Source organism: Callorhinchus milii, unplaced genomic scaffold (assembly GCF_018977255.1).
Source record: "Callorhinchus milii isolate IMCB2004 unplaced genomic scaffold, IMCB_Cmil_1.0 Scaffold18, whole genome shotgun sequence".
In the NCBI taxonomy this organism is placed as follows: domain Eukaryota; kingdom Metazoa; phylum Chordata; class Chondrichthyes; order Chimaeriformes; family Callorhinchidae; genus Callorhinchus; species Callorhinchus milii.
In genome coordinates this window covers 14435058-14545717 of record NW_024704759.1, presented here as the reverse complement: position 1 = coordinate 14545717, position 110660 = coordinate 14435058, and the positions used below count along the sequence as shown (strand labels likewise).

General features: G+C 41.1%; 1 protein-coding gene and 1 non-coding gene across 6 annotated transcripts; both read left to right on the top strand.

Moving 5' to 3' along the window:
- The first annotated feature begins 1958 nt into the window (after nt 1-1958).
- On the top strand, nt 1959-78967 carry LOC103186268 (nuclear receptor coactivator 3). Of its 5 annotated transcripts, XM_042341990.1 has the most exons (24): nt 3556-3636; nt 31880-32002; nt 48137-48333; nt 52104-52182; nt 54588-54695; nt 56729-56901; nt 58945-59045; nt 59386-59560; nt 60660-60848; nt 61256-61360; nt 62053-62193; nt 62427-62574; nt 63539-64856; nt 65943-66120; nt 66536-66736; nt 68346-68570; nt 68910-69039; nt 69486-69657; nt 70496-70798; nt 71028-71129; nt 71498-71741; nt 72046-72220; nt 72762-72948; nt 73468-78967. In XM_042341990.1, exons 5-24 carry the CDS (start codon nt 54607-54609, stop codon nt 73477-73479), a joined length of 4368 nt encoding a protein of 1455 aa, XP_042197924.1. In that variant the 5' UTR covers nt 3556-3636; nt 31880-32002; nt 48137-48333; nt 52104-52182; nt 54588-54606; the 3' UTR covers nt 73480-78967. The 5 variants fall into 5 exon arrangements, with proteins under 5 accessions (XP_042197925.1, XP_042197924.1, XP_042197927.1 ...); XM_042341991.1 differs by lacking the exons at nt 3556-3636; nt 48137-48333 and adding an exon at nt 1959-2073; XM_042341993.1 differs by lacking the exon at nt 48137-48333 and having other exon boundaries at nt 71516-71741.
- Nucleotides 27225-27296, top strand: trnap-cgg. Its single transcript has one exon. It is a non-coding gene; the product is annotated as a tRNA-Pro (tRNA).
- Nucleotides 78968-110660: the final 31693 nt, after the last annotated feature.

Sequence of the window (110660 nt, the reverse complement as noted above, 5' to 3'; positions counted from 1 at the left end):
TTCTGGGGTGTGACCTTGGGCTAACCTTCACTGACACTCCGGTTTTGATCAATTCACTAAAACGTATCATGAGATTTAACATTAGATCAGAAACATTAAATAATGTTGCGGTGTTGAGGGCTCTCCACTTCCCTCAGTGCTAAACCAGACCGGGGCCCCATGGAAATAAAGCATGACAATCTTTCAGTGTTTCCATTTCTGAACCACTGGTGGAACATTTCTGTGGAAAGGAGGTCGGACCTAAAAATAGACGTTAATATGTCTAAGCCACTGCGAGAAAAAGAGAACCAATGGACAACCCCCGAAAGGGGGGCAGGAGGCTCACACACACATACACACACACAGAATGCAATGAGCCTTTCCTTACAGAGTGATCTCAGCCTCTTTTTAACAAACCAACTGAATTAATGGCACTGTATAACGAGGCCTTTCGCTGCAGCATCTATTTACAGCCTGTAATAAATAGATTGGATGACTGCCAGTCCATAGTGAGCCCTGTCTCTACAGATCCCGTTTATAGTCTGATCTTTCCCCTGCAATTTGGTCCGACTGTACTGTATTTCATTCACATCTGCCTATAACTTATATTGGGAGATTTGGGATTTTTTCTTAAGTGCTAAAAGTGAACCACCTGACACTTTCACCGTAAGAACACCAACACAGATATGTCTTGCAAGTTAAGTAACTCCATTTCTATTTGCCACAGTGACAGCTGATTTCAACACAGTGAGATGTGTTTCAGATATTGTCGGATTTTTAATTTAGATTGAAATCTGTTCAATTTGCATTGGCGTGTTCGAAAACCATCAAATTGCTTCAATTTTGTCATTCGTATCAACTTTGATATGAACTATACAGAGGCTCCGATGTCAAACCTGCCTGCCATTGACGACCTTGAAGCAAGGCTGACACTATCAGCCTTGGAGACACAAGTCAGGTACGCAGCTAGCCAGATACAAAGTAAGGCACAAAGTAATCCCTAAAAAGCACCTCTAAATGGTTTCATAATTGGATATTGTGTGTATTTCTCCTTATCGATGCAAACTGACCAACGCACTGGGACGTCCTCCAGACGTGAAAGGCGCAATGCAAACGTAATTTATTGTTGTTATGGTTTCCAGTTGATATTGGTCTCACATGCTCAGCACATGAGCTAAATGTATTGCACGTAGGGTTCTTCTTACAAGTTGATGAAGGCAATTTCATCCCTGTGCTCCTGAGATCACTGCCTTTATTCCAAGCAGTAAAATGTCCATTGGCAGTACCCGATTCTTTATATTAATTGCTTTGTGCTTATGAAGGCGTGAACAGTTCCTGGTATTACATGCCTTCATTTTCTGTGTTGATTACACTCATTCTATATATTAAATAACAGCCTTTTCTGTATCCATTGCCTTAAATGTTTTTCTTGTCTCTAATAGGGGCGAAACGTGAGGAAAGTTTCCTTACTCAGACGCCTCTGAAAAGTGGGAACCCGGTTGTTAGTCGATTGGCGGATTGCTTTTCCGGGAGCAATGACCCTTTTGCGAAAAACAAATAATAATAATAATAATCGGGGCACCTCGATCCACGACTGTTTGTGGGGACGTCGCTGGGCGCAATTGTCTGCCGCGTTTGGCCCACAGATTAGACAGGTCACTACACTTCCCAGTGTGTCCCGTGAAGCGCTTTGAGACGTCTCGACGACGTGATCAGGCGCCGGGTCAGACGCCAGAATTATTATTATTGTTATTAAATGACCCCCCACACTCTCTGCATTAACCCCCCCCTCCCCCCCTCCCCCCCGGGGTCTGGGTGGACGCTCTCATTTGATTTACTCAAAACCCTTCAACACAACACACTCCAATTCCCAGACTGCAGCGGAGTGAGCGGCAGATGCGCAGTGTCGCTGTGTGTGTGTCGGTGTGTGTGTGGGTGTGTGTGTGGGTGTCTGTCCCCCCCCCCCCCCGTGTGGGAGTGTTCAGAGATTTAAATAAACAAGGAGCAACATGGCGGCGGTTTCCCTCGGCTTATTTAGGGAAACGAAGGTCAGGATATTAGCGGCTGCCGCTCAGTAACCAGACAGGAGCCCCGGTAAGCCCTCACACACACACACACAGACACACAGAGAGAGAGAGAGACACAGAGACACACACACACAGACACAGAGACAGACACAGAGAGAGAGAGAGACACACACACACACAGAGACACGCACACAGAGACACACAGAGAGAGAGAGAGGAGACACACACACACACACAGAGACAGAGAGACACACAGAGACAGAGACACACACACACAGAGACAGACACAGAGAGACACACACACACAGAGACAGACACAGAGAGAGAGAGAGACACACACACACACACAGAGAGACACACAGAGAGAGACACACACACACACACACACACACACAGAGACACACACACACACAGACAGACACACACAGACTCACACACACACACACCGAGACAGACACACAGAGACACACACCGAGACAGACACATACACACACACAAACAGAGACACACACAAAGACTCACACACACAGTCAGAGACACGCAGACAGACAGACAGACATATACAGACAGAGACACACACAGCGATAGATGTCGGTGGGACGAACGGGCGAGAAGCGTCCTATCATGTGTGTGTTTATGGGGAGTCACTACGTCTGTGTGTCCCTGTTGTCTGTCTGTCTGTCTGTCTGTGTCTCTGTGTCTCTATGTGTGTGTGTGTGTTTGTCTGTCTCTCTCTGTCTCTGTGTGTCTGTCTGTCTCTGTGTGTGTCTGTCTCTGTGTGAGGGTGTGTGTGAGGGTGTGTGTGTGGGGGTATATTTTCCTCTCACGATAGTTGTGTGTTTGTGCCTCAGACGCGCGTTCAAAGCTGCTCCGTCAGGTCATCCCCGGCCCGGGGGGGGAGGGGGGGGGGGGTGTGGGGGGGGAGGGGGGGGGGGTGTGGGGGGTGGGGGGGAGGGGGGGGGGGGGACGGGGGGGTGTGGGGGGGGGGGGACAGGAGGGGGTGTGGGGGTGGGGGAGAGTGTGTTTCTCTGTCAGATGCGTCGAGCGTCTCCTCCCCCCCCCCCCCGCCCGGACACGTGACCCCCCGCGAGGTGACGGTTGGTCTCGCGCCGCTCACGGCCGTTGGGGGGAATTTCAAGTCCAGTCCCGGGTTTGGGACAACGTTAATTAACGCCCCGCCCCCTTGCCCTCCGCCCATTGGCTCCTCTCGCCCCGCTGCTCCTGCCCCTAACCCCCCCGCCTATTGGTTCCTCAACCCCCTTGCCTCCTGCCTATTGGCTGCTCCGCTGCCCCCACCCGCCTATTGGCTGCTCCTCACTTCCCCCTGCCCCCCGCCTATTGGCTGCTCCCCGCCCCCCCCTGCTCCCCGTCTATTGGCTGCTCCCCCTCCACCTCCTCCCGTTCCCCTCTTGGATTGGCTCCGGGGTTGTCAATCAGCGGGTCGCCATGGCATCCCCTCCCCCTCCCTGTCAGGTTAGTTCGAGCCGGCGGTGGCGCGCGAGCGCCCTTGAGGGGCGCAGCGATAGAGAGCGAGCGAGCGAGCGCGGGGGGAGGGGGGCGGGGGGGCAGTTGCGAGAGAGAGAGAGAAAGATCTGTAATTGTTCCTAAGTATTCTCTGGTGCAAAAGAGGGTGAGTAAAGCGGCTGTAACTGTAGCACCAGCTGTGGTGTTGTCTCCTCCCTCCCCCCCCTCTCCCTCCTCCTCATCCTCCTCCCTCCTCCTCTCCCTCCCTCCTCCCTCCATCCTCAATCTCCTTCATCATCCTCCTCCCTCCTCCCTCCCCTCCCTCCCCTCCTCCTCCTCATTATCCTCCTCCCTCTCATCCTCCTCCCTCCCCTCCTCCCTCCCTCATTATCCTCCTCCCTCTCTCCCTCCCTCCCTCATTATCCTCCATTATCCCCCTCCCTCCCTCCTCAATCTCCTCCTCCTCCCTCTCCCTCGTTCCCACTTCCCTCCCTCCCTCCCTCATTATCCTCCCCCTCTTCCCTCAAGTCAGTCAGTGACTCACTCAAACCGTCGTGTGTGCAGCAAACCCCCGATGCCTACGTGAATGAGTGCAGTGTGAAGGGAGAAGGAGGAGGAATTAAAATGACCCATTAAATGTTTCACCAGGAATTCAGAACTTACTTGTGTCTCTCTCTCTCCCTCCTTCCCTCTCTCTCTCCCTCCTTCCCTCTCTCTCTCCCTCCTTCCCTCTCTCTCTCCGTCCTTCCCTCTCTCTCTCCCTCCTTCCCTCTCTCTCTCCCTCCTTCCCTCTCTCTCTCCCTCCTTCCCTCTCTCTCTCCCTCCTTCCCTCTCTCTCTCCCTCCCCCTCTCGCTCTCTCTTTCTCTCTCTGTGAGTGCTGTTCCTTGTCTGAGGCTTCTTGATGCAGGAGGACATTCAAACTGACACAGAAATGTTGAGGGGGGGGCTTTTTTTTGCTGAGATTTCGTTTCAGTGGAAAAAAATAATGGCTTTCTGTACAATAGGATTTAATTAGGACAGCAGTTCTCTCGCAACGTCTCTCTAATTTTTGGTCTGTCTTTTTTAAAAAAAAACTTTTCATGGGTTTGGACTGTCTGTGGGTTGTTTGAGGTCCAGCTACCAATTTAGTCGTTTTCAAATGCATGTCTTTATTTTTGTGTTAAGAAAAGATACCTTTCTCCAATTTGCTTTCTGAGGACTTGGCGATGATGATGATAATAACAATAATAATGATAATAATCCTTGCATAGGTATGGTTCCATGAGCAGCAGTGGTCCTCTGCTACCTGTTCAAATGACAGTAACTGTGCAACTATTCAGCAGTGATCCACATCATATCCAAGCTTGAGACTAGTCCTTGTTTCGCCACCATGCAAGCCTGTTTATTTTCAGCAGGGATTGCTGGATAGTAAATTTGGAATGGGAATCTGGTCATTTCACTAACTACACCTACTTTCTGGACTGGGAGATTAAGCCCAATTATTCAATCGCAGTTGGTTAACTCATCTCGACAATGATCATTCTTTAGACCTTCTAGATCTAAACACTGTGTGGTGTGTTTATCCACAGTGACATTGAAGTAATAGTGTAAATTAGACAAGATGAAGGATATGTATATCTGCATCATTGCTATGATGAAATATTGCCTTTTTATTTAAAACTAAGTTTGCTTGAACTTTGTTCTGCACATTTTAGAACAAATTCATGGTAAATGTTTAACCTTGTAAGTAGCCCACATTAATGTTTTGTGCATCAGACCCTATTCATGCATGAAATGTCTAGTTGAAGGAGGAATAAAATGATCCATTAAATGCTTGCTTACAGTAATTCAAGACTTGCTCTGATTGCTCTCTCGTTGTGGCTTGATGCACGAGTACATTAAAAGGGGCCTTATAGTTTGTGAATAACTTAATTTAATTAGGGCAGTCTTATCTCAGTGTCTATTTTTGTTAGACATTCATAGGTTGTAAAGAATGAATTAGATTATTTGATTTCTATTATTCTTATGTGAATTAATTAAAACTGTGTGTGCATGTTAATAGACAAGTTCATTGATATTTTATGATGCTTGTAAATCTAAATTTAGTTTTTTGTTTCTTTTTTAAATGTTTATTTTAAAAGTTATCATTCTTGGGGGTTCTGCCCAGGAGTCTTCAGTATTTTTTGAAGTAAATGCTCTTGGCTCAATACCGTTTCATTTATTCTTGAAATGAGCAATTGGATTAAGTGACAATTCACTGTATTTTCTGTAAAAATGAACTTTATGTCTAACCTTGAAAATTGTGCAAGATATCTCTTGATAAATAATGTTACATTATTTTAATTTAAAGTCTGCGGATTTAAATCTGTTCATCATGTACCCTAGAAAAGCAAAACATTGTTTACAACATAGGATAATTCATCTTGATAGTTTGCTTCTAATTGAAGATTGTAAGGCAGCAATAGGGCTGCTGTGCTTTTATGTTGAGGGACTTCTGCTTTGGCTTGGGTACTGATCGAACCTCAAATTGTTGTCTATGGTGGGTCTGTTGATCTACAGCTGCTGATTATACTGATGTGCTTGACATCGACATCTTGTTTGTGTTCCATTATTGACTATAGAAGGCCTGTTTAAGCCAAAAGCTGCTCTTCATAAATTCCCAGTCGCAGATTCCACGTCTGAATACTTAATATATTGGACATTGCAGTATTTTGTGGTGCTTGTTTTTTCCAACTCATTTCTAACAGTAAACTCTTTCCTTAGTTCTAATTTTAAGGGGAGGATAATAAATAAATTAGCATCAAATCAGTTTTCCAGGTTTCAGTCAGAAGCCAATAAAGATGACTGGTGATATTCGTGTTGGATCATGTTGACTTGACATATGAATAAACATTTGCTTGTTTCTCTTTCCCCAAGGATTGTTAGTGGATTAAGATAGGCAAACATAAGGTCTTGGTTTGCCACTGAATGATACCAAAAACTAGCTAGCCACCTTTTTTGGAGTTATTTTGGGAAAAAATATAAATGCAGTGCAAGGAGTTTGCAAGTTCTCAGTGATACCTGAAAGTGAAATGCACAGTTGCTGTGCGGTACTGGAATTTGGAGCAGTGTGCTTGCTTGCATGAACTTGATCAGAATCCACTTCCATTGAAGTTTTCTAGTATTTTAAATCTGACCTTAAAATTGATTTGCCGTGACATGTTATTTAAATTCGTGTCGCAAAAGAAAATGTGATTCTAATTAGTTTGCCATGTTTCAGGGCCTCAGCGACGCGTCTTAAGTTGTTCTTCAAAACTATTCATCTTGAAAACCCGGAAAGTGCTTTTGATCTTTTTTTTTTTGGGGGGGGTGGGGGGTCAGTTCCCCATTCCTAGTGCTGTAGATAGTCTGTGATTAGTTATTGCTAATGATAGTAAGGCCTTGTGCGTGTTGCTGTAGGTGAACTTACTCCAACTTTAGCCCCGTGCGTTTTCATTCTGTTGCTTTGCTTTAGAATGGCTTGACGCGGGCGCGTGTGCGTGTGTGTATAGTTGAAAAGATGGAAGCTGGGTCTCATATCCCTTTTAGATTGTACATTATAGGCTGCTTGAAAACATCAGCACAATTGTTACTCCAAACCTAGAACAGCCGGGGACATTGTCATGGCAACAGTATTAAATGGCCTCACGTGCGATGCTTATAGACTGATTACGTTGCTACTATCAGAGACAGTTGGGCTATAACTGGGTTATGCTGTAGTTTTGCAAATTCATGTGGTTGTCGGCAAAATACAATTTTTACATTTAATTGTTTTTCAAAGCTATAAATCTGTTTCACAGTTAAGATAACTGTGTTGATATCTTCACGTGCCCTGAAGTTTGCGAAACTCAGCTGAATGTAAAAAACGAAATGCAGCATTCATCAGTATAACAAATACCGCAAATAATATTTGTTGGTCCTTTATGTTTCTAAAAAAAAAGTTTTTATTATGGCACCAGGGTCTGTCTGTCTGCGTTGTTAAACTTTGGTGTTTACCTTCAGACAAACAATATTTTCAGTTGGGCCTCATGAAATGGTGCATTATTTCACATGCAAACTGCAACAAGATATTTCATTATATTTTAAAGACTGAAGTTGCATTTTGCTAGCACAATGGAAGCAGTTTATCATTTGCTCCCAGAATATGTATTAAGCTGGTGGTTTAAACTATGTTCTACCCGTTATAGAAGATTTTACATTATAAGATTTACTGCAACAATTTTATAGATATTAAAATATAAGCAGCTGGATAGATCTTATTAGGCTCAAGTGCACAATTAATTGTATTGAATTGCATTTACACCATCTCTCAGTTTCCTGACCTTCAGTTTGTAAAATTTTATTTTTGGTTGTAATCATTTCCTGAATGTGCTGACTTCATCTGGAAAGCGATTTCAGAGGTACTCGGAGCTCTATGGTACCTCACCCAAGAGGCTGTTATTCACGTGTGAACCAATAGTAAGTGTTCGCCGCCAAAGTGAGTTATTTTCTCAAATATCCCTTCTCCTTAAGTTTCCACCATATCATTGGCCTTCAAAGTGAATTTGTCCTCCATGATATTTGGATTTGAATTTCTCTGGATTTCTGCAATGTATAGTTGGAGGGATTTATTTGTTTTGCTATACAATGGGTGTTGGTCATAACATGCAGCTTGAGAGAAATCCTGTGCGTTGAATATTTGGACGTGCAGTGTATCCTGCGTGCTTTTGTTTTTCTTTAACACTATGGAGGCATTTGGTCCACATAATTTTCCAATTAGAGAAAAGTGACCGCTGTCCTTACACAAGCTCATCCTCTACACAGTTTTATCGATCTATGTACTGTCATCGCACAATTTGCTCATCACAATGTATTTAGCAAAAAAAAACAACCAGCTATGGGCATTGTGTTCTGGCACTTGTTTGGCTATGTTGGAGGATATATGAACGTAAAGGTGCTAACCGTAGGGCTACGGTGTTAGATCATAGCTGGAGCTTGAGTAAGGATGGTACAATTGCTCAAAGTATTCTGGTCTTGAGATCTGCTGGAGTGTGTACCGCACACATGGTCAACTAGTTGTCTGTTGTCTGGGTTTAAACTTGGCTGAGGTACTGGAGGACAGATGGTGTTATGGAATTGTACCTCAGCATGAGTCGGTGCCTTAAGGAGTTAAGGGAAAGGAAAGACTGTGCTGTGTGATTACAGGTATTTTAATTACATTTTTCAATCTAAGATGAGCTACTCTCTTTTCTGATGCGACATGAAAACATTTCTTGGTTCCATACAGCTTCATTTCTCTCTCTCTCTCCCTCTCCACGCATAAATACACACACAAATTTCTTTAGAACAGTTGATACCGAAGAGTAAATTAGTAGCTGTATATTTTTGGGAGAGTGTAGGCCTGAGAATTGTGAAATCTGAAGATAGTTTTGAAGAGTTTAAAATCTTTTTGAAGTTTCTGGTGTCATAGACATTATGAGTTAATGAATGTGGTTATTGGCGATTTTTAGATGTCTCAATAGGAACGCTCTTTGGACCATATGCATTACATAATTTATTTAGTTTCTTTTCAATTAATCTTTGTCCAAGTAGGGTGGGTATGTGCCCAAGGATGACTGGCTACTTAGAATTGTGGAAGAACAGTGTGAAATTGAGATGAAGAAGGCTTTCTGAGCCATTTGATTTTATCTTTCACAACCATGTACCAGAAGAGTATCTAACCAACTCCAGTGTCCTGCGGGCTATACTAATTAATTAGAAATATTTTAACAGATTTCTCAACTGTATTTAACCCTGAATCCTTATAACTATGCAACTCTTTGAACCCTCTTGAAATAAATATGTTTTGGAATAAAGATCTTGAACTTTGACATAGTAGCTGACTCCGATAGTGTGTGAAACTTATCATTTCAGTTTGTTTAGATTATGACTAGCACATCAATTTTTTTAAAAAATGTGTTGGATGCTGTGCTGTATATGTGGAATTGTCTTAACTGTTGTGTACTACAGAGTATTAAAGCAGTGATCATGTCCATGCACATTTTTATATTAGTCCAGTAATAAAATGCACTCTGCTTGGTGATATGTGGAGTTATTTGGTTGGAGTGGTTGGGCTTTGTACAGCCTATATTGTAGGTTTTATTGAGCAAATATTTAATCTATTTAGCTGTGTAAACAGCTGACAGCATGAAGACAACTGCATGAAAAATGCTCCTTTGTTGAATGTGTAACGGGATAAGTTTTAATTTGGGAAACAAAATTAGTTTAGCTGACACTAGCCAAATGGTACCTTTTGCTTGCAATTCTTTATTAAATTAATTTTTTTATTGTTAATTTCTGATGTTTTGGACTATCCCCTCCAATTTGTACAGTATTTGTCAGGATTCATTTACTGTATTATGTATCTTACAAGTTTGTCAAAGTTACAAAAAAAATTCTTGCGTTTGAAATAACTCCTTTCACGTTGAGTTCAAAGTGACAATGTGGGGCTTGAACCCACAAACTTCTGATTCAGAGGCGAGAGGCCTGTTACATGGTCTCAGAGTGAAGCCACTGTACATGCAGGTTGGTGCTTGTGAAAAATGTACATTGGTGCTTTAGGGTGTATGGTTTGAAGGTATAGTCCTGGGTTGAAGCAATTTAGCGTTCACGTTATATTTGTAATAATAGTGAACACTGTATTTATTGTGCTGGTTGCAGTGGCTCTGACTGCAATTTGGATTGCTAATAAAATCTTTAATTTCATTTAATCAGTGACAACTGATCTGTATAGTAAAATCTGTCCACATGATTTGAGACCACAATATTCCAATAAGCAAATTACAAGTGGGCCAATTGTTGGTCCTTGGGTTTACAGCATTGATATATATACAGGTCAGGTCGAAACTTTAGGCAAGTTTCCTTCCTCTACACACACTCCTCTGTTTACCTAGCAGTAAGTAGGAACCCGTTTGTTAGTTGATTGGATTGGCAGAATGCTTTACTGGCGGTAATAATCCTTCCAAAAAAATAATAATGTGGTCACTCAATCCACGACTGTTTGAGGGACACTGCTGTGCGCAACTGCTGTATTCCACCCACAAAACACACAGGTTCTACACTTTGCAGTGTATCCTGTGCTGCGCTTTGAGGCGTCTTGACAACGTGATAAGGCGCTATATCAAATACAATTATTATTATTGAAAGGGCAGAGGCTCAGCAAGGTCAATCATGGCAAACCAGTCTGCTTATGTAGTGCTCCAATATCATTATTCTACAATTGTAAACATTTCAATAAAACCATAACAATGAAATATGTAAAATTTAAATATGTGAATAGTGACAAAAAGTTGACTAATCTGATGGAATTTTAACTTTCATTTTCCTCCATAATGTGTAAGGCTACTCCAACACTGATGAATACTGGTAACACTTGACCTATCAAATGCCTAATTGACTGTTAGCTCGTATGTTGTTTCCCGTCAGTTTAATGTAGACATGTTTGTCTTGGCCTGGGTTTGTTTTGTAAATGGAGAAATGTGCATGTTTTGTTGTTGAAATAACTAGAACTCCTTTATTTGCCAATGTATCCCGGATAACATTGTTTATACTGTTTTATTTATAAATAATATTTGAGCACAATACATCGTTATGGCTTTATTGAATTGTTTACAATTGTAGAATAATGATATTGGAGCACTACTGTATCACCTTCTCTTTGAAGATGTACATGTAGTATAAATGCAACATTCCAACCTCAAAAAGAGAAAACGAGAAACATTCATCAAAAATAAACTAAAGTCTTTCTGGGGAAGAATCCCACTCACTCAAAATCCACTGAACGTCAAGTGTTTTCTTCATTCTTTTGGGCAAATTTATCCCGTGTCCATAAAGTGCCATCATTTCTTACATTCCAAGGGCTTTCACAACACTTCCCAAATTTGATTAATAACCTCAAAATTGCCTGAGACCCGAAGGTCAGTTGTTGTCTCTTGGGAGGCAGATTGTGGTGACCTCTGTGGCAGTGTGTGCTGTATTTAGCTTTAAGTTTACCCCCCACCTCGTTTGAATCCCTTCTCCCAACATTTCCTTTATAAGAGACGATTCCAGGCAGCGTCTATAACACAACTCACTCTTGCGTACTTTCTGGCTTTGACCCTTCTCTCTTTGGGAAAGGTCCAGACAATCCACAAATGCTGATAACTGCATTCCTGGCCTGCTGGCACAGCTGATAGTTCAACCCGCACTTGACCAGCAAATGTAGTGGCTCGCTCACTCAGCCACAGCTGGTTAACTTGCTGAGTCGGATGCTGTTGTCCCCAGTAGTGATGATGATGATAACCTCAGCACCTCATTTAGCTAACAGCATTGAAGCCGGAGCCTACCCTGTAACCTAATGGGGTATTACAAGTTTCTTTGCCACTGCTATAGCCAAAATAATCCTTTTGCAAGTCCATTGAATGCTATTCTGATATTCTTTTATTGAGAGGTTTATGATCAATTCGAATGTCGTCTTTTCCTTTCTTTATATATAAAAAGAAGTTTCCTGTTAACTGTGATGGTTACTGCCAGTTAGCATACACATGGTCTCTGGTATTAGGATGATGAACATGTGGCTTCATTTCAGGACTTTCGCCTGAAGGAAGGAGCATAGTTTAATACCTTTCTTCTCCTGCATGTGTTTTAAATATGTTATTATAATAATAAGTAATCTTTGCTATTGATGCAGTGCCTTATGTTGTCGAGCCATCTCAAAGTGCTTCACCTGATTTTTTTTTTTAACTGTGCAGTAGTGATTTTGCAGGTGAATGCGGAAATCAATTCAGGTACAACTCTGTCCCACAAAACGCTGAAGTGAATAACAGCTTTTTCATCTGGGGGATTGTTGGCCAGGGCACCAGGAGAAACTAAACTCCCTTCTCTTTTCAAATAGTGGCATTGGATCTTTAATGTCCATCTGAACAAGCAGATGGGACCTTGGTTCAACTAGTTATCTGAAGGATGTTACAAACACTGTAGCACTCGCCCAGCACTGCACTGGAACGTCAGCCTAGACTGTTTTATTTTTTTAAAAAAGACTGTTATAAATTAGGATGTAAACTGGGTACTTCAATGTCTTGTTTATGATATCTATATAAAAAAAGCTATTAAAATGCAGCACAGATGGATTACATGGGAGTACTGTAATTCATTGATTTTAATTGCAGCTTTTTAGATGCATTTAACCTAGAAGATGTTTCCTGGTAATGATCCATGCCTCTGTTGCAGATTATGTAGTTTTGCTCTCATTCTGATTAAATATTTGCTTTTCTAGAGTCCTCTGAGATCTCTTGAAACTTTATTAGTGTGGGTAGAACTAATGTTCTTGAACATGCATTGTTACTGCTAAAGGGGTGGTGGAGCTGAAGTACTATTAGGAAGTACAGCATTTTGTACTTGTGCTAAATTATATCGTAACATTTTAACCAGCGTTTGGGTTGCAGATTGGCGCACTTGGAGCATCTTTTCTGGCCACCTGGTGTGATGATACACTCCCATGTCGTGGGAGTACTGTAGTTGTTCAGAGTCTTATCAAAACAATTTTCTGTATCCAAAGTTATTTACTAGAAGAGCAAATTAAATTTTGATACGGAACTAGCACAGTGCGGGGAAAGTTCCCAACTTCTGATTTCCACTTTTTATTTCCTTATATACCTAAAAATAGTAATGTCGCACCAGGTTCACCACAAGGATAGATCCTCGCATATCATTGATAACACTGACTCAAAATCCTGATTGCAATGAGGATTATTACTTTTATAATGGTCTACAGACATATGTATAAACGTATAAGTAATGAGGCTGGGATTTTGGCAGCGTTAGTGACAAGTTAAGCCAGGGTTGAGTTATCAGGAATTTACTGTATATTTATAGATAACTTGGATTTTATTTCAAAGATGCTTCTCACTTGTTTCTTCCTTCCCCTCCCCCCGTAGCAAATGGCACCTATTTCTAATGTGCCCAGTTTAGAGAAACTTTAGATCTCATACAGTAAATGTACTGTATTGGCTTTGCTTCACCTTGTAACTGCCTACTTTGAAAAATTCTTGTGTATAATCCTAATCTCAGGAGGCTTTTGCAAAATGTGCCAAAGTGCTGTGATTGTTAAAGCAGAAAATCAATGTATGAATAGTGTTGAAGTACAAATATGAATGACAGGAATAATCCGCTATTGTGCACATATTAGCAAGGTTTTGTCCTGTAAATGATTTATATACAGTTAAATTGGCTTGTAAAAGCTGAATAGCTCTTACTAATCTGTTACCAGCAGGAATCCTGAATGATCTTTGTGTTGGTTCATTAACAGATGGAGCAAGAAGAATTAGCAAGAGTTCTAGAGATAACAATAGCAAAGAGACCTGAAGATGGTGGCTGCTTGGTAGAATTGAATTGTAATTTGACTAATGAAGCCAATATGTGCAGAATTTCTTCTGGGCTAAGCACAGTCTTGTGCAGATTTAATTATAGTGCAGCCCAGTAAGAAATAACTAGCTCTATTATTACCAATAAAATATACAGTGTAAATTGGAATAAATGTGCAAAATTGCAAATACTATATGTGTAAGAATGTTGTAGGATGATTCTTAATGCAAATGCTAACAGCAGAGCAGATGCAGGACTGGGAATACAATTCCTCCCATATATCGGCAGTGATCTGAAGATGAATTGCTCTTTTTTGATCAAAGGAAGATGTGATATATTTGTCATATTCTCATTGTATTGGCTGTCACTGGAACACAGAAGATGAGATTCCGAGAAGACAAAAATCCTAAATATATATTTTTAATCAATTGGATTTAAAGAAGCCAGCTTGGATGATTTTGCCTTCTTCTATCATTGCTCGTACGAAAGCAGTTTAATTTTCTGAAAATCTGTTACTGTATAAGGCAAAGCTATACAAACCTGTTTATGTAAACTGTTTTGAAACCTCAATTCAAACAGTTACCTTCATGCTATAGATCTGTTTCTACCCTGCCTGAATCTAGTTTTCTGGTATTGTTAGTTGATGATTACTGAAGGTCAGTGTTAGCTAATATACTTAGGAACTTTAATGGTAGTAGATCAGTCCATGTGTAGGCTTGTACAGAAGTGCTTGTAAAATTCCGATTGTTGATTAAAATACTGATTTGTCTGTGTGTTCCTTGAAGCATACTTGACATCTGGTCTTCAGATGTTATTTTTGGTGGGGCTGGAGGAGAGACAGAAGATTTTGCACAAAATGAGCTATGCTTTCTGTAACAAGAGAATATAGTTTTAAAAATTTTGAATTGCTAAAGGTGTAAAATGAAACCTTTTGAGGGGCACGTGTGGGGTTTAACGAGTTGAACAAGATCTCAAGGTTCGTACTGTCTCAGTGAGATGGATCCATGAATAATGATGCTGTCAGCGCCTGAGGTGAGGAGGCGATGATGGGAGCCAATCAGGAGAGCCTCCGTCTTGTCAACATTCAACTGGAGGAAGTTGGCTCTCATCCAGGACTAGATGTCTGACGGACAATCCATCAGGACAGCAGTGGTCCTGGAGTAGAATGTGGAGGCAAAGAGATAAAGTTGTCTGTCAACTGCATACATGTGGAAGTTAACCCCATACCTGCACAAGTGGGAGTGTGTAAATATTGAAGAGGACCAAGGATAGTGCCCTGAGGAGCACCTCAAGTGATGGTGTGAGGGCTGCAGGAGAAGCCGTGAATGGATATAAAGTGGAGACTATTGAAAAGGAAGTGCAACCAGGCATGGACAGAACTGTGAGAGAAGTCGGGAGACGACAGAGTGGTCAACAGTGTCGAAGATACCAGAGAGGACGAAGAGGCAGAGAGAGCCCTGGTCACAGATGGACAGAATGACTAAGGTTGTCTCTGTACTTCGGCCAGCATAGATGCCAGATTGAAGAGAGGTCATAGAGGGAGTGTCGGGAGAGATAAGGATGGGGTCAAGGGAGCAGGTGGTGGGCCTCATTTGAAAAATGATGGAGGTGAGAAAAGAGGGGAAAGATGGGGTCAAAAATATGGAGGGAGGGATAGTGGGGATAGATGGAAAGGGGGTGGGAGCAGAGGGGGCAGAGGAAGCAGAGAGGATTCCCTCAATGTTGGCTTGAGTGCACATTATAACTGAGTCTCCCTGAACGCTACACTGGTTTTGGAATGACCTCATTGCAAAGAGCTCAGTAGTTATTGCAATTTTTAATTTGATAAATTGAGATGAAGAACTAGTGACGCCTGTTAAGCATTTGCTGTGTGGTGTGTTTGTGCAAGAATATGAAAACATTTGAAAACAAACATTTGAATTTTTTTTTCCCTGATATCTTCATGTCCTTTTCCAAAATGGAAGTCTCCCCGACAGAACCTTTTTGGAGGGAAATGCGTATTTATGTTTCCATAGGTGAATTAAATCGCTGTTTAATATGCACGAGGCTGAAAGCGCAAAGAATTTCTGCTGTAAGAAAATTCAACATTGACCTGACAGCAGTGGGGCCAAAGTCTCAAAATGGTCTCTTCTCTCTCCGTCCCCCCCCACCGCCCCCCCCCCCGTCCCCGTCCCCACTCTTACTTTCTATCATGGGGGAGTTCGGTAAGGTTTTATTTTTTTTTAAAAAGTGGACTTTTGTGTGAAACATCAGCCGATATCTTGTCTTGATATCCACCGACTTCTCGTGTACAGTGTCAGCCCTATGTAGCGTTTCGAGTCCTAAAACAATAGAATTATCCGCCGCGACGATAGTGTTCTTCGCGGTTACATACAACAAAAGTCATTTACTGGCGGAGTACAGCAGATGAGATGTGGTGTGGTCGTGTTGCTATAGCAACAGACTGCTAAGTGCAGCCCTCAAGGTCAGTCAGTTATGACGGTGATCAGTCCTCTGCTCAATGTGTAGGATTGTACTGGCTGCATTCGAAGCTTTATTGGAATAATTCTCTACCTTTATTCTCCTTGCGCTTGTAAAATTCAAATGATTAATTTAAGCTTATCGATTGGTTGTGCGTTCCTCCCGGCCTGCTTGAATATTGGCTTTAAAATGTTCTTATTTGGGCAGCCAAACTGCATAAAATTTAATGTCTGGTGCCAATTACTTTCTGTAATAGAATCTAGTGTTAAAGGTTTAAATTGCCAAAGATATAAAAAGAGAAGGGTTGAGAGCTGCTTTTATAACTGCGTTTAAATGTCTGTGTTTTGCAGTGGGTTTGTGTTTAATGGGGGATGAAGCCGAGTGTTCTGTCCCGGACGCTACTGTGTATTTTAGACCACTGCCTTAAATATTTGTTTATCGAATCCCAGTCAGAGAACCCTTTTTTCTTCTCTCTTTCCCCCCCCCATCCCCCCCCTCTCTCTCTCTCAGAGTTTTCTTGTCTGCCTTTTTCTCTGGTATTCAAGAGCATGGATTCTTTCTAGGCTGCAGTTGCACAGGTGATGGTTAACCACTAGCCCAAATGGTCATTCTTCAAGAGTGAACATACAGTGTTATTGTGCAACAACAGTTTACATTTATATAACGCCCTGCACACAGGCTAACATCTTGGAATGCTTTCGAAATACAAATGAAGTGGGGTGGCGGGTGAGAGGCAGGGGGCTGAAAGGTGAAAGGAAATGGTTGGAGCTCCGTGAAATTGTTTTTATTTTGAAATTTGTTGGGGGGCGGGAATTTTGTGGAATTTGGCTTTGTCCATCGTCAAAAATGTTTTGTTTCTTTTTATTACATTTGCATTCATAAATTACCCTCCAATACCTGGAATGACTGTATATAAAAATAACCCGAACCTTCCAGAAGCCAAACACTGCCATGGGCACGAGAGCGACAAATGGGAGACAAACGGGAGACCGGGGCTCAACAGTCGGACACTGCCCCCGACACGGATGGCTAAGGTGAATGCGAATTGTTACCGGGCCTTACCAGCCACTGATGCTTACTGCCACCAACGTGTGGAGTTCTGTAGCTCAGTGGTTAGAGCATTCGCCTCGCAAGCGAGAAGACCTGAATTTGATTTCTGGCAGGGCAAAATGTTGGGCAAGTTTCCTTCTCCACACGCCTCTGTTTACCTAGCAGTAAGTAGGAACCGGTTGTTAGTCGATTGGTGGCTTTTCCATGGTTAATAATCCCTTCAAAATAAATACAAATAATTTGGTCACTCAATCCACGACTGTTTGTGGGACGCTGCTGTGCGCAATTGGCTGCTGCATTTTGCCCACAAAACATACAATCAATTCACTTTACAGTATATTCTGTTAAGCGCTTTGAGACGTCTCGAAGACGTGATAAGGCGCTATATCAAAATGCAAAGATTATTATTATTCGCAAACTTTACATACAGCACGAGTCACTTAATAGAGATCAGGAGAACTGAGGTTGTAGCATTCAAAATTCAACCATTGTTGTGATCAGCTCATTCAGCCCAAACTTACAACCAACCTTCTGGTCTGTCTGGCTTGGCTTGGTGCTACATCTGGCTATATTCACTGGCCATCCAGGAGTTCTGAAATAAATTGATTTCACTTGTACAATTCTTCAATACAAAGATATGGTTTGTTTTAAAGTAATGTTGCTGCCTTTGTACCTGGCCTTCCTGGACTGCCTCGCACTCTCAGGTTTGAAAACAAACAAGCTGTGAAGCTTTAGTTTTGATCTAGTAAATGCTCAAATCTCTCTTTCCCTTCCTTCCCCTCCCCCCACCCCCTCCACTGGATTGCAGCCCTAATTTCTATTAAAAATAAAAATAATCTTTTATCTAAGAGTATGTTTTATCCTGTGGATGTCTTATCGAGGAAGGGACAACATGAGTTAACATGCAGGAGGAGGGGGACATCTTGCTGCAGTTTAGCAGTTAGCTCAAATATACTGGATTTCTGGCAATCTGCCCTTTGGCTTTGAAGAAATGAACCAAGTGAAAAAACCTGTACTTCACAATAGAATTTGGCTTTGATTTTCAGAATGGTTTCCAAAGCCAAACTTCAGATGTTGCTTTTACTGCTGCAACATTTACCAACACCGTGGGTGATCAATACATTTTTCAGTGTGTTTTTTGGAGATGAGAACTGGAGTAGTCACAGTAAAAAATCTATTTCTGGTTCACAGTAAATATCTATTTCTGGTTCACAGGTTTGTTTTGATAATTGACCTGTTGGCACTTTCTCAGGAGGCAGTGTGAAATCGGAAGGATTCAAGTGTAGTCAGAGTGAGAGAGAGAGAGGGTACCAAGATAGCTTCATTATGAAGCAGTCAGAAAAGCACTGTGGGACCTGGATTTGAATGACTTGGTGTAGGAAGATCAAATTTTTAAGGGACCTTTTGTGGTCCTCGGAATTAATGGTCCATATTTTTTCTAGTTGTGAAGGATTTGATTCTCACAATAGGCTAACTGTAATGAATAACCAGTAATTTCATCTTAAAGTGCAAGCTGTAAAAGCCACTCCATTAGGCCGCTTGACATTTTTCATTTATGGATTAAGTAACTGGATTCAGAATTTGTCATGAAAAAAATTAGGTTCGCTAATTAATTGAACGAGTGATTTGCTTCCCCCACCCCCACGTGTGTTCGTGATAAAGATTCCCTCTATACAAATGCTTAGAAAAGATACTTTAAGTATTCTTGCTATTCTCCATGTCTTATCTTTCTCCCTCCCCCAACACTCCTGATGGCACTAATTTGTATTGGAGTGCAGTCTCATGAGAATCTCTCAACAACAACTTGCACTTAAAAAGCCCCTTCACGTGGGGTAGCATCCCGGAGCGCTTTGCTCATACTATCATACTGGTAATTCACACAAGTGATTATTGTTCACCTGTGAACCAAGATATTGAGTGATGACTGGTTAGTGAAGGATGCGAGATATCAGGAGTCCTGTAGCTCAGTGGTTAGAGCACTGGCCTTGCGAGAAACCTGGGTTTGATTCCTGGCAGGGAGAAACCTTGGGCAAGTTTCCTTACTCCACTCGCCTGATAATCCCATAAGAAAAAAACCAAGAATAATTTGGTCGCTCGATCCACGACTGTTTGTGGGACACTGCTGTGAGCAATTGGCTGTCGCATTTCGCCCACAAAATATACACTTCACAGTCTATTCTGTGAAATGCTTTGAGACGTCTAGAAGACGTGAAATGCGCTATATCAAATGCAAGGATTATTTATTATAATATTATTATTGGCCAAATCCAATCTTGTTTTAAGATGATCAGATACCATCCCACCCCAACCCTTTCACGTATACCGGGAATGGTCACGAAGATGGAAGTAAAACAACTTGCCTTTATATATTGCCGTTGATGTATAATCAATGTAAAGATCAATTTATATGAACTACACACTTGTGACAGGAAATCATACTTAGTTTAGATCAACTTGGTCTGAGCCAAAAAATATACATTCAGTGGGTGTGTGTGTATTATAATGTACTAATTTGCATGTTATTCTTTATATAACTAATACTGATCTAAAATGGCAAGTGGACCTGTCTGACTGTGTGTGTGTGCGTGCGTGTGTATGTAAATGAGAAGCAAAATTGAACACGAGAAACCACTAACGAACTACAATGACCTTAGCAGTGATTTCCACCACATATAAATCTAGAGGAATATTTGTAGCTTGTTTTCCAAGCTGAATTTGAAATTCTGTAGCAGTGTACTGTGATTAAAAGAAAACAGACTGCTTTGTCAAACAGATGGCTCAGTACAGCGGTTAAAAACCTGGAGGCCTGCTGTTCTAAACGGCAAAAAACACTTTGCATTCATAAAGTGCAGCAAAAATGTGTCAAGATTTCAAAGCTTTTTGCATGACATTTTACGAAATGTTATTTTAATTTTCTTAAATCATCGCTGGCAACGTGCAAACAATCTTATTTGCGAAATGAGTGCACAATAATTAGCTCCCAGAAAGAGTTTTACATTTTATGTTGAGAGAATATCCTCCAGATCACATTGCTATGGCCTCATTAAAATTCCCGTACAGGTAGAGTAGATGAATGTGCACTAGCGTAAAGTTAGGTTATATTACGACATTGAATAGAATATCAAATCGTATGGGCTAAAATGAGTTGCATATGTAAATGATTTTTGCACTGCATGATAATTTTTCTTCGAAACCGCAGTGTACACGATGTTGTTTTAGCTGCTTGGTAAGGTCTGTCTGTGGCATTGTTAAAATGTTACAGGTAAGTGTCATAGTGAACAACATCTTGTCTCAACACTTTATATTCGCCTGCTCCAGTGTGTGTGGTTTACAAATGAATAACTAAGAACATAAGAATTTGCAAGGCGAAAGAAGACCAAGGTCCATCTAGTTCACCATCCACCGTCCTGGAAGTCGCTTGACATTTCATATCGACAAATCGCCCACAAAACATACGATCGATTCACTTTACGGTATATTTTGTGAAGTGTTTTGAGACGTCTCGAAGATGTGCTAAGGCGCTGTATCAAATGCTATTATTGTTATTATACTGTATCCTGAGATATTGTTTCTAACAGAACTATCTAATTTGTTTGTGAAACAGACAACATTTTCTGCTTCCACTGTCTCCCTAGTTCAATGTACGTTACTTTATACCTCAACTTTACCGTACGTATGCAGAAGTGATATTTTTCATTTTGAGAGGGTTTCTAAAAAAGATGAATTATTAAAATCTGTGAAGCTGAGGCATTCTAATGTGCTTAAGGTCATTTCTGTAGCTGGAGTTTGCAGTTCACTGGTTCCTGTCTGGATTTCTTCAGCTCCATCTTTTTAGTAATTTCTTTTCAGTCTTAAAACTAATTATCTTCACTGTTTTGGTCAGATCCAGCCTGTATACAATTCAAGCTGCGTTCCAGTTTAGTTTGTTTTTTTAAAAAAATCTTTTCAACTTTGTTTGTCATTTCCACAGTTCAATACTGTTGAGATATTCTAACCCTTGCATTAAAGGAGAGGAGTCTGCATGACCCAAATATAATTTGAGTCGTCATAGATTGGTCGAAGGAAACCTGTGTACTGAGTGCAGCCAGCAAAAGAGTTAAAGATTTGAGAGCTACAGCGATAGTTTGTGTTGAACTAAAGTACGTGCCAGGGCTGCAGTCTTCACTGTTTCTGAGTTACCAGGGGAATAGTCTCGAGTACAAAATGTTCCTGATACCACGTTCGTAAATTACTTAATTATAATTTTTACAGAATTTTGCTCTTGTCAGTTTGAAAGATGAAAGTGTTTGTGCTGCAAGGTGTAATGAAAAATCCATGATTTAAGTGCATTAAAGACCCCCAAGTTGAGTGTATGTAAATGGTTAGTTGGATTGTGGTGATTCATGCCATATGACGTTTCTCTGATGGCGCGCTTCACAGCTGCATTAAATCAACAGATTCCATGATGGAGCTAATGTGCTGCAGGTTTTAAAATTAAAGCCATATTCTTCCTGAGTTATGTTGGGGGGGGGGTGGAGGAGAAAAAAGGGAAATGGATGTTTGTGGTCTAACTTAGATATAAAAATTAATGAAACTAGGATTTTATTTTTAGGTACTTGGTCAATGGAGTACCATGAGTTTTTTTTAAAAAAGTGACCAGATTTAATTTTTCTCCAAATCCAATGTAGTTGAGTTATCTCCACTGCCAAAGTCTTTTAAGGATTTTATGGTAACGGGGTTTGACATCAGCTGCTAAGAATCCTCGAAGCTTTTCTGTGGAGTCCTGTAGCTCAGTGGTTAGAGCACTCGCTTTGCAAGTGAGAGACCTGAGTTCAATTCCAGGCAGAGGGCGAAACCTTGGGCACGTTTCCTTACTCCACACAGAGCCTAATAATAATCCCTCCAAAACCAAAAACAATAATAAATTGGTCATTTTCAATCCACGACTGTTTGTGGGACATTGCTGTGCGCAATTGGCTGCCGCGTTCGCCCACAAATATACAGTCAATTCACTTTACAGTATATTCTGTGAAGTGCTTTGGGACGTTCTCCCGACGTGAAAAGCGCTATATCAAATGCAAGGATTATTATTATTATTATAATGGAAAATTTCTAATGGAGAAAGTAATCTCACTGACTTGATATGCCACCAATGAGCAAAAAGTCGCAACTTGCCGAGGTTTGACTGTTCTGCTGGATAATCTGCCACCATCTAAACCTGGTGGGAAGGAGACAACTAAATTTATAATAATCCTGGCATTTGATATAAAATGCCATATCACGTCATCTCAAAGTCCTTTACAGTAATTCTTGTTTAGTGCTGTAACTTTGTTTGTAGACAACCACTTTGCATATAGCCAGGAGGTGAATGACTGATTTTAACGGGAGGATTTGTTGCCCTGGACTCCTTTTTCTTTGCTCCGATAGTATCACCTGAACAGGCAGCTTTCTGCATTGGAACATGGTCAAGAACAAAGCTGTACTCCTTGGCTCCTGTTAATGTCTTCTCCTGTAGTTCTGAACTCCTTAACCTTCCCTGCCTACCTCTCAGCCTCACCGAACCTGTTCTCCACCGTGGCATCGGTTAGTTTTTCCCCATTCATCCTTTCTACCCCACCCTGGTCCCTTACCAGGACTGCCTTCCTTCATCTCTGACACATCGCCCGCCTTCACCCCTGTCTTACTTCAAACGTTGCTGAAACCCTCGTGCTTTCAAATGCACTCCTCCAATCTACTATTGTCATCCATGCCTTAACCACTCTGCCCCGAATCTCTGGTATTCCCTGCCTCAATTACTCCGACATGCCCCCTCGTTGTCCATCTTCAAATCACATCTGAAGACTTTCCTTTTTGACCCTGTCTTCAGTCACCTCCCCTCACTTTCCAGCTTGGCATTGAACCACACCGCTGTGGAGCTGCTTGCTTTACCGCTCTGTGAATGAATATTGCTGCTGATGCTGGATTCTCGCAGCAAATCATTGCAGTAAGGAGATTTAAACCCTGAATGTGGGGGGGAAACAACCACTTAAAATACCCCACTTCTATTGTTTCTACCGGGGAGGATCCAAACTGCCTCCCTCGCCAGAGCACATGCAGTATATGGTGGATAGCTCCCTCAGTGCATCATTCACTGTACATTTCCCTAACCGGCCCGCATGTGTGAATAGCTCATAACTTGCTGCCTCGAGTGCCATTATCAGGAGAGAGACTTATTGCTAATCTCGCCTTTTCCACCGACTTGCATTTTAAGTATCCAATATTGTTGTGAATTTGGTAATTAGAATTGGATTTATTTGAAATTGAATGAACTAATTCTGCTTGATTGATGCTCGGATGAATGTGTAGTTTGTTGTGTAAGCATTTGAACATCACCATGTCACAATCTGCAAACATTACTTTGTTTCCATTTTATAATCGCTGTTTGGGGAAGTACTTCCAGATGTTTGTCTCTTGCAGTTTACTGCAGAGTTATTTGCCTCCATCTGAGCGCTGGCATAGACTGTGCAGCACGCCATGTCTGAGTCTCGTGGATGCTGGGGTGAGAGTGTTTTTTTTTGTCCATAATGTAAGTGTCTAAATGGATGAGCTAAATAACTGCAAAGTGGGTGAAAATGTAACCACTCATGGAGATTACTGGGACTGAATTTATAAACAACCTAAATTTAGTCAAGCGCATAATTTCTCTGATCTGTCCCAGGGATTAGTTCAGTGATACCAGGATTTTTGTTTTATTTATATTTCTATTAGGAAATAATTTCTCGGGATACAGTGTATATAGTCTGAGACGCAACATGTCAAGTGACTGCCAGAATTGGTGGAAGGTGAACTGGATGGACCTTCGTCTTTGACCAGCAAATTTTTACTCTCATATGTACTTATTTTAAACAAGCACAAAACAAAAACGTTAAATTTCAGTAACTTAAAGGAAGCAACTGATAGTCTTCTCCAGCCTGTTACTAAATACCATCAGTTTCACCAGCTAATACTTCAAGCTGCAGCAGGAAGTGACCTTGGCTATTTGGGTTGAGATTTTTTTTGGAAAAAGCTTATGTGTACTCGCACATTTATTGTTCTAATTTCATGGCCACCGAATGATAGGATTGAAAATATGTGGCTGAGTTACTAATTGCCAAACAGGATGACTTATTGAACGTACTTTAAATTTAATAATAAAAAAAACCAAATGTTTAATCGGATGAGTTGAATGCTAAAATCAACTAGTGTCTCACTCACTGTGTTGCATTTCTTAGACATTGTAGGCATAGAGGTTGAACATTGATGTTCCTATTCCATTTGGCATCCGCCCGAATTATTCCAGGCCTGTTTATCGAAGTTGTGGGGGTGATTATTTTCTCAGTCGACTTGCATCCTGGCCTTCACACAGTTGCTGAGATATCCCCATTTGTTTGGACTATGAGAGACCAGCATTGTTTGGGAATATAGGCATTTTATTGTGTTTACAGACTAGCTTTTTTTTTACCTGTTAAGCAACCAGGACTCTGGATTGATGGTGCTTTGGATCATTCATTTTTCAGTTTAGTTTCATGTTGGCTGCTGTTTTTGGCTCGCTGAACGTTAACCCTAATGTTAGGTGTGGTGGTGATCGGGCCACTTCACCACATCTTAGGGTAAGTTCAACTGTTGATGTCAGTGCCATTTAGCTTTTTTTTGCAAAGTAAACATATTTTACACATGTGATGTTATGCAAGTGCAGCCTGACCCTACCACAGTGTCTGCCATTACCAGAGTAAAGAGTGTGGTGCAAAAGTAATGTTACCTAAACACTGCGTAGCTCTCTCCTTTCTGCCACTAGGATCATTTCCCATTCAGCGTGGTTTCATTTGGAGCTTCCAGAGTCCAAGCACATGGTATTGGGGTTGACAGCACAGGGAGGGCATGGGGACTTGTATTAACATCACTCTATTCCACGGAAATCTCAACAAGTTGCACAACCGGCTAAAAGTTCGAAGCAAACGGGCCACAACTTAAGGACTAAAAAAAAAGTGATACAAGAAATCTAAAGGGAATACAAAAATGTTGTTCTTACGGGAAGTGAACCTAAATAGCTCGACCAATCTGTTTAACCTGAGCAACTTCCTGTGTATTTTTATAAGTAACTTATGCACGGTTGTTGTTCACATACAATCTGAATTCGTAAAGCACAACTAGCTTTGAAGGCAGCAGAATGAACACTACGCATTGCACAGCCAATTACGTTCTCAATTACAGTAAAGAAGTATATTGCAAATGTGGAAGTGCGTTTAGTGTCTTGTGGACCTTTTCCATTTTGATTGGCTCTATATTCTGGTGAATAGAGCCTGCGACTTTTCATTTTAAGTTTGATTTGAGCAAATAGTCTCTGTAAATCTCACCTCTATAAATGCAATCTTGTTGTTGTTGTAGTCAGCTTCCTGAGATTTCTCATTGCTTCCAAGATAGACTCTTACTGTATTGTTTGTTTAACAACATACTCAGCACAGAGAGCGAATGTTGTAGTTTTAGGCCTTGACATTTTGTAGAGTTGGAAAGTTTGCTTCCCTTGGCAGATCTGGTGTCTGATTTCAAGAAAAACGAGTTTGCTGTCTTAAAGAACACCAGAGGCACAATATTGTTTTTTTTAAAAAAGGGAGTGGTTTGCAGTTAGGCACAAAGTGCTAGTTTAATTCTCAAAATACATTGCGGACTAGTTTGGAAAACAAAAGCATTGGAATTGTAAGATTAGTTTACTTGTATGTTCTCTCCAGATTTCCTTGTGTCATCTAAGCACTTTACATAAAGTTCAGTCGGTGCTTGTCGTTTGATGCTTTAGCTATCATTTCACGTGGGAGTTTTAAATGGTCTCCGAATTTCTGTTCAATTTTGTACTTGAGGGGTTAATTTTTTGTCGTATGCATAAGCGCTTGTCTGATTGGCTACTGAAAGGTGAAAATAAAAGCACTGTAAACTTTTGACCGATCATTGTTGTGCACTCCCCCACCGCTAGTTGATTATATAATGCCGTGTAAGTTACCCACCATATTGTACTGTGTAAATACATAACTAGGATAGGTGTAGGGGGGAGAGATTGCATAAGTACTGCACATTCAATATTCTGTGTGCAGTTATGAAGATTTTACAAGTCAATATCTTTCCACCTTTTAATAATTTCATAGCTAACAAAGCACGGTTTGGTTTGCCGATGTCAAACGGCCCAATTTGGCAAACTCGCTGCTAGGCTTCAGTACTGAGTTTACCAACTCCTGTGTGCAGATGCCAAAGCAACAAGCTGTTTGGTCATTGCACTGACTCTGTTTTCCTGGCTATTGTTCCCATGCTGTGGATTTTATGTTCTCCTTGTTCAATTGTTTTTTTGCTTACCTTTACTCTCATTTTCTCTGTCCCAATCTTTCTCGCTTACTCCCATTCTGTCACCCTCAAATGTTTTTGCTTGCAAAACCCTGCAAGCCAAAGCCCTAACTAGGTCCTACCTAGACAAGCAGTGGGAGTTTGCCAGATGGTGCTATCAATGGCAAGCTATTTGGTTTTAGCTGGTGAGACTCCAGCAGGCTCCAGCACACACTATACAGTCCCCAAGCCTTGGCTCTTGCCAACCTACATCTAATACTCTCCGGCGTTAAGTAAGCAGGGCGGGTTACTTATTAGGATAGAATGTGCATTCTGTTCCAGATGGGAATTTCTATATGTAGGTAGGAAACATGGAACTTGCCTTCTGGTTTGAATACTCTTAAGCATGGTAATAAGTTTCTGCGTGTGTCAGAGACACCCAGCTGACCAAAACAAATTTCATTACGCAGTGAGGTGGAGGAAAGGGATATTTTTAATTCAAGTGTTTACAGTGCTTGTAATCCAGAGGTTAGGGAAAAATTGCAATCTCTTTCCAGTCTTGAATTAATCATTCTTAGTCATGAAGTCCTGTAGCTCAGCGGTTAGAGCACTCGCCTCGGAAGCGAGAGACCTGGGTTCGATTCCCGGTAGGTCGAAACCTTGGACAAGTTTCCTTACTCCACAAGCCTCATGATAATCCCTCAAGAAGAAACAAAAAAAACAATAATAATTTGGTCATGCAATCCACGACTGTTTGTGGGATGCTGCTGTGCTCAATTGGCTGCCGCATTTCGCCCACAAATATAGAGTCAATTCACTTTACAGTATATTCTGTGAAGTGCTTTGAGGCATCTTGAAGACTTGAAAAGTGCTATATCAAATGCAAGGATTATTATTATGAAGATAACACGCCATTAGTTAATCAGTTATCAAAATTGGACTATTTGGCAGCACTGATTCAGTCATTAGTTGTATATTAGAAAGTGGTGATAACTATGTAACAAGGATAGGTCACTTTTTTGATAACCTCCACCAGATCCATGGGGAAAATTAGAAACTTTCCATTTGAACATACAAAGCATACCAAGGGTGCTATAATCCGATGGAACACACCCATTTATTGTGACCCGTTATTTTTGGTATTGTTTATTAGTTCAGCAACTTGGTATCTGCTGCAAACATCATTTGTGGTATAATCAGGATTTTAAACCTTTTGAATGTAATTTTACGATGTGACTATCAGACCGTTCCATAAATTCAGGATTAAGGATGATGATTAAAATCTATTTTTTTTGTTCTCCAACAAATGTTCTGTATTATGGCACCTCTCGTTCAGCGTTCACTAAATATTTTTGTTTCTTCTTAAAGTGTTTCTGGAGATGGTTATGTCTCTGGTTCGCAGTTTAAGGAACAACCCACTTGTGCTAATTTTGGCTGTTCTACCTGACTGCTTGAAAGGAGCAGTGTGACATTCAGCCAAAGGAGGAGGAAAAATTATTGTTTTTTTTTGTTGCAAAGTAGGTCAATGAAAGGTAATTTTGATTGCATCCTGAGAAAAATAGAGAGTAAAAGAAAGCAAACAATAAAATGAGAGTATTCTGTAGCACTACAGTGAGAAATTATTTTGTGAAAATTTTGTATAATGCTATATTGTGCGGTTCTTCAAGATAACTAACGTTTAACACACAGATTTAGTTCAGTAGATGCAACCTGACAACAGAATACTCGCAAATGAAGCCCAAGTCGGGGAAATTTGCAACACTACCAGCTTTCTTATGCATTTAAGGTCTGTTCAGTCTGGAGACGAGATTTTTTCTGGGCGTTCAGAAGTGATTGGTATAAAAGCACAACTTTATATTCATTTGGGTCAGCAGAACCTATAATTTCTGTTGAAATAGATGCCTGTAATTTCATGTTGTTAAAACTCCCTTATTCTCTTGAGCCTCGAATAAGAGACTTATTGAAAAGCAATCCTGGGAGAAGTGTGTGTGTATATGTGAGTGTACAACTGTGATCTTACAGCCTCACTTCTGGAAATGTGTAGAGTTTCTCTTTGCTCAACTGCGTAAGAGTTAACTTTGTGACTTTTGAGTGGGGAGTCCAGGCAACCAACAAATAGTATTTCAGACCTGAGTTTCCTGTAATCGCTCCATTCTAAGGGGCTAAAACTCCCTACAACTAATGCAAGGATTATTGTTGTTATTAACTAAAGTACTATACTGTAGTTGTAATTTGATTCTTTATACCTCTATGATTTCCTGCGACTCTGCTTCCCCCGGCCACTCCCTCCTCCTCTTTCAATTCTGGTGCTTCATATTCTGTCATAATTTTGCCCTTGTCTGGAACTCTCTTTTGACATTCTTTACCCCCCCCCTTCCCAAACCCCAAGTGAGTTTGAGAGAGGCCGGGACGTTGAGGAAGTTGGAGGCAGAAGCAAGAAGATATTGCTGGGAGCTCAGAAGGATGATCTCAGTGTCCATATTCACTTGGACCAACCCCCTACTAGTTTGATCCAACATCATCTCTTCATAACAGCAGTCTTTTTAGCTCGTTGTTGCAAAACATAGTTTAGGTGTGGTTGGGTTCCTGAGTTTTTTTTTCTGCTTCTTGTAGTTTGGACTCTCTGCTGCCTTATCATCCATTGCTCAGTTCACTAAATGTTTTGTGACCGCAAACATTTTGATTTGCATAATCGTAGCTATTTAAGCAGAAAAATGCAGTACACAAAGTATTTTGAGTGACTGGTTATGGTACTAAAACCCAGTCTGGACATATATGACTAAACCTTATGAAAACTGCTCTTTCTATAACTATTGTATCGAGGATGCAATAATGGCTGAATGTTGAAGTTCCCCTGAATCTGAGTTCCTAATCTCATGCAGTTTGATCTGAGGGAAGTGCTGACATTCCTTTCTAAAAAGGGAAGGAAATAATGGAGGGCGAGTCAAAGCAGGCTCTTCGGTGGATTATACAACAACTTGTATTGCTACTGCGCCATTCACGTGGGGTAGCTTCTCAGTGCTTTACATTGGGGAGGTGACAGAAGAGACGGTCAAAGAAGAAGGTCTTCAGGTGTGATCTAAAGGGCAAGGCGAGCAAACAGCAGAATTAAGATCTGTAGTTCTGAATGGAATAATACTTTAATTTTCTCTCAAACTTCAAGTTTCAATCAGTTCTTGGAGTGGTGTATTTCACAGCTCTTTGGTGAATTGCTGCTTTAATTATTTTGTTTCCTTTGCCAATTTTCTGATAGCTTGACATTTCGACTTGTCTGTCATTCTTCCAGTTTTACAGTGGGAACTCTGCCTGTTCCTCCCCTGTCACCACCCCTCTTTAATGTAAACTCCACAACCAGTTGTAATATCTCTATTGCTTCCCCACAGATGAAATTGGCTAAGTCTGCATGATCCAGGGATTGACTTTGGGCTTTTCCCAGGACTGGATAAAATTCAGGCCCAATGGGGGAAATCTCTTGTTTAAAGTTGTTGTTCGGGAACCTAGAGATTTTAACAGATTAGTGCTGTAATACTGTATCTCTCCAACAATTTAGTTAGATTGTGGATCTCAGCTCAACCCGATCTGCATCCTGTAGCTAAAGCTTTTTATTGTTATATTTATCATAAAATAAAATCTATTGAAGGGCACACTGTACTTCTACAGGCAAAAGGGAATGTAGAAATCAATTGACTCTTTGTAGATTAAGGCGAGGCATATTCAGGACGACCATTAAGCAATCCCTGTGCTGAAAAGTCAAGTTGTGTGGAGTATTGTATAAGGGTGCAGCTGTTTCCTATGTTAATTTTCCTATGTGCAATCCTATATTTTGAACATAAACATATATAGTCGTACAGACTAAAGAAGTGACAACCAAGACAACTGGAATATTCTTCTGTCAGGGTTTATTTTCATTAAAACCCATCACCCTCAATGGAAGTTTTATTTTAAATTTTTTAATTTTTTATATTTATAAAAGAAAAAGTATTTTCTCCATAGTACTGTATTTGAAGGTTGATTTTTGTGGCTATTATTTCGATCACTCCTCATGATCTATATATCCAAGCTCCTAATGTACATTGGACCTTCACATATTGACATTTGGTACATATGGTTCAACCATGACTTGGCACAGAATATTAGTATCAATTACAGGCAACCATTTAAAAAAAACCAAATTTAGGGAAGTATTTTGTACAGTAAGTACTTTCCTATACCTTTCTTCCTTTAACACTTCAGTTTCACATTGCAGCAAACGAGTTATTGCGGTGTACAAATCTCATTTACATTTTTTAAGCAAACTTTAAAGTATTTTAAGCCTTTATTTCCTTGTACAGGAGCTGTATGGAAGCTATGAATAGAATTCAACAGTGTCTTTTTGCATGTTTTTTTTTCTCTCTTCCTTCCATGTTTTCAAATGTTGTTTTCTCTGAGGGAAAACACTAGTTAACATGAAAGACCTCCTTTTCCAGATACTATCCATTGTAGCATAAATCTCAATCTCCCATTCAAATTACGAAAATATTTGTAACTAAGTGAAGTGCACATATTGTTTTTCCAAAAAACGGTGTATGTTACTGAAACAAAAGTAAGTGTTTTAAAAGGGTATTGCTAATTGTAAAAGGGTAAGGCCATACATTTATTGAAATGATTAATGGTAATACTAAATTGCATTTATTACAATGTTCTATGTACAAAGCCCTATACTTGACAACTTTGATGTTGCTTATTAATGCATGTGTCCTGAAATTGTTTAGCCCAGACTTCTTGGCAGTGGTGGCATTTACTGGTTCCAAAATGCATTAATAATTTGGTTGTGTTTGGCCAGCACATGAAATGAAGTATAAGTGAATATTTGACTGGATATGCAGATCTAAAGTGGCCAGTTGGATGATCTGATTTATCTTTCATCTTCATCTTGAGCTGCTAACAGCAAATGTTGTGGCAGTATATAATACTGTAATCTCAGTGGAGCAAATTTTGGTGCCATTCTAATGAACACAAAATCTTACTGAATGAAAGCTGCTGATGTCCCAAAGAATATGACTGCAGAAGCTCACAAAGAGGATCTATCCCTTTATTAACTATTGTCCTTCGTGTGACTGACCTACCGAATGATTGCTTGATGCAATCGTTGGGTTTAAAGCACAAGCTCTTCTGCTTCGTAGCACAATTAGTTGTATTGATGAGCACTCATATGGAGAAAGAAGACCTTTGTATAATTGCAATGGATTTTCTGTTACAGAATACCATAGCCTACAGGATTGCTTCATTACCCAAGGAGTTCATACCATTAATGGAACCGGGATTTTACCAAGGAAGCAGCACACATCAACATTAACGCCAATCTAGATTCCAGTGACTAGCAGTGAGTACATGAGTAATGTGACATGAGACATCAATTACCTTTTTTTCCCGAAATCATTCTGAAAGCTACTTGTGTTTTCTGTAATCACTCTACCTCCAATCTCCTCTCTTCCCACCTGAAGGCAGTCACTCAACTGTACAGGTGCTGGCTGTGCAAACCTTACTTTGCCCAAGTGCTTATTCTGCATGCCCCCATTATTACCGTTGCAGAACGTTGGTGGATATAATTCAATCCACAATCTGTAAAACAAGCAGTGAGTGGAAATTAGTTGAAGGCTGGATTCTTTTTGTCTTGTTCAGATAAAATTTTAGAAGCGAGTTGAGTCAAGCTGTCTTGGCTTACGATGTCCACTAAACTCCTATGCTCTGTCAAGTATTTGTTCTGAATTTTAGCATTGTTTGAGTTAGAGCTTGGATGAGTAACTTCAGTTCATAGCATGACATTTAAAATCACTTGTACTTGTCCCTTTTGAATGACTGAATAACGTGAGGATAATTGCTCATTATACTCTAGCACACTACTAATTGTGAAGATGCTTAACAGGAGCAAACATTGATGATATTGTGGCCTAAATTGTTTCCTAAAACCATTCCACATTTATATTTTTTTCAAGTTTATTTTAATCTTTGAACTCCTTTGTGTGATTGTATTACTGCTGCAATGGCACTTCTGGAAAACTTATATTAGCAATGGAGAGCTGGGATCTTGAGGGAATGTGCCAGCACATTTAAAGTAATTTGTGTATTTTTCTGTTGAAAACTTGACCAGGGTGTTCTCCAGAAATGCATTATTTTCTCCCTTCTTGGAAAGTTATTTAATTGACCATTTCTGGAGTCCAACAGACTTATTGTTTATTGTAGTAATAATAATATTTACATTTGATATAGCACCTTTCCCATCAATAGGACCTCTCAAAGTGCTTCACTGGATATGTTGTAAAGTATCATGACTGTATATTGTGTAGGTTTCCTTCACAGAATAATAGACATCTGGAATAAATTGTCTTGAGAGGAATTCTATGTTGACTTTTTTTTTAAAAAAAGAAGCTGGGTGTATATTTAAGAAAGGGATCAGATTATGGGATATGTGTTACGAAACACAGAGGAAATTATAATTCCAGTTCAGTTGGTATCACTGGAAAATCATCTGATTTAAAAACGGTCATTGTAAAAGTTATAATTCTACATTAGCACTGTGGGTTTTTGGCTCCACTATTTTTATGATTAAATTCAATATCTTTGCCTTACATTTTTTTTACACGTGGTTATTCTCTTTACACTTGGTCTTAATTCACCTTTGAATATCCTATTGCATTTGTGCAACTCAGTCTATGCAATACCCTATTGCATTTGTGTTTTGGCTAATAATTAACTAATTCATTTTGATCTGGGCTGGCAAACCTGAGGTTTTTCTTGTGTAAACGTTCTTAAGTTATAAGTCCATTGCCTCAACCCGACAACTGCTTTGTAAATCCACTTTCAAAAACATGAGCAGCATATTGAACCAATTGTACATGAAGCCAACATTGGTCACACAAGAAAGCGAAGAGGGGGGGGGGGGGGGGATGAAAGTGGTGGTGGTGGGGGGGGGGGGGGGGCAAAGTCTATGCAGCACTGCTTTCCTTTCAATTGGCTGTTTAAGTTCTGGAAAAAACTATGTAAACTTTTGACCTTCGTCAGATGGAACCATGCAGAATGCACAGAGCAGTTGGCAAGAGTTGAAAATGTTTTTTTCCTGTGCTGGTGAAACATGCAGCTCTGGAAACTGTACAGTGTGTTTACTGACATTTATCAGGGGTAAGGAAAAGGGAGAGTGAAAGACTGTGCTACATTTCTGAATTTTAAGCAGCTTTTAAGAAAAGTCTCACAATATTCATCATATACCTCAAGGCAGAAATGCTTTATCCTCCAGTGCATTGTTTTTGATCAGTACAGTACTCTTTAACATAATTAGTTTAAATTACCAAAGCTTCACATCACTACAAATGTACTATATTCAGACATCTTAACTGCCTAAATCCTATTTAGGGACTTATTGCCAGAGGTATTGTCTTCTCCTCAGTTACCGAAGTGCTCAAAGCCCATTTGCGCTTGTGGAATAATTTCCACGTAGTGTGACCTAAAATGGGGACACAGTTCTCTTTTTACACACAAGCTTTGGATTTATTACCAGGAATATCTTTGGGTCTGTGAAATTGGACTTTTATACTCGGTCTCTCTTAATTCAGGTCTGCAAGGTTCTGTTTACGCGCAGTCACTAGAGTACTCGCTTTTTGAGNTTTTTTTGCTCTGCGTTTTACACGGACCAGGGATCAAACCTGGAATATTCTGGGCCTATACATCCAAAGTTCACGTTACACCAACAACTTGCGTTTATATTGGGCGGTGTTTTGCCAATTGAGGCACGGGTGGGAATCATGTTTATGGTCATTTGAGCCCTGGAGATTCCCCAAAATGCCCTGGGGTTTGACTGCCATGTTATAACCGCATTATAGCTTACAGCAACTCTTTTGATGGAAGCCGTGCTGTTCAGGGTAGAGTTGTAACATCATCAGCACGTTCCCGAGGTCAGTGATCGCCCACCTCCAGAGGCAATGGCATTCATGACAAACGGCTGCTATAGGGTGCGTTGTACAAGTCTGACGCACTCTTGTCCTTTTGGAACCTTCCTTGGAAACGGAGGAGGAGATCCACAGCCAGAAAGCAGAATTGCAATGGCCTTGGATTCAATCCTACAAAATAAACATGGGGTGAGGAGGGGGGGTGAACTCCAGCCACCATCAACCTCCGATTACTTCAGAACTAGTTCAAGGGCAGTTCGTAAACTCAGTATAAGAGGAGACAAGTCCTGGCCTCTCCAGGCCTTCTTTTTGTTAGTGTGAGAAGCCTTGCAGCAAAGGTTAAATAACATTGTCATTAAAACTAAATGATGGTTAGGTTAGAGCATGTACTGCATCATGAAATAGGCCTTTATTATATTCTCGAATTCAACCAGTAAGTTTTAACTGCTTTGCATTTTTGGCATAGCCCATAGAGTAAATATGGTTTATAGTTCCTAAAGTGGTTAGCATACATAGTTGCCAAAGCTACCTACTGCTGAAAAATGACTATTTCCTAATGGGAATGAAATGAGATTTCCTGTACTTCTAGCCAGCACTATGTCAAGTTGCTGTTTTACATGCGTGTAAGAGTAACATTTGGTCCATGAAGTGTGTTTCTATTGCTGGATATACACAGCTCATGAATCTGCACCAGAAAGAGATGTTAACATTTCGGTTGCACAAAAAACGTTAGCATGTACAGTCTTTTTGCTTCAGAAACTGCTTGTTTCCAGTAACCTGCTTTTTTTTTTCCACTATTTCCACTATTTGCAGGGTTTTTTTCTTTTCATTTCCCCTGACTCGGCAATTACTATTTACTCCTGGGTGGCAGGGTAGATTTTTTTAAAATGTACAGTGGCACTTTGACTCTTTTGCATGTGGAACATCCAAGTACGTAATAAACCAACTCTCTCAATGGCTGCCAGCGGTTAAGTCAACTCATTGTGATCCAACTGAAGCAGGATTGGAAAATAATTAAACCATCTCACCCCCCCCTCCCACCAACTATCCTTCTGAACACAAACCATTCCAAGCTACCTTTATCGGCAAAGCACAGAGGCAAAGTCCTATTTGGAGATGGTATTAGGTGATACGGTAACTCTGAATTATCCGTTCAATTCAATTATCTGCCAAGGAAGTCCTCTCTACTGTGGAGCAAAATGATCCTCAATTATTTTGACAATGTGGCTTTGCAGGGGTAGAGAGTGGTTCATTAATTAAGTGAAACAAGCCTTGCTCCCTGTTTTGCCTCCTCTCGCTTGTGCTAATTATTAAAAGAGCTTCCGCACATACAGTATAGGAGACTTCATTACTTAAATTAGCTTTAGTATACCAATTTATTTTGTAGATTTTATTCCGACTCTTGTTAAAACATCATCAAAACATCCTTGGGGGGGGGGGGGGGGGGAATGTAAAATAATTTATAAGCTTTCCTTTTAAAGTTCTAGTTCTATATTGGATTTTAGCATATGGTTGCATAAGTTAGATCTTAGAAACCTAAGAGGGGTAAAGGAACACAGGGATTTAGGGATTTAGATTAATAAAACGCAGAGGGTAGCAGCATGGGTGGATAACAACAACAACAACAACAACAAGATTCCATTTATAGAGCGCCTTTCACGTCAGGAGGACGTCCCAAGGCGCTGCACAGTTGGGTCATGACCCGAGCAGGGGGGAAATGGTCAGGGTGAGGGGAGGGAAGGGAGGGAGAGAGGAGGGGGGAAATGGTCAGGGTGAGGGGAGGGAAGGGAGGGAGCGAGGAGGAGGAAGAGAGTCGAGAGGGGAGCTGAAGGCACGGATAAGGCTATAAAGAATGCAAATAGTCCTGGGTCTCATGTCCAGAGGATAGAGCACAAGATTAGGGAGTTAAATTTATATAAACCTTTGGTAAGACCACATTTAGAGTACTGTATGCAGTTCTGGATACTTTACTACAGGAAGGATATTGTATCATTGGAGGGAGTGCTCCTTAGCTAATAGAATGTATTACTACTTCAAACCTACTTACTTCCCACTCCACGACCTGCTGCTTCCACTCGGCTGGCTCTGGCCTCCTACTTGTCCCTCGTTCCCTCTACTCTACCATTGGCGGCCGTGCTTTCAGTTACTACGCCCTGAAACTTTGGAACTCTCCTCAATCCCTCTGCCTTGCCCCCCTCCTTCCCCTTTTTCCAATTGCCCCAAATCCTCCTCGACTATGCTTACGATCACCTCTCTCCCCTGGCTCGGCCATTATTGTGCACTCCAAGTCACTCCAAGCCCTTCGTGAAGGCCGCTATAAATATAAACACAAGAAGCTGTTGTGCCATCTTGGGACGTCCTCCTGATGTAAATTTGTATTGTGTGTTGTATGTTCTATCCCAGTTTGCCAACTCTTGTAATTCAGGTTTTACAGGAAGCAAATGTGCGTTTAGAATGGAGAAAGCTCATTTGAATGAGATCTGAACATGAATCCGTGAATCATAATGGGCTGAGGATCAAACCCACTGATCTGGGACATGCAAAAAAAAAAGTATGGGACGTGTAGAGTGAAGTTACATAAATGTCAGCGCTTGATTTTTGGTAATGGGGGAGAAGCTTTAAGATTACTCTTGTCTATGAAGGGTCTCTAGTGGCAGAAATGTGTTAATGGCAAAAACATTGCATTGATGCTCGTGCATCATGAAAGACCCAGTAATTCATTCTTCCATGTGGATTGTGGAGCTTCCAGAAAACCCCAGTTAACAGCTTTGCAATAATTAAGTTCACGTTCTAAGAGCATTCCCTTGCTATTTGAATTTGCACCTTACTACCTAACCGACCTGCTTCTCCCCCGCACCAACTCCCCCCACCCCCCGCCATCCGGCTCCTGTTTGTTCCTCGCCCTCTCTGCTTGGGGGGCATCGGAGACTGTGCCTTCAGCCACTACACTCAACTACTGGAACTCTCTCCTTCAAGCCCTCCGCTTTGCCCCCTCCCTCTCTCCCTCCCTCCCCACTTTCAAACCCCGCCTAAAGACTGTCCTTTTTGATCGTGCTTATGGTCACCTCCCCCCCCACTGGCTCGTCGTCAGTCACCGCCAGTGTCAAGCGCTCCGGGACGCCACCCCACGTGAAGGGCTCTATTTTAATGGAAGTTGTTGATATATTGGTTATAACAACCCCTTTGGGAGGTGGCTGTGAAAATACAGTATGTTGGTTATAAACTACCTTTTGGGAAGTGCACAAGATTTAATCTCTTGTTGTGCTTTAATGTGGCATTACAGTAGCTGATTCTTCCTTGCTATTCAATGCTAAGTTTTTTTGGGGAGGGGGGGGATTTTTTCTGCCTTCTTTCACCTCCTTTCCAAAAGGGTCTGACGTTTGTATATGAGCCAATGCATTTCTGTTGGTTCTTAATGAGAATATGCAGATCCTGTCAAATGGAAATTTTAATGTTGACGGTATTCCTTCCCCCCTGCCCCCCCCCCGCCTCTTCTCCCATCCCTGACTGAGGCTTTAATAAGTTGACTGATTGTGTTGTCTGAGTTTCTGACTGGAAAGTGTTAGAAGCAACTCTGGCGTTGAGCAATACAGAGGCTTACTTTGTGTTGGGGCTCCACAAGGGGTTGGTGTTTTCAGTATGTAATGGTGCTTGAAATTTGTGAAGAAGTGAAGGCTTGCCGTTGTGTATATGTGAGCGGCTATTTTAATAAGGTTCCGAAGCAGAATGAAGGGACGATGGAGTAGAGAGTAGAATATGAAGAAGAATCAAGGTGGGTTTGGAATTTACATTGCAAACCCAAAGAGTTTTGCAAACTGTCTTTAGTTTGACAATTTAGATTTTTTTTAAAAAAAATTCTTCGGCTGTCTAGAATTTAAACTTGATGATACTCACCATTTTAAATAATTTCCACAACGGCTGCAAATTTGACTAGAACAGCCACTTTCCGGCTTCCACAATAGGGTTGAACCCTATCATGATGCACCTCATTATAATGTCGGTTCCCTGACATTTACTCTGGGTGGTGGGGAAAACAACATCACCTCGAACAGTAGCAACATAATGACTCCGATGTCCGCTATTTTGGCTTTATGTACGTTTTACAATCGGCCAACGTCAGGTTGCCGACCAGGTGACTCGCAGTGCACACACCGTGTGTAAGAAGTGGTGTTGGTGACGTCTCTGATGACCCAGAAGTCGGATTTTTTTAGTGTGAACAGCTGACCAGGACTTTTGGAGTGAGCTGGCTGTCTTTAGTGCCTGTGCAGTGAATGTGAAAACACTGACCAGTCGCACCCAGTCTCATTGTTGGATGGGAGTTTTTTGTACCCCCAACTGTAACCGGGGCTCTACTTGTACTTCACTTACTTTCTGTTCACTAGGCTTTAAATGTGTGAGATTTAAAGGTGAAATTAACAAAACAATGTACTGATTTGCACTATGTGGCACTTCAAACATTTTTTTTCATAAGCACAAATCAAATTGATGGCCTTTAGTTTGAATACTACAAGCACAGAATAAATAATTAATTGCATTACACAGCAAAAAATTGCCTTACGATCAGCCTCTGCAACTCTGAAAATGTGTCGAGTACAGTACAGATGGGGTTTAATGCAGGGGTGGGGGAGGGGTGAAATACAATGCAGATAAATCATCAAAAATGCGGTCTTGTATTTTAATTATATTCTTGATCCTTAATGACTGTATAGTTGATATGAGCTTGGTTTTGCTTTTGCATTATAGATGTGAATAGGTTTTAACACCAAATGCTGTGGGAGTGTGTGTGTGTGTGTGCGTGTGCATGTCAGTGGGTGCAGAGCACATTTTCCCAACTCCTGTATGAAAATGGTGTCCAGAAGAATATCATTCAGCTTGTGGTCTGCTCGCTCGCTGTTCACATACAAAGCAGAACTTCACTTGGACTGCTACCCACCAGATTATTCATTTGCATTTCAACAGTAAACTGTTGGGTTAGGTTTTTCCCCCCGAACAACCGCATCTTGATACTGAAATGCAGATTTCTTAGCTACTGAATGACTGTTAACAAGACAGAAAAGACTATTCTATTTATGGAAGAAACATTTTCATTTCATGGGAAGTTAGAATTTGGTTTTATTCTTCGTAAAAATGATCAAATAAACCTTATGCTACATGTGGCACCTTGGAAAAATATTTATGAAACCATGAATGTAATTATTGTCATTTTTTTCTGCATTTTTCTTAGAACATGGGTGTGGTGTGGCTTTGCAATTATCCCTTGCTGATATTTATAATAATCTTTCCATTTGATATAGTACCTTATCACAGTTCTTTACAGAATATACTGCAAAGTGAATTGACTGTATGTTTTGTGGGCGAAACATGGCAGCCAATTGCGAACAGCAGCGTCCCACAAACAGTCGTGGATAGAGTGACCAAATTATTATTATTTATATATTTCGAAGGGATTATTATCCCCCAGAAAAGTGATGCTCGATTAAGTGGCCTACATTATTTTGATAGGAATATCCTCTTCGCACCCTTACCCGTAGCATGGCCGAGATCAGCTAACTCAGTTTGGCTAAGCATTTTTTCCAAAGTGTTACTTGAGCAGCTAAATTCATCCCTGGCTGCGTCAGTGTCTTTTTTCAAAATGTGAGTGGGAGTTTTGCCTTAATTGAAGTGAAATCTGGCATGAAATGGTTTAATTTTGGGCATCTGGAGTTAACGTGAAAGACACCCAGGTCACACATCCTGGAGTAGATGCAGATTAAAGCTCCCTTTACTGTGCCCCCAAAATGTGCCTCAACTCTTACCACAGCGGAGCATCTCTGAACTTTAAAAGGAGCTTTCTGTGACTAGTCTGATTCTGTTTGATATTAACTAAGTTGGCAGACACTTGCATGCATTGCGTTGCTTGTTAATACACATTTGTAGCCACAGTAAGTTGAACCTTATTAGATTTTAACCATGTTTATAAGTGACTTTGTTGCATTAGGCAGTGGATTGGTTTAAAACTAAAACCTTTCCAAGATGTGATTTGCTTTGTACAAGAAGTTGATTGTTGGGCCTCATCCAAATATGAATGTATCGTGCTTCAAAAAAACATCCATTTTGCGTTTTGTAAGTCAAGCATTTTGACTTTTCAGTGTTTCTTTCCTTGCCTTTCACATTGTGTTATTAATGTGTCAAGTTAAACCTTGCTTTTAGTATTAAGTAACTAAGACCAAGAAATCATAGAACTATGGTTCGCTCGTGCTCTATGGAGTTGGTGATTTAAGATGAAAATACGCAGACATCTAGAAAAAACAGGAAATGCTTTAAGTTTTTTTTTTGCGTCCCCAACCCCCCCCTCCCCATACCATCACTGGTGAGACAGCGTTCAGGTCAGTAGTGTGAGTTTCAATACTGCACGAGATGTGGACTGGTGCAGGTAAACAGGTCATAGAAGAGGACCACAGTTGGAATGGTTGAAAGTGACCAGTTATCTGCATTAAGTGTGACTGTAATTAACAGTAGTTCGTCTGGGGGTATGATTGATGCATTTGCTTAATGAAAAATGGTTTAATAACTGAATTGCACTACAAGACAATGTGTGGTGCCACCTTAACACTTGACTGCTGACAAGTCCTGCAGTGTTGTAATGTGAAGGGAGTGGCATTGCTGTGTGCAGAGCACACTGATCCACATCCAAGCCTCTGCTTGAGACAATTGCTTCAGCAATTGCAAAAAAATAACTAACTGCTAGCCATTTGCATACTGTCTGTATTCTGCTGGCTTGTTATCGTATTGCTGACTTTTTTTAAAAAAAAACTTCTTCAGGGATCAGGGAGGTCTGTGCTCAGGACTAAAGTCACCATTCAGGACGTGTCAGTCCACACCTGAATTTGCACATACAGCGGGGGCAAATTCCACAGTACTGTGCTAGAGACTCGAGTAGTACAGAGTTGCTTCTAGTTGAAGTGGCTCCTAAGTGAAGGAGACATCAGCTAAACACCTAAATAACTGTTAATGCGATTCTACATTGTTTTCCTTTTTTTTCCATCACAAGGTTTTTGTTTCTCCTTGTGTTTGTCACCCTGAGCTAACTAAAGTTAAATTGCCTGTGCAGGTTTGTAATCGGGTTGACATCTCAAAGCGGTCCACGGTATTTTATTGTAAAGTGTAGTGCGTGAATACTTTGTAGGACAATGCCGGCCAAACTCACCATCACGTTCAGTCTGTAAAGAAGCACAGAGTGAATGACTAGTTTTATCTGGCCAGGGCATGGGAAAAACTCTCTTGCCCTTTAGCCCTCTGAGTTTTCAGTCCAGTACAATTTTTTTTGTTTCTATCACTCTTTAGAAAATCCATAGCCTGGAGTCCTGTAGCTCAGTGGTTAGAGCACTCACTTTGCAAGTGAGAGACCTGAGTTCAATTCCAGGCAGAGGGCGAAACCTTGGGCAAGTTTCCTTACTCCACACAGAGCCTAATAATAATCCCTCCAAAACCAAAAACAATAATAAATTGGTCATTTTCAATCTACGACTGTTTGTGGGACATTGCTGTGCGCAATTGGCTGCTGCGTTCGCCCACACATATACAGTCAATTCACTTTACAGTATATTCTGTGAAGCGCTTTGGGACGTCCAGAAGACGTGAAAAGCGCTATATCAAATGCAAGGATTATTATTATTATTAAAATGTAAGTTGCTGGTGAACATAATACACAACTGTAGTAAACATAACACCCCTCTTCAAAAATGGATTTCTGCTTTTTAATCATTTTCGCCCACAAATATACAGTCAATTCACTTTACAGCATATTCTGTGAAGCGCTTTGAGATGTCGAGAAGACGTGAAAAGCACTATATCAAATGCAAGGATTATTATTATTACATTGGTAGGACAGAGGAAAGGGTTCACTTTTGTTTTCTCTGTTTCATGTTGCAGAGTTTAGAAACCCAGTGTCAAGTTGTTGCTTGTAGCAGAAAAACGCTTTCATCTTTTGCAAGAAGCAAGAAAACCAGAGGGTTTTGGGCAACATTTTAAGCGATCTATCATGCAACCAAGATCGGAAAACGGAATTTTTTTTAGCCAGGTTTTAAACTTGATTATTTAATGAATTTCTGTTTAATGCCCCGCTGCAGTTCTGTAGAAATACCTGCAACCTCTCCTGCTGGAACAAAGGGGATACGTGAAGACTAAGCGTGATTCCAAACCAGCTCTTGCAGTTGCTGTTCCTGAACACTGTGGGTCTGCTGTTGGGCTGAGTGCAAGTAAATTGTGCTTGTATTTATAGGCCACATAATCGAGAGGTTATCATGCTCTCAAATTGATTACAGAATGTTTAGTTAGCTCATAGTCTAGGTTCCCACTCCAATCAATTTTGGTGTAAATATCTGTTGTCTGCTGAAATGGCCACTAAACTTGAAATCAATTACTTGTGATGCTTCGATGCGATAAGGCACTATAAAAATACAATTGCATTGCTACTGTATTTTTAAATACTGTTGTTCTCTTTCAAGTATTGCCGGGCTAATGATGTTAGAATTCAAACTCTGAGCAGCTAGGCTGCCCGGCTTGCATTTGGCAACCTGTGTATATTTATTGCGTTCTTATTTCTAGGTGGTTCTAGTGACCTGTTGGAAGAGCAATGGGCAGCGGGTACATTTTTAGATAAATCCATCTGTTGAAAATGAGATGTGTGGCATGCGTATGAAGGATCTACTCGTGCGGGTGCACTTTGTCCCTGCTCAGGGAGTCTCCTTCCACATACTGTACTACCGCGACACACTGTGCACAAATCATAATCTTCACTTGGCAACACCAATGCCGGATCTGGAGTATGTCCAAACAAAGCAAAGTCAGCCTGAAGGGGACTACCTTGTGTGATAGTAACTGAACTTGCCCCAGTGTCCTGCTGGAGGTACTTTCAGTGGAAGAACCTTATGCCTGTGAAAATATTTGTATTTGGCATCCACAACCATTCTTTCAGATGTACTACTTATAAAATGAATGTTGCCGCTTTGACCTTCTCTTTTTGGCAAACCTTGGCCATCATGCCACACAACTGCAGAAGTTAAAGGCCTCCCTGATGCATGTGCTCTCTAACTCATCCCAGAAAATTAAAAGCGATTGATGTTTTTTTTAAATTGAAGGCTTCTTTTTTGAAACTACAGAACGTGTTTGAAACAACTGAGGATGTGCAGTAAGCTCTGCTAAAATCACGTCAACACCAGGAGTGAGGAATGCCAAGACTAAAGCCGGTGGTCTCTCACTGGGACTGGAGCTGACATGTGCACCAGGCAGGGCAGTATGATTACATGAGAATCCAACAAGTCTTGATGAATTCAGACAAAGGTTTCTTTCCATAATCAGGCTCTGTATAGGAGCATCTTTAATGATTTGCAGGCCTTGTGAGCTTGCTGGAAGGCTTTGTGACTTGCTGTGAATGCCAACATGGGTTGAGACCTGTTGCATCTAAAACTAAGAGTGTTAGATGGGCATCAGTATAACTGAAACATCTCTGTAAGTGTTACAGATGCACAAATACGAAGGACCCTTCTAGTGAGAATAATATTTATATCAACCACGGATAGCAATCCAATGTTACAGCTGCACCCAAATCTCCGAGGAGTTTGAGATTGCCACAATTCAGCAGCTGTGAACAACTGACACCTTGAGGTAAGAGCTGGTTTAAAACAAAATGGCAGATCATAGACTATGGTGATACTCTTACTTGAGCTGGTTGTCAGTTTGGTTGTGACATGTGTCATGATGCACCCCTGACCTGCAATTCTTTTGCACTTTAAATTTCGTGATGGGAATCTGATTCAAACGGCTTCTGTTCTGGTATGTGGAGGTTGTGAGTTAAACAAAGCCCCACTGTCTGAGAAGTTCCATCCAGCCGTTTGTTCTTGTTGTTGTGGCTTATGGATGAGTTGAGTCAAGTTTTGTAATCTTGGGTGAAGGTATTAATGCATTGATTTAATATCTGATTGATGGTTACATCTGCAGCCTGCAATCCCAGTGGAAGTGAAGCTGTACAGAGGTGTGAAGCCTTCAGCAAAAAGCTGGGTCTAAACGTAATGGTGTTTTGAGTTTGCTGGTTGCTGCAGACTTTTCCTGAGATCTGTGAGGACTTGTTCAGGGTACAGGGAATCAAGGAGCAGAACTATGTGCTAGGATGTGGCCCAGGTGCTGAATGCAGCTGGGATCAACCAAACGACCAGTCCTTCATTGTTGGCCCAGTATCTTTGATGATGTGGAGGGAATATTGGTCAACAACAACACATTACACTAATGTAGTGCCTTTCACATCGGAAAGACATCCCAAACCGTTGGACAGTCTGGGGTTTTTGGACCTGAGTTGGCAGTTGGAGACAGGAGGGGTGGAGGGCAGTAGAACTGTTCATTGTATGGACACTGGCCGGTCTCATCATAGATTGGAGATGCTCATCAGTACTTTAATTGAAGATCAGTACCCGATATGACAATTATGTGTCACACAATTATATGCTTATATAAGTGAGTGTAGGTTCTGGAGTCCTGTAGCTCAGTGGTTAGAGCACTCGCCTTGCAAGCGAGAGATCTGGGTTCGATTCCTGGCAGGCTGAAACCTTGGGCAAGTTTCCTTACTCCACACGCCTAATAATAATCCCTCAAGNAAAAAAACAATAATAATTTGGTCACTCATCCACGACTGTTTGTGGGACACTGCTGTGTGCAATTGGCTGCCGCGTTTCGCCCACAAAATATATACAGTATATTCTGTGAAGCGCTTTGAGACGTCTAGAAGACGTGAAAAACTTGCTATATCAAATGCAAGGATTATTATTATTATTAGATTGTACAACATGACTCCTACTGAGCAGATAAACCTTTAATCAAACTAGGAACATCAGATGAAGTTGGGTTGACACACCCTAGTATAATTTGCACTGATATTCGTGAATCTGTTGCTGCTGTTGTGAAGCACTTGAACACTGAGGGAATGCATCCCCTAGAATTCAAATAAAACATTTGCATGAGTACAGAGAACTCTTATTCCTACATGATGAGATATCATGATGACTTATACATTTTCGTATCAAGCCCCGAACTTGTAAAATGCAATTTGCCTTGTGGATGGGTTTGCTCATATAAGACAGGAGGAAAAAGGAAATGGTTCAAAGAGTGGAAACTGAACAACCTATCTTGGCACTTCAAGAGGAAGGTTGCCACAAATGGTGAGCCACTCCAATTGCATGAATGATTGGACACATTTTCTTTCACATAAAATAACATATCAAAAGGACCGACACAGAAAAGAGGCTCATGAAACGTTTTTGCTACCATTACAAATCTGGAGCCTTACAGCTTTGTTACTTGCCAAACTACAGAAGACAAAATTACTTTCACAGTGCTTTAAATCAGGCACAAATTATATTTTTTGGAACTGCAGAACACTGTGTTGGAGTGCTGAATAATAGACAACACTAAAAAAAAGGCAAACTATTTATAGGTTTATCGTTGCATCCCATATGTAACCTGATAAGAATGAAAGACAAATTTACTTCCATTGTTATAACTCCTGTTTGCAAAGCAACATCAGGCCTTCACAATTGTTAAGCAGCTGCTTTCAGCAATTAGTCAATGAGATGGATCCAGATAATAGAATTTATTTGATGCTACACTTGTAATATTTCCCATTTTAGCTTTGCAATGTAGCTCAATCGTATTCATTATTTACCATTCATCAGCTGAGGATTAATTATTCTGTAAAGTGTATTATAGAGTTAATCACTCAGGGACTCAGCATTTAATACTTGGAGGGAGTTAGCTTGGGAGGTGGTTGACATTCTGTTTGAGTTGACAAATGCCGTGTTTATGTTCCGAGAATGTAGAAGATCTGTTTCATCAGAGAGTGTCCTGCAGGGTCTGTCCTGATAGTTTTGTGCCGTTCGATCCATTTCGCTACCTTTGATGATCCAGAAGATATTCCTCTCGAGCCGTATCTGTGTGTTAAGAGGCAACAGGACAACAACAATACACTTACGTTGGTGTAACGCCTTTCATGGTGGGAGGATGGCCCAAGGCGCTGGACATTCAGAGTTTCGGAACCCGTCTGCAACCTGTTTATGTTGCAGTTGTACCAAAGGGAGACTGATGGCCATAGGAACGGTGGAAGGTTAATACAGCATAACCTCAACCCTGGGCTCTTGGAGGGGATTGAAGTATTGAAAGCCTAGTAACTGTAAGGTGTATATTCATTACAAATAGAGAATCTGTTACATTGGGGAGTATAGGGAGACATCACAGTTTTTTTAAAAAAAAGTTCAGTTTGCCACAAGCTCCTTTGCCGTTGGCCTTGTGCCTTGCTTGTTGAACCTGCGTGGCGATGGAATGACGTTGTGAAGTACAAGTGTGATATCACGTGCGTTGATGTTTCGAGGTCATTTGGATTTCTCCATTTGTATAAAGGAGTTAGTGACTCTCCCAAGTACTACCACAGTAAATCAGGAGCGAGTTTAAGGTCATTAAATTGGAGATCAAAGACTGCATACAGAGCCTTGGAACAGGATGCAAAATAATAACCATTCAATATGCATACCTACCATTTTGCCACTTTGATGGTTATCCAATTACAATCTACTGAAACACTTGTGAGAAAATGGTTCAGTATAGTATCTGTACAGATCTTTCAGGAGATCTTGTGAGACAGTATTTTGTCTCTTGTGAGACAGATTTTCACAGAAAACTTGAGATGTAGTTTTATTTTCCATTATAGGTTCCTGAATTGACTGTTCAGTCTGGGGGGAGGGGAGGAGTTAAAGTAGTTTGATTCAGTGAATTACTATTCATGGCAAGTCTTCATGGCATTCTGTAGTTTTTTAAACTGGAATCAAGCAACTGTTTGCCAGTTAACCAAGAATACTACTGTTTGTTGGCACATACCTAGAAAGTAAAAATAATAAGTTAAGACGTTTATAGATTGCACTAATCCTGTGTCTTTAAAAACCCGGCATCATTGTTCAGTATACATATTTGTAAACCAAGGAATCCAAACTCCCACATTCTACAAATTAGTTTTACAGATCGTGATACAACTGTAAAAATGCATCACGAGTCCACCAAGAATGACATATGAAGCAGGAGCTAAGGATTTCGTACAGTTGGTTACATTGCTTTAAAGGAGATGATTGGATTCTGCATTAAACTTGGGCGGGGTTGGGGGAAGGGGGGCAGAGAGATTGCCTCTTGAAATAATTTGAGCAATGCAGTTTTTTCAAATGTGTTTGCTATCTTAGCCTCAGTTTATGGTAATTTCTGACGCTAAAACATGCACAGAATGGAGCTTCCTACTTTGTTTTATCAATGAGAAATTATATCCAAATCCAACCACAACCCCATTCTTTTTGCAGTAGCTGTCCACACTGGAGAGCAGCTTTCTACATACATTCTTTGGGCGAGGAGATAGGGAATTTCTCTGCACACATTACGCTGAGCGGAACAGTTCTGCCAATATTTGTTTCCAGGAAGGGAAATGAACTGGCTGCTTACTGGGCAAAGATCACGTGAATTAAGTGAAACAAGCTGATGAGTTTTGTTGATTTGTTTCCTGTTTTCACCAGGAACGAGCCGAGAGCTCTGAATTTTTAAAGGTCTCGCAGCCTCTGTGCTCTGACTGACGCTGGGGAGCTAGGGAGAGAAAGAGAAGTGAATCAAAATTACTACAGCCAGTTAGTGTCGAATTTGGCTTCTATCGAGCTGCCAGGAAAAGTTGGCAAAATGCCCTACTTCGGCAACCTCTTATCTCATTGGTTAAAAGGTAAGGCACTCTGCTGTGGTATCAGTTTGCTGGTTTGAAGCAACTTCCTCTGCACGAAAGGCTTTATTACTGGAAGTGCTATGATTGTGGCTGCTTCTCGATTGTGTGGGTGCAAATTTTTACCGTATCTCCTGTTTGGTTTGTGCAGTACTTTTTCGACTGGTGGAATGTCTTTATTCTTAGAAGAAGATAAAACATTAATTGATGGAAGTCCTGATTCTAAACTAAACAGTAATGTGTGTACAATACAAGATAATTACTTGGGACTCTGTAAAGATGGATAGTTTTCAGCAGGGGAATCCTCCTCCACATGAGTTAAAATCTACACCACATACTGATAAATTTGTAAACTGCTCTATTTGTTAACATGACAGTCAGCAGGGTTTGGCAGTTCTTGATACCTCTTTCTGTTGCTTCATTGCTTCCACTCAGCTAATCTGTAATTTGAAAAGTAGAAATTAGTCTGACCTAGAATCCTGTGGTCCTGGTGAGCTCTTGATGTGTATTAAGATATGCAGCAGGACCTTTCCTTTGCTCCTACATCCTTGTTTGTGTGTACATATAGAATTATTTGTGGCTAGTTTTATAAAATAATTTGAGAACATCTACTCACGCCTCTTGCACGACATAGGTGTCGCTGTTTTTAGAAGGCTGCCACCTAGGACTGTGGCAGACGTAAAAGCACAATATTCATTCCTAACAATGACAAGCTATTGTATGAAGTAATAATTTGATTCTAACAATCTCTTGCAGTTAAGGTCAGAAACCATGTGGAGGATCAAATCCCTTGAAACTGGTGCGCTATACCACATTGACACTAAGCCACAGGACTTCTGTACAATAGTTAAAAAACAATAATGAATTAGTCACTTCAATCCACGACTGTTTGTGGGACGCTGCTGTGCGCAATTGGCTGCTGTGTTTCGCCCACAAATATACAGTCAATTCACTTTACAGTATATTGTGTGAAGTGCTTTGAGACGTCTCGAAGATGTGAAAAGCGCTATATCAAGTGCAAGAATTGTTTTTATTATTCTGTACAGTACACTGAAGCCACAGGACTGAAGTTGATATTTCTCATTCTAATGCTCAGCACTAAATACCTGTAGCTTTTTACAATTTGAACAACATTACACATATCTGTGTGCCTGTTAATCCTTCCAAGTGGGTCAACAAATGCTGAGCCATGAATAAACTCAGTCACAGGCGTGGAGTTTAGATGAATTTCAAAAATTCTGCCATGGGATCATTGCAGGTGTTGCTTAATTAATCTCGCCCCAGAGCAATCTTTCTCACTAGCCTGAACACAACCTTTATTAGTGCTGGAAGACTTTCTAGTAAAACTAGTCTGTCCAACAGCTAGTTGAGAAAAACTTTCTGAAAGTTTTTTTTTAACCTCTGAAGTCTATTTTGAAGTACCGTAGAGTTATATTTCTCCATCGCAAGTAAATGATTATCTATTGAGATGATTGAATTCCCTCTTGCACTTCACAACAAAGTTGAAGCACCTTGCTGAAATTGAGTTAAAACAATGCCATGTCAAGCTTTTTACTTCTTTCAAACTGCTCTGAACTGTTGAATCATTTTTACCTTTATTCAAACAGGTGCTTTCATAATTCCTTTAGAATAGAGCATATAATGTCATGGCGTGTGTCTGTAGATTCTCACACACACACATATCGATCATAAACATCTGTTAATGCATAGTATATTTTAACTTTTTTTTTAAAAAAAGCTTTTGTTTGCAAGAAAGGGATCTCGGTTCAGTGACCTCAGTAGAAATGGTAACAAAATGTAGAAAACATTTCTAACTGTTTACTCTGGATTATGAAATGGTTCCAAGGTACAGGGAGACTTCAGGAAATGTAACTGCTATGTCCTCATAACATGGCTGTGAAATTCAATAACTAGGAAATAATTGCTGACAGCAAGTGATTCTCTCCACCATATCTCCCGCCACAGCCTTCATTGGCACTTCTCTTGAAATGCGCCATTCCTCGTTTCCTCATCCTACTTACCATCTTGCATTGCTCCATATGGGTTGCTAACCAGCTTAACCCTCCCCACTATCTACTTCTAACCTTCCTTCTGCTGCTACTGCCCTACTACATTCTTACGAGGGAACACTCGCTATCACAACAAGACTATCACAGTATCCTTGCTACCTTATTCTGCATTGTTCAATTTTCAAAGCTTGCAAGTCTGCAACGTCAGCAGATCATGATGTAGGGAGGGTGGTGTGACCAGTTGGCAGTCTTGTTGTGCTTTTTGGTGTTCTATTATCTCTCGGTTAATAAAATGCTAATGTAGCCCACGCTGTGCCTGTTGAGTTGATTGGCATTGCTCTGTTGAGATGTTGTTTAGGTCATGTTAAACTGGTGATGTGTCACTTTTATTGAGAATTACTGTTCTGCCTTTCACTGTTGGCAGAATTAAAAGGGGATTATTTTGAGACAGTGCAGATTTTGTTATCCTGATGCTGTTTTGTGTTCAACATTTGAGTTATTTTAACATAATTTGGTACTCTTTTTCTGCCACCTTGAACGATCCGCTTTCCGTCAGCAAAGTTCTGGAAATGTCATTTCACAAGAGGGGGAGGAACGTTTAACCTTCAACTTTACAAATTGTCTTCCCTTCCCCCTCTTTTCCTGAAGGACTTCTTCTACTGGGATACCACACATACTAACCAAGTAGAATTATTCCTGTGCGACTTGATGGGGTGGGGAGTGTTGATTGTTCAACAGTAGGGGCATCACAGCTGAGTCCATTCCAAACCTCCCCTAATGTACATACATGTATAATATGTTTTGGGTTTTTAGCCAAGCCTGATCTCGTCCACATGCATGTTGCAGCAAAGAGTAGTTGGATAGTGATCGGGAGCTAATATTCCTCTCCCAAATATGAACCAAGGTCTATTATTGGACCCAAAGTTCCATCCACGCTGAGATCAGCTCACCGCAAACCAGGGATCAAACCTACATGTCTTTCTATATGGCTCGGCTACTCACTGGATAAACTTACAATTTTTACATGGAAATGTTTTATGTGATTCAAACTTAATGTGTATTAAATAGTCATTTGAAATATTAATCAAAAGTTATTTAAAAAGTGCAAGTGCCAGACATAAGAACATAAGAATTAGGAGCAGGAGTAGGCCATTCGGCCCCTCGAGCCTGCCCCGCCATTCAATAAGATCATGGCTGATCTATTCTAACTCCACCTACCCGCCTTATCCCCATATCCCTTAATCCCTTTATCCACAAGAAATCTATAAATTTCAGTCTTCAATATGTTCAAGGACTGAGCATCTGCAGCCCTTTGGGGTAGAGAATTCCATAAATTCACTACCCTCCGAGTGAAGAAGTTTTTCCTCAACTCTTTGCAAAAGTACTTACCCCTAATTTTAAGACTGTGACCCCCTAGTTATAGTTTCTCCAACCAGGGGAAAAAGTCTCTCACTATCTATTCTGTCGTGCCTCTTAATAATCTTATAGGTTTCTATAAGATCACCTCTCATTCTTCTATATTCTGGAGAATGTAGGCCTAAATTGCTCAACCTATCCTCATAACTCATCCCCCTCATCCCAGGTACCAACCTTGTGAATCTACGTATGATGTTCATCCTGCTTAGATTTGGTAAAATTTCTAGAATTAATCTGCACGTAAGCCATTTAAAAACGAGCTAATTTTCATGAATGCAAGTGGTTATAGTTATTCAGGTGTTTTGATCTTTTTTCCTTTTCCTCTCCATCTCTCTCTCTTGTCTGTAGTTGTGACAGATGATGACTGAAAACACTAAATTCGCATCCAGTTCCAGATTCATCCTGATGTTTACTGAATGAAGTTAAGGTAAACTTTGAGTCATTTTCCTTTTATAGTGAATTTCCAAGGTGGGTGTGTTTTTCATGAGTGCATAATTAACTGTCCAGTTATTGTTTGAAAGAGTAAATCTGTTTTAATTACTGAGTTCGTAGGGTAACGAAGGGGTAATACCTGGAAATTATTATATGGCAATAATGATCAAAAGGCTTAGCCATTATCAAGAACCGTGTGGTTAAAGCTTAGACCTCGTCATCTGAAGCCCTATCACAATCTTGAAATCATTCCTCAATACCTTGTATTTTGTGGCATCACTGGTGTGTACTGACAGCTCCTGTCACTGCGGACAGCAGGCTCCCGGCTGCCAGCGCTCTCCACATCGTTGATACACGATGATGTTCACACTCAGCGATTAATAAATGTCTTGTTGTTGCAATAATTTACTGTGGAGTAGTGCACTAAACACTATTTTAGTTTAATAACCAAATACAGCAAAACTCATAAGTTCTTATATTTATGAATCCTAAAATCATACATTCATCCAAGTCCCTTTCACTTTCCTATCAAAATCACTTGGGTTTCATTGCACTACTCATATTAACCTCCTAACTCGTAAACCCACTCCCCTACCCTAAGAACTAACTTAATTTCAATTGTTTTTCCTTGTTTATTTGATGTGGAAGAACATTTTCAATTGGTTGTGTGGCTGGTCAGTCCTACACCTGTGGAATATTGCTTTGGCCGTTTTGAGCTCTGGTGTACAGAGAACCATGTTTAAGGAACAAAAAGAAATCACACACAAATCTGAAAGGGAACCTTTACTCATTTGCAGTCTGCTCTCTGACTCCTTCTTGTCCAGACCTGATGACGGTGAAAAGGAATTAACACAGTAGTTAGACAGCTGTGTGTCTACAATATAGATTGACACAAATTGTACAATTGAGACTTGTGAGAGACCAAAGATAATCTTTGACAGTCCTAATGTTACATACATACATACATACACGATGAAACGTTGTTGTCTGAATGTGAGACCCTGTGTAGGAGACCCTATAATTGTAACTAATGTAGTGTAGTCAACACTTACGCTTTTACTGTTTGTGGGGTAATATTTTCAAACGTTTCATTTGTCTTGGATGAAGAAGAAAATGAAATTATTGTTCAAGAATAACCATGTTTGCTATTTTACATAACATTTGGTAACTTAAATGAAAGAATTTATTACAACCTGCTGGACAACAAGTGATTTTTAACATTTGGTTTTGCTTGAACATATCTGTCGGGACTATTTATGTGTGTTTTTTTAAAAAAAACTTCAACTTCCTCCTCTTGTTTACAGGAAGTGCTACTTAACCATTATTGGGTTGTAGGCGGCTTCCTACTCAGTAGTGAAAAGGAAAAAAAAGTGATGTAAGAAAATAACGTTGTAAATAAGTCATAACAGTGAGCTTTAGCAGGTTAATTTTCATCAGAGATTTTGTGGCGGTACTTCTAGAATATTGTCTAATTTTTAGTAGAGGTGGCTCATTCTTTATATGAGGATTTTTGTTTAACATAGTGTATTGAGCATAACTGGCTACAGGCAGACATGTATACAGCATGTGCACATGGCTCCTGAAATTGTCTTGATGCTTGTTTGGAGCACAGAACGACATAAAGAAGTTAGTGCTAGGATATCAACAGGCAAATCACTCATTTCTCATAGTGAATTCATGCTCCCTTGTTCAGTGAATTCGAAGTAACTGTAGGGAAACTAATATAAACAGAAAATATGTTGCTATAACCTCATATTTAGGAGCATGACAGGCCAGCCACATAGCTATATATATGTATGTTGGAAAGGTAATTTTGACCATTTCATCTTCAGCCGTTTTGCTCATCTACACAACTTTGACCCCAAATGATTCCAGGAATAAAAGATGGGTGTCTGTGTAAGCCTGCAAAACACCAGAGTTAGAACAGTAATAATTTACCTTGCGGATTAATTCAGGGATGCCAATGCAATCAGAAAAGGCTTGTTTTTTAATATTTTTTCATACATCGCTTACTTGGGCTGTTTATGGAAATGAGGTGAAAAGTGAAACACAGTGACTGTGCTGTGCCATCCTTAATGTCAACCAACTATTTCTTTCAAAATTGAACGGAAATAATGGTCACGAGCAAGACGAATGGAAAATGATACTGCCAAAGTGATGAACTGTGAAAACGTGGGCCAGAGTCATTCTGTGATCATGAACCACCTCGATGTGCTCTACTGATCTGCTAGAAATGTTTCTAGGATACTACAATAGACAAAGATCACTGTTATAGGTTTTTAAGAATTTGTTTCAAACTTGACAGTGGTTATAAGATAAAGAAAGAGTTCCATGCCATTTGGTAACCTCTTCTAATGGTGTTTTGAGTTGGACCTTTTATATCCTCGCTGTCTTTTGCAGTTGCTGATATGTGTTCAAGATGAGTGCACCTGGAGAAAACACTTTAGAATCGGTGTCCTCCGATTCAAGAAAACGAAAGCTTTCTTCTTTTGATGCTCATGGATCAAGGTACGTACATGTTCCTATTAGCAATGGAAATTCATTGGGGTTTCCCTGACATGAAAAAGCTAGCGGTAAATGAGAACTCTTAAATAATGTACCCAGGACACTATTGAAATAGTTGTTTTGACTTCATTGTTTCTTCCTGACTTGAAAGCTCTTCTGGATTGGGAAGAAACCCCTTTTTTTTCTACTTCCCTGATTTTTTTTCCATTAATTTTTTTCACTGCTTTCTCTGTTGAAGCACAGAACAGTAAAATCAGCAGGCAATCCACTTTAGGGTCTCCAAATGGCTATGAATTGTTTGGAGAGTGGAGTGGGGGGAGAACAGAGTATGAATGGATTTGGATCTTTTCCTATAAAGGGTTGTTGGTTGTTGATAGGGGGTTTGATTTGTACCTCATCATGTAGGGGAATTAGAGTTTGCAAATTGTACCTTGTGGCATATCTAAGCACTTAAGTATGCTCCAGCCCATGGAGTTTAAAAAAAATCTGCTCTTTAACCCAATTTATATGGAAAATAAGACAAATACGTTGTTTGTTTTTAGTTGAATCAAACTGTTTTCATTATGGAGTTTCCTGTTCAGGGTAGTACTAATTGAAGCAGTTAGGTTTTTTTTGCCATCCCATTGTAAAGCGCTCACCAAAAAATTTGCCACAGAATGCAAACAGTGGCTCCCAGCGAGTCGGTTGTTTTTGAGTGTGTCCCAAGTACAGTAAACCAGAGAGATTGTGAGATTGTAAGTACTATGATGATGTAACAGACAACATGTCAGATTCTCTGATGCTGTTAAAAAAAACAAAAATAAAATACAAACCAATACAAAAGATCTTGCAGGCCAAGATTGAATCCAAATTTTGAGTTACATTTTTTTTCCTTTGTGTGAGCCTGTTTTTTTTTGTCGGTTTCATTATTGCACTGCCATCTGTAGGCAGGTCCTTAGAAATGCAAACTTCCATTCCTTTGCAGATTGTTTTTCAAATGTATATTCAGTGTATGTATGCTTGGCTCACTCGGTACCTCTCTCCATTCTGGGTCAGGAGGTTGTGGGTTCAAGCCCCACATCAGAGGCCCATAGTTGAGGCTTACATTCCTGTGTGGTGTTGTGGGAGCATTGCAGCGTCAAACGGGATGTCCTTTGAATAAGACAAGACGTAGGACCCCAACTGCCTTCAGGCCGATGTTAAACAGTCTCCGATGCTATTGGAAAGCATCCTGGCCAACAAAACTCCCAGATTAATTGATCATTTACCTCATGAAGATCATGGAACCTTGCTGGGATAGATGACCATACTTACTTTCAGTGTGCTTTGAGAGGTTTCAATGTGACGAGGTGCAAGTTCTTTCCCTTTCAGTATGAGATTTTTGCCATTCACCATTCCCATAGTCAAGACTTGTAGATGAGTCCTGCTTGCAGACTTCTGTATCCCATGCGACCCCTAATGCATTTGTAAACCTTGAGTAGGTGCATGAGTTCTGCAGCTTCCTTTCCTTTTATAAAAACAATTCTGCTTGCTACAAGTCCTCACTGTCCAGGAGAAATTGGGAGCCTCTTATGATTGGAATTAGGAGCGATGGGTCTGTGTAATGTGTACCACATTGTAAGCTGGTACAACATACATTCCAACAGACTGCTGGAGCTGTTCCAGTGCTTTTTATCTTAATTTGTTGCAGTCACAGTAGAAACAGAATCTTTCTTTAACGAGCAGGACAATGAAAACAAAGTGTGCAGTGATTAAGGGTATTGCTGTTCACAAAATGCATAGAAAATATTTTAAGTGGTTTGCTACTCCTGATTGCACACACCAACATTTTAGGAGGGGAGTGCATATACATGTGCTGTATTTTGTACAGTAAAACACTTTAATGTAAAATGCAGATTTGTTACCATTAAGTAGAAGTGACTCGATTTTGTAAACAAAATAAATGACAGGATAAATAGATTCTGATGGAAGCAAATTGGTAATCTTGTGTTATGTGATAGCAATCTGTTGCCGGGCTCTTTGTTGGCTGTAGTTACTGTATGATCTGTGTGTGGTAGTGTGAATTGCAGCATTGAAAAACGTCGTCGTGAACAGGAGAGCAAATACATTGAAGAACTGGCTGAGCTGATCTCTGCAAACCTGAGTGACATCGACAACTTCAACGTGAAACCTGATAAATGCGCAATCTTGAAAGAAACTGTGAGGCAGATACGGCAGATAAAGGAGCAAGGTAACGTGGTCAATTCTCATCCTAATGTGCAGGATCCCCTTGTCAAAATATATCATGTGAAGCACTTTCAGACGTCTCGTAGATGTGATTAAGGCGCTACCTCAAATGCAAGGATTATTATTAATTATTCAAAATCTAACTGCCAAAGTAAACTGGCTGTAATTTTATTCAGTACAGCATTGTGAAGATTAGGACAAGTGCATCAACAACAAAAAACAAATTGCATTTATATAGCTCCTTTCACGTTGTTAGGACGTCCCAAGGAGCTGGACAGTCAGGGTTTGCACCCAAGCTGGGGGTTGGATTCGGGAGGTGTGTGTGCCTTGGGGGCGGGGGAAAATGACCGAAGGCGCAGGAGGTCTTGAGACAAACCTTGACTTCTGTATCGAAGTCTGGACTGACTTGGGCTTTACAGAGAATTGAGATTTGCTTTGGAAAACGAAAGGAATCTAAGCTTCTTTGAGGCCAGTTTATCAGTGGACGGATGTGAGAATTGAAACCAAGGTCAGAGGAGAGATTGAGGGCCAGAATGTTAATAGATGATGAAAAATGAAGGGTGGAGTTTTCAAGAGGTCCTAGCAGTTAATTAAGCTTCTAAAAGGCACGAAGAGAAAGAAATTAACTTGCACTATTAAAGCACACATTAGGAGGTAAAACTATTCCCTTAAGTTATTAGGCAATTTTTCTTTTTCATGGAAATGCCGAATTTGGTTAAAAAATGTTTTTTTTAAAAAAAAGCAAGTCAGAGTTCAATGTATTCAAGGATAAAAGAACCATTTGTTAAATTTGGGATGTACTCAGATTGTGAGAAGAACATAAAACCAATGGCAGGGGGCATGCCTGAGTAGCAGGTTTATACAAGTCATCTCTCGTGTATAATCATTTATTTTCTGTTAATCTACAGACTTTGACATTGCATGTTTAGTTAATACAGAAGGAATACGTAACAGTAAAGCATTTTATAAATACATTACAGCATAACAATGAGACTAATCGTACTTGCTAACCATTGTGCTAAAAACTACTTGTTTTTCTTAAAAGAGAAAGACTGGGATAACAGATGGTAGCAGACTGGATGAGAAGAATCGGAGTTTGAAACCTGATTAGTTGAACTAGCTTTTCTGGTCATATATACTTGTTTGATGGCCGCCAAGCCTGGAAATAAGTCCCACTAAAAATGAACTGGGAAAAATAACATGTACTTTTGTATTCGGCTTGGTTTATAACATTTCTCCAAGGAAGAGGAGCCTTGCGATCATGAGCTAATGTTTCACAGGCACTGGCCAATACTGACCAGGACACCGGGACGTATTGATGCAACTCTCTTAGCATTACATATCTCTGTTCAAATATTTTATTTTTTTAAAAAGTTATTAAAATATGCAACGGGATTTTGAATGCCACAGCTATTTATCATCTGACCCACTTAGAGAGCTCATGAACTCGATCGGAATTTTGCTTTTCCACAAGCTCCAGATCTGTTCTGGTTCATAAGATTCATAGGCCTTTCTAAAATATCTATTCCAAGACTTAGTAAAACGGAACTTGTATAGAGCATAAGGCTCTATATTAAAATAAATTTTATGCCTTTAAAAAAAGGGCAAGTTAACAAGTATGTCACTGGTGTTGTTTGCTCTGAGGTGATGTATCTGATAATACCAGGCAGGCCAACTTTATAGTCATGGTATGCACAGAACAGAGACTTTTGCAAAAAAAAATATTTTTCTACAATTAGCAAAATGATGAGAATCATTGGTAGTTCCTTAGAGAATCCTGTTCAGTCAGTAAAGTCATTAGGACCAGAAATTGAGTGTAGTGCTCTTGTGCTTTGAATACCAGTCTGATAGCTTTACTGCTTTCTTCTGCAGAGGTATCCTCTGGAGTTTTCTGTAACGTGGCCTCAAAAGGTTGAACGCAAAATCTGCCCAGTTCATTACACGTAGGAAACAATGTTATGATTGTAAAAAAACACAAGAATAATCTTATTTTTGTTTGTGTGCATTTCTGTGAATATGAACATTAATGTAACGTTTTCCTTCATAGGTAAAGCATCCTCAAATGAAGATGATGTGCAGAAAGCAGATGTATCTTCCACAGGACAAGGAGTTATTGACAAGGATTCACTGGGGCCCCTCTTGCTTAAGGTATGTCTGACATGCACAATAAGGCATTTATTCTCAATTTAATGCGTGTGAGTATTTCAACCCATTTTCTCTCTTGTACAGACATTTCCACATAACTTTCCTCTGTGACAATTCATGATCTGACTGAGAACAGTGTAATGTTTAGGGCCCAGCTGGCCTCAGGAATTAAAAATGGTAACTGCAGCTCTTTAAAAACGACTAAGCCAAGAAATGTTTATTCCATGTTGGAGATGTGGAGAAAGATAAACACTAAGATATTGTTTTGAAACGAGCCTTTGTCGTAAATTCTAATAAATATTCCTGCAAACAGCCAGAAATGTTTTTACTTTGTGGTTTATAGGCCCTGGATGGCTTTCTATTTGTGGTCAATCGAGACGGAAACATTGTGTTTGTGTCTGAAAATGTTACCCAATACCTACAATACAAACAGGAGGAATTGATGAACACTAGTGTTTATAACATACTTCATCAAGAGGACCGTGATGAATTCCTTAGAAATTTGCCAAAATCTGCAGGTAAGAAAAAATACTTAAAATGTAAATGTCTCATGGAATGTCCCTATGAATGCGCACATGAGGATTACAATAGTTAGTTTGAAGCCTGATTTTAGAATCGGCAGAGGAAGACTGATTTTCCATTAAGATCCATTAAAAACTGTTAAATAGAAGAATGGAGCTGTTGGACTCTGACAGTGTCCAGGTCCTCTCCAGGAGCCACAGTGTGAAGTGGGCACCTTGACAAACTGGGGTTGGTGCCTCTGAATTTTCCGAGCCACAGCCCGGATGCCTTTTGGAGCATAAATGAGAGATTGACCGTTTTCCAGCAGCTTATTTATTCCTTTTGATCCTTAGGATATTCTTGTCACAATACCGTTTATCCATTTGAGGAGGTCAAATTGAAGTTGTGTGGGACTCCCCTGATTCAAGATGCCTGCCATTGCTTTAATAACATAGTTAATTGAGTGACTTATGGAACTGCATATTCTATGAAGCGCTTTGAGACGTCTCGAAAAGCGCTATATCAAAATGCAAGGATTATTATTATTATATAATAATAATCCTTGCATTTGATATAGCACTTTTCACGTCTTCTAGACATCTCAAAGCGCTTCACAGAATATACTGTAAAGTGAATTGACTGTATATTTATGGGTGAAACGCAGCAGCCAATTGCGCACAGCAGTGTCCCCCAAACAGTTGTGGATTGAAGTGACCCATTTATTATTTTTTTTCTTGAGGGATTATTATTAGGCATGTGGAGTAAGAATGGACACACCTCTATTATTAACTGGGAGGAGAGAGAAAAAAAACCACTTGCCTCATACTTGCAAGCAGATAGTGTTTTGTTTGGTAATTTTGACGCAAGACGCATAGTCCTACCCAGAAAGACCCTGCTCTCCTCAAATTGCATCTTTTCTACCCACGTTTTTCCTGACCCATATCTGCTGGTTGATGCTAATAATCTTTACATTTGATCATGTCTTCGAGACGCCTCAAAGCGCTTCACAGAATAACATGATTATCTGTATATTCATCCCAATTACAGGAACGTTTTGCAGGTTGCAGGCCTTGATCGGTTTTATTGATTATTTGATCTCTCTTGATATCTTCTCAGTGAATGGGGTTTCGTGGACAAACGAGACGCAGAGACAGAAGAGCCACACGTTCAACTGTCGCATGTTAGTCCAGATGCCATATGTTTCTTTGGACGAGTCCAGTGGAAGCCACGAACCACGTCAGAAACATGAAACGATGCAGTGCTTCGCTCTTTCTCAGCCGAAGGCTATAACCGAAGAAGGGGAAGGTACGTACTCCTGGTATTTCAAAGTAGTCAAGGAATCCGATCTCGATCTGCATTCAACCCACGAATACTGAACCCGGATACCTGAGGTCAGAGGTACATCATCCTCCTACTGCTCCAGCAGGCATTTAACGCCAACATAGAGTAGGGGTTGAACTTCCACACCTTCCTTGTCTTAAGATATTTTTAATTTGAAGTTGGCTGTGTTACCATTGGTCCACAATAATTTATCAATTTTAATCAGCTATTTCTCAGGATGGAAATGGGTAGTGTTGAAACCTCCCACCTTTGTGTGAGGCAGGGGGCAACTCTTTGCAATAATAACAATATCGCTGTGTTTGTTTCAAGATATAAATGGAACGATTTTAATGATGAAGTTGGTAACCGTTAGCCTGGTGTTGCTATTTCAGATCTGCAGTCCTGTATGATTTGCGTAGCAAGACGAATTACACCAGTGGAGAGATCGCAGTTCCCCTCTAGCACGGAAAGCTTCGTTACAAGGCACGATATGACGGGTAAGAACTCTTAGAAAATGACCATGATGAACAGATCATGTCAATCCAAGATCATATAAATGTCCTATATGAATGCGAGTTGTTGTTTAAAAAAAAGTCTGCAGAAGATGTTTTGTTTTGAAACTTTATAAAAAAAATACCCATATGCAGCTGGTATCTTTAGTGAATTCCAGGCAACTTGGGTCATTGCGTTTTAGTTGAGCTTTATGTACTTTGATGCTCAAATCCCATTAATGTTACATCATAAAATTAATCTTGATTTCAAAAGCATTATCACTTCAGTAACCACGTGCAAGATTTTAAAATAGTTTTGAATTTGTATTTCACCCCATTTCTGTTCCATCCATCTCTATTTGCTTTAATTCTAAATAGAATGCCAGTGAGCTTCTCGTAGCACAATATGCATATATTAGTTTTTAAATTGTTCTCCTATAACTGCATGTCACTCCTCATTCTTGCACACATCTTCTCTTCAGATACAAATAACAAATAAATAGGCAGCTGGAACAAAATACAATCTGAAATAATAATACAATCTGAGTCTGATTTTCTTTCCCCCCCCCCCCCCCCCCCCAACAGACCTGCCTCGCTAGTTAGTGTTCCTCATTTATTTCATTATTTTCATTTAAAAAGGGGGGAGGAAAACGTTGCCCTTGTCGTTTATTTCTTGACTCTCTTTGTTTTCCTTTCAGGGAAGATTACTTCGATAGATCCAAGTTCTCTGCGCGCCTCAATGAAGCCGGGCTGGGAAGACCTTGTAAGAAGATGTATACAGAGATTCTTTCATCACAATGATGGACAGCCATGGTCACTGAAAAGACATTATCATGAAGGTGAAGATTTTTTTTAAAAAAATGTCAATATTAACCTGCCCACAAAATATAGTCAATTCACTTTACGGTATATTCAGTGAAGCGCTTTTATATGTCTCGAAGACGTAATAAGGTGCTATATCAAATGTAGGGATTATGTAATATTATTATAACTGTCGTTATATGTAAGTGGCATGGGTTAGCTGGTGTGTTAAGTTTGGTTTGCACACTAACGTATCTTTTCTCTTGCTTAGCTTTGATGCAGGGCCAAGCAGAGAGTTCCTTTTACCGATTCTCCTTGTCAGATGGTACTGTGGTCACTGCGCAAACCAAGACAAAGCTTCTGCGCAATCCAGTGACCAATGAGCCTCTTGGCTTCAGCTCCACACACGTGCTTCAGAGGTACAAGAGAAACCTGTACTTGTCTAACGATAAATGAGGATATTTTGTCATAATATCTTGAGATGTACCACTTTTTAATATGAATGTAAAGCTGGTTACTGGCTGCTCCTACCAGCAAGGTTTTTTCGAAGATGCATTGATCCATCATTTGGCTCCTGTTTCGAGATCTGATCTAACCCATTTCCTGCCATACAATCTTTTCCTCCGTCTTGAATTGGGAATTGGCCCAACTCACTTTTGAAAGCTTCAGTGCACTCGGGGAGTCAGAATTATAGCACCGGGTGCAGTTCTCTTTCACAAGTGAACAACTCTTAAACTTGACAGATTATTCCTTAAATTTAACTGGCTTTTTCATTCTTACGTCGATGTTTCCCGGTGTCAGCTTTCAGCGTTGCTTCTGATCCATCTTTACAGGCCTGGATTTCTCCCAAGGTCTTGGCCCACTATTTGCCAGTTTNAAAAAAATTGATCCTACATTTCACTTTCAGTTTAGATTGGCCACTAAACTATATAGTAAAATCCTGTGAAGCACTTTGAGATATTTTGGTGACATAATAGATAGGGGGCTTTATCAAAAAATGATTATTATATTGATTTCTTCATTTTTAAAAACTCATAGCATTTTGCTTTTTAGAATATAAGAATGTACTTGTTCTCTTTAACCTCTGATCTAAGCATTTAATTAAAAATGGATATCGTTCCCGATTGTAAAGAAAACAGACTAGTTTTTGAAAATATCAGCAATTTTAAGAACTTTTTATAACCAAAACCGGCTGAAATAGTTTTTTTTTGCTGATTAAGGTCGAAGATGTGTGTGTTTTTATCTTAACAGTAAACTATTAAATGTTTACATCGCAGTGGTTCAAAGGGTAGGTTTCAACCCAAAGCTCTGGCCTCACAGTGAAGGCTAGTCGTTCACACTAGTTGTTCATCCTAATCTGAGAGCCTCTCTTTCTGTTCCTAGGGAGCAGAATGGCTGCAGGATGAACCAAAATACCATGGGACAAGAAATGATGAAGACTCTTGCCCCAGCAAGCACAAATCCTTCAGGCAATGTGAACATGCCATCAGGGGCATCAGGACAGGGATTGCCAGTGCAAAACAACATGAACTATGGCCAGAATAACATGAATGACCCGAATTCTATGGGACAAATGGCGAGCAACAGGTTCAGTGGTGGTGGTGGTGGAGCAATGAGCCATGGAGCAGGTATGCAGGCACCTGCCTTACAGGGGAGCAATTATGCACTGAGCATGAATAGTCCCCCCCACAGTAGCCCTGGGATGAGCTCAACACAGCAGAACCTGATGCTCTCACCAAGGCATCGAATGAGTCCACGAATGGGACCCAGCCAATATTCTTCATCTGGGGGCATGCAGTCGCCGGTGGGACATATGAACAACATGGGAAGTAGCACCTTCTCCAGCAGCTCCCTGAATGCGCTTCAAGCTATCAGCGAAGGCTTGGGTGTTTCACTCCTGTCATCGCTATCGTCACCGGGTCAGAAGATGGAGAATTCCCCCAACGTGAGTTTGTCACAGCCGCCTAAACTAGGTAGCGTGGATCTAAAGGATTCTCCGGGCCTTTTCGGGGAGCACAGCCAAGTGGAGAGCACAGTCGGTCGGCCGGAAAGTAGAGATGCTCACAGCGAGCAGAAGAACATTAAAGAAGGAAATCTCAATCATTTTGTTGGTGGCGACAACCCAGAGGGGCAAAGAAGGTTCCACGAGAACAAAAACCACACTAAACTTTTGCAGTTGCTGACCTCGCCCTCCGATGATATGGGACTGACATCTTTAACCAACTCCAGCTTGGATTCTGGTATCAAAGATTCCTCCGGTGGCATCACAAGCCCCTCTGGAGTCTCCTCCACCTCGGTGGCGGCTGGTAGCGCTGGTGCTGCCGCTGGATTGCATGGATCTTCTGTACAAGAGAAGCACAAAATTTTGCACAAGCTTCTCAAGAACGGCAACTCTCCTGCCGAAGTAGCCCAGCTCACTGCGGAGGCTACGGGCAAGGAGTCGTGTCAGGATTCGGGCAACACCACAGCAGTCGGAGAAGCCGTGATCAAACAAGAGCAGCTGAGCCCGAAGAAAAAGGAAAGTAATAATTTACTGCGATACCTGCTAGATAAGGATGACCCGAAAGATCCTGCTTTAAATGATATTAAGCCTAAAATTGAAGGTATGGACGGTAAGATGGATGCTTGCAATGCAGGGAAACCTACAGGTTCAATACAGGTGAAAGACGAACTGCACATAAAGACTGAACGACCTGACCAGGTAAGAGAAGCGACAAAATATTTCTGGGAGAATGAATGTCATCGGGTAAATCTCTGGAGTCGAATCGAAGTCTTTGAATTTTAGAATACCATGTTTAATGGGTACACGAGGACCACGGCACACGCTTCACAATTTCCAACGTGTGCTTTGTTTTCCATTACTTTGCTTAAAAAAAAACAAATAGTTGGCATTTTAGTTGTATCGTGCTCTATAGTTCCCTGTGCTTTCTAGCACCACCCTACTAATTACCTGAATTATCCCACTGCCAATATTTGTTCTGTTCTGATTATGCCTGCCATGGACTGGGGAGTAAACTCCAAAATATGTCACAAACTCGGAAAAACGCCAATCTTTCTGCCAAAAATCCTCTTGATTTTATAAAGAAAAAAAAATCTGTTAATATTAATGGTAGCTGAAGGATGTATAGGATTGGCCGGGCACATTAAAAGAAAAAAATGACCTTTTTTTTTGAGAGTTAAATGTTGTTAAAGGTTCAGATAATGTATGAGCTAAACTGTTTGATTTTTCTGGCATTCCTAAATCCTTACAATGTATCTCCAAGTTACCTATTGTATGTGTAACCCATGCAGTAGCTCTATCAATCCATCATTGATGCAGTCTAAAGCGTGTTCTCTGGGAGTCGTGGATTACCAGTTAAAATACAAAGAAAAATGCTGAATTTTTTTTGTGTAGGGGGGCGGGGTGAGATGGGGGAGTGGTAATGAAGGTTACAGTACATTGATGCATTTTGTGCTATTTACTTAATGCTTTTTATAACTTTTTTTTAAAAAAATGTAACCGCAAATGAGTAATTCCGATCGATGGTACCTGCCGTCCTTGATGATGGAGGGGGCGGGCGTCCTTGCAAATGGACATCTTTCAGTCACGTTGAGCTAATTGTGTATCGATTTTGGATAAAATAGTTCATGGAACATTTCTGTATTTCACATGGATTGTAAACATAGCACAAACTATATTTAGGTGGACGGTGGGTTGAATAAACAAAAGTTACTGTGTTTTGACCATAAATTATTCAGGTCGGCTTTAAATTCTTAATATGGACTTTTCCTTCATTTTATATTTCAGGCGAGCAATGAATTTGACACTTTAGATGACATTCTGGGTGGTTTATCCCACTATTATCCTGAATCTGGGAACAGTAATGTTATGATCAACAAACAAGCCATGTTTCAGGAAGTCATGGGCTTTGGAAGTGAACGAGGCCATTCACCTTCTCCAGGAACACAGAAGCAGATCCGTGGCAGTGAGTGCAATCTGTTGTCGACTGTGGAATCATTTGATCACAATGAAAGTTGCACCATCTGCTGTCTCCTTTGGTGAAATGCATCTCTTATTTTACTTTGGTGTGAGGCTCGGAGTTAAGTGTTCCTTACAGTTTCTCGTTTAAAGAAGAAGCCATCAGCAACTATCCAAAGGCACCTGTTACGGAGATGGGACATGTTGAAAATTTTAATAATAAATAAATTTGGGGTTCCTAGGTTGAATAAATTTAAGGTTCAAACACCAATACAGACATCTGAGTAATATTAAGTCTAACGATGATCCTTGTCTCAGAGATAACTACTCTGAAGAGAACGAATAGAACACGTATGTTCTGTAAATTATGCTTAATTGATATTTACTCCTCTTGTAACTCTGTGTTTGTTTACTCCCGCTAGATTTAAGCAGTCCACAGCCTATGCAAAGTTCCAGACCTCGGTTTGGCCGAGCAATGTCATTGGATGTTAACAGCCAGGGCCAGATGAGTGCAGGACTTGTCCCACCGATACGAAGCAGTGGCCCATATGCCATGATGACAAAGCAGGGGCTAATGGCAAACCGGATGGGAGGCAGCCAAGACCATTTTGTAGGGAGTACAGGTATGTCTGTCTCTTAGCAGCCAACTCACCACTGACTAGCAAATCAAACCAAGGCCCTTTGTGGTCTGTATTACACAGTTTGACTGACCAATAGATTTACCAGTAGTCAACGGGCAAAGAAAACCTTAAGCACTGTAGCTTCATTCAGTTCTTGCAATAAAAAGTATGTGCAGATAACCTGAGGTGTTTTTATTTAAAAGTTTTGTTTTCTCTCCAGGATACAATAATGCCTGAGATTTGCCATTTCAGAAGCTTCTTGATCAGTATCCGGAATTATCCCAGATGCCTGTGTGCAAAATTGTAACAAAAACTCTTTACCAGGTTAATATTTCCTGTCCTACACAGGCCACAGCACAAACGGACTGGGACATGCTGTATCACAGACTGGTGGGCTGTGCATTCACTCCTCAAATTGCCCACAGGGGAATTAACTGATCTGAGAGGCCCCATGCAGAGAGTAAAGTGCTTGTGCATCTCCCACAAGCTGCTTACATTGACAGAGGGTTGGCACCAGGACACCCATTGGGGAAACTGCAAACCCTCAATTAAGATAAAATTTAAGGTGGAGTAAAAAATGAAATTTCAGGTAGTCGCTAATTCCTCAGATTAGTACACTATTAACTTCTAAACGTGAGGGACATATTCCATTTTTATTTACAAATAAACCCCACTAACTGTCAAATTAGTCTAGTTTTCTACCTGGAATCATTAGAATTTTACAGCACATGACCTCTGAATTATTTGTGTAAACTTTTTAAGTGTCATCGATGTGTCAGGCTATCACTTCCTTAAAAGTGTTTTTTGCTCGAGTCTGGATGTTTGTGTGAGGAAAGCAAGAGGTTAGATCATATAAAAGAGAAATGCTGTTTAACAAAAGTCTCATGGAACTTATGAATTTCCATCAGCTCTTCAATGAACAATGCATCCTCTTCAAGTCTCTGGTTGCCACTTAGTAATGAGAATCCTTAACCTTTTTCTGTTGTAGAGCTTCAGAAAAACGCAGAATACTTGAGATATGCAATACAATGCTCGACCTATATGTCTATTAAACCAGGGTTTGGCTGGAGTGAAAAGGGCAAGCAGGTAATTGGTTGTATTAGAAAGATGAAGTACAAATCGAGAGAAGCCATATTGTTTTGACATACGGTAACCTGAGTACTATATGCTGTTCTGGTCACCTAATGTTTGTAAGGATGGTATTGCCTTTGAGGAAAGTAACCAAGATTATTTTTTGTATCAGTTACCTGAATTACAGGACAGGAAATTGGGCTTATCCTGGAAGACAAGTTGAGGTGACCTGGTTGAAGTTTTCAAAACTATGAAGGGGATTGATTAAGTCAATGTGGACATTATATCAAGGTCCAAATACCAAGGGACACAAGTTCTGCTACAATATCACACACACTCTGTTAAATTGACAAATATTTTCTATAGGTCAAGCAGTCTGAACTGAGTATTGTATAGTGGATCTCTTTAAAACCAAAGTGGTGCTATTACAGAAAGAACTGGAGTTTCTTTCGAGTTATTTGCTGCCCCAGTCGATGTGTTGCACCATTCGTGGATTTTCATTGCCGACACTGATAACGTGGCAATACTGCAATTTTTCTAGGAACACACGGAGGTCTGAGCGTGGCTCAGCAGTCGGCCATGGCAACGGGAGAATGGGGGTTAGCAAACGTTGCTGCTGGAAACGCCTCGATGATGAGACCTGGCGCAGACTATAGCTCCTCTATACAAAGAGCGATGGTCGGGAATCCCGCGCTCGCGATGCAAATGCGAACTAACGGGCAGCCTGGGCCTCGAACAATGCTTCAGCAACAGATGATGGGGATGAGTACGTTTTATTTTTTTTTCTTACTGTGAGATTGAATGTAATGTTCGCGAGGACAACTTGTGTACAGTGGACTCCACTGAGAGGCAAAGATGCATCTCTGCTGTGAGGATGCACCAAAAGAATAGAGGGCAACTAGGGTTGCTGTTACCCAAATACTAGTAGCTGGTTTAAGCAGCATCGGGTGCACGGACAAGCCCACCGGTTTTGGAGGTTATGTGGGAGGACGGAGAATAACATGATACGGGTGAGGTGTTTAACCTTAATGTTATTAATGAGAGATATTCACTTAGGAAAGCTACCATTTTCTTGTTTGAATGATTGTTTCTTTTTGTCATCCAGGACCTTCAGAAATGGACATGAGTCTCGGTGGTCCCCAGTTTGGGCAACAGCAAGTCCCACCCAATCAAACCACATCGTGGTCTGATAATGTGCTTCAAATGGAGCAAGTACACTCAGGTGGCCAGGGCAGGTTAGTTTGTCAGTCGTACTGGGAACAAAATTGCACATTGAGCTCTTTCCTTTAGGAGCTAAGGCAGGATTGCTGAGGCACGTCCTCCTTGATGTGAAAAGCGATTGTACAGTAAACCCCCGTCTCCGAGTATCCGGAATTCGGACCCAAGGCGGACACTAAAAATGTTTTTTTTTAAAAAGATTTTTCTGGGGGCCTGCGCACGAGTCTTAGCAAATAGAAAACGTACCTTAAGTTCATGTGCATGAAAATGGACTTTATATCTGTTGACGTGCTCCTTTTCTTTCAATCCAACTGAGGTTTATTTGTAGTGGGACGTCCTCCCGACACAAAGGCGCTCTACAAATATAATGTTGTTGTTCTTGTAGAGAGTCTGTAGTATTTGATGTTGATGATATGAGTGATGTGCAAGTGTCAACATTCTCATATTGCCCTGACTGTTGCAGGCAGCCATTTGGAGGTTCGCTGGATGACCTTCTTTGCCCTCCAACGACTGCAGAGGCTCAGAGTGATGAAAAGGCTCTTCTGGATCAACTCGATACACTTCTGAGCAATGCCGATGAAATGGGTCTAGAGGAAATTGATCGGGCTTTAGGAATTCCAGATCTTATTAGCCAGGTAATCCAATCAACACATTGTATTCTGCACCCTTGATGATGAGGAGTCCTACCGGTAGGAAAATACCAACATTCTGATAGTTGGTAGGTTTTGATGTCCGCATCAAACCAATTCATATTATTGGGCATAGATAGTATGGCTTAGTTGGAACTTAAAACGTCTATCAAACAGTTTGCTCCAGAGACCACTTCCCTCTCTCCCCTGCTCCTCATCCAACCCCATCTTTGTAAAGCACTCTGAAACATTATCCAATGTGAAGGGCACGATATAACTGCAAGTTGTTCTTAGAAGCTGATACCAGGAGTCTGTGTGCCCAGTCCTTGCGTAGCAGATTGATTGTGTGATCATTCAGTCTCAATTGTGCTTTTGATTGTTGCTGCTTCGCTCCTGACCTTTGAGCTGCTCCACTGACCTGCTAATGTAAGACAGTGGCTGAACACAAAGATTTTGGTGCCAATTGGAGAATGAAAGTGTTGGCAAAGAGGGAGATACTCTCCTGTCTCATTTTGTATTTATTGACTTGCTCAATAGATTAAATGCTTCGAAAACAGTCATTATACCTGACATTAATTGCTTGTGAAGCACTTTAAGGCATTTGGATGCGATTGATTGCTATGAAAATGTAAATTCTTTACTCTGTGCATGTTAAAGCCGTGCGGCTAGTCGGTTTTTAGTGTGTGACTGAGCAAAATCAAATGCCAAAGAGATGTTTATAGCAATTGACTCAAAAACCTGCACTGCAGTCTACATTACAGAACCTGAATTTGTTAAAGAGAATACAGATGAATATTTTGATTTTCACCACTGAAAGTTAACGCTTCACTTTTGCCGTCTCTAGGTCCAGCCTCTTGAGGCCCACGCAGACCAGTTCTCAGTGCAGGACACGGCCTTAATGCTGGAACAGAAAGCGATGTATGGTCAACAGTTTAATTCCCAGGCTGGTCCCATGCAGGGATGCTATCCTTCAATGCAGGGCCAGCAACCGGGGTTTAACGCTATGATGAATCAAATGGGCCAGCAAGGCAGCTTCCCCCTTGCCAGCTTCCACCCTAGAGCTACTTTTGCCCGCCATCGCATGATGAACGCTCCTGCTCCCAAGCAGCTTCGACTCCAGCTGCAGCAGAGGCTACAAGGACAGCAGGTAGGAGCAGCACGGATCTGACATCAGATTGTCTGCAGCCAATGTGTAGAAAATGAGCAATAATAATTATAATAATAGTAATTATTATTAGATGTGCAAGGCATAAAATAGGGAAATGTGTTGCCTTTGCAGTATTGAGTCGAAATGTGCTCTTGATCCAATTTTTTTTCTTCTTTTCTGCCCCCCCCCACCCACCCACCCACCACCACCACCCCCTCCACTCCAAAAGATGTTGAACCAGAATCGTCAGTCACTTGGAATCAAACTGGAGAATCCCAATACAGTGAATCCAGCCCTGAGGCCAGGCATGCAACAACAAATGGTGGCTCAGGTAAAGTAACAAGTGACTTTACTTATTGCTACCAGTGTTCGATGATTAAACTGATTGGTTCTCTCTCTCTCTCTCTCTCTGAGAAGTCTGTACAGCTATAATACAAAACTAGAAATTGTAGATGATCTTAACTAAGTAACTAACTGAAAATGCCATCACTGGGCGAGTTATAAAATGATACGCTGTCCGTTCCCCAGAGCGTGGCCCAAGTACGGGTAAGTTTGGGAAATTGCCGGATGTGTAATAACCGAGAAACCTTTTCTGTTTTTTAAAAAAAAAGAGAAAAAACATATTCCACTCCTTAATAACAATTTTACTCCTGTGGATTATTGTGGGCGTCTTATTCCTTATTCTGCACTCATTTGTAGGGTTTTCTCAATGCACAGATGATGCAGCGTCACAGAGAGATCTTGACCCAACAACTCCGCCAGAGGCAGATGATGCACAGAGCCATGTTGATGCGGCAACAGCAGCAGCAGCAGCAGCAGCAGCAACAGCAGGGCTTCAGCCCACCTCCCAATGTCACGGCTCCCACTGGCATGGAAGGTCCTATGGGAGGCCCTCAGTTAACCCCGGCATCGCCACAGCAGTTCTCGTATCCGGCAAACTATGGTACAAGCTCCGACACGTTTACCCCATCAGTCGTCCGTTCCCACTTTAATCTAACGCCTGTATATTAGGCTGTATTATCTGTTAACCATTTGAAGAGAACAAATTGCTGTGTGCAGTTGGCTTGCTGAGTTTTTTGCCCATTTAAAAAAAAACACCCACACACCGTCAATCCACTTTACTGTATATTCTGTGATAAGGCGTTATATCAAATGCAAGGCTTATTATTGTTATTTATAATCAACGGAGATCAGTTACATATATTATCAGCTCTTAAGAGAGGTTTGACTGTAATTTCTCCTTTCAGGGATGAATCAACAATCTGATCCAGCTTTTGGCAGAGCTCCCAGTCCCCACAATACACTTATGTCAAGGATGGCACCTCCACAGAACCCCATGATGCAGCACCCCCAAACTGCCGCCGTGTACCAGACAACCACCGACATGAAGGGCTGGTCGACGGGCAACATGGGTGGAAATAGGTGTGATTGACAGAGCCATTATATCCACCTTTCTCCTCCTCACTAGCTCAGGGGCTCTAGGATGTGACTGTCATGAAACCGTTAAAAAATTTCTATTTGTTATGCACCATAGATTTTTTTGCAGTTGAGATAAAAATAAACTAAATGCTGATGATCTGAACTAAAATCAGTAATGCTGGACATACACAGCAGGTCGATTGGCGAGGGGAGAAATAGATTTAGTGTTTCTGTTTCATTGGAACTAGAAGAGTTGAAATGGAGTTGAACAAGATTAGTGTAAGCAGCAGAAAAGAAGTGTTAATTTCAGTACAGCTATGAACTATACTGCAATTTCCAAGAAAACTAGAAAAGATGTCTAAAGTTTAAGATGTTATAATATAATGTGATGACAGGATCAAGAATGCTCTCGAACGAAATTAGACCCTGTCCCTGAAGTTTGCCTTGAGTTTGGCATCTTGCCCTGAATAAACCTGAATGTTGTTTCCACGCTAGGAAATACATCTGCTCTATGTTAATGTACTTCATGTTTGTCCTTTCACAGCTCGTTTCCACAACAGTCTCCACAGCAATTTGGGCAGCAGACAAACCCCAGCACATACAACAGCCTGATGAATATGAATGCCAACATGCCAGTAAATGCTAGTGTCAGTAGTATGGGCCAGATGCCAGGGCAAATGAGCATGGCTCCAATGTCTGTGTCAGGAATGTCAACCATGGGTACAGAGCAGGTAATACTCTTCAATATGGCTTAATTTTCCACTGATTGAAATCTCCTGCACAGTTTGTGGCAAAAATCCACCACCAACAGCAGCAACGCAGACCAAAACAGCCCGTCTGTTTACTGGAATCTATGTTGCAGTATTCAGATTCAGATTTCAATCCTCACAATCTCAGTTGCAAAGTTTGCGTGTCTATCCCCATGTTAAAGTTAAAATAATGCCATTTGCTGGATATTGTGACTCAGATATTTTAGTAAGTTTTAAACCCATTTCTGTCTCCTTTAAAGACCGGCATTTGTGACTTATTCTATCTCTTGACTCCTTTGGCATATTGCACATTTATTGTGCCCTCCCCCCCCCCCCCCCTCAAAAAAAATCCTCAACTCATTCTAGCCGAGTCTTTAATAATGCTTCCAGCACCCTTTGTGCAACTCTAGACGGTACAACAGCAGACACGAAGACCTCACTGAAGTAGATTAAAGGAAATATTTGACTTACTGACTTCTGTTTTTTTTCCCTGTCAAACAGAAATATTGCTGACGACTCAGGATGGATGATCATCAATCCAAAAGGTTCGTTTTGGGTCCACGTAACTTTTGAGAATAATGCACTGTGAGAATTTACAGCAGACATTTCATTACAGAAAAAGAAATGAACGCCCACCCGACTGTGCTGCTGGCAATTGGTGCAACCCAAAAACCAGACCATTGTGCCAGCCCGCTGAGGTGTGCATTTCTTAAGGGAAAAAAAACGAATCTCTGTTTTTATCAGACACGTTCATATTATCAGAGGGAAGACTCTTGGCAGCAGCACACACCGCCGGTCGAAAACTCAGATTGTTTAGCATCTCGCTTTGTTTTATAGTCATTTTTTTTCCCCCCCATCATCTGGTTCCTATCTTCACTTGCCAAAACTTACACCTTACTATATTGCAGTACCTCGCCTTGGTTTCTGTGGGGCAGTATTGTGAAATGTCACTCATAACGTAGTCATTCCAAATATTTTAAATAATGACTGCTGAGTGTCCGTATAGAGCAGTGTGCTTGTTGATGCACTTTAGAGAAGGCTGATGTAGTCAAAGATCACTGCAGTGTTTCATAATCAGTGTAGACTTTACTAAACTATTATCTGCACATCATTAGCAGAATTCTTTCTCCTTTTTCCAAATAGTCTTTGGATTAACTCATTGGTATTTCAAAGATCATCACATTCAAACTCAAAAACTATGTTCATCAACGTCCATTTTTTTCCTAATCTGCATATGCAAAGCCAAGCAATAATCTTTGTTTTACAATGTTGTAGATAAAATTTGAAATGGATTAAAGGCAAGGGTGCAAGCTGTTGATTCAAAGCAAGGTACTGCTGCCTTGGAGACCTGGAAGCTGGTTCCTGTGAATATATCTTGTAAATAGCGAATACAATATATTATATATACACTTTTATAGGTCACATTAACTGATTTTTGCACAGTGTTGGTGAGGCTAAATATTTGACAGAACTGTTTCTGTACACTTGCCCTTTGGCACCACTTCATGTTGTCAGTCGGTCCTCTTTACGCCAGGCCTCGACAACGCAGCCAATTTGCAGGAAATGTGCAAAAGGTTCCGGTTTCCCCACGTTAGTCGTCCAAATTTAATTCTGTGCCACCAATCTGGTTTTTATCTTTGTAAAAGCTGTATTCCTCCCACCCCACCCCACACACCCATGATTGTGTTTATATCTATATAAAAAAAACATTGCTTCTAAAATCTGCGACTGTGACAACATGCCTGAACATCATGCTTAAATTAGCCAATGTTAACTGTTCAAACGCTTGAATAAGGATTTGTTGCCCACCGACAGGCACTTGTTTATATTACTGAAACTGAATTCGCCATCAGGTGTCGCTTAAGTCCTCTTTTGTCCCCAGTGGGGGAGAGGAATGCTGTAGCCGGACATGGGCACAGGCAGTTTGTTGAGCAATAAGTGCTGAAGAGTCCTGAAGTCCTTGCGATTAGAGCCTGGAATCCAGAAACAAACTGTTGTGATGACACGTGTTAAGAAGGGGTTCCTTGTTTTTTTTTCCCATCAATACTCTTAGAAACAAACCATGCAGTTGGAATAAAATTCACGCCATCGTTCAAACTGTTTCAATTCTTTGAAAAGGATACACGTGTTGCCTCAAACAGTAGCTTGCTTTTTACATGGCTTTTACTCCATAGGAATTAAATTCAACGTAATTGCTTTAATTTGAGTAGAGGCTATGGATCCCGTTTGAATCTAAATGCAATCACCATCATATAATGAGCGACTGACTGACTGGCAGACTAGACTATGAGCGTCATAGAATTTATGGTGACCTCATTCAATATATTAGAGTACATATTAATATTTAGCTCTCAAATTAAACTTCGGTTACTTTTGATTTTTTGGGGTATTGATATTTTGGGGTGTTTTGTAGATATTCATTTTTTTTTAAAAAACGGAAAAAAAAACACTTGTTTTGGAAGTTGAATCAGAGCAGTTATAGCACTGCTTTCAGGGTGTCTAAACATGGCTACTTTTCTTGATCAACTCTTCAATAAAAATCTAAAGAAAATCGTACAAAGTTACACTATATTTGAAAGCAATGGACTGCTCAGCATAGGGAAGTGAAATTATTTTGCTTATCTAAGCCTTTTCCCACATGTTCCTTTACCTGCCTCTTGTCTCTTCCCTTTCTCCCCCGACTCCCTTTCCCTGCTTAGTTCCCTGAAGCTTATTGTGTTCTGCAAAGTTGGCTGTGTTTTTTTAAAAAAAAAAGACTTTGTCTAAGTGGTTAACACAATCTTGAGTAGAGTTCTAGTACAGAGAAGGCTTTTGCTGTAAAATGCTGCCGGCGAACTTTAAATGCAGACTCTTTCTTCTCGATTCCAGGGGTTCAAGTGGGCAAATCTCACCAAACCCATGCAATGTTTCTGACTGAAATGCTGTGCAAGTAGTACAGTATTACTGCGACTACATTTGTTTTACGGCTTCTGTGACTCATTTTATAAAATTATTTTGCGATCCACACTCATGCTTGGCTCGAGTACAGGGGCTGGAAGATCAACATGACAAGCCTGGTTGTACATTATTTTAATAACTTACATTAGTAGATGAGCAGCATTTTGATTGGGATGGGATAAACATTTTTTTCTACTTTGTATGAATACTATCTGGTCAAACCTAACCACTTTAGTCAAAGCAATGGTTGGGTCTATGTTGTGCAGCTTATGGTCTGAAACCTCCACTGATCATATTGATCATTTAACCGAATGGAAAAAAAAATCTCCCAATTTGCCACTTACAACAGTAGCTGTGTTCACATTCCACATGTCATTAATTTCCTTTGGATGAATTGTTGACTGTGTGCAGACTGTTAAACTGACTGAGCTTTGATTGTGTTTAGTGCTTACAATGCGTTGGGTGGTCTGTACCATATTTTAAATATGGATTTAGTTTCCTCTTTGATTCTTTGACTAAGTTGTGGAGCATTTATGGTCTGAAAGTTAGCTTTAGGCATTCTATAAGCTTATTTTCAAAAATTAATAGCCGTGTCGTTGCATTTTAAATACAAGACTAAAACTCTGCAACCCTAACCCTAAGTGTGAGTGACTATAAATGAATGAACAGCTACAACCAACCATGCTAACGTGGGAATGTCAGAAGCAATTTGATTATTGTTACTAACAGAAAAAGACTGTCTGACCATTGTTTCCATTCAGAAATGATGTTCAACGCTACCATTTTTTCTAAATATGGTTTTAACAAAAAATAAATTGTCATCTTCATCTACAGGCGATTCAGAGTGAAACGTTTTAGGTGTTGAAATATTTACCTTATCGTCCAATCGGCAGCTTACTATAAAAACTAAACCACTTTGGTCACGTATTGAGGTGAAGATTACCTAATTTACTGTGGATTCGGCCCAGGGATGGGGGTCAAAATTGGTTAAAGGTTAACTAATCAAAAGGTTAACGGCAACAGAATAGTTGAGTAGCCTATTGGAGCTGGCTAGAATTTAGTAACCAGTTCTTAGTGGTGGAGCTCAATGTTCTGTGTCAACCATTTTTAGTATCCTGAGTTAATTGGAAAAGATTTTTTTTTTTTTTTAAAAATCCACATAAACTGTCTTTTATGGTATCATTCTTCAACTCCTCTCCAAATACTATTTGCTTTTCCCCCCAATAAACATTGGCACATATAAATATGGTTGCTCCACGATGTCGTGTATAATAAGCGATTGGCTCATGATCTGTAGCCCATTATTCCTCAGTGAGAAAAATACACAGCTATAGCTGGCAGCCTGGTCTCTTGAGCGGTTTGTACACTTAAGTCTCAACACAAAGGCTTTGTTTCAATCCCAGGACCGGTTCTTCTTCTCATCCAGGGATTTGCTTTCTCCTGGTCGATTAAGTGGAGTACGAAATACAACACATCATTTTGATCTCTTTGGGGGATTTTTCAGTGTGTAGAATTTTCGTTTTGTAAACTAAATTCAAAGGAAAATAAATGCACAATTTCTGGACTCCTCCAACCACAAAATTCTTGCATTTTACTTTCAGTGAGACAGCCAATTGACGTAACTTTAATTCGTAAGAGAAATCATCGTGCATTAATACTAATTTCAGAAAAAGGGGTAGCAATGACCTTTCGTTATCTTCAGGTCTTGCCCCATAAATAAATTAACCAATTTTAAAAAATGACCGATGCAGAAATTGTTAAACATAGCTGAGTCTTGCTTTGCCTTTCAGTTTTACTGCCTCTCAATGCAAAAAATTCTGTGTTCTATCGAGATCAGTTGTGAGGCCTTTAATATTCTGTGTCACTTGTGGAGGTCAAAACTGTATTTCATCGAAGGTGTCCAGCGTCCTTTATTTTAATCAATATTTTAAATCAGTTCAATAGTATTCTAAATGAAATGTGAGTAGCATTTTGACTAAGGATCTACAGCATTCCATAAACCTGAATGCTGATGTTAACTAGTGTTCAAACCAGGTTGCCCACAAGTCATTTTGAAAACTAAAAGGACCGCTTTTTGCTGCTTGTTAATAATCTGAAGGGTCTGCTATTAGTTTCAATCCCGAGACAAAGCGATTCCGGCTAATAATGCATTCACATTATAGAATGAGTTCTGAACGTTATGAGTAAAATGGAATTATATTTTTAATGCAGAAAATTACTGTTTCAAAACTCTGTAATTCTAATGTACGATCTGAACTGGGTGCTTTTGCAGGTTTGGGATTTCTAGGTAAAATGTGTGTGATTTAGTCTTTTAGAATTTTAAGGATTTAATTTTGAGGGTTTAGTTTTAGATTGGATATTGCTATAGAAAATTGAGTTCATGTATATTCAAACCCTTCTGTTACTGTTAACACCAAATTGTACATTAATATAGGTAATGTATGCATTACCAATTGGAGCAGACTATTTATTATTTAAATGAAATTAAATACAAGTATTATAATGAGTCACTTTTTTAATTCTCCTCCTCGCGCTCCCCCTCCTGAGTGTTTGGCCTAGTTTTTGTTCTTAATTTTCTGTTTCGAGACATATTTTGGTGATAGATAGATGCCTGCAACAAAAATAAATAAATTATTAAATTGAGAAATTTATCATGCTGGAAAAGCAATATATGATAGGCCAAGTGCAAATGGTCTACAGTATTAAAGTAGTGAAGATTTGATTTAATTCTCTGAAGGTTTCTAATATTCTCATTTTTATCCCAATGTTACATTTCATGCAAAGTATGATAGAATCCTTTTAAAAAAAACTCAAATAATTGAAGATAAGGTGGTTTAGCAGATATTGCTTTTACTGATTTATTTGCCTCTTGATGTTAATAATGTTGTAAATAAAGATTTCTATTTAAAATGTCTTTGGCGATTTGTTACTGTATCTTGCTATTCAGCTGTTTGGAAACTGATGTTGGAAGAAAGCATTCTGTAAAAGATGTACATTAAATACACACAAGCCATGTCTGAATAAATTTTCATGATATTAAAGTGTGTGAATTTGAATGTTAAAAGAAACGCAAGAGTTGTACTATGTTTTGTATTATTATTTTACCTCTATTAACGCTAAGGCCAACCACACATTCTTCTGGTAAGCAAGATTGCTTCAACTGTAGGAGTCCTACAGATTTCCCGTACATCCACAAAGCACCATATCTGAGTTACAGCCTGAGCAAAGCACTGACACGATTTAATTCAAACCCCCCTTCTGTCTCTACAGCGCCAATCTTTTTCATGTCCATTTTGCTGAGCTTTTTATTAAAAGAATCTTAGCAACCTCCCAAAACACCTCTTTAAAAAGTGTGCAAACTGCAAATTAATTGTAATTATCAGGCTGATGCAAGACACTTTTTAACATTCGCCTCAATAATGATATAAAAGATAGGAAAAAAAACATAGTATTTTCCCACAAGCAAAATCCACCAGTTTTACTTACCATTATGTTGGAGGTACAGATTTATGTATTGATTGCTCAGGCATCTGTTCCATGAGTAAATTGTGCAACAATTGTTGGACATAAGCCAAATTGATGTCTGGTGAGGGTAACATTGCCCTTAATTGCAACAATTTGTTCCTTCAATTACCCAACTTTTCAATTTATAAATGATGACTTCCTGTTTATTTCTCAGACTAATGGTCCGCTTACACAGGCTGTGTTTGTGGGTGTTTGTGGGCTCAGTGGTGAGTTCCTCCTGTATTCTGATTCTCAGGTCAGGTGTTGCCGTAGAGAGCAGAAGATCTTAGGCCTGGATGTCATTTCAGTAGACATGACAACCGCTCGGGAGGGAGGGAGGCTTTGGTGCTGGGGTGGATGGAGTTCTCCCTTTGCTTTGCGGAGTCCTGTAGGTCAGTGGTTAGAGCACTCGCTTTGCAAGTGAGAGACCTGAGTTCAATTCCCGGCAGAGGGCGACACTTTGGGCAAGTTTCCTTACCCCACACAGAGCCTAATAATAATCCCTCCAAAACCAAAAACAATAATAAATTGGTCATTTTCAATCCACGACTGTTTGTGGGACATTGCGCAATTGGCTGCCGCGTTCGCCCACAAATATACAGTCAATTCACTTTACAATGTGTTCTGTGAAGCGCTTTGGGACGTTCCCCCGACGTGAAAAGCGCTATATCAAATGCAAAGATTATTATTACATTATTATTTGCTAAAATGAACATTTATGCCTTGTGGGAGAATGGATTCAAAGGATCATTGGATTGGCTCTGAATTGAAGAGAAAAGTGTCCTGTAACCGTATCCAAAGGCCTGTTTGTAAATTGATCATCTCCAGTTTAGGAATGTTGGGATAGGTCACCATAGACAACCCGATGGGTGAGTACCAGTTATAATTGTTGGTAGTCACAAGACTGACAACCCAGTGTTGGCGAAGGTGAAGTTTTCTTTCTTTGCTGTGTTGTACCTGCTGTGAAATACCAATGTTGCCCCTTTCTGCATCTCCAGACAAGGACAAAGGTTTATACGCCGCTACGCTAGATTGCAGTGTGTTTGGCGGAGCAGACCTGGCTAACGTGCTCACCCCAATCCTGAAGAGAAAAAAATGCTAACTTATGAAGCGATGATCAAAATAATTCAAGCATTCAAAGTACTTTGCTGACGACATTGAGAGCCAAGTGATAGTTTTAGGCTATTAACCGTACCAGCAATGCTGCCATTGATTTATGCTGCATGTGTACTTTATGGGGTCTGTCACGGGGTTAGAAATGCCAATATCTCAAATTGTCAGTTTATTCCAAATTCTTCACATGGCCACAAAAGTCAAGTATTTAATGATTGCTCGCTGCCTGGGGTGACTGTTATTTTTGGGCAGCTGACATGTGTGACATATTTATCTAATCAGGCAAACCTGGTTTTACCACAATGTGGCTAACAGATGTGGAGGCCACGTCACCTCTGAATCGTGAACCCAAAAGTTAGCGTTCCCTCGTGGCACTTTTTCAGAGGAAAGTTCGCGATTGGGATGTGGAACTAAAACGCTGATTAATTGCATTTTTTTAAAATAAATCTGACTCTGTCCCACCCTCCGGCTGATTTTTATTGCCCTCTTCACTCGGGTCAGAAATACCACATATACACGATTAATGGTTTTTTTTTGGTTTTAAAATCTCCGGGAATTATTCCAGACTTCCAACAATGAACACTTCAACAAGTTGCACACAGGCCTGGCCAAGTGAGAGATTACAGTGAATGTATCTTGCTTTGCTGCCAGAGTGGAGAGACACAAAGGATGGACAGAACCATGGGTATCACCTGCAGTAGTAAGGACCCAGGCGTTAATTCAAGCGTTCAGGGAAAGCAGAACTAACAATGTTCAGTGAAGGACAGACAAACAATGCTGAATTACAGCACTCGATGGTATTGTCTCCATGGTAAAGAACATTTCAGTGCTGTGCAGTGGGCCATGTCTTCCCCTCGCTGCCAGAACATTATCTTGCTTTACTCTGTCTAAATTGGTAGACAGAGCTCTGAGCAGGTGAGCTTTAAAGCGCTCTGAGACACTGTCTGGCGTGGAGGGCGCTATATAAATCCAAGTTGTTGTTGTAGCTCACAACACTGCTGTGTGTTAACCTATATCCATATATAATTCCCCTGAAACCCCCCTCTGCAGATTTGCAATGATGGGTAGCTACCGGCAGAGAAACCTTTGATCACTTGAGGTAATTCGATGGTAATGGATGAAAATGTACAACTTTTGATAGTTCCTAAAATTAGCATTGAAAACGATGGAGTGAGAAATCTGGCTTTAAAGTTCTGTTACTTTTTCCGATCCAATAAACTTACCAGGTGATAAACTTTTAGCTGAATTACTTGGGTTTGCAAAGGGAATGTATAAGGGTCTGAATGTGGGCAAAGGGCTTGGGATATAGTTCTGGGTTTATGGGCAATAAAACAGAGGCTGGAACTCTCTGAACAAAGCGAAAATACACTATAACCAAATTGCATGAATTTTCGTGTGGGAATGGAAATGGGGAGTGTGATCTAAAGGCTTTGTATAAGTGAGAACTGTAGGATATAGGGACAGAGACAGGGTTGGGGTCAGTGACCATGATAGTAGTTTGGACACCACAATAGTTTGTCCACACATTAGATTTGGAGTTAAAAAAGAAAGCAGCAAATTTGCACGATGTGAGAGTCTTCAACTAGTACCCAACCTAGCGAAGCTTGTGGGAGATTCGTGGGCATGTGAGGAAGTTCCTGTGTCATTTTAGATTAGTCGGGGTCTTAGCTGCGCCAATATTGTGAAACCTATCAGCGTTTCATACTGACAAGTAGCATGCTTCAGCTTCTCGGTTGACAAAGTTACAGAACCTTGATACGGTGCGATTGAGCACATGTACAAGAAACAAATGTCAGGCAAAGAGAGCACATTTCACAGTTGTCCCGTTGCTGTGGAACCTTTAAGCAGCAGAGGGCAACATTTCCCTACAAATCCCAGCACCAGTTGATTTAAATTCCTTCCGAAACTCCGCTGGTTATAAGGCCAGCGATTTTTTTAAAAAAATCAGCAGCCACAATCCTATGTTCTCAAGAGACTTCAGTGTTTTAAAATCTTATTGAAATTTCCGCAATTAACTTCACTACTGGGGCAGCGTAATCGGTCAGCAGGAGAAATCAGGCCCATCGTGTTAAACCATCTGTGGTGGAAATCTTTGTGTCTTGATTATATGGCGGTGTTATTAGCTTATGCGTGTGGCGTTGAGGAGGGGGAATGGAAGGAGTGTCAATTGTTTTTATTATATCCCCCCCACCATCCCCCCCGCATTTGTATCCATTCACTCCAAATATCTGTTCGAGAAGGCTAAAACTTGTTCGTCAATAAGTGCACAATCGACAAAGATTTACGAAGATTATACAACTCAGGCCACTCAGCCCGAACAGTCCCTGTCCCTGTTCACACTCCACAGGAGTCTCCACCTATTCCTTACTCCCTTCCGAACCCTTCTATTACTCTCTCCATCATGAGCTTCCTCTTGAATACATCAACATTATTTCTATTATTTCTGATTCAACCTTTGCTTCAGTTCCGAGTTCCGCAATCTCACTGCCCTCCATGTGAAGTAAGTCCCTCCTAACTTCTCCTTTTGACCCCCCCTCCTCACTATCTTACATCTGAACAATCCCTTCATCTTAAATTTCAAATCCAGGAGATGAGAGTCACTCCGTTCAAGCCCACGTTGCCCAGTCTAACTGATGTTGACTGATAAACCTTCATGGGTGCTGGTAAACCACATTAATATTCACCAATACCCTTCTTCCTTCTTCCCCTTGTCAACCTCACCCTCCCCCACTATCCATGGTTTGCTGAACTAAGCCAAGCAAGGAGCCTCATTTTACAGGCATCGATTTAGTAACAGCTTGCGTTCAGATGACCTTTGCTTTTCATCCTTTAGTCTCTGGCTCTGCGACGGTCCGGATGGGGCATAATGTAGAGGTCGTGGACGTGAACCATTTGAAATGATGCACAGGAGGAAGAGCTCATTGAGAGTTCGGGGAAATGCTGGGCTATTTTAAAGCAGTTGAATGGACCTGATGTCCTTCAAAATGTCTTGAACGTCGAGTGATGAAAGGAAAGCGTGAAGATTGGAAACATGAACAAAAAAGGGCTGGAAATGCACAATTGGTCAATCAGCATCTCCACAGGAAGCTGGGTTAACATTTTGGGTTCGATCTTTCGTCAGAAGTGAAACGTTAACCTATCTTTCTCCTTCAAATGCTCGTGACTGACCTAATGTGCATCTCCAGCGTTTTCTGTTTGTACTTCAAGTGAACTTGGCAAATCTCACACAACACTGCGATCGACTGGATTTTTTTTCATCCGAGGGGCTTGTGAAGCAGGTTAATTACTGCATCCCTTGGGACACCGAGGATATAGACATGTCAGCCTTGAGGACAACACCTTTGACATCCGAGTTTTCAAATAAGATCTCTGTCAGAAAGAAGTCGTGTATTCAATACTGGATCCTCGTCATTGTAATTATTATCTCAGTGTAAAGACCTTTACACTTTTTTTTATCTTTACAACCCAGTTGAGTGGATGTTACCTTGATTCAACATAACCACAACTGAATAGCCCTTACCTGGTTGAAATAAACGTAACCTTTACACAGAGTAATGTGCTTAGGCCGCTGAACAAAGAGGAATTCATTATTGTATGTCTAATCCTTAACCTTTTGAATGTATATGTGAAGTCCATGTACTTGATTGACATTAGAGTTTCCATGTGGATTATTTGAGAAGTTGGGGAGGGAGAAACCAGGTAACTACACACCTGTTCAGCTTAACTTTGGGTTGTGGGGAAGTTACTGGAATCTCTCGTTGGGGACAGAGTGACTGAGCACTTGGACAAATAAGAGCTAATCAAAGAGAGTCAGCGTAGAGTGTGAAGAGTAGGTCATGTCTGACGAATCTAATTGGATTTTTTGAGGAGGCCACTAACATGGCGGGTGAGAGAGTGTCAGTGGATGTCGTCCACATGGACTTCCAGAGGCATTTGATAAGGTTCCGCACGAGAGGTTATTAGCCAAAATAAAAGCACATGGAACGGGAGGTGACCTTGTGACGTGGCTTGGAAATTGGTTGGGAAGCAGGAAACAGGGAGTAGGGATAAAAGGATAAAATTGGTCATTCACTTCACGGCTGCTTGTGGGACATTACTGTGTGCAAATTGGCTGATGATCTGTGTCTACAATCTACACAGTGGCTACACTTCACAGTAAAATGCTCCGAAGTGATTTCAGACATTTTTGATGACGTGATAAGGCGCTATATTGAATACAGCTATTATTATCATCGAATCTGTGGACTCTCCCATATAAGGGAATTAATTATTGAATCCCTTTGGACCCAAGGACGCAGACAAGTCACTCGCATAGCACTGGACGTGATTGAGATGAACCCTTCCAATATACGTGTACAAAAGTCTGAATTGAAACGAACGCACGGCCCACACAGAATCAGACGGACCACATTGTCTCATCCTTTCCGGCTATTATATGATTCACATTTTATCTGGGTTTACGGGCTGTACACGTCTCCGAAGAGAACCGATAAGCAGGAATGCTCGGTGTTTAACATGGCCGGTGCCCTCTTTGCTTTAAGTTGAATCAAACTTTTTGTTTAGTTGCGATACGAGATTGTGTCTGTCGGCAAGTGTAATAGGAACGACAACCCCATTTAACGGAATGAGAAGTCTGTGACCTGGATTAGCTTGAAGAGGCATCTGGTAATCTGTGTTGGGTCAGTCTGGAGTCCTGAGGCTGTGCAAGGCGACAGACCGTACTTGTAGATGAATGGCCCATTCGTTTCATATCGAGGAGCGATGCCTGAACATAGTTTACTGCGCGGCGAAAGAAAGGAGTGTTTGCTGATGCCGAATGCTCCCATCCTGACCCTGAGTGAGAATGGAATTAAACTGAGAGGCCTTTTGTGATTGTAAAACGGTGCAAGAGACACTCCATTTGTTACAGCGTCTGATGAAGTGAGGAGCAGTTCATATATACAAGGCCATCCTTCACTTTCTTTTGAAATGTATGGAAAGATACAGATGCATTTTTTGTTAACACGCACGCACGCACACACACACACACATGCACGCACACACATACACACACGCGCGCACACACATACACACACACACCTCCTGCAATGATTAATGTGGGATATCAGGATGTGAGGTGGTGCTACAGAGTTATACAGTGAGCTGTGACAGCTGTGCCCACGCTCCATCTGCCCTGAATTTCTCACTGAATATCATCATATTTCTCCTGCCATTCAGGACGGCCTGGGATGCGAAACGCCACGGAAAAAGTTTACAATAACAATCCTCGCATTTGATACAGCGCCTCATCACGTCTTCGAGACGTCTCAAAGCGCTTCACAGGATATGCTGTCAAGTGAATTGACTGTGTATTTTGTGGGCAAAACGCGGCAGCCAATTGCGCACAGCAGCGTCCCCACAGACAGTCGTGGATTGAAGTGACCAAATTATTATTTTTTTTAATTGATTTATTTTTATGAAGAGGTTTTTGCCCCTAGAAAAGCGATCCACCAATCGACTATCAACTGGGTTCCTGCCTACTGCTAGGAAGAACTGAAAACATGGTTAATTTTAGCTGAGATGAAATTTGAATCCCGCTTGTGTTTGCGTCATCTCACAAATTCGGAAAACTTTTTTTAAAAAAAAATAAATGGACGGTAAAAATTGTCCACGATGAAAAGCTTCGAGATCTGACTCCAGCCCATGTTTGAAGCACATTCACGTCCAGTTTTCGGATTGTAACCTGAGCACTGTTTCCTAATATACCATCCAGGATGACAAGACTAAAGTGCCCACAGGTGGGAACATAAGACACTCAATCAGAAAGAGTGTGAATGGAACAATTGAATAAGCACCTTAACTACTGAAATAAACCAGTTGACCCATTTGCAAATGAACCAGTCCAAACCGAACCGGTGAGAGAGAAGGGGGAAAAAATAAGGCAGTGTGTGCAGAGATGGCAGCAAACTAAATTTGCAACTTAACAGGGCCTTACTGGAGAGTTTACGAAAAGCAAATGTTGCAAGCGACAGCTGTGAATGTGGCTGGTGTATTATGGCCAAAGAAGCCAACAACATTCCTGAGGCTGAGAGAATCCACCCTCTCACCCCAGCCCCCCAAAGGCTAAACGATGTGGATCAATAGACATGTCAAACGGCTGGTTCAAAAAAAAAAGAAAACCGCACACACACTCGCTCACAAAAATAGGCTCTCAACAGGGGACACAGGTTTTCCAGGAAGAAACTCATTTGACGTGGAGGAAAATAAGAGCGACTCAAATCTGCCACCGTTCGAGCAAGCGACGGACTCTGGTCGGACTCCCATCGATTATGGTGAGTTTCACGTTGTTTTAATGAGACTGACTTACTGCCATTTGTATAGAATAGCGCGATGTTGGTGATGGTGAGTGCATGTGGCATACACTATACATTCCCAATGATGTGGAGCACGGATACTTCAAGGAATGTTGGTAAACATTCTTGGTCAATACATTTTTATCTTAGTTTCTGTTCGGTCAGGGTACCAAGGGATACGGGTAATTGAAGTTGAGGTACAGATTAGCCATGATCTTATAGAATGGCGGAACAGGCCCGAGGGGCTGAATGGCCTCCTCCTGTTTCTATGTTTCCCGAAGTGCAGATACGTTCTATCAAATAATTTCTCCAAACTTTAGTATTGTGTTAATTATGTCATTTTATTTTCCAAACTAAAGTCGGAGGAGTTTTTTTTCTCGATAAACTGAAATTTCCAAGTTGTCGTCCTTCCAACTTCTTAGAAAAAATACCAGCAAACTTTCGAAAATGATAACTCTCGAGCATGCCTGGCGTTTTCTAACGGAAGTGGATCTGTTTATCGCTCTCTGGCCTGAAGTATGTGACAAGCCTGAGTTCAAATGGACGTGAGCGGAGTGGTTTGTTGTGTGAAATCTTCGTGATCTGTCACAGGGAAAATGGTCGACGTAAAAAAAGTTGGCAGAATAGGGAGGGGGGGGGCAGGAAAAATCAATAAGAAATCCGTGTGCTCTAAAACTGCTGTTTATCAGGTCAGATAGTTAAGAGCGGTTACACACTGAGAGTAAAAAAAATCATCAACGATCAGGAGCAACATTGATCAAAACCTGAGACGTTGAAGGCCAAACTCACTGATAAAGGGAGACGGATCAGAATAGATCATAGTTAATCTGTGATCACGGTTCCAAGGCCTTGAAGCTCATTCAAAGGGAAGTTTACAACTTTCCGGTTTTGTTATATTATCGGAAACTTGCTTTCAAAGGACTTCCACACCCCAGCCAACAAATCCATCCTCCAGGAACTTAAACGTAACCTGGTCGAGAAGTTTCTACTTGATAAGGGTTATAATAAATGTTTCTTTACGTTCATTGTATCTAAAAATAATTCATTTGTTAGATACAATGAACGTAAACTCTCTCTCCCACCTCCTATGTTTTCCTTTTACCTTTCGCAGCTCCCTCCTTCTCCATATTGTTATCACTGGTGGGTTTGTGTGTCAGCCTGGCTCAATGGTAGCTCTCCCTCTCTCTCGCGCGCCTCTGAGTCGGATGGTTGTGTGGGTTTAATCCCCCCACGTGGGGTCTTGGAATCCCACAGTCTGGCCTGACACTCCAATGCAGCGCTGCGGAGGGCGGGGGTTGGTGTGTTGCATTGTTGGAGATACCGTCCTTTGGATGAAATGTTTAGCTGAGGTCCTGTCTGTATCTGTTCAGGCGAATGTTAAAGATCCCGCGGTTCGTAAAGAGAAGGTAGTTTCTCTCTTTCCCCCCCACCCCGTGTCCTGGCCAACAATCCCCTAAATAAAATCGGTCACTCACTTCACGGCTGTTTGTGGGACGTTGCTGTGCGCAAAAATCATATTTCTTTATCCATTCAGCACGTTCAACATTAAGTTACTGGCAGAACTATTAAACTGCTCCTCTTTGCGAGGCTGATGTGGCTGAGAGCCACTGATACGTGATTAACATATGGCAGTACACATTCTGCATCATTACATATTTATGAAGTGCCTTTTACTGTTTGTAGTCAAACTTGATAAGAGATTGTTTTGCAAACTGAATGCTGTAACAATGATTGTGCAGCAAAGCAGAGCCCTGTTCTAATTAAGATGTGATGAAGGGATTTATTACAATAAAATGTAGCACAAAATCTTCATTCGTTGGCGTGTCCGGTGGAGAAGAAATTGGTGAAATTGGTTAAAAGAAATATATATTTGCTGCACTTTATTACCTAAGGTTGAAATGTCTTTCGTTTTAGTTTGTCAAATAAAAGTTTAGTAATGGACAAATGACAAAACAGAGTGCTTCTTGCATGAATCAAGTGAAATCTTGAAACCTTCTTGGATGAAGTGTAGCACTCGTCTTCTCTCTGGGAAGCTTGTCCAGCTAGGACCACCCTCCCCGTTAGGGCTTTGGCTGCAGGGTAACCAGGAGCTGAGGGGGAGGATTCCCTGCCCCCAATAACTGGTCGGCCCTTCCAGGGCTCCTCCAACAAGAGGTAGAACCTTATGGAGAGAGCACCACACTGGATCCTGGAAATAGAAGGATAAGCTCTCTCTCTCACTCTCTCCTTTTACAACGATGTCCTGATCTCAGCTGTGCTCTCTCGGGAGTTGCACCAAACCACGTCAAAGAACTTACCTGAGGAATCGTGAAGAAGGCGAGTTCTTACTTTCTTGAGCCAGGCTGGGCTGTGCTCGCTTTTTAGAATGGGATCTCACACAGCGTTCAATGCAAATTACTTCTGCTGCGAAGCTTATTGCAAAGCTGGTTTACGAAAGAAACCGACTTGTTTTTCGAAGCCCACCAAAATAATATTTCTTTTTATATATTATATATATATATTAAAAAGAAAGCTGAACACTTGAGCATTTTGTAAGATGTTCTGTCATTTCCAGGGTTGAAAATGTCAACAGAATTGCTTGGATCATTGAAAAGAGCCTGAGTTGTATTCAGGGCCTGTCCATATAACACTTGTGATGGCTTTGAGATTGGATTATGTTGGACAATAAAAAAAAGAGGAACAAGCAATTTTTCTTTTATGACCAATCCCTTAAGGGTCAGATAACGAGTACTGTATACTTGAACTATTTTTTAAAAAATAATTTATATTTTTTTTGGTGCTTTTTCGTTTTCCTTTTGTATTCATCAAGGTGAGGGATGTTTATGGTGAGACTTCCTACTTTTGTCATCCAGTGTCATCATGAATCACTGCCAGGTCAGACACAAGAAAGTCCGATGTGGAGTAAAGTTCCCTTTTACTCTTATCCAACTCTACACCTTAACCCTTAACTGCCAATGAGCCTTATTTCTTCACCGGGGGTAAAATGTGCTTCACATCGATAGTTAAGCTATGAAATGCCACGAGATTCTTTTATCCAAAAGCAGATTTCAACCTCTCTTTTTTTATTAGCCAGTGGATGCACCTGCATTTGGACAAGTATTCCTGCTAAAGTTGTACCAAGTTCTGTGCAGGAAGACGCCTCAAACATATTGCTTTGGTCTTGAAGTGGCTGACATTGTTCTCCTTTTGGGAGCACCGTGCCACTCCATACAGAAAACAGGTTGTTTTACCGTTTGCCTTCACAACACTTGTGGACAAACACGTATCCGGTGAAAATAGTTTTCCTGGGATATTCCGAAGCTGGTGAGAGATTTCCACGATGGAGACTTTTAAAAAGCAGGTTAATGGCAAATTAGGTCTTGAGATTGAAAACGGGCGTAGTTATAGGAACCTGAAACTGATGATGATAAATGGGGGAATCGAGTTCTGTCGGGGGTTTGGTCTGGATTTCCCAGTTGTTCAAACTGTTCAGAAATGACTCAGAAGAGAAGGCGCTTTTTGCATCATTTTAAACTCCACTGATGAATCTCAAGCCTTCCAGCCGGGTGAACAAGACACAAAGGATAAATAGCCTTCTGGCTGATCCGGACCATTCATCAGATGGGCCAAGGGGTGGCAGATGAGGATTAATGTAGCTAAATGGAAGGTAATGTACAGCTGATTGAAAGTAGAAATGGTGAACATGATTGTGTGACAGAAAGAAATGGTCTGGGAACATAGGAACAGGAGGAGGCCATTCTATACGATCAACTCCAATTACCCGCCCTTGCCCCATATCCCCTGATACCCTGACCTGACAAATATCTTTTCCACCTCACCCTTGAAATAGTGAATGGATCCAGCCATAATCCACAGCTTTATGGGTTCTTGCACTTTACCAGATTAACACATTGCGATGCTTCTGTGATATAATGTGCTCTGTAGTGAGAGCTGGATACAGTACAGTACTGTACCACAGTGTGCAACAGACCGAGCTTTGCCTCTTGTGTTCCATTGTGTAACTCACTGAGTCTGTCTGCGAGGCTTGGCCCAGCGTGTAATAAATACACCGAGGTCCAATGGCTGACAAACTGAATCGTGTAATGCAGTCGAGCCTGTTCGCTGGGACTCCAGTGTGAGACCCACTGACCCCCTAACTTCAGCGCTGGTTGGTTGTAACGTACTGACAGATCGTTGTCGCGGAAGCTACTCGTGGATTTGCCAATGCCTTCCTTCCCATCGGGCTGCTCGTCTGAAAACCCGTCAAAATGGGGCCATGGATTCTCCGCGACGCACTGAAGCAATCGCCTAATTTGCTCCGACCAAATCGCGCGGGTTCCATGTAATGGGGGAAAAAAAAATAGCTTCTCTTGACTTTAACTGATGGACCGTGAGGCCCGGGGCCAATGTCTCGCACACGGTGAGCAATGCCGGAGCCACGGGATAACGGATGATGTGCCATCGCGTTAGCGTTTCAGCTCTCTGTCAGATCAGCACTCTGCCGGCAAGTCGGCATGGTAACGGGCCGTTATTTAGTGGAACAAGCCATCCATAGCCACGTCCAGCCATTTGTCCTTGTCTAATTATTATTACTTTTTCACATTTTCTTATCTGCTGTGAGTAATGGAGGCGAGTAATGTGAAAGGTGGAGGGTGCGGAGAGAGAGAGAGAGAGGGGAAAAAAAAAGTGGTGATCCGTGGTAAAGGTATTCTATCATATGGAGCGGTGCATCTGTCTTCCTCTCCTTTGCTATGGTCAGACTGTTTTTTTGCAGCAACAGTTCTTTATGAATAATTTTTCTTTTTTCGTTCTGTAGGAAAATGACAACTCCCCTCCCCCCCTCTCCCTCCCTCCCCACCTCCCTATCCCCCACTGCAACCCCTCCCTCTCCCCACACCCCCCCACACCCCCACCCACACCCACCCGCCCTGAGGCACAGTCTACGTCTGTGTGGTGTTGTAGGAAATGACAGTTTCTTTCAGGGGATGATTGAGGGGTGATTGGCTAGAGGGATTCACGCTCTTAGCTGTCGGAGTCTGTGTTCACAAATTGTCACGGCTTATCAGTGTCACACATAACACTAAGTGTTGCTGACATAATCCTTGTCGGCTGAACTGCAACATTTGCCGCCAGAAAAAAACATAATTTACAACTTTCTTGTTTAACATGATAAATCCATTACTCTTCATATGTCTCCACACTTTATACAATATCTGCGGATAAATGGTGTAATACAACCTTTTTATCCACGTAACATCCTATCACCAAGCCTGCCTCGCTTTGTGATACCGGTATATTTAACCCAGAAACAGAGAGAAATGTACACGGACCAAAGTAGATCACATTTGTTTTAAGAGAAATTTGGTTTTACCTATAACTGCAGTAATGTATCATTTGCCAATAAAATTTAATTCCTTGCATTTGATACAGCGCCTTATCGCCTCTTCGAGACGTCTCAAAACGCTTCACAGAATATACTGTAAAGTGACTCGACTGTTTATTTTGTGGGCGAAATGTGGCAGCCAGTTGCGCACATCAGATGTTAACAGCTTGAGCCCTGGTTAATGTGTGTGAAATAGATGCCTGTTTTAACTGAGGTAAATGCTATAACTAATGGTGGAGGGTGGGGGAGAAAAAGAATAAGAATTTGGTCAAAGATCAAGTGGCCTTTCTGGATATATGGGTAGTTAATTTTCCAAATTTGTCTACATGTCTAATGCTTCTCCATCATTCTCCATGTGAGAGGAACTTCAGTAATGTAATTAAATGGAATCCATTCTGTTTACAGAAGAAAAATATCTTTACCCAGGATCTGGTTGCTGCTAATTCCCCACTGAACATAGAATAACATATTCAGGACTGGAACGAACAATTTAATGTTTCAGGCAAGCAGCAATGAGACAAAATGCACGTTTAACCCTTTGTAGACCATTTCAGCTCCAGAAATCCAAATGATATTCTGCTCAGGTCTACCCAAGAATGTTTTAATAATAATAATCCTTGAATTTGAATACAGCGCCTTATCACATCTTCTAGACGTCTCAAAGCGCTTCACAGAATACACTGTAAAGTGAATTCACTGTATATTTGTAGGCGAAACATGGCAGCCAATTGCGCACAGCAATTTATAAGTACATGATAAATAAATGAGATTGAAAAAAACTTACTGTACGGGATGGAGAAACCGATTTATATGAGAAGCAGAAACACTGTCGTAAAACCTCATCCCAGGACTGTCCCTGGCAATCAGAAACCTACAGTCCCGCGAGACTAGGTGGGAATCAGGTCTCTGTTTGGGACGTAATTGATGGACAGGCGAGATTACTTGTCTAGTTTGGGTAAGTTCAGGGTTAGGCATTTGGAAGGCAGGTATTCAACAGTATTTAAAACTCCTGAAGTTTCTGTACTATAGAAAGTCCAAGTCTCTTTGGATCTGGTTAGTTTGCATTCGACTGTTGGCTCTCTTAAGAATTGCCGTATCTAAAATAGCAGCAACCAGCTCTGCAGGCCCATCAGTAGTGATAGTAAGAACGTCAAGAGATTTTCAGGGACTTAATTCAGTGCACTCTTCATCCTGTGAATGGCATTTGCTGTCACTCCAGTATCAAAGGCTAAGAGTTAATTCACATTTCGCCAGTGGAAATGATTGCTTGAGAGGACGTCAGTAAACCCATTGACCTCTGCTCTTCACAAACACCTGAGCTCAGTGTGATTGGCAGGAACAAAATATTCGGGTTTGGGTAAGGTGATTTTTACGCTAAATATAACCGAGGAGTTCAGGGAAATCTCTGCCATGAAGACAGTTAATACAACAAGTTGTACGTTATTAGTTTAACGGGACATTGCTTCAGATCAAGACCAGATGTTGCACAGCCCATCCCTGATACTTCTCCCAAACTGGCCCAAATGTTACAATCACTTTTAATAAAAAAAATACTTGTCCATTCTTACTTTTGAAATAATTCCAATGTGTTCACTGTTTCCTTTGAGCTGGCCTGTACCAACCGCCCTGCACTTTTATGAGGATAAAAAAGACCAAGTAAATTACACCGCGAATGAGTAGCACCTGAGAATGAATTACACAGAAAATAATGGGCAGCTCATTGTGTGAGCTATAAGTCTGTAATCTAATTGCGGCCTTCCGGTGATTTATATATAGAATAATGGATATCTGGAGAATGATTAGGAAGTAGTAATCTGATCGTGCGATCCACATTATCCATAAACCACAAAAGCAATTGAATGTTATCTAAACTCCGAGATTACATTAGTCGAGCATTTAACTCACCTCCCGGTATCTGTGGTTTTGCAATCCTATAAATTGCAGCGAGAAACCTCTTTTTACATCCTAATGTTCTCGAACGATCTGGAGTTTCAGCCAGTGCTGAGGGGAGTGATGAGTGTGAGAGGTTATTTATTATAATCCTTTGGGCATCATTACAGCAGTGTTCGTAGACCCGTGTTCTGCCGCTAGACTCAGTACACTGGGCTTCAGGTCAATCTAGGAATCCAGTCTGAATCGGCTGTCTCCCTTTTTCTTCTATCACTGAGTTCAGTGAAAATATGCAGCAACAAAGGAATGAAAATAAATTGTTTCCCAAACTTTGTGCAGTCTCTTTGACCGTTCTTGTGTTCTTTCCTCACTGTGACCGTGTGCACCACACTCTGCGTGAATTTGTCTCTTTTTCAAACATGCGCCTGACATGTAAAGGGCCGTGAGTTGGTTGGCAAGACATTTGTATTTCGTGAAACATACATTATGAATCTTAGACAGACTCAGTAGTGCACGGCTGACTGACATGGCATATTCCACGCACACACACATACTGCACACACACGCACTACACGCACACACCTTTTCTTCCCCTGACACTGACTCAAAATGGGGTCTGGTTTCATGCGTCACCAGTTGTAATCTAGTATCTTCTCAGCTGAGTCAGTGAGTGTCAGTGAACCTCTTTAACCAACACAGCCAAAACTCCTTACTGCTTTGCCCCAACACTGTGGGGATGGGTAGAAGTGGATGACGGAGAAGGTTTCTTTTACAGAGGATCTAATGATGAGTTTACATTGATTAGAAGATACAAAGCCGGTTTGATCCCGACATCAAACCCTGTAATTGAAGTCGTTCGTCTGCTGGGGCCAGGCATCCCGGCCACATGAGGGATGAGACATTTTTATTTTCCTCGTGTTTCTTGGCAAGATTCCTTCTTTAAAGGAGACAGACGATGATTGGTATTGATTCTCGCTGCTCATCACCAGTTGAAGAGGTGTTACACATGCAATGCAATGCTGTGCTGTGCTCCTTAAGTTTCATCTTGCGTTGGGTGGGATGTTGGCTCGAGGCTTGTGTTTGATTAAGCAGGAAGACCGCAAGGGATGGTGTGAGTAGGGCCCTAACGTAGTGTGCACTTGTTGTGCTCGGACTTCAACAGCTCAGCCGTAATATCAGCTCAATTGTCAGTGGACCCAGCACTGCCCTGGATAGAACACTTGGCTTTAACTTTCGGGATTTAAATTCAGATCAAGTTGAAACCGAAGCAGCAAATATCTCTTCTGCCCCCCTCCCCCAACCCACTCCCTGCTGCGGGCTGGGGGGGATCCTGAGTGGAATGAGTTAGGACAGTGTTAACCCAATTTGTAGTAGACATGGTAATAGAAAAATAATATTAATTTGGTCACTAAATCCACGACAGTTTGTGGGGATGCTGCTGTGCGCTATTGGCTGCCACGTTTCGCCCACAAAATATGCAATCAATTCACTTTACAGCGTATCCTGTGAAGAGCTATGAGACGTCTCGAAGCCGTGATAAGGCGCTGTATCAAATGCGTGAGTTATTATTATTAATTCCAAGACAGCCATAATTCAGCAGCAAACTGGCTCTCCCAGAGACACCAGAAGAATGCCTGATCCAAGCCAATGGATATTGTTGCTGTAACATGTATGTTTCAGCGCTGTTGGGTACCAATTTCACCTGCGTCAACCTGTAGCATCTTTGTCAGATATCGAGTTCAGCATCTCTACAGTTTTAGATTTGTAGTGTGGTTGTGTTTGTTTTTTTTCTCATGGAAACTTTTCATACCGTTTATGAATGTATACCACACGGTGTACAGTATTGTGCGGTGTTTGTGATCCGGATATACAGCCATGTCCTTCAAATGCCACTTTGCGTTAGTCTTCCAGATAGCCTTTTAGTTGAAATTGTCAGCAAGAGAATGTATTTCTCCTTAACCTGTCAGGACATCTAATCCCACTTTAGTGCTTGGAGTTGTACATTACGGGTTGAACACATTTGGAGCGTTACATCTTTGGGACCCGTCGTCTGTCGTCCTCTTCCTGATGGGCGCTTTTTTTTAGTCTTCACAGCTTTGCTTAGGTTCTACAGACGTAACACGATTATTTACTAAGTGTTTTTTATTGGATGCTAACCCTTTTGCCTTTGTGTAGTTTTATCAAGTTTTTAAGCGTAAATACACCATAAGGTTCCTTCTTAATGCGAAACAACAGAGGGAGTAATAATAATAATATACAGCAATAATAATCCTTGCATTTGATACAGCGCCTTATCACGCCGTCGAGAAGTCTCAAATGTTTTTTTTAGGTTAGGGTTTTTTGAGTTTGATTTAAATGAACCGTGTTTGTCACGAGAAGGGGTGAGTATAACGGGTGAGTGTGTTTCTTTGAAATAACCAGCCGAACCCAAGCATCATAGCAAGCCACCGAGCACAGAGAACGCTCCCATGTCAGGTATTCATCTCTTTCTTAGTTTATTGATAAATTGGATGTAACACTTGTGAAAACCTTATAAAATGATCCATCAGAGCTCTGAGCCTCAGGCAATCAATATGGGCAAAGGCCAAGTGGAACAGGCAGTCAGATATTATGATATTATGATACCAGAAGTGATGGTGGTTCAGATTTTGAGAAGCGGATCGAACTCCAACAATCATAAAAGCTGAAGAGCAAAATGAATCAATGTTCTCTGTTTACTTCTTAATACTCTGTTATCTCCCCCGCACTTCCCTTCCCCCTCTCTCCCCCCCACCACCACCCCACCAGCCTCACCACAAACCCTTTCCTGAAAAATAATTCGTCCCAAACAGTTTCACAGCAATGCTGCATTATGGTGAGTTGTCCATTTTTTTTGTTTTACCGGGAGATAAATGGTATGAATTGTTTACTCCCCAGATACAAATGTATGAAGTGAAAGAGAGAGCTATGCTTGACAGCACCTAATGCAGTTAGAATGTACAGTTAATTTGATTCAGATTCTTCATACAGTTCCCTCTGTCACAAGTAGCTACCAGTTAGTATGAAAAATACAAGGAAATGGGCCATAGCATTTCGTGAGGAGGCGACTGTATTATTTAACTTTACAAGAAGCAATTTTCTTTAATAAAAAAAATCCGAATGTAATTTACCGATCGTGATTGTGTCTCTTGATGCTGAAAGTGATAGTCTTTTTTGCTGACGTTTACCACTTCGTACTCGCACTGACGAGGGTTTGCCTGCTCATTGCCTCACGTTTAGTTTTCATTTCATCTCCCGCCCGGCGCAATTTCTTCAAGCAGGAATTAAAGAAAACAGCTAAAGTGAAGTGACCCTCGGAATAAATAAACAAGTGCGGATTGTGTGGGACTGGGCCATTTGCCATTGAGGAGGTCACAAATCTATATTCATTTTTCTGACGCTTTGACACTCATCTAAAGAAACTTCGCTCGCCTTTGTTTAGCGGAGCACAGATTACCCCGTGTGTCCTAACGACGGAGGCCTAACACTGGGTGATTTGCGACAGGATTCCTTCGTAAGAAAATCAGAAGTGTGCTCGGGCTTTGTGCCCTTCCTAGTCTGTTGACAGAAAGCAGTATTGGAAGATCTTGGGAATGAATATGGGGTTAATGGCGAGGAAGACTCCAGGGCAGAAAACGTAACGAGAGGGTCACTAGGCATGAAAGGGTGTGTCTGACGGACTTTAGACATGGAGGGCAGTATATGAGGGGTGCACTGGAATGGATGGCAATCTTAGGGTAGGTGGTCTCTAGGGTCAGAGGGCGATAGCTTAAGATGATGGATGAGGTCCCCTCACATTGTTCCCTGAAAGGGTTACGTTTGTAGGAACTTCAAACCTCATTACATGATGATTTTATCCTGGCTGGCAGTGTTGGATGTACTTGCCATTAACAGAGTGGAATTAAGTTAATTTGGCAATTGACCCGCCGAGTTTTTATCATTGAAAATTTAATTTGAATTGCAAAAACTACAAATTGATCTAGCAATGGCACTTGGCAGGTTGTTTAACCATTCCTGAACTTGCATATCTGGAAGTAATTAGTGTAAGAGATTCCTGTTCAATGACTTTTACAGAAATTAAGTCCAGAGTATAAATTACCGCGCGCGTGTGTGTGAGGGGATGGGGGGGGGGGGCAGGAGTGGTTAAGACAAAATGGTTGAGGGTCAAATGTATATTCATATAACCATGCCTAGCATTCAGCAAGACTAATTATTATCAATGATACATTAATAGTTACTTTGCGAAGCCTAGATTAACTTTTTTAAAAAATAAATGTTTTTCTTAACGAAAACAAAATCTGTTTTGTTTACAGCGAAATCCCTGTTCGGTTCCTGTTAGCAGATCTTGAACTCGATCCGCTGCGGGCTGGGGAGCCAGTGAAGCCGGGCGAGGTTGGGAGTGATTGCTGTGCCAGTTTAGTCACAGTTGATAATGTTGAGATGGGCCAAAGTAATCACCTAATGTCCCTACGTGCAGAGGGCAGTGGATGAAAATTATAGTAATAATCCTTGCCTTTGATACAGCGCCTTATCACGTCTTTAAGACGTCTCAAAGTACTTCACAGGATACACTGCAAAGTGAATTCGCTGCACGTTTTGTGGGCGAAACGCAGCAGCTGATTGCGCACGGCGGCGTCCCACAAACAGTCGTGGATTAAGTGGCCAAATTATTATTATTATTATTTTTTTGATGGGATTAATATGTCCGGAAAAACAATCCGCCAATCGAGGAACAACCGAGATTAATAACAATAGCACTAACACTAGACAAAGGCGTCTCTGTACTCTAGCACCCGCTGCGTGTACTCGCGAGTCAAAGACACCGCAAAGAAGTTGCAGTTTTAGTGAAGCTCGACCCAGTCCGTCTGGGCAATCAGATCTCCTGTCTACGTGGTGTCCTCCACACGGTGTAGAGTATAAATAGTGTCTCTTTTCATCTCATTCACTGAAACTCAATGGTTACAGCAGCTGTGCACCGAGTCACACAGCCGTATAACCAAAGATCATCTTTTTTTTTGCTTCAAAGGTTGCTGTTCGTGTGACATTAATCTTAGTGACTCTGCACAAAATTACTGAACCTGCTTATGGCAAGTCCAATGAAACCATCAATATATCTGTGTTTTGTACTTTAAATGTCAGGGATCTTGTTAATGTGATGAACGAACTCTAAAAAGAAATATTATACACGTGTAGATTTTTAACCGGAGTCTGCTGCTTTTGATTAAGTGCTGCATTTGTTAGAATAACTTCAGGGAAATATTGAAAAGCACCTGTTTCCATGATCAGTCAAATACATAACCTGTGTTTTTAATGGCATATAATGTTAACCAACAACTGTCGTTTCATTGGGCTACGGAGCTCAGTTGCCTGTGGTACAAGTGTGGGGCAGGGCTATACCCTGAGAGCTGGGGTGTATCAGGCGATGTTCCAGTGGTGGCTTTAGGGTGTATCAGAACATTATTGTGAGGGATATGGAATGTGTTGGCCTCGGGGCGAGAGTGAAGGGAATAGCTGAGGGAGGGCTATCCTGATAGTGTAAAGCTATCGATACATCGTTTGGCCCTCAAAACAGGCGGTCAATTCACTTGACAGTCTACCCCGTGAAGTGCATTGAGACGTCTCGAAGACGCGATAAGGCACTGTGTGAACTGCAAGGATTATTATTACATCGGAGATGGCATAAATCCGATGTGATGTTCGTTAGGAACGGGAACTAATGCATTGGGATAATGCACCAATTTACATTGAGTGGATAGTTTAATAGCTGGTGAAAGACTTTTACTGACTCGTTTCATTGCACCATTAAAAAGTTGCTGAGAAATTCAGCATTTATGTCTTCTTACAGACTCGCACCAGCACTGAAAATTCATTATCTTCGTTCTTGCTAATTATTCGCTGTGCATAATTTGCGTAAGTTCATTGCACTCGACCTCATTAACAATGCATGACTTAATTAGTGATTTGATCAAGACTGAAGATTGACATTCAGATATCGAGGCTGTGGTTCTATGATAATAGAGAGAGCTTCTATTATTCCTCAGTTTAAGCACCAGCTGTAGCTCTTAAGTCCTGCTGCTTGATAAGATGATGTTTGGTTGTAAATACAATAATTCATTCAGGGATCAGAATACTTAGAGAGCTCTTCATTTTATCTGCTTCCTTTAATTGTATGCTCGCTGTCAGGTAGGAGCTAAGTTAAAATGAAACAACCGTTCCTGTTCCGTTAACCCTTTACTCCCTACGCTATCTGGTTTAATGCTGACAGCACTGCAACAGCTTGCAAGTTTCACAGACGTTTGTGTTCGTATATTTTCTATTTGGAAATGGATCAGTTTCTTACAGGACCCTGAGTCCTCAAAAGGCATGTTTGTGCAGAATTGAACAAATCACATCATGTAAGTGAAGATTTATTGTGCCAGAGCATCGGAGAATTGGATCAGAACTGGTCTGTGTATAAGTTAATAAGGTTTAAAAGGAACTTGGCAATGTATTCTCGCTCAGTTGAAAGGGTGGGAGTGACATCCAGATAGTAACTTTGACTCCTGCTGTTTGAATGGTTCTGCATTCTCAATTCTGTGTCCTCAATGATTTCAGTGAGATTTTAATGAATGTTTTAGGCTGGGGGTAAGGGACGGGGAGTTGGGATTGTACAGTAAAAACCTGCGCACATTTTTATTTCACTCATGTTCAGGATTTATACTGCAATAACCCAAACTTATTTCCTGAAATTGGGCTCTCCTGCGAGCATGTTGAAGTCTGTGCTTGCCTAGCCTAGCAGGCACCTGCAAGTAAGTGATACTCACAACAGTCAAGTACCTTAACAAGCCGATTAAGCATTTAACGAACCGATTAAGCTTGGGGGATGTGGAGGGAAGCAGAGGAAAGCCCTGCTGACAGGTACTTTTCCGGTATGTCAAAGCCTCATCTGCAATGGTTGGTGTCAGGCCAACGTCAGCCCCAAGCAGTAGTGGAGTCTTGCAGCTCAGCGGTTAGAGCACTCGCCTCGCAAGCGAGAGGACCCGGGTTCGATTCCCGGGACAGGGCAAAACCTTGGGCGAGTTTCCTTACTCCACACGACTCTGTTGTCCCAGAAGGAAGTTAGGGACCCGTTTGTTAATCGATTGGCGGATCGCTTTTCCGGGTCTAATAATCCTTTTTAAAAAAAAATGTGGTCAGTCAATCCACGACTGTTTGTGGGGACACTGCTGTGCGCAATTGGCTGCTGCGTTTCATCCCCAAAATATATACAGTCAATTCACTTTACATTGTGGGGTTTAATGCAGACTAGAAGAGGTAATCTCTGTGTGTAATTTACTAGTAATTTAAGTTCTGTTGGAGGGGTCATGTTTAAGTTTTGATATTACTTCTGATGAAGGAATGTGGATGAGTGTGGGTGGGTGGTGGGTGGTTGTGTGTATGGTGGGGGGAGGGGGCAACGTTAGGGATGGGTGGTTGGTTCTCTTAATCTGGCTGATCCCAGAGTACCGAAGTGTAATGAATCCTCTTCCACCTGTTTGATTCTACGGTGCTTGTTGGCAATACCTCTGTAGCTGCTTCCTACCGTATTGTTGTTGTAACAGTCACTGTATAAATGAGGTAGAATTTGCGTTGTATGTGTTAGTGTACAATTCCTCTTTACAACACAATCTGATATTGCGAATGCCATTTTTTTAGAAACTCCACCGCTTGCTAACAAACTGTGTGTTTGTAACAAAACTCACCGTAATGAATGTATAGTAACTCCCATCCCTGTCACAGAGCAAGCAGGATTGGAATATGTGGAGAAAGAGACTTCTGCCCGATCACAAGAATTAATTCAATGGTCCCCTTGTGAGCATGTGGCAATAAATAAAGTTTGAATGAAACCAAGGTTTCCCATTTAAAGTCACTGTGTGGCACGCACACCAGCTCAGCCCTCAAACCCTAAGACATCTTCAGGTCTTACACAGTTAACGCACGTTTTTTTTTACATTGCAGTTTGAAGAAAAATGACAATTTCAGCGATTCTGGCACCAGCTTTTGCGTGATACATAAACAGCCTTCCCCGAGTTCTCTTACAGGTTTGCTTAACAGAAAGAAAATTCATCATAGTCACTCCCTGTTATCTGTGAGTATTAATTGTTCAATTTTTTCTCCTTTTTTTTTCCCTGGGTGCTGCTTTTTTTTGTACAATTTAATCTCTGGCTGTGAACAGAAAGTGCGGTACTGTTACAACAGTTTTGTCATTTTCGCTGTCATGAGGCTGATGCTTGGGTGACAGGTAGCAGATGTGTGGATGATGGATGCTGTACTGAGCCAGGATACAGATTAACTGCAAACAAACTGGGTAATAAATGGGAGATGTAGTGTGGGTTTGATGAGGATGGGTCTGCATGCCGTGATGTATGTGAAAGCAAGCTGCTAGCAATTTGTATCTGCGAAACGAGTCATCTGTCACAAAGGCACTGGTGAACACTTCTCCTCTCCGAGCACTGAAGATTGCACCGGGTTAGAGAGAGAGAGCGAGCGAGAGAGAGAGAGCGAGAGAGATGGATCGTGCCAATGGAGTAGTCATGTGATTGTGCTGCCAATCAGCGAATCAGATCAAACCCGAGAGTTAGCACCACACCGAACAGTTTCAAGCTCCTTAATTACCGTCCAGACAGAATATCCCTCTCTCTGCCCACACTCTTTCTTTGGAACTCCGTCCCACATTCCCTTCGCCTCGCTCGCTCGCTCGCTCGCTCCCTGGCCTCCTTTCAAGGCACGATTCAAGAGCCTACTCTTTCGACCGCGCCTTCAGCCGCCCTCTTGGCCCCCCCCCACCCACCCTCCCCGCCCTCCACCCCCTCCTGATCCCAACCCCCAGCTCGGGTCCAAATCCCTGACTGTCCAGCGCCTTGGGACGTGCTCCTGACGTGAAAGGCGCCGTCCGTGTAAATGTCATTTGTTGTAGTTGTTGTTAACCCTTTCACAACAAAGATTTCAATTGGTTTTGAAGTCCCCAATTAAATGATCCTGAGCGAAATTTAAGTGAAATAACCTCCCCGTTTAAGGGCACATAAAATGTTTCCTCAAAGCAGATTGCACAATGAAATCCTGTTGGATTCAATAAAGGCTCTATTGAAAAGGCGGAGGATAATAATAAGATAATAATCCTTGCATTTGATATAGCGCCTGATTGTCTCTTCGAGACGTCTCAAAGTGCTTCACAGAATATACTGTCAAGTAAATTGACTGTATATTTTGTGGTGAAACGCGGCAGCCAATTGTGCAAAGCAACGTTACACAAACAGTCGTGGATTGGAGTGACCAAATTATTGTTTTTTTTACATCCCAGTTTGTGGGATCTTGCTGGTACACATGACTGAGATTACATAAAAAACATAGTCACTAAACTTGACCATATTTCACTCAGAGCTATTTCAGTGTGATGAAGTGGTATAAAAAGCCACAATCTTTCTTCAATTTAGTGGCTGAACCTCCTTCGCTTTGTATTCTTGCGAGGGAGAGCGGAGAGATTTTTTTGATTTTCACCACCTTATCACGCCCCGAAATGATTTTGGAAAGTTTTTTTCTTCTCTCTCTCTTGTTACTTATTTCCTATTTTCTATTCTCTGAATTTGCTGTAACTGAATCGGAATGAAATGAGATGTGATTGTAATGTTTTAATTTAAAATGCGGCTATTTTAAACTTCATTACACATGCATTTGCATTTTTTTGCTTCCCATATGGAAAGCATATCTTATGCATGACTGAAAAACACACATGGGTACACGGTTTCATTTCCCATTTATTCACTGTCATTGACTTATTTAGGTCCATAATGGTGATAATTTATTACCATACACTCCCTGTACGGAGTAAATAAGACTGCCTTTTGTAAATTCCCAGGGCGATTAAAAGAATGAAACTGAGTATATATTAACATTTACTACACTTATGTACGGAGCCTTTGACAAATTGTACAACTAATCTCTGAAAAGGAAAATCTGTCAGATAAAGAAGGATTATGATTAAATTGCTTGTTGCAGATTTGTAGTAATAATAAAGAATAATTGTAGCCAAGATCACGGCTGTGTTTTAGTGGGATTTCTCATCAGTGGCAGCCGCTTAGAAAAGACGGAACTTCACACCTGGTTTGGAGCAATTAAAATGGAATCAAATCGCTTTCAGATGTGATTCCTAAGTAGACAGTGTTTCACGTTTCCTGTCAATGTACAAAGTGGATCATTAAAAATATACAGCGTCCGCTCGGTTGGCTTGGAGCTTGCTCCCATTTCAGGACCTTTTAAGAAACAATGAAACCAGCATTAAGTCCCATCTCTTGTAGCAGATTAATGTGAGACTTTGAAATGTCTGAAGGTGCATAAACGTGTGCGATTTATTGCTTAGCTCTCGCCAAACTGCACCTACCACTCTTTCGGACATAGGTCAGGGGGAGACACGATGACATTTCCATGCGTAGGTGGAGGTTATGTATGTTTTGAACTCCCAATATCTGGTTTGGATACTCTCAAGCTTAGGGATGGGTTTCAGCATGTGTTAGACACCTGGACGACACCATCCCCCCCCTCAAAAAAGAAATTAGGTTGTGGAAAGCCCTGCCAAGTAAGGTGATAGAGACAGAGTACATTGAGGGGTTCAGTATGAAGGGGTAGAAGAATAGCGCATGGGCAATGGGATTGAATGAACAGTTTGCTCTGAGAGCCAGTGCAGATGTGATCAGCTGAATCGCCTCCATCTGTGCTGTAAATATCTATGATTCTACGATCCCGCCAAAAACACAAACACCTTTCCCGGTAACCAGCCGGTGCTTGGAATCACCAAACCCAACGATTACACCAGTACACGGAAATCAACTGTACACAGTGCCTGTGTTTCTGCTTTGCTTCCTGACCGCAAAGACACTAAGGTCTAGGAATATTTGTACACGCCAAAAAAAAAACAATCAGTAGAAGACACAATTCGCTAAACGAAGGTCCTGCCTTTTAATATGGACGGCTGAGAGAGCAGGAACTTTGGCTGTAAATAGCTGATTGAAATTGTGTTCGGCTTACAAGTGGCTCCCATTGTTTGTCCAACTCTTTGTCTCTCTTTTTCTTTTTAAAAGAAGACTTCTCAGCCAGTGTCCCCTTCCTTATGCTGCTCCTCTCTCCTCCCCTCCTCTTCAGTTCTCTTAAACTCAACCCTGTTTTCGTTTCCCTTCCCCCCCCTCCCCCCCATTGCTTTGGCTTCAGGTTTGGTCCGTGCTCCAGTCAACTTTGTTCAGCTTTGATCTTTAGCCGGTGCTCTGTTCAGCCCTGCCTGCTGGCTTCGCTCTGCGTTAGAATAAAGTAACCGTCCCATTAAAATAACAACCTGCACCTCAACCCCCTCATCAAATCTACCCTCCTGTTTTTAGGTTTTTTTTAGGTTCCTCTGTTGGGTTTTTTTCTCTCTCTCTCTGGGGGAAAGAAAAACTCCATTTAAAACTGTGCTTACTGATGACTGATCTTTTAATTGAAGCTGCCACCGTGACACAAATGTTTCTTTGGCTAGCCTTGAGCTGCCAGCATCCCCTGCTGCTTAGCGTGATCAATGGACTGCTTTAGCGACCACTGAGAGCTGCTGGTACCATACACAGCTTCCAAAGCGGAGTCTCGTGAACTTTAAACCGAACAGACTTTGGCGAAGGAAATCCCGAAAGAGACAGTTCTCGCTAATTAATCGTACCTTAGGCCGTCGCTTCCAACGTTAAGATCGTTTCCGACGTGACACCGCCATGGTTTAATCGTTTTCTGACAGCCCCCACCCTCGCCCCCGCACACACCACCGCATCCCCACCCCCGCTGTGTGAAGAGAGCTATTTAAAAGTTGTCGTCATTGGTATTGTTGTAATATTGTACATATTTATACCCCACGATTTGCAGCAGGATATGGGGGCTGGTGCAGGTTTACAAGTTAGAAGCCCTGAGCCATTGGCTGGTGGAGTGACCACCTTCAGCACAGTCCGAAGCAACAACAACAAATTCCATTTGTATTGTATAGTGCCTTTCATGTCAGGAGGCCATTCCAAGGGGCTGGACAATCAGAGAGAGAGAGAGAGAGAGAGGCCAGGTGACAGCTGTAATAATAATAATAATATTAATAATAATAATAATCCTTGCATTTGATATAGCGCTTTTCACGTCGGGAGGACGTCCCAAAGCGCTTCACAGAACACACTGTAAAGTGAATTGACTGTATATTTGTGGGCGAACGCGGCAGCCAATTGCGCACAGTAATGTCCCACAAACAGTCATGGATTGAAAATGACCAATTTATTATTGTTTTTGGTTTTGGAGGGATTATTATTATTAGGCTCTGTGTGGAGTAAGGAAACTTGCCCAAGGTTTCGCCCTCTGCCTGGAATTGAACTCAGGTCTCTCGCTTGCAAAGCGAGTGCTCTAACCACTGAGCTACAGGACTCTGTAGGGATTGGAGTTGATGGATAATTATACTCTTTTGTTCAATGGTGTGGAGGAAAGGCCGGGCCCGGGTATGTGCAGAGATGGCTGGGCTAGACTCGGTTCGGCTGGATTGGGTGGTGGTGGGAGGGGAAAGACCTAGTCCTTTTCTGACACTGTTGTCAAATCCTCTTAATACCTGGAAAATATCTGCTGGAGGTGAGGTGTGGACTGTCTGGTTGTACAGAGCTACACTCTATAGTAGCTCCGTTGCAATTGTCTTTGTTTCTACGCAGATAGAATCAAACGCTGCCATTTAAGTTTAATGGAAAGCTAATGCATTGAAATAAAAGGCACTTGACAGATGAAGAGAGTCCTGAAGCATGTGATACTTACAGCAGTCCTACAGGACGTGCTGTGCACACTATTGAAGCCTTGCTTCAACGAACGCTTTTCATACGAAGTTGGAGACGATTAAAATATCATTTATTTTCATATTATAGTCACTTGACAGAAATGTCTCTAGCAACCTGGCTGCGTCTCTGTAGTTTGTGTTAATGTGATTCCAATACTTTGAAAACTAGCTGCAGGCAAAATGAATTCAATGCAGCCCTCACATATGAAATGAGATGTATTTACTGTTGTTCTTGAAATTAATGGTGCATTTTTAGTTGTGTAATTTAATTTAATGATGCCATTCATCCAATAAAGATAACATTATATTCAATACATACAGGCGCACACTGATGCTCTACGAAAATGTTTCTGATGTTTGGAAGCTCTTTATTTTATCTTCAAGTCCTTGGTATGTTTATGAGGTGTAGATAAAACAAATGACTTTTACAAACAATCTATTCGTAAATATCACTGACTCCTGCTCTGTTAGGTTGACGCCTTATTTATTTATCCATCCTTCCTTTTACACATCAAAAAAGTGTATTTACGAGGAAAAAAATTGCAATATTCCCTAAAGTGTTCCTAAACTTATTTAAGGAAGACTTTCAGGAACACTGGCACTTTCCCTTCTCTCTTATCTAAGTGGTTTGTGTCTCTCAGAGTTCGAGCGCTGCCTGTTTCTTGGGTCATTGAGGCGGGCAAATTTGTTTGTTTTTTCTCCCCCCCAGAAATGTTTCGACACAGCCTCGCCTTTACATTTCACATTAGTCCTGAGCCAAGAAGGTGTTTGGGTGAAGTGAAGTGAAGGTGTCTCAGCAGTGCATTTAGCCGAAGTATATTTGCCTTGTTCCACCCTCCTCCATGATGACCTCTGGCTCGTATCATGCAACTCTCTTTCCGCTGTGTCTTCATAACGACGAAAAGGTCGCTATTTTAGTTGTGGTCAGAGTAAATTAGACTTCAGAGTGTCAGCAGGTGACTCAGCTCTGCAGGGGGATGGGGTGGGGAGGTTTAGGGACAGCCTGACCTTGTCCTCTGTCCAACATCCTACTGAATAAGCAGGAGCTTGAACCCTGACGCATCCGTTACCCTCTCCCAGGTTCGTGGAGGCTAACCGTTAGTCCTCCCGTTGCTGACCCATCTGAGATCAATTAGCTCAGCACCTCCCGAGGATCGAACCTGGGACCTCCTTGACCTGGGCAGCAAAGAACGTGCTGGGCAGAGAGCACTGAGTTAGCATCCAGTTCTCAGACAAGCTGCATCTCTTCATGTTACATTTTGCAGCCTCATCCCATCGATGCTCCAACGCACACTTCACTAGTTCCTAAACCTTCACTCCTTTTAATAAATAATCCTTACGTTTGATACAGCGCCTGATCACGTCGTCGCGACGTCTCAAACCACTTTGCAGGATACACAGTACAGTGAAATTACTGTATATTTTGTGGGAAGAAACGTTAAGACTTTTATGACTTGTTCTGTGAAGACTCTGGCAAATTGTTCCGCTTTCTTGCTATATCATTTAAAACAAACCGTTTCTGCGTGCCGTATGGCACAAGGGTTAAAAGTTCGGGCTGTTATTGACGGGTGTTGAAAACGCCAATGTTTTTTTTTTGCCCCTGTCTTATTCTGAGGCCGTCTCGATCTTTTTTTTCCCCCTGATTTTTACTTAAGCAAAGGTTGGGATATAAACGATGTATGCGCCCAACAATAAGTGTTTTCAGAGGCTTGTTTGTTAATTGTGGCTCTGTGGCTCATATTTTATTGAGCTTTGACTTTCCCCTGTCGGTCGGAGTTATTTTTCTGCTTGTCAGGACACATCCTGCTTCACCGTGGAACATCTTTATTACTGAGTGAAATCCAGGAAGACTGGACAATACCACTGCGGTTATCTCTTTGTTCCCAGTTTAATACAGAGAGACGAGAGCCTCACACGCTTTGAGAAATGACCGGCAGGAATTCTCTTTGAAAATTAAATTGGTGTCTTTTATCTGGCGAGGTGAAGGGTTTGGCAGCTCTCTGCACTGTTGAGACTCGCTTAGGAGTGCAGAATCGATGGTGGATCTATGATTTTATAAATTTGTTGAGATCAAGTTTCCTCAGACACACACATTCGGGTCATTTAAAAAAAAATGAAGGAAGTAGTTAGGGCTTCTAATGTTCTGAATTGAATTCCTGATTGGCCGTGAGTGTTTGGCAGGTTGCACAGTCAGCGTTCCTCGGTGCTGCTGAAATGTGCACTAAATGCTGGCACTCCAGCTATTTTCTGCGCAAATTAACAGGCGCCTGGAGCTGGTCCTTACGTAATTATTCCGATGTTCGAAATAGCCTCCTTTTTTTTTCTGTGTTACTACTGACGTGCTAATCTAACCATTTCATTCTTGACCTTGGCATTTATTTGCAACAAAAACCCCCACAAATCCGTGTCCAATAATGAACGTATGTGCGTACTTACATTTTTGGGTTTTGTTTTTTCACCCCCCCCCCCCCCCCACCCCAAAAAAAAAACCCACTCCAGAAGGGAATCAAAAAGAAACTCCCACAAGGATAACGTTTCACTGGATGAACGAGAGGCGAAATATTCAATTCCAACATGGAAGTATTTTTTTTTGCCTAATTAGATTAAAGATATGTAGGATATTCTCTAAATTAATATGATTGAGTTTCGAAACTGCGATGCTTAATGCAGTGTTAGCTGTGGTTTGAAAATAAGGGTTGGATTTCTTTTGACTGCCCTGTGGGAACAAACTGCTTCCTTGAAATACAACCTGTACTATTTTTTTTTGAGAGACGTTTTCAAATTAACTCGAGGTGTTTTGAAAGCTTCGTGTTCTTATTTTTGGTTCGTACGACACTTTCAAAAAAAACAAAACTGAAGTGATTTATAAATCTGATTTTTTTAAAATTCCCTTTTCCTCTCCTCCCCCCGACCACACAGCAATATCTCAAATATTTGTTTCTGACGATATCTTTTTTTTTTTAAAAATTAATTATTAAAAAAAATTGATGGATCATATTGACAAAGCTTCAAATATTTTTATTTTGTTTAATTTTAAATTCTACCAAGTGCTGGAATGAAGTGACCGAAATGACTTTGTGGTCGGGTTAGACATACTTTATTTCTTGATGATTAGAAGCAGACTATTTTAACTTGCCTCTAGCCTTATATCTACAGAAATTAATTATGGAAAGAAACGTGTATGCACACTCACAAATAAATACTTGCAAGAATGCAAACCTGCCTCGCACTGTGGAACACGCTTTGATGATCAGCGTTGCTTTGTGTAGGATCCTGTGCTGTATGCGTGAACTGATGATCTGGATTTTTCATAGCTTTGCACCACAATAATAATTCTTGTGTTGGACACAGCACCCTACTGATGTTGTTGAAATGGTTCAAAAAGCTTCACGGGATGCACTGCGAGGTGCAGCTATTGCTTAGGTGTAGGCAATCGATGGAGAGCCACTAAATGTACAGCAATTTCCCACAGACGGCCTTGAAGTGAATGACCGATTTTGGAGTTGGAGAAACTTTACTTGAACACAAGTCCTAGAAAACTGTTGCATTATTACAGACACCGCACCGCGTTCCTGCTCTCTGGAAGGCTCTGAGTTCAATTCCAAATCCTCCCCAAAAACAATAATAATAAATTGGTCTTTCATCCTTGCCAATATACATTCAATTCACTTTACAGTGTGTTCTGTGAAGCCTTTGGGACGTTCTCCGACGTGAA

What these genes read in the sequence shown, in the direction of transcription:
- LOC103186268 (XM_042341991.1), top strand. Translation starts at nt 54,607, where the DNA reads ATGAGTGCACCTGGAGAAAACACTTTAGAATCGGTGTCCTCCGATTCA. An exon ending in AAATTTGCCAAAATCTGCAG is followed by an intron (nt 59,561 to 60,659) that starts GTAAGAAAAAAT and finishes ATATCTTCTCAG; the next exon opens with TGAATGGGGTTTCGTGGACA. An exon ending in TCCACACACGTGCTTCAGAG is followed by an intron (nt 62,575 to 63,538) that starts GTACAAGAGAAA and finishes TTCTGTTCCTAG; the next exon opens with GGAGCAGAATGGCTGCAGGA.